Source organism: Calliopsis andreniformis, chromosome 9 (genome assembly GCF_051401765.1).
Source record: "Calliopsis andreniformis isolate RMS-2024a chromosome 9, iyCalAndr_principal, whole genome shotgun sequence".
NCBI lineage: Eukaryota > Metazoa > Arthropoda > Insecta > Hymenoptera > Andrenidae > Calliopsis > Calliopsis andreniformis.
Genome location: NC_135070.1, coordinates 15,523,767 through 15,667,945, shown reverse-complemented (window position 1 = coordinate 15,667,945; position 144,179 = coordinate 15,523,767). Strand labels below are relative to the sequence as shown.

Sequence of the window (144,179 nt, the reverse complement as noted above, 5' to 3'; positions counted from 1 at the left end):
GCCAGCGATTACTTGGCCGCTTGAAATGTCGGGCACGTAGCCCGAGCACTCGTGTCGCGGCAGGATCGAAGGTGCTATTATCAGCTGGCAGCACGTGCCAGGGCCACGTGCGGGAGCAGATGGTACGGCCCTGCTACACCTTGCGGAGCCCTACACAACGCTGCCATCGCTTCGCGGCTAATAGCGGGCAACGAACGCCGTCGGGCCTCTTGCTCGAAACGCAACGCAGCTGTCGTTACGCGCCGATTGAGCGTAACGCGGCTGTCGACCATCCGAATAAAGTTGTCCGTCCTATTGACCTCTGTCTATCCAAGTGGAATCAAGGACTGTCGAGACGCAACACCGATTTCCTATCTCCGAGTGTTTCCGAATGGACGAATATCGTTCGGCAGATGTCGGTGACGAGCCTGGAAGAGTAACTCCTGTTGCAGAAGTTTACCAAATATTTTCTTCAGCTTTTCTTCGTTTATATTTCATTGGTAATTTGTGGAAGGTAGGGAGACGCAGAGATGTGATTTATAGCTCGCGGTGCTAGTTTATTTAATATGGGCGATTTGCAATGATGGTGGCTTCTGAGCTCTTCTTTTGGAATTATGGTCTATGGGAAGTGAATTCCCTGGAGAATGGGAGATTCCGCGTAGAATTGTGAGAAAGTTTTGGAACGCTCCGTGGTTGGGTTAGTTGGCTTAATTTTGAGAGAGGAAGAAACGTTAAAGTGGATACCTTACAGTAATATTTTAGGGAAAATGTCTTCATCTTGGAATTAAAGTTTTAATTTTCTATTAACTGTTTTTAATATTATATTCTTTGCCGTACTGTAAAACGTTTTTTCTCAGAATAAAAGTAAAAACCGTAATAATCGGTCACATAAATCTTCTCCGCTAAGAATGCTTTGAATTTTATCGTCAATCTCCCAGAATTCAACTTTTAAGCGCTGCCAATTAAACAGCCATTAATATACAAGAATATTCTGAATAATTATTACTTACTGCATCCAAGTCCTCTCGTTAGATGAATCGCTTTTAGATTACCGCACATGAAACTGTGACATAAAATAAAATGACCCATTAAATTCAACGCTCAATTATTTAATAACGATGTTACATGTATCATGTATTATTCAACAATTAATTAGTACACACGATCATTAATAATTCATCGTATTCGAAGCTTAATTATTATTAATAATCCATTATCTTCACAAAGGCACTCCAGCCACTCAATTATGGCACCACCTACACTAGGGGATCTGCCTCTACAAACCAGCTGGAAATGCTGAAACCTCTCATCGCTTTAAAAACCAGTCACAAAAATATAATTTTCAAAGTTCTCTTCATTCACCATTGTAACTAGCCCCTAGTTAAGCCCAAAAATCTAATTAACGACTCCACGAAAAATAAAATCCCCCAAGAAGCAAAGCAGTCGCGTTTCGCGAAAAGAAGCAGAAATTGAGCGTAAATAACCTCCAGAGGGGGAAGAAATTTGTCTATTCGTAGGTTTAGCCTGGCCATCAATCCGAGGGTGGAATTTGACGTGCCGTGAGAACGGCCTCGGGAAACGAGCAAATGGAAAAGAGAGTGCGCCATAGGCGCAGCGTGAGCGCCAAAAAACTGGGACTCGTCGCTCTCGTCGTGTTGCCGAAAGTCAATTTTCATTAGGACGAAATTGGGCTCGACTCGATAGCCGAAACGAGTCGAAGCAGACAAACGACGAGGAGGAGAAGAGGGACGAAGGGAAAGGGGGGCTGGTAGGGGGACGAAGCATGCCAAGTTGCGTGAACCCGAATCATAAGTTTCAACGGTGCGCCAGTGTACGTCGGCGAACGGAGTTAATTAAATTCACTCGATTAATTAGGCTATTTGTCAGCCTCGCCGTCGATTTCGGCCTCGTCCGTACGAGCAGGGAAACTAATGATAGTCTGCTCGATTGTCGGAACGAACGACTATCTGGTACTGTGAAAATTACTGAACCCTGTTCGCTCGAGATCGTCTGAGCTTTTTTATCAGGGAGGAGGCGATAGTGGATAAAACGGTGTGGAAAAATAATGCCGAGTATAATGTCTATGATAGGGTATATGTGCGTAACTTTTTTAATTAGGGAGAGAACTTAATATTTGGCAGCAAGGTTATTTATATTCGATAACCCTAGATGAATCATCGATACTTGGAATGAATATTAATCCAATTACTGCTTTAATTTTAATTGGCTCGATTCAATCAGTCTGGAACTAGGAAAAATTCAAGGTGGAAGAGTTTAGTCAAATAGATCGTCACGAGGAAATATTTACTGAAATATTCATACTATCGTCTAGAATAAAAATGAATGATATTCTATCTAAATTTAAAAAAATAGAGTTACGTATTAAATTAAGTTAATTAATATCTACTTGAAATAAATAAAATCCGTCTACTTCACTTACACACCGCTTCACAATGCTTTCATAATACATTAAAAATGGATATTAAAAAAAGAGTGAAAAGAAAACGTGCACTGGAAGTCGCAGTTCCGTGGTTTCGCGTTTCTCTCAGAACTGTTACTACAGCCTGAAATATCGCGACAATACGTTGACGAAGCAAAATATACCGCGGTGAATTTTTTCGTTGTGACAGATTACGGTCGCGCAGAACTGAAAGAAGAATCTGACATAAATCTTAATTCTTGCGCAATGCGGAGCTCACCGTGGCACGTAGAAAATTTCCTGTTACCGGAAAAAAGGTGAAATTGAAAAAGTCGTTCCCGCGAATGCTCGTCGCAGAGTTTCCTGGAAAAATGTCGTTTTTGCAAAATTCAAGAAAGATGTATATGTACATACAACAGAACCTGTAAATGTACAGTATCTACTAGAACAATTTTTACGAAAGAAGATGATTCGACTGAAGAACTTAGTCGTAGAGGGAGCTTTACGAAAAGAAATAATAAAGAAGACACATAAATAATACTTTCATTTACTGATAATATTTTGGTAATTTCTTAAGCCTTTGAATTCCAAGAGTGCCGCTCGTAAGGGAACCGACGAACTTAATGAAGTCACTAAACTTTCTTTCAAGAATTCCCTCCCCTCTAATTTCGGATTGTTAGACCGTTGCTCGGTCTGGGTAACTTCTCGTTTTAATTTCATAAGAAAGTGTCCGCGGAACGAACGTAGCGAGGATATTAATTAAATTCTAAAATAAATTCAATTAATTTATTCTTACATTCGAGACACGGAGCTCGTCCAGAGTGCGCGAGTAAAAGGACATCCCGAGAGCGAAATTTCTTTTTTACTGGTGAATTAAGAGTGGACGAAATAAAGGGCGAGGAATTTTTTCGAAAATTAAATATAGAAAATACTTCAAAAATTATTCTAGCAGTGAAAGATGAAATATTCTTAATGGATAGTAGGTCCATTTATCGTACTATACATTTCCTGTACCGCTGATTAAGTCATTCCCGAGGATCATCAACAGACAGCTCGTCAATCGTTTTGAATAGACTGCATAGGAATCTGAACTGCGTAACAGTTCTATTCATTTCCGAAGCTAACGACAGAAGGTCCAAACACACTGAACCTTTAGCCATTCTCGCGATGGGAGTTAGTTACATTAGAAGGAATGATTACGAGTCTCGTGTAGGTGTATGTGCATGTTTGCATTCGCGGTAAATTGCCTAGGCAAGCTCCTAACTATGGTCGTTAAAGTCATGGAAACTCCGATGGCTACCGCGCCCTTTAACTTGACTGCTAAATATAGAATTGTCATTTGTAATCGATATGATGTTGCTTGGTGTGTTCGACCAACGCCCACAACTGAATGAGTATTCATTAATTATTAGCTGTTAAGTCAGAATAAATTTCAGAGATGGATGTAAAGTAATAAACAGAAAATATTTTTATTTCTATGTAGTAGAGTTAAGATAAACACATCCTTTTTAAAGAAAAATTTAATACAATGTGTTGAGTACTATATTATACTCTTAAATAATCAGTCGAATATGTTTTTAATATTTGGATATTTATAAAGTAGAATGAGCTACTGGTTGGTCTGGCCAGTCGTTGACCTATACTACTAGCAAGTCTGCACACATTCGCGAATAGTTTTTTACATTTTCCACGTTCACAATTTCTACATTCTAAGGCACTGACAAATTGAATATTTCTTTCCCTTTACCGAAAGATACTTTTCCAATGATCGAACGGTGAACATTCATTTCAACCCCAACATTTTCCGTACATTTCACTTCCCAGAAAAATTACTCTCGTAATCGACTGAACGCGTCCACAGAAACAAATTCCTCGAAGTGTTTATCCACTAGCAAGCAACGCAGGAGAATTAATCATCGATTCAGAAATAAATTGGACGGCGTCGATCCACCTCTAAAAACCAATCGAAACTCCATTCTACGAGCGAAACTTTGTTTCTGAGTCCCATCGACGAGTCGGACTCGAACTTGATTATGACGTAACTCCTAATATCCGGTAATCACTGGGTTCGACATGACCCGAAAAGGCTGGGAAACGGTCCTAAGATCGATAAAACGTGGCCGCCGTCTCTGGCTCGCTTTTGTCGCGCAGAACTTTCGGCCTTTGTGTCGGTGCGCTCGCAGGAATTACTTTTACGCGCGTCCTCCGAGGGCGTCAGCAGGACTCACCCGCTCGAGTTTTCGTTCCGAGTGCTCCTGTCTCGAAAGTATGATTGATCGTTCCCCGTGTGTTCGACTGCAGTCGCGTGAATGTTGCCTCGTTTCATTTCTTCCCGATGCTTCCTCCATGCTCGAATTATTTAAACGCTGCTCGAGTTTACGAGATCGTTTCGACGAAACGACGACGCTTTCGACTGGGAAATTTATAACGAAACTTTGTCGAATAAGGGACACATTCTAGGTACAATGTTTTAATTACTTTTAATGTGGATGGTGTGATGAGGGCTTCGTTTTGAGAATTTCTTGATGAGCTGTGAAGGTGGTGCATCGGTGCATTTGATAAGAGTTGGAAGTAGGGAGTTCTTAACTTAATACTGTTATTATGAAATTTTAGTGATAGTGTGGGACAAGATTGTATCAAAAGGTCTTTCAGTGTTCAATTACCAAACTCTCCCTTTATCAATGTTACGATGCTTTTATTCGTCCATTGCACCCTTATCAGTTTCCTGCCTTCGGCTCTTTATTGGACGTGTGTTTACTGGAAGATATACTTATCAAGACCTTTTAGCTCCTTTCTGTGTGCCTTATCAGTTCGTAGAACTTTTATTTGTAGTTGTTCATTGCCATATGTGACGCTATTAAAGCTTCTTCAAATGAGAGTGATATACTTGGGTAGCTGTGAAATTATATTATTTTTTCTATTCACTATTTTTTTCGAAAAATATCGTCTCTGAAAATGGCTACCAAAATCTCATTCTTCATTAACCAACCTTAACTATCACAACTGTCAATTTGCAATACCTTCCCGTATCAAATTTCCCACTCCTCAAGCGAAATTACCAGTCCCTAGTCAGCGTCAGATAACCACCCTCTTAAATGCAGAGTGGTTAGGGTTATCCTTGAGTCATTAACTGAGCACTTCAACCTACATACACTCATGAAAACCGCAAGTTAGAAAGCTTAGACCGTGTCAGAAATTTGTCAAGTCGGTTTAATCCTGAAACCCCTATCATGACCTACGCTATCACAAGGAATTGTCACGAAAGTGTATAATTGCTTTCCGAATCATTCAATCCAAAGTACATACTTATTTAGTCTTACTATATGGAGAAACTACTTCAGAACAAACTTCCTATAGATATTATAATCCGCCTACACGTTCCTTATCCGATTGTCTGTAGAACTTTCAGCCAATATGTTCTGCAGAACTCCTGAAGTTCATAAATTTCAGATTTCAATTCGCTTAAAGAAGACTCCACCAGTGAAGAACTAACATTTCTTTAAATTCAGTTCACCATATGGGCCACTACCAAGAGAACCAGAAGTTAGAATCCAGAAGCAGGAATAAACAAATAAAAAGACTTCAAAGATCGAAAGACTTAAGTATTCCAAAATTTCCTCTTGATGGAAGAATACTGGAGTCTCCATATAACCCTACCTTGCGAAGGGTTAAACCACAGTTACCCCCTACCCCTAAAACCCGCGAAGACCTAAAACAGTACATTCAACTTAAAAACCCTGCACATCACTATTCCCCTTCCTGCAAAATATCATCGAGCTGACGCGAGTTTTATCGAAAAGCATCGATGGCCGCGCTCAGTGAAGCGAGAGCCCGTCCAAAAGGCACGGCAGGACGAGTTCAGCCATGTCTAATATCCGTGCTATCGCGGCGGAACAGTTCCAGGTGGTCGGCACGCATATCCCGACGGATGAACGGGAAGCGCACGATATAAACGCGGAACGGTTTCGTGGATAACCGAGACGACGCGATAAAGCCAGCTGGGAGGGTCCTGCCGGTTCGAGGAAACGAAGCCAGAGGGATCGAAGAGAGGCCGACACGGCAATAAACAATTACTTAAGGCACTGTTACGCGCGGCACACCCACGCATTAGTCGAAGTAGAATGCCGCGCCCATCCGTGATCGTGGCCCGCTCGTGGGCTTGGTTCTCCATTAGTATACACACGCGTTCCCCACCTCGAGCCGACAATCTCCTTCCCGTCCCCCCGTCGCGTTGGACGCGATCGAATCGAATCGGACGATGACGTACCGAGTCATGTTTCAGCCGACCCGGCCAATGATCTTTCGTCGGTTTTTAAAGGTAATTGAATGGTGCCGCGATGTCGGGAGCGGTGTTTTATGGTCATCATTGTTTAGACATCGACGGTGTTCCCCTCTGTTCTTGATATGGCTCTAGTGGTTGCGTCCTCGGGTCGCTTCCTTTTTCTGGGAGAGTGATTGGTTGCGCTGTTTTTTGGGGGATTGAGTTGTTGGATAGTTTCAGAGAGTCTGACGCGTAGACGAGGTGCTCTTCGGGGGTGAATTTATGTGTATAGAGAATTTTCGTAAGAAGAATTGGAGTGTGTAGAATCTTTTTATTTTTTATGGAAATATTTTGAAGAATGTTCTGTCTGGATAAATATGTGTACAGAATTTAGAAATCTAATATTTCTAAGTAGTTAAGGAACGAATTCAGTTGATAAGTAAAGCTTCAAATTTTGTCCATATTTTTATTAGGGTAAAATTAATGTGAATTTATGCTTGAAAAATCCCAGATATCTCTAGAGTTATCCAATTCCCAAGGCGGCTAAAACTCTCGAAATCTAATTAAGCCTCTTTAATTTCCCCAAACGCGGAAGAAATAATCCCGTGGAAAGCGTGAAAAGATGCTCGAGGGTACTGAAAAGCCAGCAGCTCCTACGAACAGGAGCGATTCAATATTCAAAAGTAGCTCCACTCCGTTTGCGCAGCTCGTTATCAGCCGCTTACACGTTCATTTACCACTGTCAACATACACGTTGCATGTGCATCCTTTATTCCCTGTCTGCAGCCAGACCGAGTCACGTGGGTCACGTGTTTACAGTGCGCACACCAATCAAGGTAATTAGCCGATACACTGTCTAATTGTTTTGCCTGGCAATGGGTCCGAATACCCTTAAAGCTCCATGACGATAATGCTAATCGAGGCAACAAACGTGCCAAGAAGCGGTCCCCTGTTTAACTGGAAAAATGAATAATCGATGGGCGGGCACGTGAAGGGAGCGCTTGGTCGAACGTAAGCCCGAACGACGTCTGACGTTGCGCAATCTAATACCACTATGGTACACGCGATCGATTATTACGTAAACTCTAATATTCACTCTCGCGTTGGATTAGAGCTATCGAGCGACAGGTTGGCTTCGTCCTTTGTGTCCTATTGTCGGGTCTGAACGAAACTTCACTGAATATCTATTCTTTACAGTTAGATAAGTTGAAGATTTCTATGAATAGTATGCGATATCATAGTATCCTTATTATATTTACAGAGTGCACATAAATTAAAAAAATGTGTGGTAATTTCAAATGTGGATTTTGTAACTAGTCTGACTGGTAGTCTCTATCTACTTGAAATTATCTTTATTTGTTAGCTTCATTCCAACGATTATTTATTCATTTTATTAACACTACTTTTGTTTTAGATAAATGTTGTCTAATTCCATAATTTCATTTATTGCAAATATGCATAGATACATCATTTTTTTTTAGCAGACTGGTCTGAGTAATTATTAAGAACAGCCACTCTCTACTTGCACGCGTCAATCAGTAGCACAAGTCAATGCTAAATACCCCAGACAGAGTTCGTCCACTGGGAGCGATATCATAAATTCTATACTATGTAGTTTATTCAGGATTCAGTGTATTTTCATTATTTTTCTCTTGCTTAAAATTCTGAGAGCAAGTCCTCTACGATCATGTTTATATGTTAAACCTCTCTTCCTCTGGAGAATGTCAAGGGTCGTAAATCATGCGTAGAAAGTAGCCAGAACATACAACTGCGAACGTTGAACGCAGTTCTGCCCCAGTTTCACGAACTTTGGTCATTCGGGGGAAATTTAAAATAGTATCCGTTCGTAGCTTCACTTTTTTCCTTTCCTCGACTTGCAGCTCGAACATCGTTTAATTGCAAATTTGTTGCGGATTAGTTTCTCAAGTTTGTTCGTAGCATATTTTGTCAAGATTACGTGAAGCCATGTAGTTTTTATACTGCCTCTGAGAGTATCTAATTTTCTAAGTAATTATTTGGGTTTTTTAGTTTCCTTAAAAGTTGTGTATTCACTTTTACACTCATTACTTGAAAGGGATATCGAGTAGTCGTTATACAGCGTAATTAATGAGTGATGATCGATTCACGTGTAATCTAAGTCATGTTCGACTCAACAGTCTGATCTAGGTTCGGACCATCATTGTTATTCAGGATGTGTAAATTTGTTAGCGTTGCGAACAATAGCGAGCTAACAGGCTCCAAAATCATTGGAATACGACGGGAAATCGTCGCTTATATTGCATCGGAATTAGAGCAATTGAGCATTGTTATAACCGTGCACATAACGTGTAATATTGTCTTTCAGTGTACATGTACACTATACCTGCTTTATGAATAATCTTGTTACACTTACTGAAATTCCTAATAATCTCTGATTAATTTCAAATTCGTTCATTCAAAATTAAGTAGTAAATATTTCAAAACAATTTATCAACAATTTACTCAGCAGGTGTGAGAATCATTACGAAAGCATTCGAACTAGTTCTTCTCCACCTTGGATCGTTTTTGCTCTAACAAAAGTGATTTTAACTATTATTGGCTGCTACTCCCGCACGCGATTCGATACAAAAACATTCACAAACGTGAACACCGCGATACGATGGATTCAACGCGATGGCGTGCGTCATTCCGCGTATATTACACTTCGTCAACCTCTAATAAGCTCGTTAGAACGATAAACGGTGCGTACCTTGCGACACGTGACGAGAAATGGGACTGGCGGCTGTCCTCTGCACGAAGTTAATTACAAAGGCCTTGTATTCGCAAGGTCGGTAGTCCTTTATTTGCCAATCTGTCTCACGTATTAATTACTTTCTTACACGTCTATGAAACTGGAGCTTTTACCATGCTGGTTGACTTCATTAAACCCTTCGCCGTTTCTTTGTACTCCCATCGCGTATAATAACCGAGATTTTCTGTTCTCTTGGCTAGTCCTTTTTCGCATAAATTAACTGGCCTTTGATACAAGGAACAAATTCCCTTCCATTTCGCTGACTCTGTGCTTTATGATCGCTTATTGGTAAATAGTCAAAAGGATCGATGATATTACGAGTTATTAGTGGTTTCCTGTACAGCACCAGCTATGTAGACTGACGTTACTTGAGTAAAATTCAGTTTGCTATGAACAAAATTTAAAGAGAATACTAGTGAGTTCATAGCGTGGTACCTCTGTAAAATCCTGTTCCTCTAAGGAATGTGTAGTCGTGACTAATACCAAGAGGGTACTTTAGATAAGTTTCTCTCATTGTAATTTTCAGCTTTTGTTCTGAAAATTAAAGGCAGAAGACTCTTGTGACTTAGGTCACAGGTAAGTGGTCCAGTTTGGAAATTTCTAATTCTAACCATTCGTCCTTTCTCCCTCATTCTTAATTAAGTCAAGCAAATAGCTAAATCCTCTTCTTCAAAACCATCGAAAACAGCACTAAAAATATTACCCTTAGCCCCCTTTAATCCTTTCCCATTCTTCACTCGATCAACCATCCCACCCCAACTTTGCATCCTTTCCACACTCACGTCACCGCCCCCTCTCACAACGATCAACCTCGTCGTTGTCAGTACTGCGCAGCGGCTCTAAAATAAACCAGTGCCTCCCACCATCGAAATTACGGTCTCCATTCCTCTAGGAGGGGGATCAGACCGACAAACAGGCAGAAGTTTGCCGAGGCAGCCTTGACAGGTTACGGTGGCCAGGTGGAAGGAAGGAAGAGCGGAAGGAATGCGCGACGAGTCGTGACCGCCGGAAGGCGTCCAGTCGACGGTACATTTCCGCTGTCCAATGCCGAGGGAGCCACTTGGAGGCAAGTTTGCCCCTTGGTCGTGGACAATGCTGTGGGCGAGGGCCGCTCGTTACACGGTACATGCCCACGAAGGATATGGACGCGGCCTCGCGTTACGCTCCTGTCGCGGTTGGCATTCGTGACACGCACCATCGATGACATGAGCCACGATGGGATCCGTCGTCGTCGGGGACGAATTACGATTCTCCATGGGCGCGTATATGCGCCGGAATCGATGACGAACCCCGGTCCTTCGGTGTACGTGTCGAAATGCTTTACGTGCGTGGGTGGTTCTTATGATAACTGGCCCGCGGTGGTCAACCGGTGAGACATGGATAGGGGTCATTGCAGCGGGGAGATTTCAAACTGGAGTTCACTGAGGGAGAACACCTTTTGGGATTTCTATTGCTATTTAGAGACAATTTTAGCTCGTTCTCTCAGAATTTATTTTGTGATATGGATTAGATCACTGAGTCGCTTTTTTGAGATCTTGAGACACTGAGAAATGAGGTCAATTTGAAACTGAATTTACTAGTTAGAAGTAGGTAGAGCAATATCCTTGAGGTTTAAGTTTCTTATTAGGGTTATATTTATTAATTACATGTACGAAGTGTGAGTTTCTTTTTGAAATAGTTTTCAGTGGTTTTCCAGACTTCTCAAATGAGCTCTATTTAGTCAGATATCGAGTAGCGAAAGTCTTCCTCTTAAAAGTTCATTGACTGTTAAATTTCCTGGCGTGAGATGGATCACCGTTTAACCAGGGTTCGGAAGAAACATCGAGCCGTTTCGTTTAAAAGCCCTTTTGTTTAAATACGATTTGAAATTCACGATTCTTTCTAGAGGGTATCAGTATCGATAATAGTGGACGTCGTCGTTTGTCTTTTCCCTATCCGTCGTGCCCGATCACGTTTCTTTCTTTTTCCCTGTACGTTACCTTCCTTTAAATCTTCCACCTTTCTATCTCTGTCTTTCGGTTTCACTCCTATCCCTCTGTCACATAAAGATTCACCCTTTCTTCTGTCTCGTTTCTTCTCGTTCCTCGCCGTCTCTATCGCGCCATTTTCTTCCTCCACATTTTCCTCTGGTTTGTTTGTCTGTCGTGATAAATCTCCCTTCATTACTGCGTTTCTTCGTCCCCCGCACTCACTGCTTTTCATTTCGACTTTCCTGGAACGTCTAGAGTTTTCTTTCCCTCCGCTGTCTGTCCTTTTTTCACGGTTGATTCTCGGATCTTATTGGAAAGTTGATCTTCCTTGCTTTTCTTAATTTACTTCTTTCGTGCGACCTTTTGTCCTCTGTCCTTATTTCTTTTTTACCTTCCCAGTCACTTCGCTGGCAGTTCTTGTCTGGTTTCGCGGACTTCTTAAGTGCTTCTTTCTCTCTTTTCCTTGTTACACTCTTTCGCTGCTGTTCCTTTCCTTCTATACTTATTTCCTTCAGGTTAGAAGTTCCTTTGTCTTGCGGAACTTTCATCCTTTGATTTCTTTTTCATTTTTTCTTCCGATTCAATCTTATTTCTTCCCTTCACTTTCTTGTTATTCTTCTCTATTTTCTACAGACTATTTCTTGTTCTTACTTTTCTATATTCCGTAACTTTTCGTACTTCCCCTTATTAAGAACTCTTCTTTCTTTTTACCTTCTTGTATTCTTCATTTCTTCCCATTTTCTCTTTCCACTGGATATATCTCCTGTCTCACCATTGCCCATTTTTCCTTCTCACTTTCCTTCTTTATAAAACTTTTCGATCTTCAGTCACCTGTATCCCCCTTTCCTAATCCCCCAAATCGCCCCTCTCTCTCGTCCTCCCAGTCATTCTTCTTCGTCTCTTCCTTCTCAGATCCCCCCTCATTCTATCCTTCTGTCACGTCGAGGTCCTCTTTTCCTCGTCACCGTGCCCCTTCTCGTCAGTATTCCCCCGTCTTCTTCTTCTTCTTCTTCGCCCATCAACTGCCCCCTCCTCTCCGTCTCCCCCCTTTTTCCTTCCTTCTGTCCCCCGAGGGAGCGCCAGGAAGCGGTGCTATTAGCCAGCGTAACTCTAGCCTCGTCCGTTCGAGGATAATTGCGCGAGCTAATGGTTCCTTTTTTCCTGCACGCCTGGTCTCTTCAACTAGGTAAAAAGACGTCTTCCGACCTAGGAATTTAAACGCGCGCCCCGCCACGGTATCCTTTCGTTAGAAGCCTTCCGGGGCCTCCCTTTGCGTACGATTTCGGAATTCGAAAACAGCCGCTGCCGCAGCTCCGCCGTGCCGCGGTTCGTTTCCTTTTAATTGCCCGCTGGCTCCGTCGTTCTCGTGCTACATTTCCCACTGGTGATCCACAGCATCGTTGCTGGAACGATCCTCGACGCACGAGGCCATGTTTTCGCCATTCCTGAGACTGCACTTATCAACAGATACCCTGAGAGATATACCGCTGTTTTTATCCCCTATGCGCTAGGGATTTTAAGTTTTCAAATATTTAAATAGATATACAAATTTTTAAATGGATTTTATGTATTTTGTTTCGTATTAATATCATCAGTATTAAAATCTAGTTTTATATCCTGGGGTATACTATGGTAGATGCAATTCTTGTTACAAAAGGGTACGTCGAATTGCAAGCGCATTATTGCATGTACCCATAAAACTGTGCCACAGAGAAATCCTCTTTAAACAGTTCTATTATGTACTCCATATTCCTTTTCGCCTGTAACCACACGAGAGACACCCTGTCCCACTTGTGCCACTCAATGTTCGTGTCGCACACTCTCTGTATTTATAAAACGGCGATCAACGAGAGTCTAGGGAACGCAAATAACGTTAGCACGTGCACTGGACGAGGACCAGCACACGCTTCACGGCGAAGAGTTTCGAGGCGAAATTCACCGGTGACCGAACGAAGCGGCAAAATCGTGTAATTACAAAATATCTTGTTTGGCGCGTAGCTTTGAATGCCGATGGCCGTGGACTTTTACATATAATAATGCAACGAGAGTACGCCAGCCGCGGTTATTATTCCCGCGATAAATAATTACCCCAACCGTCGGACGCGTGCAAATAATTAATTCGCTCGCGTTCGTGAATGAACTTTCATTAAAGCGGAAGCGGGGCTCGCGTGAAATTTCACCAGCGTTATGGCAAGTCGGCCGATCGTTCCACTGAAAATACTTGCCGAATAATTATCCACTTTTTAAGCTCCGCGTAAAACGCGATTACAGACGCGTGATAAAATTTAAATGAAATACTGGCGCCTTGCGTGCGCATATCTGCCGATTCCGATTATTCGACCGACCCCTAGAGTTTATCCGCGTGAGGTAGAAGGGGCTCGTTTTACAGCTTCTTGCCAATGACGAGCGTATTACCGTGGAAATTGCCTCTAAATTTTGATTACGTCGAATACGGTTGCTTTGGAACGGAACGAATACGCTTGGAACATTGTTCTGCAGTAATATAGGTAAATGCATTGTCTGACAGTTCGGGGAATATTGTAAAATACGCGTGGGAAGCAGCTCGCCAATGTATGGGGTAAATTGTGTTAGATATCACTATATTTTCCTGGTACTGATGATGCAATTTAGGGCTGCCTACAGATTTATGCTGGAATATTTACCTGTTCCAGGTCCCGTCCTTTCCAAACTTTTAATACTACTTTTATTTAGTAATTCAATTAAAAGACAATATCTACACTATTATAATGAAACCCATTTATCTATTTGTATGCTGGATATGAGTTTCTATGGCTATTTTACATAGTAAATATTTGTTCTTATTCAATTAACAAAAATTGAGTTCCAATTTCTCAAGTAAAAGTTCTTAAAAATAAGCATATCGAAAATCTGCAATCCCAAGAAATATTACACATTTCGTTAGAATAAAAATTGTAAAATCGATGTTATAACATTTTATCACCAACGAAGCAGTAGTATTCAGAAGCAGAATATTAGAGTACGTGAGCCTTCATCCCCCGCTTCAATGAGGACATTGCGGCACGGGACATTAAAGGAGGCACTTTCGCCGACAAACAAATAAGAAATATCACCGTGGACCGAGCGACCCCAGGATTACCATTCCCACTGCTTCCGTTGCCGAAGATCCCTGGATTATGGGAAGGCTCTGATTGGAGTTCCACAGGTACATGGACGGTGTCGCGGAGCCCGCCCAAAACCGGTAGCCGTATTACCATACAGATTGCCGTCGACTGTTATATCCACGGCACTGCGAATCTATGAATCCGACTAATCATAATTGTACAACTAACCGCGGATAATCTAGCCCGCGCGGCAATTTGGAATTTTACTGTCGGAGTCCAACTACGGCTGGCATCTACCAGCCAGAAATCCTTCTCAAAGTATCCTTGGAATATTGTAGCGAAGATCGTTGGCACTATTCTGGGAGCGGAAATGGTAAGCACACAAAGTGTTACCGATACTGGTTGCACAGCTGCCAATGCATGGCGGAGAAGTTGACTGTAGTTAGACGCCTATTCAGATCCCATTGTTAATGCGCTTAGTTATTGTTGTACCACCGGATAATGCTATTCGCGCGACCGTTTGTTTGTTATCCACCAGTGTTTATAATTAGCATAATAGTTGGTTTAGTTTGGAGTGGATCTGTTACTTGGGATTTCTGTTATCCAGTTGATCCAGTTTTCGTACGTTTTTTTGTGTCCATCTATTTAACTATTATGTGATCTCATTTTATAGAAATTAGTTGTTATGAGGAAACTTAGGTACTATAAGATCTAGATTTTAAATAAGTGATCAAAATTTGTTAAACTTAGTTTAGTGATTTATCGTGGAACTGAACTGGATGGACCGAGTGTGTCTGATTAAACTTTTAAAATAGAAAATGGAACTGTGTTTCCCTACTAGTTTGAATACAGAAGTTTCTGCTGTACTGCTGCGTTTGCTAGATACAGTGCCAGAGATGTCCCTATAAATGTTATTACATAAATCAATACGAGACAGGGACAAATCCAAAACAACAGCAGTTACAGTAAACGCCACCCTATTACGATTTCACGACGTTTCTCTGGCAAGGACGGCTGCGAAGTGACATTACGAGTTACAAGGCGTCCACGGTGAATCCGCAGGAGTGGAGCGTGACATTAAAAGGACGACGAAAACAGAAAGAAACGGCAATCAAATATTAAATTGGCAATGTCTGCTTGGCTCTCCCTTTGCGACGACACGGTTGCTTGCTGAGGGTCGGCCATAACCCTCGGACATAACCGAGGAAATCACTTGGAAAATCCTCGATGAATTCGCAATGAACTCGTGGTTGGTACAACACGTTCATCCGTCACGACGCCCCCGAGAATTTCTCTTTTCCTATGCTCCTTCCTGTCCCTTGCCGCACCTCTACTCGTTAACCTATTCTTTTCATTTTCCCCCTTACCCTCTAATATTTCTAACGACATCTCTTTCGTGGAGATATCTCTAATGCAAGGCCTCGAATTTCGAAGGTTGATACTGTGGATTAGGATGTTTTTTTAATTGGAATATAGAGGCCATTCATTTGAGTTGAATTCACTTGAAGCTTTAATCGAAATTAAATTGAATCGTTCAAGCAAACTATCTCATAATCCAAAGATGAAGAACTGGATAAGATTTTAATATAAGTAAATGGTGATTAAGAAGTTAAGTAGTATAAGTAAGATAAGTAGTATAACCAGGAACTTTAATTCAGCATTGCAAATGGATTCACTGTCTAATTTCTGCACTTCCACGCTTTTGGGATTGCCTCCCCAAAAAGGTGAACAGTAAACAGATTTCGAAGACACAGGTACATTTCCCGATGAGATTTTTTATTCAGCTTCTCTTGGTGCTAGCCGCGCCAAAAAATCAAATAGTAGAAAAACTTTTTCATATGCATCGTTTTCCAATAGCTCTGAAAGCTTGGGAAACGTTGGCATCGCAATATTGAAATTGCGGCTACTTTTGAACATTCGTTCCCCTTTCACTGCATGGCGATACGCAGAACTTCACACTTCGGCGATTATTTATTTCGTACGAGCATTTCCAACGAAAATTACGCATGTTTCATCTTTCACGAGCATGAAGAGGACAGCACCTTCGACAGAGTCAATTCTAGCTTTTATTCTAGAAATGCCTCTATTCCCTTTTACCATTTTATCTACAGATGAAATATTTTTTGAATATCTGTAATGGAAAATCTTATTGTCCTTTTTTTCAACAATATTGGTTGATTGAAAAATATTTCAGCATTTGGAGTAAAGATTCGCGATAAGAATTTTCCATATATTCAACTGCACTTTTCTTTTTTCCTTTTAAGGATTCTCATTTCGAAGACGTGATCTATTCTACATTTTATCTCCCCCATGTACCTTCGTCATCGACCCCCCAATGTTCTCCATTGACTTTTTTCCCGTTCCTTACTCCAGCGATGTCGTTAATCACTGGCTATATTAGTACAATTTCCTTCGGTCTCGGCTGCGATCGAACGCATTATTTTTAGTGGACGATCACGTGCAACGATATCAGTGCAACTTTCAAATGCATGACGTCGAGGCAGTAATAAGAAAATCCACTTTGAGGGCCGTCTCGTGCGTGACGATGCAGGAAATCGAACGAAATTCTTCATTAAGTCCTTTTCCCGCCATCGACAGCCTACTGTTGACGGCCTTATTACCCCCAATGAAGTTATATTTCACTCCCCTCCTAAATAATCAATAAATTGGCTACTAGGCAATGAATGGCCACACTAAAAGCTCAATTTTTATATTTTCGAATAAATGATGCTCTCGAATATTTCTGCTACGCGAAATATGGCTTCATCATGATAAAATTCGGCCACCACTGTTACACATAAAAGATCTCTGTACAAGTCTTATCTTTTGCAGGAATATTTCCAGCAAAAGTGACCTACTTTTAATCCAGATTAAATCAAACAAGAATAAAATCAGCAGAATTAAAATAAACTGATTGTGAACTCTTTTCAGAGTGCCTTATTTTCCCATTTTTTTCACGACATCCAGTTGTAATTGTTACCATTGATAGCGTCGTGATCCTTTACTATACTCCAAATAGCTAACAAGACGATGCCCAAGAGTCCCAGAATCGTCTAACAAAATGTTACTTTATATGACAGGCCTGTCTCGTACCTTGACTGTTACAACGCAACAGCTTCCATTGGCGTGCCCATTCGCTCGACGATTCAGAGAGGGAGATCTCGTGAAACGTTCGAGGAACGTCGTGGGAACTTATATAACCTTCTTCGATGGCCCCCTTAAAGAGTACTCCATCGAAGCATAACGCGATGTACGAGGCGATGGGGCGGTTAGGAGATGTTTTACGGCGCAGATTTATGCCGATGCCTTGAGACGAAGGGCGACGCGCAAATTGAACGGGCGTTTAGCGACGCTCTGCCGAGCGTGGCCAGCTCCGCAGGGTCATGTCAATATTTAAATTAATCCTCGGTCAGTCTGCACCGTTCTCAGCTCCCACCGCATTGAATTATATTCTGCCCCACGAGCCTCACGTTTTGTCCCTTCCCTGCTCCTTTGTTCGTCTTTTCTTGGATTAATTCTGGGCTTCTTGAAGCGGTGGTTAAACTTTTGCTGAAATTCTGCTACACTTCTATATTCCTTCTGACAATTCCTATTTTTCAATTGAAGAAATTTTTCCTTTGAATTGAAATTCAAAATTTCGAGCCTCAATTTCTCAAAAGTAAAAATATCTGACTTATCCTGTTTCAATTTATAACTGCAGATGTATGTATGTATTCTAATTTCGTATTTTTCAGTCTTTTTTATTTAAATTTCTTTAATTGTATCTCCACCCTCCTTTCTTCCAACTTTACTCCCACATCTTTCCAAACTCTCAGCATTCCCTTCTTTTATCTATCCGTCATAACAGTCGGATCCCTGTCAAGGCTCTCCTCATTCCATTTTGCCCCTTTAGTCCCTACACTACGTGCCACTCACCCCTAATCCTCCCTCGTTCCGCTCGTTGCAAACTTCCCCAAAACTTGGCTAACAGTTCGCCTAATTAAAACAAGGCTAAAGATCAGCTCCCCGATCCTCAACCTCCCATCGTCAGTTCTCAGCTGGCCCAATGGTCGAAGCCAAAAAATAGAACGACCATCCCCTTTGCGATCCCACAGCACAGCGGTGGACAATTTTCGGGGGTGTCGCCACTGCGTGCAACTCGTACAGACTATTTTAGTCAGCTGCGTTCGGTTCAATGTTGTACCGCGTCTATTGATCGAAGCTCAGGGAAGCATAGAGTTACAGGCCACTGGCGTCGGCTCTCCTACCCCCTCCCCCCCCTGTCATTCCATCATTCTCCCTCTAGCCCCGTTCCCCTGTTTCCCTCTTCTTCTTCTCAGCCTACTTCGCTCTATCTCCTCTATTCGTTTCTCTGTTCCCTAGTACCTCGTCGGATCGTCCTTTTCTCGCCCCCCTGCGCAAGGGTGGGAGGGTGCAGGGCTGCACTATCCGAATTCCATTTCCGTCCAATTACAATTCATCCCCGTTTCAAAGCAGCAGTCACGCTGGCCCGCGCGCACGCGGCCCGCCAAAAGCAATAATTTCTTTTCTTCGACGTCCACCCACCCTCCCCCGTCCAACCCCTTGCTCATCATCGAGTTGAACCATTTTTCGCTGGGTCTACGGTCCTTTCGATGACGAATCGTCCGCCTATCCCTTGCCTCCACGATGAAACGTTTATCACCAGCCGCTAATGGGAACGTATCGATTCGAGGAAGCTCGGCTAATCGAGGGAAGCTCCTCGAACGCTCCTTCGCGATTATTGTTGGCTCCTTTCTGAAAGCGACGAGACGTTAATGTCTTCTTTGAAACGGGAAATCCGAGGGTCGAGGGATTCGGTGAATATTTTAGATCGCATCGACGGCGAGGTTTCTTTCTTTGGGAATTTCGGGGGTGGCCTTTGAGGATGCCTTGTGCGTTCAACGAAATGGTACTTTCAATATTCTATTGATTGTGATAAATTAACCTTTTGGTATCTCAATTATTTTTACTGAATTACCTCCTTTACATAGAAAAGTTTTGAAAATTTGAAAATTTGAAAATTTGAAAATTCAAAGATTTGAAAATTCAAAAATTCAAAAATTTGAAAATTCAAAATTTCAAAAATTCGAAAATTCAAAAATTAGTACCTTTCTTCAGACAATACTCAATTACATTTCTGTAATATCTAATTTCACAAAACTTTAACCTGTAACGTGACAAGAATCGAAGAGTACCATTTTCCTTGATTAACGTTCCCATTCAAAATCACATTTTCCTCCACTTTCCTGTTCACGACCAGACTTCGTCTGGTGAGCGGTTTTCCCAGTAAATAAATGCACGAAATGGGAAAACTACGGTCGCAATGGGACGTAACTCGATTGGAGCAAAGTCGCGCGTGACCATATGGAATTACTGCAGGGATGACGGGTGCGAAATGTCTGATCGTATTTTGTCCAGAAAAGAAGACAAGCTGGGGATCTCAGAATGTCTATCCTTGGTCAGTGGTCAGTGGAGTGATTGCGAAAAGAAGTGTAACTGATGGCTTAAATCTGTAGCAGTTGAAACACTAGTTTCGGATAGCGTTAGATATGTATTTTATAAATTGAAAATAAATATTTTATTAATTGGCGTTATCCTTACTTTTCAAGGAGAATAGCAGAGCAACATTTTTAAATGAGATTACATATTTGTTTTTCTAATTTTATTCAATAGGTCATTTTGTCGTGGATAAAATAGCATAAAACGTGTAGTATAGAGCTGAAATACATACTTTGCCATGCATTCTCTCGTAAAATGAGGATCGACTATTCGATACAGTGAAATTTCAAGAACGTTGCATGGCAGAAAATACATGTGGACTGGTCCATGAAACAAGGGTTGATGAGTCGATGAAATTTCGATCGTGTTTTAATCGTTTCAGTACAGCACAAGGAATTCGGACCGAGCTGTATACTGGACACAGATTTTAATCTTTTATGACCACAATTAATTCTTTAAAACATTCTGGAGCCAGATTTATTTTAAAAAATCAAATTTGAGAGATGGTATATTCTCCTCAATTGTTCCCTAAAGATATTCGCAGCGAAATGACGCGCAATAGGCGCCCCTTTTTCGAATAGAACTGCTTCGTCACAAATAGCCTAGGGCTGACAAGAATCGATCGGAAAGCAGTTTTAGTAAGTTATCTTCTAATTTCCTGTCCCCACTTATCAAGTTCTTAACTTATCGTATAATCGAAGTTGTTACATTGATCGCGCCAATAACCTCGCAGCATGAAGTTGATATAATTATTTTAATGAGAAAGTAAACGTATACTCTCTGTACGAATTGATATCTCAAAAATTTCCTTCAACCCTCTATAGTACTCCCAAGTGGCAAGACTTGAAACTTAGGGACGCATTAACTATTGTCTTTGCCTACCGTACACCACCCTGAGCACTTCGAAGTGAATAGAAGCTTTGAATTGGCAGGACCCTTTACTGAGTAGCAAAAACACGTCTGACGACTGGTACCCTCAAAGGAACCCTTCATATGTATGTATACCACTCAAAAGTGCTCCTAGCTTATGGAACAGATACAGAAACTATGAGCAAGAAGTTTGTGAATAAATTTATGCCCTCCTCTACCGAGGACTATATCTGAAAAGAGAAAACAGTCCTCTATAAGTACAAGTCCAATGAAAACTGAGGCTCAATAAACCTAATAAATCGTTGTCAAAAAAGCAGCAATTAATCTTCAGAATTCACAATTAAAAGACACTGATCAAGCCACCTTCGAACAAACTTTCAAACTGGGATTACGTCAGAGTCTCAGACTCCAAGATCAGACCGTAACAATGAACTTTACACGGAACCGTAGTCGAGAAGCCTCGAACGATCCCCCTTCCTTTTTTCTCTTCCGATCGCTCGTCCCGTTTGCGCCAATTTATCGCCGATGTATCGTCGAGTCCAATCATCCAATTAAGTGCCCACGCTTCTACTCGCGTCTTTGCCGGGAAAAAGTAAGTCGCTGATTGGCCACCTACGCGTGCCGAGTGTACTCGGATACGTTGTCGGATAATACACGGGCGTATTATCGGCGATGAGGCATCGAGAGGCATCGTCGACTTCCATTCGTGAATTATTGCCACCCGCGGTGGTCGATTCCATCCCGCGCAAAAACAGATTGTAATTGCGTTCTAATGCTTTCCCGAGGAGGATCGTGAAATTGCTCGAAAATTGATCACTCATTAAACCGGTACGAAACGTTCGAGCATACACGTGATTCAATCTTTCTGTGCTGTTGTCATTGGTCTGCCTTCTGTCTTTCAGTTATTGCTCAATGAATTGGCTTTGCGCTTGTGGAAAACAAATACACGGGGAGTGAGAAAATATTGGGTACAACAGGTCAACAAGTTACGTGATTGGCGATATTTAATGGCAGGGAGATTGGCTGAGGTGGGATATCATTACAATTGTCTATTTGTGAGGTTTGTTATATAATGTAATGGCTGAAAAGTAAGAATAATAATTTTAGAGAATTTTTTATTTTACATTGGGGTTAATGATATGTGAAGAAATATTAGGATTGGTAGTGAGTTAAAAGTGATACTATGTTAAAAGATTGAAAGGTTTGCATACATATATTCATTTGGATGCAAATATCAACAACATTTATGGACCATCATGCAAAGGTATTAATATGTAAATGTTTGTTAATACGAGGATGAAAGTGTTTACTGTAGGAAAAATATGAACCAGCAAAATAAGGGAAAATAATTCTATTGATCAACGATTAACAGGAGCGAAAGAAGTACATACTTAAAAGTATGATAAAATATAGCTATTGAAAATACGTCCACATCCTTGTTTTTCTTCATAAACCGAAGCTCAAGTTAAAATATTTATTAAATCCCTCTGTAAATATGTAATTTTACATTTCGTGTTTCAATTTTATAGATGGATCTTTATCTCTTTCAGTTTCAAGTTCCCTTTGAAATCTCTAAGTAGGTAATTAAAGTTTAAGAGTTCCACTTCCTACATGCGCAATTTAAATATCACTGACACACGTTCTTCTTGAACTTTAATTGCTTACTTCCTCAAAGTAAGATTCTAAATACTATGAATTTCTTGAAATAAAAAACCACGCATTTTTATTTGCCTTAATCCAAGACCCGCAATATTCATCAGGAGCAGACCCTCGCCAAACGACAAGTAGTTCAAACACTGAAAAGTTCAGCACAGTCGTCCCTTTCCTATAATCGACCACTACATTCCAATTTCTCGCTCAGCTTTTTGGATTCTATCAAATACCTAAAATTCCAGCGCGGTACAAATGATGTTAACCGAGTAATGCTCTCAATGGAGCTTCCATGGCCCCAGCATTAGCGAACCAGCTCGGGACCCCGGGATCGCCAGTTCCCGTATTGGGGAACGTGCCCCAGAGGAAAATCACCAGTGGAGGCACGCCCCAACCCCTGGGGGGTGAACGACCAAATAACAATCATGAAATTAACCAGAATATACGTTCCAGGATTAACCAAATTCCCCTGACCCACGGCAGGAACAAAGAATTCATCGTAACGAGTTCCCACTGACAAGAAATCAGTCAACGCCGATCGATAATAACATCGATGCCACCTTGTTACTAATAATCGTTGCTGCATAGATGACCGACCAGCGGCAGCTTTGCGACGATTCCCACCTGATGCCGATACATATCCGTTTTTAGTTGGATTATGCTGACCGCATTACGGCCGTTTGCTCCGCTAATCCAGTACGCCCTTTGCCGACGCTGATTGGGAATTTGCGAACGGCCGAATCGATAATAATTGATTCGAGATTACCAAACCGGTCGCGTTACGGTCGCCATGTTCGTGATTGGGGAACAGATGCGCGCCATGCCCCGGCGAGCACCGGCTGGAATGATGGCAGTGATTTTTTTTCACTTCGGTATGGCTATGTGCAGCTAGCGTATAGTTACGCGAGTCGAGACACTTTAATTGGAAAAGTTGCTTTAATTGTTTCGAGGAACTTCGGACTTTACTGTCTACGACTGCTGGACATCGTTTGGTACGCGGATGTTGGGATTATTTATATGGGGGATGTGTAAAGGGTCTTCTTGGGCGGGGGATGTTTCACCCACTTAAAGGAGACTTTAGTTTCTGAGGTTCGAAGGTACAGTTTTCTCTCTGATGAAGATTAACGACACCAAAAGTGTAAGAATTCACCTCTACATTTAAGAAAGCTATACAAGTACCAGAAAAGTATGGAAAATGTGAACAGAGAGAAATTAGGACATTTAATGAAAGATCTTTTCTCGTATCATGGGTTAGTAGCGATTCACCCATGAAGGCTAATTTCGCCCATCCTCGGCAATCACTTAGCCCACCTCCGACAAAAGAAGATCCAACAGCTCCTTTCTGCAGATCATCGCGAGAGGCGAACTTAAATCTCTCTCTCTCTTCGCCTCGTAAACTTTGCAAATTCTTCCCCTGAATCTTTCAATCGCTCCGCCTCGCTGAAGGACATCGTAAAAGGGAAAATCCGCTCCCAGGGAGAATATCCTTTCGTTCGTCGATTTCCCTCGGCTGTTCTCGTCGTTAAGCAACGGTGTCGCGGGTTCACGCGAACCTCGTTACGGATTTCGAATAGCATTCCGGTCGTTTTCGTTGTTCCGAGGCCTGTTATGCGTTCGAATCGCTCTGGAGACGCAGTCATTAAATTGGAACGCGCCGACATAATACAGCAGCAATTTAGTTTCCCTGGGAAAGTTTATTGCACATCTTGCGCGTTGCGAGGCGAAACCGAGCGAGGGTAACAGATGGATATTGCGGATACAGCGTGTTACCATAAATCATATTCGCCAGACTCTGCGTGCGATAGGTAAATTTTCTGAACGTCCATCGGCTCTATTATTGCTAAAGCTACGTAAGACTCGACGGGATTTCGCGAATCGGGAATCCGTCTCTGAATTAATAACCGTCGCCTCGCAGAATTTGCGTTCGACGATCGCATCGGGCAGCCGTAATAGGAAATCAATACTACGAGATGAACAAACTTACTCTGGTTACGCGACGCGATATTTGACTTTGATCGCTTCGATTAATCTGTATGTTCGAATTGAAGCGTGACGGGAAATAATAATAACGTGATCTTGTTGCGTCGTTCCATGGGGAATCTCTGTTTCTGCCTGTCAATTATGTATTTTGTTTGATGATCGATCTTTGGATGGACACGTATGTATTTGGAATTTTTAAGGTTTTTACACAAATGTGTCTGTGTTATAATCATCAGTTATAAGAAAAGTTCTGATTATAAATAATTAGATAAAAAAATAATATTCGAGTTACTGAAGTTTTCTTGTTAAAAATATTGTATTCTACGCAGTGATTTGAGTTTTAAATAAAATTCTATCGAAAGCCCGAAATTATTACTCAAATGAATTAGAAATTAAAATTATTGAATAATCCCGAAAGCTGTAATTGCCCCTAGCACTTGAGATTAACCTCGATATTAATTTTAATCAAACCCGAAGAAATCCCTTCACACTCTAAGTGTAATTAAACTCACCTGTCCTCACTTTCCCATTATCCCAAAAACTCGCATAATCCCCAAAATGAAGTATAATCCGCCTAATTATTCATAACCCCGAAAACTTCCCAAAAACGAGTTGGAAAGCCATCCACGGGCATCCATTATCCCGAAAACTTCCTCTCACTGCCATTGATCAGATTTTCACAACATCCCCCTACTACATCATCCCCAAACAAACGCGCGCCCCATCGAAGCGAACGATGAAAACAGAATGGAGTCGAGTGGCTCAATTCATGCTCGTTTATTCCATTTCATTAACGTTCGATCGGCGACGCTCCGACTCGATCTGTTATCAATGCCTCCTCGGTGACTCGCGGGGTCCCGTTCAGAGCAATTACCGTCTCGATAATCAGTGCAAATCGATGCGCCGCGTCGCTTTGTCGCGAGCACCGCGAACATCTCGCGGAAGACGAGGGCGTTCTTGATTTCAATTCAAATTAAGCATCTGAACGCGAGCCCCCCCCGCCCTCTGCCCGTCTCCCTTCGATCACTGTTTACGCCGTGTACACGACTGTTCGCGTCTCTGTTTACCAGCCAGGCACCGTTGTCGCCGAGAGAGTTCGATAAAGCCGCGTTAATTGAACCTTTCGGCTGGCATTGTTGGCCGAGCGTCTTGAATGAAATGCAAGCGCTGCCGCGCGGCTGAAGACGCTTATTCCGGCAGCCCGTCACTCGAAAATTTGTTTAAATTCGGCAATCTCCGGCGCTGCTCAGCCACGGGGACTCAATGAATGCTGAGTTCTCAGTTGAGCGTGCTGTCCTGATTAGTTTGCGAAAGGAGAGGAGGATCCACGGTGGAAATTGGAGATGCGTTCGGTGTCTCGTGGTGTTGGCGTAAAACTTCGAGTCACGGTGACATAGTTTCGTGTAGTTAACAGTCTGAGATGGGTATCTCGTAGGTTTGCTTGTGACAAGTGATAATTGGTGATCGATGTATCAAATGGCTGGTGATGGAAGTGATGTAAGGATTGTCTGACCATGTACGGACTGTTTCTCCTAATTATCTTGGGTTTCTAACTACGTATCTCCTAAGTATCTTCAATTTTCAAACGTTCTGATTCTTGAACTTCACAAATTGTTAACCATTTAAATTCTTTGATTTTCAAAAGTATAACCTGGCCTAATTTTTAATTACAAATTTTAAGTATTTAATATATTTCATATTAAAATGTGAATTTTTGTACCTACTATCATGGTATGATGAGCACAATTTATTGCCACTCAATTTAATGTGTATTTTAATAAGATAGGGTTCGCTGAAAAAATTGTAAGGGAGGTAGGCGGTAAGTAATGCATCATCACTGAGTTAACGATGCATGCAGAAATTGATTTAAACTTTCTTCATGTGCATATTTCATGATAGATGTTAAATGATCTGTTACAGGTCCTACAGGAAACACTAAAAATACTTAACCAAAAAGTTAGCGTTTCCTACTTTTACAGTAGTAAAAATCTATTTCCTATCCACTTCATACCCACGCACGAATAACATTATCAGCATTATCAGGCAGAATATTTATTACACATTACTAATAAATACGAGCATCTTCAACTAAAGATCAAAAATTGAAAATAACCAAATACAGAATTTAAATTAAATTTCTATCAAGCATAGCATGACTCAGTCGCTAACTAATGATCACTACAATTTCATAGAACCACGTACCATCTTTCCACTAACTTCGCCCAATTACCCATAAGTGCCTCTTTCAGTGCGATCACGATTGATGCACCAAAGACGACATTGGTCAACAGTGTTTTTTGTAAGCAACCATGACCCAAGATCGTAGAACGAGTTAGGTCGTGGGCAGAGTCCTCACCAAAGCTTCTGACAGATATAAAAGGGGCGTATCGGTGCGTAACTGTCCAGCAGTGTGTCAAGAACGTGTGTGTTCGGTCGCGGCGATCTCGTCGAGGACTCGATCTCGCGTAACGAGTTACGTTTCGATCGTCAGAGTGCCGATCCCACTTCAACAGCCTATAAAAGATGTCTCAGAAGAGTCAAGACGGCAGTGCCACGTGCGAGAACGCAATGTCTACGTCGAAAAGTAGCTCGTTGCTGCAACTGGCCCAGGAGGGCCGACGCGTGTCTGCCGATTGGCAGGATCAGGACACCGACTCTGAGATCAGTGAGACCGATTTCATAACGAAAGGCGCCTTTCTGCTGACACCTAGTCACGAGCTTAGCATCGAGAAGGCGGCTACTATCTGTGAGAAGATGAACTTCCGGTAAGAAGGCGCGTTTAAGTTTAAGAGAATTTTGTGAGTTTCAGTTTTTTAGTAGATATCCTTGAGTTCGAGATTTCTTGATTGTGGCACTCTGGACATTTTTTAATTTTAGTTTTAGAGGTTTGGTTGCTTACGGAGAGAGTATTTTAGAGGGTCTTAGATTTTTTTGAATTCGAGTTTGAAGTTTGGAGATTCTGTACTTCAAGATTTGTGGTAGGACTTGAATTTCGAGGGTTCCCTTTTATTAGATTTAAGTTTCTAGAACTGTAGTATCTTGAACTCGAATTTCTTAGACTGGTTTCTTGGGCAAACTTCTCTATGTCTGACTACAAGTGTCTGAAACTACTGTGTTTTAAATTCTAAGGTAGTGGATCACTGTTTCTTGGGTTTAAGTTACTCCACCTCGAATTTCTTGGTTTCGAATTACCCAGTCTCGAATTTCCAGGGTTCGAACTTCTCGGGTTCTCGGAATTGAGTCTCTTGGGTTTCGTTTTTCAAGACATCCATAAATATGACAAATTTTATTTTTTAGAATTCTATACTCCTCGGTATGTCGCAGGCTCTCCAAGTAGCTCGAGTTCCGTTAATCTCAATAAAACAGGACGTATTAATTATGGAGTAACTTGGTGGCTAAACGCCGACTACTAAACAAGTAAACGCGTGAAATGGAAATACAGAAACTCCAATATTGGACCGGTGCATCTAGTTCAAAACTCGCCAACTATTTCGACGTAACATCCTACACAGTGCTAACGATAATTGAAACAAATTGGTCACCACGCGAAGGACAACATTGAAACAAATGTTTGATCAGTACTGTTAGTAGTCGCACTTTAGACCTTCTCCCGGAAGTATTGTTCCAAACTATTATATTGCCCGATATCACAATTGCGTTATTTTTTTCACGAAACTAACATTTTGAATCAACTTTTAATCAAACCACACTAAAACGATAAACTCACAATTCTTCTCGCTGCAGTGTAAACAGAAAACTATCAATCACCAACACTTCTAGTATCATAAGCAATATTCAAACTACATTTCACAGTCATAAGAATGAAATAAAATTTCTTCTCTTCCACTAACTAAAACGTGTCAAACAAAAAAGACTTTCGGTTTTGTTACAAGAATCGATAAAAACCAGCAAATCCTTTGCAAACACGGAATCCTCTCATGATAACGCGATACAGGAAGCAAAACAGCAGAGCAGAGGCACACGGGGTGTAGATAAAACATCGTTTTCGCTTTGCATTACAGCGGCGCGTTCTCCCTGACGAAAACGGCCACCGGTATACTCTTCAAGTTCAGCAACATCGACGATTTTCAGGCGGTCTACAAAAAGGGCTTCCACAAAGTCACCGGGGCACGCTTCTACAAGAAGGTACTTATCTCTCGGTACACAAAGGACCCTCCCTCTCTTCAAACGGCCCTAAATACGACGTTTGGTATTCATGAACGTAGGTCGCCATACCCTGCAGACCCGCAAAGACATTCACGGTCTACGTTTTGGACGTACCTGAAGAATTACCCGAAGAGGATATTAGGCACGCTCTCTACAAGTACCGGTCCATAGTCGAGGTTACACGGCTGCCTCTCCACACAGGCACTGTTCGTAAGTATTCCGCGCGGAATCACGATAGACCTCGTGATAAGAGAACGTCGCGTTTGCGAATTTTTTGGGAACCCCGGGAGCTCTCACACGACCTTCAAAGGTGTAGTTGGTAGGTGTTAGTTAGCTGCACAGGGTGCTCCAAAAAATATTAACGCTTAGAGTTGGATTATACTTAATAAAAATATGGGATCACGGTCTAGTAAAAGTGTTAACATTATTGGCTAGATAATCCAATAATTAATTTAGAAAAAGACTAGAATTGTTATTTTCTGTTAGACTTCTTTTTAAATCTGCTCAGATTGAAAAAGTATCTGCATTAAAATAAAAAGTATTTCACCAATCCCTGTAAATTTCTTTCCAATTCGAATCGGGTCATAACAATTGGCAGCGTTCGATAAACGTTAGTGGAAATGTTTCTAAAAGCGAATTTCTCGCGGTGCAACGAAATGGTGCGTTATGTCGCGACTAATTCCGCAAATTCCAGCAGTCGGTAACTCAATTGGCCGCCGATCGAATTAATTTCCCCTCTTTTCTCCCTCGTTTCCCGGTAATTGCGCCCGGTGACCCGGTGTCTGCTTTGTGAACTAGTGAAAGCGATCAACGACAAGCTGAAAAGCGACGCTCACAACCAGAACGAGCCCGCGACGATTTACACGGGGCCCCCTGTTATAAGGGTCACCCTGGCCAGCGTGGAGGAGACCTCGATGCTGCTCAGCCGTGGTCTGGATTTTTATGGGGCCACATATTTCCCCACCGAAACGCCCCACACGGCCGCTCAACCCCTCGGCAAATACAAAAACAACAGGTGGGAAATGAACATCCTCGCATATGCTTGGGAAACCCTCACCGCGAGACCCATCGACCGCCCATCAAAATCAATTTCAATTTATCAGGGGCGACCATTCCTCCCTTCTCTCTCGCTGCCTGCCTCGCTTTCTTCTGCATTTGTGTTTCTTACTAATGGCTCAAATTTGCAGAATTTCGTCATTTCATTCATGTATTTCATGCACCTCATTTTCATGCATGCATTAAGTGCGTGATAATAAAATGAAATAGTAGAATATATTGTATTATTAATTCTTACCTTCTGGCACTGTCTCTGCATACATTTTTCACTCTGTTCAGTAGAGCTATCCACCTGCTTCCATCTGAAAAATATAAAATACAGAGAATTAGTTTAGAAAGAAAATATCAGATATGAACAAAATAATATATTTATATTACCCACTAGAAAAACAGTATTCTACAATATTCATTTTATTTTTCATACTAATCTTCAGTCTTTAATAACCAGGCTATTTTATGTCTAAATCATCTCTAACAAACTCCAATTCCTCGACAACGAAATATGCACCAATGGTCCATCAACTTTTCGTTCGATCAAAGATCGAACCCCGTAATGTGAATCCAATACAAATCGGTCGTTATTTTCACCGGTTTATAAATATTGTCTGTTTATCTAGCAGACGGAGGACCATTAGCTCGCTGGAAAATCGGTAGACGTATCGTCTAGCAAAACTGTTTGGCATTTATGAATCATAAAGGCGCGCTTTGGTCGTTCGATTGTGAGGCGCAAATTGGAAACGCCGGAAATGCCGACCGATCGAATTTGCGGTCGTTCTGTGAAAAGCAACGAAATACTGCCATGTATATCGTTGATGAAAGCGGACACAACCGTCCGAATGATCCTCGCAGAAATTCGGCTTTCACGATCGGACGACTGGTTTACGTCGGAATTATGCGAACGATATTCCACAGGGACGAGATTTTCAGTAGATACGCGTGATTACATATTATCGCGGAATAATTTTCATGACGTGCTGCGCACCGTAAATTAATGAAACGGGTTTGCAACGCTTCTGAACGGAGCTTGAGCCAAGTCTGCAGTCTCGTTTCTGCATAGATTATATTTAGAAGAATGTTGCAGGAATTTGAATTATTATTTCTATGATCGAATAACTGGATGGTACGTAGGTAAATCTTTAGCAGAGTTAGGAGAGTTGGTAAAGTTAGCAGAGTTAGTAGAGTTCGAATCATACATAGTTGTGTCTTGAAATTAGTTTACAAGTTGGGACTCTGGATGCACGAATTTAAAGCTAATGGAACATATAGTATTATACGTAATATAATAAAGAGTATTAACTCTAAATAATACCATTAAAATGTACTTTGATTTTGCAACAATGAACTCTGTTCTAAAGCAAATCAAACCGACTTGCAAGAAGAGCTCTCCGTGGTAGCTAACAAAAATGGCGATGCAAAAAGTCAATTTTTCAACGCTGACCATCGTTCCAGGTGGCTCGAGCTCGCGGCCATAGGTGCTGGACAAAGAGTACGAGATCTACTTCCGGTGTTCGACAACGCGGGTTTCAGCAAATTGTCACCTCCGGCCAGTCGGCTGATAAAGCCGCAGAAAAACTGACACGATCCTCAATTTCTTTCACTCGCGAGATTCCATGGGTTCCCGACGTCTGACGACGATAGTTCGAACTCCATCGAACTCCGTCGCGGAGGTATCAAGGGGCGATTCAGGAGGATCAGAGATAAGTTCGAGACGAGCAGGAAATCCTGCCCCCGTAGTAACAAAACCATTTAGGGGTAACGCTGCGTTAATTCGACGACCGTATACGGTTGTTAAACTAAGTTGGTAACACGCCAGGTAGAACGATCTCGTCTAGAAACTTTTTAATAAAAAAGAACGACGATTCTACTCGCCGTTTTCGCAAAGGGAAATTTGATTTCCGTTTGGGGGACATGCTGCGCGTTAATTTCGTAGAACTAACAGTAAGGTCTTTAATGAATTTTAGACATGCAAGCTTGAGACCTTTTTGTTTTATTGTGGAATTTTGTGTGTTTTTTTGGGAGAGGTTTCAGGAGGATATTATGTACTAAATAATGTAGTTAATGCTTAGTTTGAGATTTGTACCACGTTCTTTTTATATGTATAATGCATATAAGTATTGAGTAATAAATCAGAGAAAATAATTTATTGAGATAGTTCTATCTGGCTTTTTATTTCGTTCTCAAGAAAATGTTCCTATTTTCTTCCCTAGCTGCAATGATAAGTCGCCGTTCCTATTCAAGCTTTGCGTCATAAATTATTCTTTAATAAATATAAATCGTTCTATTGTAGAATTTTCATTAAGTATGTATTACAAAGGTAAGTAAAAAAAAATGTTTACAAGGTGGGATGCTAGTTTTTTTCATTGGCATGAATTTTTTAATATTAAAAATGCTTCTATTTATATTTACGCGAATCTCTATTTAAGGTTATATTAATATTTAATACTTTAATAACAAAAATATACGTCGTACTTTTTTAACGCTGTATTCGCAAGAAAAATGAATAAATATTAAAATTTGAAAGGCAAAGAAGAACTTGTGAAGTAATTAAACCTTATCCCTTCTCTCCTCATCTAGCAGCTGCAAATTTATATAGGATGAAGTACATAATCTCACAGTAAAAATTCGACCTTAGCAAATTCAAATTTTTTAAACCATTTAACCCTTCTACTAAATAACGCCCACATATGAAGAAAAGTTATTCGAAATGATTCTAAAAAAAATAATAACTCAAGCGATTGAACATTTATTGCTGCTAATGGTCATTCAAAAAGAGAAAATGAAGAACAGAGAAGGTAAAGTAACAGAAGAGACAGAGAAGAGAAAAGAATCGGACGGAGGAGCGAAAACGTGAAGAAAATAACGATCCACGGAAACGAAGAACGGGCAGCAAAGCAACTTGACGGGTCGCAATAACGATAAATGTAAAGTTTGCGTACGCATCGTTAGTACCATTGCCAGGCCCGCAATAATCGTTGCTGCCAGGCTACGACGTCGCCCGGGGCTTACTAACTACTAATTGTTACCAACTTAGCGAAACGAAGAATCCTCGGGGCGCACAGGTTTCCCTGTTTTCCTGCCCCTTGGCGGGTTACTTTTCCAGATTAAAGAAATTTTGTGTTTAACACTCTGCTCTCGAGACGAAGCGCCTCGCGTTCACTATTCCGCTGAGCCGACGTGTTGCAGAAAAACGCCGAGGACGATAATTACCAGCGCAGGTTCTGTGTTGGATCGAGGCTTCTGATTATATTCTAGTCCTCGACTTTTTTTATCTGTGACTTGAGAGGCTCGAAACAGGAACGACCCTTATCGATATTTATCTTCTTTCAAGAGAGGAGAAAATACTTCATCATTTTTACTTTTTATTGAAGTACATCAGAAATTTTTCATTACACTGTAAACCTAATTACTGAATAGTAGAGTGTGTTCTTACAAGAAGATTTGTAAATTTGATAAGGGTTGTTCTTGTACGAGTTTCTCAATTGGATCCTCTAACTGAGTTGGTAGGTATTATTCGTCGAATTTAGTGCCCTTGAATATTCGTACACTTAATCAATTATTCATGGTACATCGTATGGAATATTGAGACATCATGTGGAGAGCGGGGCGTGTTGAAAGTTAAATTTAGGGCACTTGACTTAATATCTTGACCAACGTAGAAATTCGAATTATTTCCCGTAATATATCCAGCATATAATATACCCACCTTGCTTCAGCAATTACATAGTGATGCTAAATTTCGAATTTAATCAGGCTGCGTTTAACTAGATTACAATCGTGTAATCTATATATTAGCCTATGGCAAATAAATGCTTCGATTTCACTCACTTTGAAGTCCGTGTTTCGTTACCGTGAAATTAATTACAATAAATTTGTGCTGGAAGAGTACTTCTACAATTGCATCGCTTCCCCCGAAAACAGGCGGTGGAATTGCGAAAACAGAGGGAAAGCCCCTAAGGGAGAATCAGTTTTAATACTTTGAAGTGTTCAGCATAATGCCGCAAACGCGAGACTAACGTAAAATTATGTAACGCACAGAATCGCGTAGAATTCCCGTTTGAACTTCTCTCTTCTGAGTTCATTACTTAAACCAGCAGTTAAGTAATTATTATTACATCGTCTGCACGTGGCTCTATTAAAAGTTATCAGTCTGACAGGCTTTGCAAAGGAACCTACACTTTCTGGTAAATTCAATCTACTTCTTGTTCAACTTCGAAATAAGTAGTGTAACACAATGCTCTCGAAGATTTTACATTTACGTGACGTTTCAAGTGGCACCTTAAATGGTCCTATTGAGTTTAAGTAATTCACTCCAAGTGAAATACTTTCTTGGTGTATACAGTCTAATTTTGAGTCCATAGATTGAATTCAGAAATTTAACGAGAGATTGAGGTATCTGAAAATGAAAAATTTTAAATAATTTAAAAATTTAAAAATTTAAAAATTTGAATATTTGAATATTTGAAAATTTTTAAATTTGTAGTGGTAAGATGAGAAAAAATCAATTCAGAATGTATATTTGAGTTTCGAGATTCTCCTTCTTCTACAAGCCACGTTGAAATCGGAATGAGTTAAGCTTTAATCACTTGTCGCGTAATAACTTTGTCGGAACGAAGGCACAATTACGGTGTCCAGTGGATAGGGCGCGTGAGAGCCGTGGAAACTCGAGGAAAATGCTTGAGTGACAAAACTCAAGTTCGTTCACTGCTGTAGAATTATAAGATACACTCGCCATTATCGTTTACCTCCCACTTTTGCGCGTTTTTGCGACCTCCGGTCTTTATCGCTGAGCTTAGAGGGCGGAAATTAAACGTGTACGATGTCTAGAGATAGAGAAGAGCTGAGAAAGAACATCTAAAGTAGAAAAGAAAATACGAAACAGCACTTCTTGACGGAAAGAAGAAAATCAAAACCAAGAAGAACAAAAAGCAGAAGCCAAGAAGAAAAAGAAACCAAAAGCACGACAATACATAAAATCAAACACGTAAACCCTACTTTTCAAATATTTTCACATATTATATTACACTCTAGAGCACCTAAACATTTTTCAAAAATTATAGAACTCAGAGGACTACACATAAACTTCACACCCCTTCACGATTTCACCAGCCTCTTTTCTCACCACCTTTATATCCACCTCACATTCCCTCATCTAGCACAAATAAAAACCTCAAAGTCTCTCGCAAATGGTACGAAGAACAAGACGACCGCAGAGAACGCTACAAAGGTTCGCGAGTCTAAGCTCCAACCGTAGAAGATGGGCGACAGACGTAGAGCAGCAGGAAGAATGACGAAAGAGGGAATCTTATTCGAGCGATGGTCGCAAGGGGTATAAGTAATAGTCGTGGAACGCTATTACGTCCTGCTGCCAGCGGGGACTATATTACAGCGTAATACCAGAAAGGCTGGTCGCTATGGGGTGGTGAATGTCAGCCGTACAAGAGGATGAGGGAGTCGGTGTAGGACGTTTTCAGATTGTTCGACTTGCCAAACGCTTTTAACCCCGTCGTTCCTTGGCCTCGTCTCGTCACGGTGTATTTAAAGGGGAAACGCGGCGTACACCCCTTTTCATCTTCCGGTTGTCGAGTGGAAAGCGTTCAGACGGGAAGCAGACGCGAGAAGGCGGCCGCCTGGGGGATCTTTTTTCGCGGTTTAGCCACGTTTAGCATTTGATTAGCATATCAGCGGCGATGAATGCCGCGAAAATTTGTATCCTTCTTCGGGGCTGCGTGGCGTTTAGCCTCCGCAACGGTGGTTAATATGGAAATAAGGCTCCTGAAATTTCCCTGGAATTTTGATGGTAACGAGAGTTGATCTCAGCTTGCTTTGGGATTTAAAGAAGAACTATACAAGTGCCTCATTATAGTTACTATTTTTATTACGAGTATTAGATTACTAATTTTCAAATTTTCAAATTTTCGAGTTTTCAAATTTTCAAATTTTCAAATTCAAAAATTTTCAAATTTTGAATTTTCAAACTTTCAAATTTTCAAATTCCTTTAACTTTTAAAAATGTTCACGTTCCATTTTACTTTTTAACTCTAGTCGAGCACTTCTGTATTAAGTTTTTCGTGGCTCTCAAGAAGAATTTATTTCTGTTAGTGGATGTTTTCAGACAAATTGAATCAGACGAAAATTCCGATTCCCCTGAAAGTCGACGAGGTCGAATCAAGCAACTTTTATTTTCGGCTCGTTGTCTGCACTTAGTTCATTGGCAGCGTTTAACGAGCCGTGCTCTCGCACCGGTTTCAGGTCAAGAAGCCATATTTGTTAAGGTTCTCGACGTGGGCCAGGTTTATGGTACGAACGTGACTTTTTCGCTGCTTCTGGGATTAAGAATTTATATGTTTCTCGCCTTGTAAGTTTGCAATTCAGTTATTTATGAGCGGAAAACACTCTACACTTTAAGTAGAACTTGGCTCAGAAGTTCCCTTGCTTCTCAACAGCCCCTCACAATCGCGGGGGAAAGAAATCAACTATACAAATTTACTGCGCGAGCAGGAAAACTTTCGAAAGGTTCAAGAGAAGTTCTCTCGTTAGTGTGCCATAAGTGATGTGTGTCTATGTATCCAAGCCACACTTCTGCGGACACAGAATGCCCTCGAAGACCATTGACTGCCAAGAAATCCCAACTCCGCGACCAAATACCGTAGAACTGCGCTATAACTGCATTGTAACTGCACTGTAACTGCACTGTAACTGCACTGGAACCGAATCTCCATAGCGGATCGATCCGCGGAAAGATCGTCAGGCACGTTGAACCGATTAAAAATGTATGCACGGTTGCCCGTGTTAAAAGTAGCAGATACTCACTTGGAGTTCTTTAGGGCGTCGAACGAGGCGAGAGAGGCTGCCCTGTATCGGGGCAAAGGCGGAGGGCTGAAAGGACGCTTACGACAGCCTAGGTCTCGAATATTGCCAGCAAGCCCCGAAGAGCGTAACAGAGACAGAGAACGCCTGGTAAGCACCTCTGAAGGGCCATCCTCTCTGAGCTTGCGTTCCTAATCGCATCGGAGTCATCTATATTATGACGGAGACGTGCATGTAACCAGATTCATGCCACGAAAAGAATTTTCTGTCGAATCAAGGTGTCGAGAAACGGCGCGCAAAGGTATGAACCAGTTTTTTCTATTTTTTTTTCGGTGCAGATGCACTCAGGCTCTGGCGTATTTAAGTACATGTGTACTTGGGTTAGGTCTGGATATTTAATATTTTGGAATTTTTAAATATTCATCATATTACATATTTGCTAGGTAAATTCTTCTGTGGCTGACTTATGAACACTGAAACTACTTTTTCTTATCAGCTCCTTAATTTTCATTTACTTTATTCCACGATGAAGCTATTTCGTGAACTTTCAGCTCTTCACGTCTGCACACAGAAAGCTAAAGAATTGTTATGCGCGATTTAACGTGTAATAAATACGAGGGAGAAAGTTTAAAGTATTTCAATGGGGTGCGTTTTTGTTTTCGAGTTCACAGAATACTCACGTATTTCAAGCCCGCAAAGTAGAATAGCTCCTTAACCTCTTTTCTTTCTCTTTCCTCTTTTTTTCTACTACTCTCAAGAAGTGCTTTTAAAGACACGGGACGAAGAAATTCTTGGTGCGGCGGAAAATAGAATTACCGTGGGAGCGAAGTTCGAGCGGGGAAAAAATTGGAAAAGCACTAGGTAAAGCGGTTGTTCCCTTTGCTGCGTGCCTTTCTCTTTGATCATTTTTGGCTTCAACTGCTCTTCAATACTGCCACTTCAGGTGAAATCTGTTGGAATTGTTTCCCATTAACACTTCGAAACCTACTTGAAGCAATTTTATCCTCGATAATTTAATTTCCTGAAGTAGTAACTACCACACTGCAATTAATGTCTCACGTTTCAGAACAATTAAAAAGAAATTGGCATGTTTTCTCATCATTAAAAGATCATGTATCCCATCAATCCTCTAATTCCACCGCAGTTAAATTCCTCTGTGATATAAATTAATGAACATCGCCAATATCAAAATTGATCATAACGTGGGAATCTGCAAAAATTCCCAAACTTCCCAGTTATGCCAAACTGCGTTATCGCTGCAACATTGAATGCCTCCGGTCTAGGGGCAAACTTCCAAAATGCCAAAAATTTGAAACTATTTCCAGACCGAAAATATTCCTATAGTATCCACGTAGACGCGGAAACGTTCGTAGCTTTCTATTCTTCCAGTTCGCGTGTACGATACCCCACGGAACCCTTTTCCACTCTTATTGCCCTCGGCCGGCCCCATTTCCACTATCCTCTAACTTAATCCTATGCTCTTCCTGCCCATGCACACATTACTCTGCTCTTCGGAAATTACAAGCCCGAATTTCCATGGTATCGCTGATTCCCGATCTTTGAGAACGACGCAGACAATGATAACTGTTTGCCTGATAGAGGAATGATACCGTAAAAGGGTATTCCTGGAAAGGATGTCTCAACGAAGGCTATTCTGACTGATATTCAGGGAGGATTCGTGAAAATTTTGAGCCAGAAAACTATTTTGACTTAATCTAGAAATTAAGAGGAACTTTGTATAGTATTTTATTCGTAATTATAAATTTTGTTATATGTTGCACAGTGCGAAATAAATAAGGAATCCTGACAACTCAAGTGGTCCAAGTAATTACAAAGATCCAGAAGCTAAAGGTAGAAGGGGCAGAGAATAGCAAATAGATTCTCCAAGGAAATTTCTAGGAAGCAAAGGTTGTCACCAATAAACCAACATTCACGACGAAGTCGAAGTTCAAGAGCTTAGTTCGTACAGAGTTTAATTAGCAGCTTCAAAGGAGTTCTGCCGAGCAATCTATCTGCAATGTCCAATTCTGTGTTCCCTAACCACCCTTACTAAATTAATTAAATAAATGTGGGCCACCAAGGAGGCAGGTGCTCTTGACAAAGCTAAAGAGGTACACTTATAACATTCTTATACCACATTGACCTAGAAATGTACGCCAAAATATTTCTTCGAGTAATAAAAAATAATTCAGAATTAAAAGGGTTGACAACTTCCATTCTCCAAAAAGCAACAAAAAATTGCCCTCAAGAAGCACTAAAACAGTCATCATGCAAAATTCCAGCTTACCTTCGCTCAAAAACAAACCCTGGTTTCATGAATGAGTACGTCAGTCTAATTTCAGTAAGTACCTCAAGGATCCTCGCGAAGGTAGCTTCACATTCGAAGACGTAATCAGTGTCTTCACCCCGAGACTCACGTCTTCGCAACAACGCAGTCTCGCGAGGCTAAGACTCCCAGGGTAGGCCAAGAGGGTAAGAAAGAAGGCGACCAAGCCGCAGAGGAAGCGACAAAAGCGACTTAAAGAGGCCAGAGAATGAAAGAAAGCTAGCAAAAGAGGATGAATAAAAAAGGGGCGACGGTGGTACGTCAAGGGATGAATATTAAAATGTAAAGTTCCAGGGTAAATTAATTGCGTTAACGTCAGGATATTTTCGCCGCGGCTCTCAGGACACGCATCCTTCCCGTTACGATTTCCTTCCCTGTTCTCTCTGGTCCCTTTCCCTCTGGTCCACAGACGTTCTATTTTTTCCGTCGAACTAGCCTGCAGCCTGACTTCTCTCCGCCGCTCCTGAATATTCATTAATCTTGCTTTCCTCTCTCCGCTCGGATATGCACGTCTCAAGGAAAAAATAAAGAAGAAAATAAATTTTGTGGCTCCTTGCCGCCCCTCTGCGTCTAACCTGACTCCCTTTCCCTTGCACCCTCCCTGCCCCGAAGGAGAGATATCTTATGCTCCATGATTCTATCTCTGCTTAGCTCGTCGTAACGAAATTCCTGACGCGCTGATATTGCGAGGATGAAAAGTATCGGATTTGTACCTATTAGATACGTGTTCCCTTCCTTTTCGCTTTATGAGTTTATAATCATTTTTGAGCTTCATTTGCACACTTAACATGGCCTGGTTACTGTTTCTGTAACAGAGCCAGTCAAGCAAGATATCTCCATATAAGGAGATCTATCTATCTAGTTTCCAATACTAGTACAAGTGATGTGTCAATGTAACCAGTCTAACCCAGAGATCGTGACACGCATAGAAGTACCTAGAAGACAACCTTCAAGCTAGCAACTTCAAAATCGAGTGGCTCTTCAAATCCAACGATGAAGTATCCTCAACTTCAGCAACAGTACTCACAATAAACCATGTACGTTCAGAGATCAGGTTAGAAAGGGACAATTTAAAACAGCCTGAGCTTCAGACAGCGGCCAAACCAATTCGAAACCCATATTCTCATTGAACCCACGCAAACCCTTCTCTGACCTCACACGTCTACATGACTAAACTTTAAGCCACTGAACTTTCAGCGAACCTGAAAAGTGGGTCAACCATCATTAAGACGGTCAACGGAAGAGTCCAGCAAAGAGCGTCACCTTTGAACTTCCCCACCCCAGAAAGCGTCTTCTTTATCACCGAACGGAAGGGGTCGACTACGAAACAGAGGGAAGTTCGGTTGCTGCAACAGGCGGAATTAAAGGGGTGGTCTGCGCGACCGTGAGAGGGTGGCTGGCGACAGGGGTGGCCAGCAAAGGGAGGACAGAGGGAAAAGAGAGCAAGCAAGGTGGCAGGGGTCGGTACTCCAGCGGAAAAGTTTACTGAAAAATGCGAGAGATTGTTCTGGCGGCCGAGCCGCAAACATTCCGCTTCCTCCGCCCACCCTTTACCCCTTCCGCCTCGCCCCTCCTCGCCACTCCTCGCGTCCTCGCCCCGTAAAGTGCATCGACGTCTCGCGACGACGTCCGGCGTCGATGTATCGTGAAAAATTCCGATTCCTTCGGAAATAGTCCCCGCTCGGGGCGAATTCCCCCGCCATTATGGCGAGTCTCTCTCGCGTCACAATCGCGCATTGGCGAAAATTTTCTTGGTCGAAGTTATCTCGTCGGGAAAGTGGATGATGCGACGCGCGAACAGAGGGGGCGTTCAGCTGACGCGCTCAACGATTTTCCGCTGAAACCGTGGCTCCCAGCCTGCTGAGCGATGTAGTTTCGCTTGCGATTTACTTTACCGCTGTTGCCCCGCTGAGTTGTTCCTTCAGGTAAGCTAATCCTATTTTTTTTTTCGGTGACTTATCGAACTTTTAATGAAAAATGACACTCTGACATCAGGATTACGCAATGATCCAGAGATCGAAAAAGTTTTAGATGTTGAGCTGCTGTAATTTTGTGAAGAGAAATCGTATAGCAGTGAGACTGGGCTCATTTTAAAGAGCAAAGGCTTTTTTTCACTCCTGCATTGAATATTCTTGACTTTCTACCCCTAAATAAAAGCCTACATTTGATTCACAATATATTCACAATTCATACATTTTCTAAGTATTCGACACTGAGATGTCGAGTCTGAAGAAAAGGGTTAAAAGACGAGATCAGTGCGTGCTAGTTATTACATCCACACAATAGATCATGTTAATTGCCTGGTAAAGCAAGGCACGTTCCTCGTAAGTTATACTACCTGGGAGTTTGCACTGGATACGTCGCACTAATCCGCGGAAATTACGTGGAATTTATATTTCCGCGCGAGGAGAAAAAGAAAGCGAACACGCGATTCCACGTTCGTGCTTTATGAAAACATCGTCTCCCGTTTTCGCAGGAATTATGACGGGAATTTTATTCGAAGATCTTCGTGCGAGAGGGTTGGGGAACGGTGGGGGTGTGGCTTACCTGAGCCTGACATCATGGAAATTTATGTAACAATAAGCCATTTCGGCGTAATTTTATACGGAAGCGTAATTTCGGCGTGACATGGAGGAATGGTGGCTTGATTAAAAGTGTTTCAATTTAGCGTCCACGATGGATTCGTGTGAGGGGTACGTATGGGGCTAGGTTGTGCCTGCGCCCTGATGTCAAGATAGCACGATAGTCGACTAATTATTTTGGCGCGTTTCTTCTTGGTGTGTGGGTGCTGTGGCGATCGAAATATTATTTGGCAATAATATTGTATGTAAAGTATCTCAGAGGTAGTATTTCTCTGAGAAATAGTTTTTAAGCAAATATTTTGTACGAATTCTATAGCTAAAAAAGGAAGAGGTGAAACAACCCCCAAAACTGAAAATGGAAAACATATTTAACCTAGTGTTTTGATGATTTCCGGTGTTTAGTCAACATCATAGATAAATTTGTTTCCAAAACTATCTATAAAATGATTGAAAAAGGTTTATGAAGAAACTTGCGAGATTTTTAATCAAGTCGATACGACAATTCTGTTTTAATTCTTAAATTTAATTCTGAAAATATTGAAGACTTTACCCTCATAAATTTCGTCACAGGAGATTCCCGTTTCACGAATCGACGCGCGACGTCAGGTTTTTTAACGAGAAAAACCAATATGTGCCGCGACTTTTCGATGGATTAATAAAAATTTTATAAATGCGCCATCGTAATCCGCAAAAATTCCGCGAAATTTATTCGCCTTCGGTGAAACGCACACGACCTGGCCCGTGGCGAATATATTTTGTTTTTTCTCGAAATTACGAGGCAGACTTTATACCAGGACACCGCGAAGGATTTCATTACATTACGCGAATAAAAGCGCGCGCTGCGCCTCTCCTCATTTAAACAATTTACTTTAATTTTGGGGAAATTACGACAGTGGAAACTGGCCGGACCGCGACCGCCATTATAATTGCTTCGCGGCTCTACTAATGTCTAATTATTGTGGTGCCATTATTATCAATGTATGTAATTATCGCTGTAAGCGAATCGTTCTGCGCACACGTGGTGGAAAAATTATTTCTCGCCCTCTGAGGCTAAGATACAGTCACAGAGACACTGTTCTCTAAAAGAGCGTAGCTTTCAGCAAAATTTTGTTCCTGTTTTAACTCATATCGAAACGAAGAGGCACCCATAATCTTCATTTTACTATCCCTTTTGTTTTAAATGAATTGAAAAAGCTTTTAGGTCCTAGTGTTTTCCATATTTTTATCCATGTTAATAAAAAGCGTCGGAGGACCTTTTATGCTATTAAATGTATCTATTAAAAACAATATGTTTAACATTGTTTTCGAAGCGTCACGAGCACACGTTTCGTGTTAAACCAGTACTGCGAACAGGGTGTAGAAGTCAGCCTCGGAATTATTATCGAACCGACGCAAATCCATTGTTAATTATGAACGAGACCAGAGGAAAATAACCTGTCACGCGACCGACGAGTATGACAACTATTCTACGTCCTACCGTCACGTGTTACACGCACGTGCGTGTTGAACGTCGACGGACACAGCCGATTAATAACCACACGACTGCCTTACCACTGCCCATGCTTATATACAAGGTCTACAGAAAACAATGGCCCGAGCAACTAAATTTTTCTCATTCAGAATTTAATAGAAAATGTTCGATGAAATTTTGATGAGTGAGACTTCGTTTTACAGAAAAGTAAATGTCATTATTTTAGTACTTTGCAAATGTAATTATTTTAAAACAATTTGGATTAGAATACTAAGCAATATAGAATTATAAAAGAGACAAAAAGGTTAGCTAGAAAAATTTGTAGAACATTTTGATAAAAAATTAATTCCTACGAATTTTAGTAATCAAACAGCTCACTTGTTTCTATTTCAGTATCTAATATAAGATAATTGCCATTTTTTGATCATAGAATTTGCTTGAACCCATTGAATTATAGATTCTAAAATATGAGGACACGTGGTTATTTAGGTAATGAGAAAGATTCTGAAAGATGATCGCACTTTTCATGCCGTAAAATCACGCGCGATTCCGCGTGCTCATTAAATATAGATTGTCGATGAGCGGGCGGGTGTTTGCAGGGATCAGAGTGGAATAATGCATGTAGGTGCAACGGCAGGCTAAGGACGAGCTGTGTGGGTACAGGTGCGTGAGAGTGTAATTCGACGAGGTATAATTAATCGTTCGTGCAAACCTGAGCGTGTATGCACGCAGTAGGCGACGATGTCATTGAAATTTTCGTAATAATTAATTACAGAATGTGCGTACGAGCTACTTGTTCCCTCGTATTCTTTTGCAGTGCAAAGAGGAAGCACCTGAAAACATTGGAATATTCATGCGTAAAATATGAACTGGAAATCAGAAATTATACCGAATGAAACTTTGCTTATATTTCGGAAACAAGAATTTACTTTTGTATATAACATTGATTACATATTCACTAGGAAATTCCATACGTTTGCTTTTATGCAACTGCAGTGAATATAGCACGAAACAGAAACGCTAACACTGTGAAATTATTTATTTCACTGAACTCGAATTTTTAGTACGTCGTTGTTGAAAAGCTCTCCTTAATTTATGCATAATTCAGGTTTTAATATTCATGAAAATCTCCTCGCGGAGAAGAAATTTGAAAATAGTAAAGTAGACCAGAGATTATAGTATTAAATTTGGATAAATTGAAGCCACGGGCAAGGCTATAGTTTTACGATGGGAACTTTCACTCTTGGGCTAACTTATTACCCCGTTGTAACTTTGTGTAACCTATTAAGGGACTTGCTGAGCAAGAAAAAGGATTCTCTTTTTCCTTCTTGGGTAACAAAGTTGCGGAGAGTTATGAACACAAAAGGGGTACTAATGACGCAGTTACTGATAGAGACGAAGTAAACACGATATTCTTCCATAATTAATTATTGTCATGATTCTTAGGACCCCAAAGTGAACGAAACTCTTAATCCCATAGCACGTGCACCTGTTACGTGACGCACGTGCAAAACCCATACATGAGCAGTTAATTATCTCCTGGACGTTGCGCAGTTGTATGCACCTGTATGCACACCATTCAACCCTTAACTCATAGTCTATCAATATCCGTCAGATTAATGCCACACGGGTGAATGTGTACGTGTACCCGTTATTAAAGGAGTTTGACAAGCTTTTTAAGTTATTTTTAGTCTCAGCTTGCTCAGATCCTTTAATTCCTAATTCCTTACTGTCGCCTATAATTAATTTATAATTACTATATTTCTAACATGCACTACAGTCAACTTTAAAAAAGGTAAAAATAAAATAGCTAGCCTCTGAATAAAAAACATTTTCAAAATTAAATTAAGTAATAAATTACAACAATTACTGTGGAGTCTAATATTTAAGTGAAGTTTAATTATTTCATTATTTGATCTAGGTACAATCTTTATCATGGATGTTATTTAGTATTATCAATTTTTAATTAAATTCACAGAAAATACTAAATACAGAATGGACTTCTATATTGTTCAATTTCAAAAGTGTCCATTCGCGGTAAATTGTACGTATCGATTGGCACATGCATATCTCGAAAACAATTCCCGTTCGCAATTATCCTGAATGTACCTGACCCCTGCTTCCAGTTACGTGCTGCAACCACAGGTCACGCGTATGCACATTCGGACAATTAATTGTCACATGATCGTCTTAGGATCCTCTGCGTTCGTACGCAAACCGATCAAGGATCCGTCTCCTCGACAAAGCTAAATTACTACTGCAGAATACTGTACTGTGCAAGTGAAAAATAACGTAGATATTATGAGAAATTCTAGCAGTAATAATTGAAGCTTTTGCAGCGAATAATTTTACATTTCAGCGAAAATTTCGTAGTCACTTGCACTTAAATATTCGAACTCGTATTTCGAATTCACCTGTTCAATTGTTAAATTTTCGAAATTCCTTGAATTGAAATAATTATCATTTCCTCTAATTATTCGATATTACTGAGAAGAATGATTTCTAAATTTGCTCAGGATATTTACAGCAGAAATCCAATGCTCGAAAAGTCGCAAATTGGAACTGTATTGGTAAAAATTTAAACATTTTCCAATTTTTCATTTTCAGCGGGTAGCCAATTAACAGGATGAAGGATATGAAATATCAAATTGTGTTTTAGTGAGCAACACCCAAAACATTTTGAGTGCTTCGTAGTGGTAAATGTACGAGTTTAATAATCACGTGAATGGGTACCGCATATTATGAAAAATCGATTATCTCGCAAACGGTGGCACGAAAGAAAAATTGCATTCGGTATTTTGTGTTTATTTCGTTAATGGACGTAATTGGATATCATAGAGTGATTTATATTTTTTGAACAAGTAAATAAATTTTTCACTAATTTAAAACACTTAATCTATGATTTTCGAATATTGGAGATTGATTAATTAAATATCTACATAGCTTGAAACCTTCCACGACTAGTTACAAAATGTTGAAATCTTTTTCTCGCTAATTCACACTTTTCAAAATGCATATTCAGTCTACGATGGCATCGTTCAAACTTACCGATGAAGAAATAATCCTTTACGTCCTATCTCCCCAATGGTTGAGGCACTGTTGCCAACAGGTTCTGAAAGGGTTATACAGAGGTTTACACATCCGTGGTATGACTGTCGTAAAGTCTATATGCGCACCGACTATAATGCGTATATTAGGCACGATGACTGAACATTACACGCATTTCAGCGCTCCATATTCATGCATTTATGTATACGTGCTCCCACTATATACTATTGTCTACATACATACACTGCTCAATAGATTTTGGTTGCACACATGCAAATACATCACCAATCTGACCAATCGCGTGCAGGCGGAAGTGCATAGAACCAATCCTAAACGCTTTCGACCGCATGTGATTGGTTAGATTTCTAATATATTTGTGGTTGTACGATCTAAATCAAATGTTACGTGTGTACGTATGCATATTAAATAGAATGATACAATGCATTACAATATAGTAATAAATAGTTCTACATTGGCTCTGCTCTGGAATATTCGGAAACAGACAATAATTAATTCTATTCAATTAAAGAATTATTTTAAAGAATAAATTCGTCTACTGGATATACCTCTGACTTAAAATACACTTATCAAAATGATCGCAGACAAGGACAATTGGTATTTAGATAAATTTCTGACAGTTAACCGAGGTGAAGTCAAAGTGCCCCTGGCAATGAAACGCGAGCGGAGGCGAAGGGTCGCGAGGACACACATTACAGTGGTTAAAGACGATTTTCTGGCGTGGTCGTTCGGGACAGGGCAGTCCACGGTGGTCAGAGGATCGTAAAAGCAGCGAAACAAAGCAGGAGGGGGCTTGATCTACGTATGGAGCTTGAGCTTTACGACTTTACCCACTTTACATTAAAAGCACTCCCGTGGTTAATGGACGACTTCTCGTAAACGAACTCCGCTTGTGAATTATCGACGCTCGAATTTCTCGGCAAGCACGCTCCCTTTCCGATCTTCTTTCGACCAGCCGCCTTGGCGAACCCATAAATTATCATCGTCGATTAAAACTTTATTGCGGGCATAGTAAACGTCGCACCCAGTTTCGATAGGGAATTTTCCCACCACCGATCCAACAAATTTCAGTTCTGGGGAACCGTCGATTCTAGTCAATAGTATGGGGAAGAATGCTGTTAATCATCATTAACAAAGATGTCTGGCAGGAACAAGATAAATGCCAGCAATGTGCGAAATATTTGAAAAGGGATGTTCCCTTGGAAAATTGATGAAAAATGAAGAATTTTGGTGTAGGAAGCTTCGTTTCTGTGAAGACTGCTAGGATTCTGGTAAGCCTAGTTCTGCAAATATCACTGCTGAACTGAGGTCTACAGGCCATGGATTTTGTTCCAGCAAGCTGGTCTACATGCAAGGATTCCACTTCATCAAGCTGGGTCTACACGCACGGATTCCATTGCATAAGCCGTAGTCTACAGCCATGGATTTCGCTGCATCAAGCCTAATCCAAACACGGTGATCACAAAAGATACATTTTCATTTATTGGTACGGTATGATCTACAGGATTCTATCATTTCTTCGCTCAGAAAATCAATAACTTATGGCTGAATATTTTATAGCTTTCAAAAAGATTTGCAACTAATAGTTCCAAAGATATTTTATATTTTAGTGTGACTGAACTGTTATCGAAAAATGTTTCAACAGTGAAAGTCTGCGTGTTCTGATAATATCCATCGTTCGGTAACTCGAATGGAATATGCAATTACCATTATCCAAACAGACATTGATTCCTTCAACTTCATCGCTTGCCCCAATAGCTTTCGCTCCACTAGCTACGGGCTATACAACAGCCCCGATATAAAAGACCGCCGTCGAAGTTATTGGAAGGATGAACACGAAATCGTGACTAGTGTTTGTACGAAAAATATAAACGGGCACAGGATCGTGAGTACAATCAAACGGAACGTAGTGCACGTGCGAGCAATACTTTAAAACTGATATTGGAGCAAATATTATTTTCTTGCCTCTGTAAATACAATACATATCGAGAATCTATTACTTCCTACTGACAATTGATTTATCCATCGATACGTGTCTTCAAAAATTCTAGCGTTAAAATTATTACTCTTCAAGAATATATTTTACTAAAATGTCCACGTGTTTTTCAGATACCTTCTACTCATCAATCGAGTTCAATTATAATTCCAAATTCCTCGCATCTATCTTCTAAAAATAAATACCACCGAAACCCTCGTCCTATTTCTCGAATTCAATACCCCACTGCTCAAGCGTCTAATTTATAACCTCCCTCGAAGACACAAAAAAATTCTAAAGAATACCAACGACCGTCGTGACACCATTCTAGAACCACCCTGTACATCGAGCCAGTGTCTGCTCACTTTTGTTCCCCGACTGCATAAGCGCATCGACGCCTGGCTGCAACGCATTCCGACGCAGACGCACGCAGGAATGGAAGCGGCGGAGGAGAAGGAAAATAAAGGGGTTCGAAGAAGGACACTGGAGGGAGAAACGAGGGGAGAAAGAGGGAGACGTAACGGAAGAGGAGGAGTCGAGTCTTCGACGGTGCACGCCGTAATTTGAATTCCGAGTGAATTGAGTTCGAGCCTTTCTCGGGGATGCTCCGTCGAATAACGCCCAGGCTCCTAGGCCTGTCTGGTTTAATGGAACATTTCCACCCTGTGCCTCTATCTCTCTCTCTTCCCTCTCTCCTCTCTCCTCGATCCCCTGCATCGACCGTATAAATAAATAATTAAGACAACTCTTCGTGAATGACATTTTTTCAGGCTCATTTGCAATTCATTCGCTGCAGGCTCCTCCGACGAACTTAGGACCCCGTGCTTCGAAAGTTTCCGCGATGAATTAAACCCTTCGCGGCGCCATTTTGCGCCAACTACCGTGGACTATTTTCGAATTACAGACGCAAGGGGTCTGAATCGAAATACCGGGCGACGCTCTAGGCTGGATTGGAGCTCGAATACCCCCGCTTTAATCGAAATCGCGGCGTAATTTATTACGGTGTAATGAGTTTAGTTTCGAGAGCCTGCGAGGGAGTAATTAGAAAAATTGAAATCGACGGGATGGTTGCTCTTCAGCGGAAGTCGAAAATGTGAGAAATTGTAGCGACGATGTCTAGCTTTTCTTGCGATTCTATAGTGTCTGGGTAACTGTGCTTGTGACCCACTTTTGGAAGAAAGAATTGATTTTACGTATGGTGTCCCAGAAATCGGGGGAAAAATTGAGGAAACTTAGTCACTTTGAGAATGACAGAAGATGTTACTGGGCTATTTGCTGGATTTAAATATTCTTCTCCTTGGATTGAGTTTTCGAAGCTTGATCAGAGATTTTTGGGACACCCAGTATACCATATGTTGCATAAAAGACTTTACATTAAGTGTTAAAACAGTTGATACGTTTGTAATAGAGTTTGAAGCACAGTATAAGTAGATAGGTCATGTCTGACCATATACTGGGCTATTCTACTTCCCCGTTATATTCACTTAAAGCAACTAAACACAAATAACTACAACTATTTTTACTCAAGGTTTCACTTTAAAGTAATGCAATAACTTTCACTGAGTGCTAAAATAACTTAAAAATATCCTACCTTTAATCTGCATACCACCGCCAAGAAAAAAAAAAAAAAAAAAAACAAAAAGGGGGAAATGAATACAATCCTACACGAACCAGCCTCAAAAGCCCCGAAAATCCATGCCACCAAATTTCAAAGGGTCTCCTCATCAACACTCTTAATTTCACACCCAGTACATTCAATTAAAGTTGCAAAACCGTGCGCGAAGCTCCGAATCGACCCAATTTCTCCAGCGTCCTCTATTCAACGCGAACCCCCGGGGTAAAAAGCGGGCAGCAATTAGCTTCGAAAACTTCGCCGCCGGCTGAAACGAAGGAATTCCACGACGACGCGCGTCCGCGGGCCTCGAAACGGTGCGGCGCGGCGGGGAGGTACGCGAGTGGAAGAGGTCAGAGTTCTATCAGACAAGTGGTCGCCATCGGCGCAGAGCCGAGGCCCTCTCCTGGAGCTCGGACCGCGCTGGTATAGACACGAGACACGCTCGAGTGGGTACGTAGAGCGCGACACGATGTTTCAAATTAAAGTGGAACACCGCTCGACAACCCCTTCGTTCCCCTTTCTTTCGTCAGCGCGGCGGTCCCCTGCAGACGATTCACCGCGTCTGTGACGCGGATGCTAAAGGTCAGAGCTGCCCCGAGAGACTGGCCGTGATTCAGGGGAGATCGATGAACACGGAGACTTCGAGGAAGCCAACTTCAGCGAGCGCCGCTGGAAAACACTTGGGGGACGCGGCAGCAGGAGAGGGTGGCAACGAACGATTGCTGGCTTTGTTTTTTCTCGCGCGTCATACCGCCTTGGGGTGTGCTCCCCTCTGTTGACGATGGCCGGGGGACGGGTCGTTCGAAAGCGTGTCGAAGTTTGGGATTGAAGAGCGTGTTACTTGTTTGCCTGGAATTTCCGCTGTACTGGGATCTAGCGGGCTTCCTTGTTGATACGATTCGGGGACTCAGCATTTAGACTTAGGTGGTATGGTAAGGTCAGGGAGTTTATAGTAATTTGAGATCTGTATGGGTGGTAAGGAGATTATAGTTGGATAATATAGAAAGTAGTAAATGAGAGTACTGTAGAGTGTGTATAATAAAATTATTCTGTATAATACTATCAAAATACTAATTGAGGGTTACATGATGAAGGAGTGATATATTTCTTGAGGCTAATCACTTAGCCTCAATCAATTCTCTCTCCCAGTTTCATCTCCGTAATCCCTATCTAGACTCTGACAACTTTTTCTATGAAAAACTTCAATTCTTTTAAATTAATTAAAAAAATGATAGATAATCTCAAGTACCAACTAAAATAACTATTTCTAAATTTCTCAGAATCTTTCCACTCGACCTTTTCCACTCGCTTCCACCGAGGAACAACTTCACTTCCTCCACTCAAGAGCTATCCTTCCTCCTTCTACTTCACACACCACAGACCAGTCTTTTATTGCCAGCCATCCACAGTAGCTTAACGAGAATCCCCATCAGAAGTAAAAAAAGTCAGTCACAAATGCACCCCAATTCCCATCGATCAAAGGACACCCTCACCCACACCCCCGAAGAGGGTCCAAAACACGTAGCCTGGCACTATCGAGGTCCAAGGATCAGGGAGGTCGGCAAGCGAGCTGGGCGTTCACGTCAGAATCGGAGCCAATAATTCGGCCCAGCGTTCGCAGCATCGAAACCATTAATATCGTCCGGTAGAAAAACGGGGTGTCCCAGTCTGGTCAGGGCTCACTGGACCCGATTTAATCTCGTTACAGTGGAAAATCCCAAGACGGAAGAACCGTGGGGCATTAACACCGCCAGCTGCGACCGTTCGTTCGAGTCTCCTGTCTGCCTCTGTCCGCCTCTGTCCGCCACATTCTCCCTCCGCTGGCCAGCTTTTTCCACCTCACGGCAGAAAAGTTTCCTGGGGAGCAAGGGTTCGAGGAGCAAAACAGAATCGTACACGAGTATCGGGGAGACGGGGGTGGTTCGGCTGATTACTTGCGCCAGCTAGTAGACGAGGCTACTTCAAAGACGAGTGGAGGCTGCGTCCCGAATTAAAGAGGAACGACCGCGGCCACGAGGACACCGCAAGCCAGCCGTTCCCGGGGCCTCGTTCAACCTCCTGTCCTGCCTTCAAATCCGAGTTGCAGACTTCGTCGGGCGTAAGTTTTAAGCGACGTGCACACGCCTTTGAACCGTCGGCCACCAGCTACAAAGAGTATTAGAACGGACGGCGGAGAATGACGGCGGTCGAAACCGCGCGGTGAAGCTCTTTCCTGGACCTTGGTCTCTCCGAGATACTCGCGGCGTTGCAGCTGGAACCGTCGCAACTGCGGTGGAACGGATTTTCTACGCAAGGAGACTCTTAACTACCGAGCAGACTGCGGATGTTTACACGAGCTTACTTTTTTGGGGACGTGTCTGGGTGGTCAGGGTTCCTGCGGCGAAATTAGGAGGGAATAGTTTATGAGGAGTGAGGGAAATGTTATACAGAGTAGGCGAAAATTTATGGCGAACATTGTAGGGATACTTTTTTTGGATTAGTTGTTCGTTTCGGGGAAAAATGACTTTGGAATTTTAGTGAGTATGCGGGCAATTCGGTTGGCTCCACTTGTCTAACTGTAGATTGGTATGTTTCTAGTTGTGATATGTGGAGACTCGTTTCATTCTGGCTCTACTTGGTACGTGTCAATTTTACAGTGGTATGTCGAATCTGCCAACTCTATAAAGTAAAATCAATGATAAATATTTAAAAGTAATATCAAGGATTAAGAAGCTGAAATAAAGAGGAGAAGTTGATAATATGAGAATTTGAAAATTTCAAAGCACAAATTTTGGTACTCCAACTTGTAATTACAAATTTCCATGTATTCCACATGTTTTGATATACTCGAATCTGTAGACCTCAGTAAAATTTGCAATTTATGTATCTTGACGACGACGTAGATACATGACCGAATGTTTAACATGGGACTGAACTAGTGGCTCGATTAGAGTCGAAACATCCGTAATATCAACAGTCCTGGAGCGTCTTTGATGCTTGTATTCATGTAAACGGCTATACTGCAACGTTTACACAAACCGTGGCTCACGTAATCAGAAATGTACGAGTTGAGAGTGGTCCTGAAATGCTGTGATTTTGTGCTTGGGTAATTTTACGTTGGAACTTTCTTTCCAGACTTGGAACTAGACCACCAAGATATTCTATATCTTAAGTTAACAACCAATATAAATATTAAAGAACTAAAAGCTTATGTAATTTATGAAACTGTTTCATTAATATCTTAAATACTGTTTATATCTCTAGTATTGTATTTTCTCCCCGTGTATAACATTTCTGGAAGGCTATCCAGACCTATTAGGAAGTAGCCTTGGACAGACAATTGATTTTATGCCAACTATAGCGTGTAAAGAAGAAATAAAGTACAAGAGACAAAGGGGAAGCGGATCGTTCGTAGCCAGACCTACTTCGCAGCCAATATAACATGTAACTTTTCTACGCGAGTTCCCTCAAAAAATTATTCATATCCAAGCTGTCCTAACTCGTAAAACTTTTCTCTTTACAAGCACACATGCCCCGAAGTCGCGATTTAGATCAAGAAAAGATGTACCAATCTCAACCGTCTCACGATCTTAAACAGAAAAAGCATTAGAATCATCAATAAAATTTCAAGTAAAATACACGAAATAAAGTCTGTCTCTAAATTACAAGGAGCATCTATATCACTCCGAATATCGTCGAAGGATTTTCTCTTGACGCGCGAAAGTTTCATCGCAGAGGCCACGATTTATTTTCATCCCGATGCGCAAGCTACAATCAACTATCGTTCGAATCCACGGTCCATCAGTTCTTGCCGGTGCAGCTTGAGCCCCGAATAAAAAATGTGCTATCTGTCTGCATGACCCTCCCGTGTGTTTTTCCCTGGAGCTTCTGCCCAGATACTGAAATGCCCTGGTAATACCGCCACGCTTTACAGCGCCGCCCCCTATATCTCCACCAAACTTATATCTCGCTTCCAACTTTTTTCTTATCTGCTGTATCCGTTGCCAGCTATCTGCGAGCCAGCCGCGTCGTCTTTCTATTCGTTTCATTTACCAGTCACACTTCATGACCCGATAAACTTTCCTCGTCCTGGGGATACGCGCCCCGCGATCGTGCCCACTCGTCCTCCAGAACTTCGAGTCCTCCATTGAGTCAGGAAACGGCCTCGACAACCCACCAAGGGGAGACAGAGAGCGTATTTAACGTATTCGCGCGCTACGGAAATGACCGCGATTTATAAAACAGAGGAGTGAGCAAGATATTGATTTCGAGTGCTAAAACGTTTGTTATAGAGATCCTTGGACTAAATGCAAGTTTTGGAAATGTAATATTGCTTAGTGATATTTGCATTTTTTATAGGTACATATTAAGTACATTAAAATGTAGAAGGTAATTACGTGAATATCTCGGTAATTTTATAAATTGCTTACAAAATTATTTTACAGTTACATATAAATACTTTATAGGTACCTAATTTTGGTCTTCATAAGGTTGTATTTATAAAAATATTTTTTAAGCCAGAAAATATAGACACCTCCTATATTTTAATAATCAAAAATGTTTCAAACACGTTCGATTGTTAGTATTTTTTAAATATCTTTCATCTGTATAGTAATTTCGCGCGTATCTGCTTTTAATATCGACCACCATGAAATACTCGGGGTACTGCACGCGAGGATTCCAAGGAGGAATAAAAATCAATCAGCAAACAGCTCTAAATCATAACCGAACCTGAATATTTGAAGCTTGTAGTATTCCATCCGACATTCATCGGTATTTTCCGATCCCCTCTCGGCGTTCCCGACTTGCAAAGCGGCGACGCCGAAAGATCGATCGGTCCCCTCTGTCTGATAGTCAGACAGTCGATCACTCTGCTTTTCGATCTGGCGATTCTTGACTTTAACAAATGTTGGCGAGCCTTTGAGATAGCCACCGTCCTAAACACAACCTAATAGAATCTAATTTTATTAAATTGTTTTCTATCACTATCAAGTCTTAGGTAAATGGTTCTAATTGAAGATAATTACTAGATTTTTATCTGTAATATACTAATTTTAGGAACAGAATAAAAAAAGAGGTACTTGTTTTTTAGTAATAAAAAAAAATCTACTAAAAATATTCTACATAACCGATTTTGCCAATTTTGTCAGGTACTCGTGTAGATTCAGCACACTCAACCAGAATTTTGATTTCACGTTATCCAATACACAGCGTGTTGGCAGAAATATAAAATATCCTTTTTGCACGGTTACTACACGTCAAAGTGATAAAAATAAATCGTGTAGAACTTTCCAATCAAGCATTCAAGAGAGCAACCGTTCTACAGTATTCATGTTAGTCAGCCTAATAAACTCGTTCAAAAATAATATTAATATTAATAATATTATTTAAAAACAGATATTTATTATAACAGATAATTAAAAAAGAAAGATTAATCAACTATACGCCTAGGTATACGAATAAAACCCTAAAAATTTCACCCCAGAAAAATATACCTACTCTACTTCCCTTAACATACCCTATAAAGCAACTACTTCACTATTTTGGCAATATCAGTAATTAAGAAAATATCCTACAATGACTGTTCCAAATCCTTCGAACAATCGAAAGCGACTGGGTACTCGATGATCGCCGATTCCTCCTGTTAGCGATTGACGCCAGCTCTGACAGCTGGGTCAACGATGGAGGCAGGGGATTTTCGAAAAGCAAAAGTGAATCGCGGTCGACCGAGCCCGCACAATTCTAATCGGCGTGTAGCATCGATAAATTCGTCCGCGTCACTGACGTTTTCGTGGACCAGCGACGATAAACCCTGGACCCAGTAAAACGTTCCGCGCATCGCGGCGGCATTATTATCGGACGCGCGGTGCCTGCACACGTTCACCGACGATTTTCATTTCCTCCTTTTTATTAGCCCGTTAAAAGTTACGTTTGCGCCCACCATTTATGCCTGATTAAGGTTTAACTCAATTCCGCGCCCCTCCTATCGCGCCTCGAGCAACCCCTATTCCTGTGACACTTGGCCTTTCATCCCCCGTCACGCGCGACTTCAAACACAATCCGATGGATGTCATTTGGCCACTTTATGTGCCAGATGTTTTTACTAGGAGGAAGAGGCGATACAGTCGTCTCACACTGTTTTTCAACTGTTTCATGCATTTATTTTTATTCAGGGAGAAGTGGGGAGAGATATACTGGTGAACTACAATTTTTGCTGTTGATGCATTTAACAGTTAGGAGGATTTGAATATTTGAATGTTGGAATAGTTCAGAATTTTCAAGTCTTATGTAGATGTCGTTAAGGGATGAACGTTTCCTTTAAGAATCTACTGTTAACAATTACGCGATGCTGCAAATTAAAACATCACAGTCTACTTGAAAACTAGTCCACAACTATCTCCAAACTTCTTTGAAAATTCCTGGAAGTTATTCGATCGAGGCAAAGGAGGCAAACACCGTACAAAACATTTGCAATTAACTTCTCAGGTTCGATTTTCAACTGAGGCGGTTAAATTTCGGAATTTCAACGCCACATTCCGCCGCGAGCGTTTATTCTAATCAGAATCCCTGTTTTCACGTGAAACTACTTTTAAAGGAGGCGACCAGGCGGAAACGTGACGGAGGAACGGAGGAGGAGCAGCGAAGGAAGTGGCCTAGGGAAAAAAAGCAGCCATCGAGCCGTTAAACGTATTTTCCTTCACTTTGGCGTCGAATTCGCGTAACGCGATACAGTGACGTCGATTGGGGGAGATCCACCAACGAAACCGCGTTTCCTGTGGCAGAGATCCTCGGTCGAACACCGATAACCTTTTAATACGACAATCGTATATCTCCTTCCATGGTAACCACGATCCATCGTGACGGCGAAATCCCACCGCAGATCGGATTTCGCCTCGGATATCGTAATAACCACAGCCATAATTAGAGAACGTCTTTTTCCCGAGACACTCTTGAACGGCCATAGAAAACTGATTTACGTAATTAGCCGAAGGATTATTCAAAACACGTACACAATAGATAATAGAAGTTTATATCTAAAAATACAATTTTTCTCGCATAAGTATTTAGATACTTCTACAATACTGCAAAGCGTAAAATACGACAAGTAAAATTCTGCGATATAGAAACACTGATGAGAATAATATTCGATAACAGTTAGTATAAATAGAAAAGTGTAGGTGTTTCATGAGCTGTCAATAATGTGGAAGTGTCTGGATACTTCTGCACAGTAGTGGGTGTGTCTGTTATATAAAGTCAAAGAAAATGAGAGTAAATTTGTCAAATTGATAAGGATCACCATTTCACTTTTCCTGTCAGTTACATCTGTAAAGACAAATTTTAACGGAACCTCAATAAGGAAAGCACGGAAGAACTCGCGTTATTTTTGCACCAGTTTTTATTTTCACTATTCATCCCCATTTGTCACCAGAACAAGTAGATTCTCCAGCACAGAGAGACAGAAAATATTCCTATGCAAGTTCTACCACTTTTGTCACGGGAGAAGGAGCAATCCGTCACGCGACCTGAATACTCAACGATTTAGTAAAACGTTAAACATCGAGGAGGGTAAACAGTGAAATATAACGTCAGATAAGCGCGCGAAATAATGTCACGCTGATGCGACATCGTGCTGGCGGAGGGTGGGTTGAACGTAAGAGGGGAAAAAGTTTCTCGTGGCTGGTGCGCCGGTGATACCTGCCAACGGATATGCGGGCGGGTTTGGAAAAAAAGAAAGAGCAGAAGGGAAAAACAAAAACAAAATACGACGATAATAGCAGTGGTAGGACATAAAAGGCACAATAGGCGGTAAAAACTTTCCTCGGCGATAGGAAAGGCGACGAGAGCAGTAGATACAGGCAGAAAACCCGAGAATTTAGGTCAATGAAAAGCGACGCGTAAGGAGAACTAGGACGTTTTTGCTACTCTTTGTAGTTTCCACGACGAGCTTTCTAATCCCTCCTTTCTTCGCATTTCCCTCGATACGACTCATTTCTGCTACGGTTTCAAAGTGCTGCGCTTTTCGCTTTTATCGCCACGTGTTGAGCAAATCGCTCGTAATTTAACCACCCTGCTGTTCTTAACTTCCAGCTTCCTTATCTTCCCATTTCATAAAAGACAGAGTTTGATTGGAGTACTAAATCTGCAAAATCACATTACACGTGATCCTTCGTACGAACACGACACCAGACTCAACACTGCATCGGCACCAAGCACAGTGTCAAAACGTCAACTTCGAAAACTGTCGGAAAATAAATGTGAAAATAAACAATTGGTGCGTGAAGATAAAAATGTTGTATTATACGAAAACATCGGACCGTAAAAAACTGCTAAAGACGATATGATAGAAAACAGCGATACGTCGATATTCGCGCGCATTAATGCATCGCCGGTCATCGAAATAACATTATCGACGGTTCCACCGTTGCAATTATCATAATTGGTCCTCGCAATAATGATTTATCGGGCGACATCCGTTACGCTCGATATAATCTATGGCAACGTATCATCTCTACAGCTATTTCCGAGTATGCACGCGAGCCTGCACGAGCAACGTATAAATAAATCCCGCGGCGTATTCCCTCGCGAAAAAGCGCAGCGAACCGAGGGAGAGGTTCGATGCGTTTCTGTTCGCTCCCCCCTCCGATTGATCAGTTTCGCGTGGTTCCGCGAAATATGGCTAATTCTAACCAGGAGAATGGAAATTGACGTTCGAGTAGCTTCGTCTATTATCGAAATCAATATTATCGGGGATCACAAATCAACTATTGCTACTATCATTCCCCTGGTCGTTCACGTTCGTTGGTTTACGGTAATTAATTATGCAACGGACCGCTGAATCGCGTTTCTTTTCTTCCCAATTATATTAATTAATTGAAACCGTACTGCTGCGGTAGGGGCTATCTCGTGGAAGTCCAATTGGCTTCGAGTAGTATCTGTGGGGTAAAAGGAAATACAAATTTCAAACATGGTGTGGATTACTGTTGATCAATTAACAAGGAGAGCTTTCAATTAACCGGAGAACTGGTATAGTTAGAATAAATTAAGCAGATTAAACAATGACTGTCAACGGGACTTTTGCAAGCTTAAATAGCAGTAACTAAACTATAACATTTATTTATCTAGGAAAATTTGTATCAAAATTAATCAACACCAGAATAAAAGGTACATAAAATATTTTTATTTCGTAATGACTATTCTATGTCTTTGCACTTCTACCAGTACTCAAATATTTCAGTCGCACAATGCATCGCAAATACAATAAAATAAAATTTTCGCGACAAAATTGAAGGTGAAAAATGATTTTTATTCGCACATATTCACTGCTCGCAGGTGTTCAATTCCTGGTTCAGGGAATGAAGTGGAATGGAGGTGAGTTTTCTTCAACCACTCACACAGGAAAGACGAAACACACGGTAAAGGCAGAGGCACTTGCACCCCGTCACGAACCACTCTTAGAGCCTCAATTTTTCCTACGTTCCGTGAAAAGTCTAATCTAACGGGATTCACAATCGAATTGCCCGTTTCCCTTCCAAGCTCAATGTTTAACGTCCACGAATAATGTATCACACACCACCGATACGAGCGTTTAAAATATTTAAAACAAATGGAAAACGTGGCTCGATTCTTACATTATGAATTACTGCTCGGAAAACGAATTCCTGGGAGTGATTTATCACTGATTATAATTTATAGAAGCGATGGAGCTTGTATAGAAAATTTATATTCCGTGGATGATGCATTTCTGTCGTATGAAATTTTTCAATCAGATTTTAAGCAACGCTGCTCTCTCAAGTTTTATAATTTTACTTTTACAGATACAGAGCTCTTGTTTTTAATTAAAGAGAATATCGTATACAGTTTTGCCGTTTTTTTGCATAAAATTGAGCTCTAACGAAAATCGGGATATTTGACGGATTAATGTTTAATAAAACTCTTTATGATACTCAGAGATGATGAAAATATTCAACAAAATTTCTAATTAAGAAATGTCACCTGCATACGTTCACGAATAAATAAATAAATCAGTGAGAAAAAACACCTTGATATATTCACTGTCACTATATTTAACCATTACACTAATCACAATTAACGATCAAAATTTATAAATTGATTATATCACTGTATTATTTTTGATAAATGATATAACAAAAATGCGATGTAAATTAATTGTTAATAACACTCAGCAAACACAGAGGGTACACTGATAAGACAAAGTCACGTTGTTTTCGCTTTCCACCGAGGCAACCAGATAGCTGGTCACAAGAACACTGAGGTAAATCGCGCCTGATTTGTTTTCACAGGAGACCCTTTGGCCTTGTGGGTAGGTATGTATATCGTGTCCTAGGGGAAGGACATCGACAAACAATGTCATACCTCGATAATGCTTGCCAAATGTTTTCCAAGAACTCTCAGGTCCAGACGCGACGAAATAACAACCATAACCCACGGCGCCTACCTCGTTTCGTGCCATGGTAAATATCTGAGATGACTTCGCGGAAAATTTGCTCGGGGCTGTTTAAATTTTTCGTTCTATTGATCCTAGAGTGCCGACATCACAACGAGACATCAAATCATTTTTCTGGGATGTACAGAAAATATACAAAATATTTAAAAATTTGGAAAAGAACTGAAGTCATATTTAGAACTTGAATATTTATGTTAATAACTAATGAGTTCCAAACAGTTATTACAGTAGCAATTTCTACGAAACTTTTTTGCTCAGTATCCCTGGATAAGGTTCAGCAGAGTTTTTTGAACGGAAATTCTCTGTGTACAGAAACTTCCATTTAAATACCCCGCTCTACACAGTCGTCCTCTCGATTCCCCATCCCTGTTCACCATCATGACGAAGAGGGTAAAGCAACGTGGCCCAATAAATTAGTCCGATGCGGTTTAGTCGCGTGCACATCGGTGCATTTCGTGCGGTTTTGTTGCGTCGGGTATTGGTTTCTTGCATACGATTGAAAATGCGTGTCAATTTTTTTTTTAATAAAAGTTATTATGTAGTCCGCTGACGTCTGCAAGAATTTATTGCCGCAATTTTATTGGAGCTCGAAATTCATGTATTCCACTTCCATCCCCATACTTCTCTGTTCTCTTCACTGGAAAATAGCTCGTATACCATTTTAAGGAATTCTAGGTACTATGGAATTGTAATTACTATCTTGTACTATATGTAGAGCTAAACTAGGTTTCTTGTACTTCAAATATGTCGTATCTAATACATATGTACACCTAAAATTATACCTTCATATTTTAAACCCCCTCTATATTGACCTCCCATTCCTCACTCTCAAATAAATAATAATTAGAAAAGCCAGCGATCACTGAAATTTCACCCATTTATCAATGCAGAAGACCTGTTACAAAAGAGCCAACGAATTATCTGCTCGACAATTGATGCATTTCACGCGACACGTCAGGGTGTATCGCTAATTCCGCGAACAAACGGCTGGGAAGTGTAGGGGTCGGAGTAGCTTCGAGGCTCATCGCTGCGGGGATTATTCTCGCGACGAAATATCTCGCGCACGCCCGCATCCGTGTGGTCGATGTAATCGGACCGATTGGTCGACTGGAATGGAGCAGAACAGCGGTGTAGCGATCGAAAGAAAAGAAATCGCATAGCTGGCGGAATTAACCCCGCCGCCATTGTTGCTAGACCAACTGTGTTTCGCGCGCCCCTGCGTGCCCTTATTATCCAGCGACATCCCCCAACCCCTAATGGCCCGTATTCCGTTACGTCCCCGCCCTCCTCGACCGCTTGATTTTCGATTTCCACGGATTTTAATTAAAAGTTTCCAATTAAACGCAACATATAATTAGGAACGATCGCTTAAATTCGAGCTCTGGATGGCCTGTAGCCCCCAGGGGTGGTCGGTTTCAATGGGCCGCGGATTTATGCGCTCGTTTCAGAGCGGATCATTTGCCACTGAACTCGCAATGATTGTTCAACGTTTATGTTGGCCGTTAGATGATCGTGACTGTCGTCTGGCATGGGGTTTAATGGGAAAGTTACGTGGCGCGATTTTCTGAAGGCTCGTGACCTTCTGCTGCGACCGTGCACCCTGGGGATCTTCTTGGTTTAACCCCGTGATAAATGAAGCTCCGCGATTAGGGTGGATTTATTTTTGCTTTACGTTTGGTGGTATCCGATCGCGAGGAACTGGGGTTTTAGAGTTCTTCCAATCCTGGAGCTTTTCCCCCCTGCATTTTACATGCTTTGAAAAATGAAGTCTGGGATTGCAGGGAATTTAACCTGTTGACTAGGTCGTTGCTCTACTGGGTCAACGGGGATAGTCTTCCAAGGGAATTAAACAAGATTAGAGAATTAATTTGTCTTCAGAATTTGGGAACAAATTTAGATAAAAATTTAGAACCTCCTTTAGAAATAAATTGGAAGTCAAAATCTAACAAAAAGGCTAATTCTTTTTTCTAACGAGGAAATTGTCACAAGTCGAAAACACAAATTTTTTGATACGAGCCAGATTTGACTCATCACGAGCTACAAACAAGCAGAGAAAATAAAACGCGCAATGAACTCCTCGTCTCCCTTCAAATAATCCCCCACTGCGGTTTCTATCATCATTACTCCCGAGTAAAGCAACAATTTTGGCGATGGTAACGCGTTGAGCGACGGCGTCGAGGCGTCCAATCCGACTTTTACGACGGCAAGACGAGCCATAGTCGATTAACTTAATTAGACAATCGCCTAATGAATTCCATGATGGCTCTACCATTAAACGACCGAGCGACGACCGACTAACGCGCATCTTTAATCGTCCCCTCGTATACGATCTCTCAAAATGGTCCAGGAGTGCCACGGTCCCAAGTTTATCGCTCTTCGTTTACCTCCCCCAGCCACGAAGAATCCGTCTTTGGATAAATCGAAGTTCCAACGAAGTTAACTGGGTTAGGTATGGGTTAAATCGATAGGCGACGCGCTATCGGATCGTCCTATGAGTTACGTTGCTCTTACAGGTGAAATTTTCAATTAAACCCCTCTTCTGAATCGAGGTAAATCCTGCTTCTAAGCTGATTCCAGAAGTGGTTTAACTTCAGCAAATACGAAACCGAGGAAATTGCTATTTTCTTTTCGATTGCTTGAAACAGATATTTTTACTGCTCCTGTTGGTTCAGAATTATAGGTTAATTGAAAGTGGTTTTCATTTTGGCGATACCTCTACCAGCAATAATTATAAATTTCTATTATTTAGCATTAGAATATTCCCAAAGAATTCAACAAAGTTTTTTGTCCAACTTTTTCATACCCTTCTACCATCATGATTAACCCACTTCGAACGTGAAACGCAGTCGATTCCTTAATCCCAAGGATCGAAGTCAAGGATCGTAAGAAGATCAGCCAAAAGCAAGTAACGCAAGGGAAAACGACACGGATCGATACCGACACGGATGCCTCTGGGAAGGCTTTTCTTCCCGAAACTTTATTCTCCTGGTTGCCGAGGTCGATGGAAAAATTGCTCGTTAAATTAAATTCCTGCGGCGGCTTCGCTTGCACTGCCTACCGACCTGGCCCCGGATAAAATCGAGCCGTCTTCAAATTGGTTCAAAGCCTCTTTTGACGGGGTCGATGCAACTTTGTTCTTTCCTCACCGTGAAAAAAGAAAACTGAGCACAATCGTTTTCTCGAGGCGTCTGACAGAAGCGTCGAGAGGAGTCGTTTCTACAAGTCTTGTATTTGCCAATTTATCAGGGAATATAAAATAGGAATATTATCGAGAATAATCTACAAAACTTTGATCTATAAAGCTTCCCAGGAAAATTTAATTTTGAATACAAATAAAACTGGAGGAGTTATAGAGCACATAGACCATAGATAGAGGTGATAGATTTAACTACTGTGAAAGGTATCGAAATAAAATATCTGAGAGCCAGGATTACAGAAGAAGAATATTTTGACTCACCACAGCTGCCACGAAAATCTCTTGCTCTTCTTTTCCTGAAAACTGTAGATACATTTTTGAAATCCTCTGGAGGTATTGGTCGATCACAGGTCCAAGTTCAGCAACAACGAAAATACTTTGTATCGCTCCAAGACCTGAAAAAGAATAATTTAGTTAATTCAATGTAGCACCTTTTTATTTCGGGTTTCACACCATATAATTTTAAATAAAATCCCCAAAAATGCCAAGATTCACATTCCTAAAAATTCCCAAGCCGTCAATACATTCACATTCCCTACTTCATTCGCGTGGAACCCTCTCTCTCCCATTACTCAGCATGCTCAGCACAGTAATATCACACATTCCCTCCACACACGTTCGAAAAGCAACGCTCCACGAAGTAAAACCACTGAAAGTACAGCAGGGCTCTATGACACATAGTCCTCGAGATGCACAGTGGTAGCGAACGCGTGAAAACTTCATCTCGGAAAGTGAGTGCGTCGTCCTTTAAGGTGGCTCGAGGGCTCGAGTCAAAGAATAAGGCCCTCCTGAAAGACATTCCTGAAGACGTTCTTCGCACGTCTGCCGTGAAATTCCGCTGGTGTGTCGCAGGGACCCTCGGCTGAATTTTTCATTAAATTAACGGCGCAACAGGTCGTGTATGGCGAGCGTCGAAGAGAATTGTTTAAATGTTGCACGAAAGAAGCGGCCTCGATCTCTCTCCCCCCCGTCACCCTGTCCATCTCTCCCTCTCTCTCTCGCCTCTTTCCCTGCCGTCGAATTAACGCGCAACAGGTGAGACCCTCTGCTCTCCGCACATAACTCAGAGAGACGGATATTTCGAATTTTTTCACCATCATTCTGTCGCGGCCTCCTTTCACCAAATAAATGAGTAAGCCCTTCTCCCTCGTCTGACACAGGAAACGCGGATAAACCGCGCCCCAGCGGAAATGCACCTGAGAACCGAGCCACGGAATCCCCACCGATCTGCTTCGCCTCTCTCGATTAAACCTGGAGGGAAAGAAGAAAAAGGAAACCACCTCGCCACTGCTTGCCACGCAAAGACGATGATCGATGCGCGCGATATTTTGTTCTGTGATTGAGAAGCCTGGTCGCCAAGTGTGCGGAATGTACTTTCTGAGAAATGGAGATTAGGTGTCATGGGACAGGTGTAGTAGAACTTGTTATGGTTTGTAGAGTGTTTTAGGTAGGTTATTAAATATTAATGACACACTTGAAAAGTGCATGAACTGCGTCTGACTTGTCTTGCTCTGCTGGTGTGTTCTACTGCGCCTGGCCTACTTGCACGCTGGCAGTAGAGTGAGTCTTCGGTCAGACACATTTCAATAAGTAATCATTCTTAAACGAAGCCTCAAACGCAATTTCGTCACTCTTATTTTTTGTCTTATTTTTGCTGGTGGAATCATCCCTTAAAATTTTTGAATCACATAACTTAGGTAAATTGTGATTTTTATCGAAAGTAATGTTTCAATGCTGAGATGTAAGCTATCTTTCGAGTTCCTTTTTAAAAAACATGAAATACATGCCGAAGACTCTTAACTAAAGAGTTTTAAATAGCAATTAGTTTAAGTTACTGTAAAAGTCTTTGAAACCATGATATACATTTTTATGTCCCCTTTAATCTATTCCTTCCGCAGAATCCGAATGCCTTGAGTGATTAAGTCGCATTCGATAATCGGAAGCACAGACTCCTCTTTGGAAGGACCGTCAGGAGAATCGATAAATTGAGAATTCTCGAGAATTATGAAGAACAAGACGAAAACGAATACCATCGATAAAGAACACAAGCTTCGCAGAAGAAACAATCTCGAAGAGATTGGAACGATACCCGAGTTAATCTTTATATCGATATCAAAGGAATATCGATGAACTGCAGCCGCAAGGTAAGACGTCTCGGAGGTTGTAATTAAAAAGCAATTAAAACGAACGTAGAAAAGTGTATGAGATTGGACTGAGTAAGAAATTGAACTCGTCGAGAGGAATCGATGAGAAAAATACAATACTACTTTATTAAATCTTTATACATAGTGATAATAGTATTAACACAGAAACCCATAATATGAATACACTATTGCTATAATTATTGTAATCTGACAAATTTAAAAATTATATATTGTCAAATATATTCTTTTTTAATCAAAGAATATTATACAAGTCCTATTTACAATTTAAACGAATTGAGTTTTCCTTGCATGTCTAAAAAATTCTTATGTGAAGATGAGGTACATACCTGATCAAGATGCAACACCGGAAGTCAAGGATTCGAGGGATCTCTGTGTGACCAGCAACAAGTAGCGAAGCCAACAGTGTACCGATACGTTTCTTCCTACGCGTAGACGCGTAAAATTTTTCATTCGCCAAGTGCTGCCGCTTTCTACTTCGCCATCTCTCCTTTTCTCTCTATCCATCCCCTCTCTCTGACCCTCTCTTTCCCTCATGCGATTCCCCAAAAACGATCGAGACCGCTTCGTCTCGGGTGGTAGTGTAGTGCAACAGGTAGACACTTAGTATCCTTCTACGAAGCAGAATTAATTTCCTCGACACGTTGCGCGTTTATCAGGGCGAAACGAGTGAAACAAAGTGCCGTGAACAGGCCCTTTCCCTCCTACGACCATGGTGACTCAGAGGCGAAATCTAGGGAAAAACGTTGGCGTAGCCTTTTCGAGATCTCTTATGAGAAATCTTTGGGAGCACGCTCAAGATTCTTTGAAATTGTAATGAGTATCTTGGATAAAAATATCTTCCCTGAACTACAGCTCATCATTGATTTTCATTTGATATTTCTCTAATACAGTTTCTCTCTAAAGTTCCAAAACACCTTCCAACACTAAACATTTAAATGCCTTAAAATTATGAGTAGACTCAAAGCGAAATTATATCCCCACTATCTACTACATGTATAGAAATTTAAGATTCCGTCTAGTCATAATTTATTTCGAAATAAACTTTTAATGTCCTCAATCTTCGAACACTGTTTTTAGAATTCTAGGGGAAGAAGAGTGATCATGCTAACAAAGTACGACACGTAGATCAATGCCTGACAAAGATGCTGAAAGAGTAAAAGGACTGACATCCCTATCGTGCACATGAAGGTAGCGATGACGATGGAAAAGGTGGTAAAAAGGGCCGATAAATGTGGTAATCCACGGCGACGCGATTCTGAACGGGCTAACCGCCTATAGACAGAAATGACAATGTTCAATATGTCGGTAAGGTAATTTCCTATGAAGGCACTGTGCAACAGGTAGAGAACGTCGTAAAACTCGAACTGTGTCAGTCTAGAGTGAACGAGATTTTGAACTTAGATTGAGATTTTTGATCGTACGATATCTACTTGGAAAAAATGACTGATTTTGATCCATCATGTACTCTTCAGTGTAGAGCTTAACGTATCATTCACTTTTAGTGTGTCACTTGTTCAACAGTGAAAGAGTTAACTCAATTATTTGAGAGATTCTGCCAAAAGAGTTGGAAGTATAATTTAAGCACACTAACAATTTCAACAGAGACTGATAGTAAATGGAAAAGTCAATATTAGTAAAGAGAGACGATGATAAAGTTATTATTACGTGAGTGTAATAAAATTGCAAAGAAGTAGAATTTTTCTTGTATAAGAGTGGACTGAAACTTTTCACTTATACTATGTTTAAAACGATAAAAGAGTGCTGCTGATATTTTTAGTAAATTTAGGGAAAATGTTTAAACACGAAATCTGTCGAATTCCACTTCATAGCACAAAGCTGCATTTAAGAAGAATTAGCGATCGTGTCGCAGTGTGAACCACTAATAAATGAAGCTTGCTGGTGTTACAAATGAACCGAGTCAAGCATTGGTCAGACCGAGAATCGCAGTACGCTATATATTGATTTTTCGCGAAGTGGATGACCTCATTTCTCGTTCACGCTTTTAACGAATGAACAACCACCGAGAGAAATTTTGTATAATTATTAACGCAAACTTTGCCACGCGAAACATACCATGCAATTTATTCAGAGTAGTTATTAACTATACTCAGACACTAATTAATTGCTCGAAAGGATGCGCAAAAATTAAACAGAAGATAGAGCTTCATAATGTAAAGTTGTTTTAATGGTAGTAATTTTTTAAATCTATATAATAATAATCTGCAAATATATGAAAATTAACTGGAAGATAAAGTTACAAGATACACCATGTAGCACACTATTTTTTGGATGAGAAACTCCTCTAAAAACATTAAGAAAAGCTTCAGAAAACTGAATAAACTTTCTATACCTTTCTAAAATTACCACTCCAGGTTGCAACGATCCTTACATTTCAAATAGTGGCTCAAACAAGATTACAGGGCTTAAACGAAGATAAGAATTGTAAAACAGCCAATAGACCTTAATTAAGGAACTCCTCCAAACTTAAAAATGAGAGGAAAACTTGAAAAAACCCTTCCAAACTTCTAACTACAGTAGGACTCATTAAACCAGGCTGCAAGAATCCTCAGATGCCAAATAATTACTCAAACTAAATCCCAGCATAGCTTAAAAAGAAATTGAAGCTACAGGAGGAACAATATAATTGAGATTAAATAGTACAAGAGAACCTTAAAAAGTACCAAACTTCTACCTGCAATATTATCATTACATTAACTTACAAAACCCTCAGTTGCTAAACAATCACTCAAACCAAACATCAAAAGCAAACCATTAAAAAAATTACGAACCCAACACTATACTTCAACGAAAAAAAAAAATTAGTCAAATGAATAAACAACTCTACTAAGCTTCCATCGCTAACAAGAAGCGCTACACAAAGTTACAAGAGTTCTCAAAGGCCACATGACTGCTCAAATGGGATTACAGTCGAGGTTAAATAGAAGACAACATTGTGGTTGCTCAGAAAGCTCTATCGGAAGCAGGAGCACGCGATTCTGAAACTTTCAGACAAAGGCAGCCTCTTCCGTCTCCATCCGCGCGGATTCCAACGCGCGACCCCCTCAGCGGCGCCAGGCGAGGACTTCTAATTAAGCAATACCTATAGCGAGCCTACTTGATCAAAGACACGAGGAGAGGGCAGAAGAGGCAGAAAGAAGGAAATAGAAAGTAACTGAGAGAGAGAGAGAAAGAAAGGCACTCGGCGATTTAAAAAGTTTCAGAAGACATTACATGCCGGTTTTCTTGGTCCCTGTGCAGAGATGCCGAAGCGCAACTCGCGATGCGTTTCACACCGACTGGCGACCGGCGCGGTGAACTGTTCGCGTAGCCGCATACTTAATTAGAGAAGGGTGTAAAAAACAGGAGAAAAGTTGCGAAATGGTGGAACGAGAGAGAGAGAAAAAAGTAGAGCAAAAGAGATTTGAGAAAAAGAAAAAAACGCGCAGCGATCGCAGAGGTGTCAAAGGACGTTCTATGCCTGTCTCTATCTCCGTAGGTACTGAAGCGCAGCTCGATACCAAGAACGGTTATATTCGTGCCCCTACCCCGCTGGAACCGTACGCATCGCAAGATGGCTGGCCATGTTTGCAAAATGGCGCTTGCGCGTGCAATTTCGCCGTCACCCTCTCCCCCCTCCTCGTGCCAACTCGTTCACATTTCCCTTCTTTCCTCCTTACCCCCCTTGCGAATAGTGATGGGCCCGATCCGGGTTCTTGGTCGCGATTCCTCATCGATCTGGCCTCCGGCAGGTCGAGGAATTTTTTGCGAGTTTCGAGGTGGTGGGGGACACTTGCGAATGATTCTTTAATTGGTGGCTGATGTAATGGGGATCCACGTTTGCCGGGAGTACTGATGACTCTGGTTGAGAATATGGAAATACAGTCAGTGATGAGAAGCTTGTGATATCGAAGTGACCATTTTCTTAAAAAATTTTGAAACATAGGTGAAGGTCTCTGTATTTGAAAATGTAGAAGTCATGTGATTCTGTAATTTTATGAGACAAGAGCATTGATGTGAATAGCATTTTTTAATGTGTCTGTTTTAACAGAGAACACGCAATTTTTGAACTGAACAAAATTTGGAAAATTATATGTTTTAATAACATGTAAGTCATTCTGGATTTGAGTTACGGAAACGAACAAAAATTCTGACTCGGAAACAAAATTAATTAAAACTTGGAAGTACTGCAGATATTCATTATAAACCTGGAATATTTTATCAAAGAAATATAAAATATACTATGATATAATTTTTTAAACATTACTGTTCATTTGTTAAGCAGTAATGTAATAGATATACATATGTCTGTGTACCTCCGCAATAAAAAGATAAAAGAGCCACAACCCGAGATAAGCACGTAGGAAACACGAATTTCATAAGAACTCTAAAACTCTTATCACACTATCGATTCAGGACAAATCCATCGATACCATTTGAATCACGTTTGATCCCATCACTTACAGAAACATCCCTCGGCTTCGACCACCCGTTCCCGCGACCATCTTCATCCCTCTCCTCCTTCATTCGATCATCCCGATCCCCTGTCTCCTCCATAGACCATTCTCGCCTCTTCTTCCAATTCTTCGAACGGCCGATCTTCAGCAACCCCCTTGCCAATACCTTCTGAAGCACTTCGTCTATGATTATTTCGTACTGTTATGGGGTGTCCTCGTTCGACCGACCACTGAATGCCATCCAAATATTCCTTTCACACCTTCTTGGATTTTAAGCGATGTTTCATCGAGCGTGATACACAATTTGATGAATAATCAGTGAAAGAAGAACGATAGTCACTACATGGGGTTGCTGAGGAAATGACGAGACTACCTAAATCAGGTGAATTATGGTATATATAAATATGTCTAATGTACATATCGAGCTCTATAATAAATTCAATAGGACCTTCGAAGTTCTACAGAACTGTGTAGACGTAGACTCGGAAGACGAAATGATTTCAATAAAGATTCATACTACACGAACGAATCAATATTTGCTGGGAAGCATGGCGATGATGAAACAACTTCGACATATCTATGCTGACGCAATCAAGCTGCAATATCACTTTTCAGAACGTCTGATAACATTTCACATTTCTTCGATTTCCTATGCTTACCAGGCATACGTAAATCACGGTAAAAGTTTTTAAATGAGTAGCTTCGACTCGGAGGGTCGAATGTCATTTATCAAAATCAGAAAGGACTCTCTCGAGGACCTAATGCTTCAACCCCTGGTGGATCAAACAGACGCTCTGCAAGCAAAATCGAATTATTTGACCAGACTCGCGTTTCACTTGCTAAGCACTCGAACTGACATCGAAACTTGCTTGTTAATGCATGTGAATTTAAAGGGGACACGAGACCGATTCTTGGAACAGCCCCTATGAATATTTGTCACTATTATGGGACATCTTGACTCGATCAATAAACGCTATGCCAGGCAAATCCTTGCCCGTGCGCAATAATTTTTATCGGGTACTTATTACGCGAAACTAGCACGAACCCAACCATTCGCAACTGTAATTGAACATATTCCAACAACGTCGTGGACCCTCGAATCGCGATTGGATCGTAACCCGAGCTATCAGTTTCACTTCCGAATGGGAGTTGAATTGAACTGTAATAAAGAGGGATGATTTTTCGTAATAACTTGCATAAACTTCTTACACTTTCTCATCGATGTCGCGTTGCATCTTATAATATCGTTAACAACACATATTTTGTTCTGTCTATTCTATGAATTTCTAAACCCTGCAGCTTAAGTTCTCAATATCATAGACTTTGACTACTTCCACCGAGTGTTCAAAAGTCTTCCTAAAAAATGGATACTGTCTGCTTCAAATGTTTCATATTTTTCCTGATTATAGCTTCCCTCAGAAAAGGACTTCTCTCATTTCATTTTGCAGATCTATCAGGGGGGTAACGCTTCACAACATGTTCATTACGCAAGCATATCACGTTACTGAGTCGTACGATCGCAACAACAATGCAGCTCTCTGAATGTTCGCTGCATACACATTGTTACTAAGCGTTTATTTTATTCTGCCATGAAATGAACAAAAGCCAGCTTGCTCGTACAATGAATTACGGGGACTAAAACAAATGAATACCTCCTGTGATATTATCATATTAATTAATATTCTTAAAAAATCGATTATATTCACTAAAACTGATCTACAAAAAATCCTACTATATAATCAATAGAAAGATATAATACTATACTTAACAATAATTTCACTACTAACTTCTGCCTTTAAATTCCAGAAAATCAACAAGTCCTGTATGCAGGACAAAATGCATTAGACATAAACCCTTTGCTGCTCGCAATTCGCCCCAAGTCTTTACAGACATTAAACAATTTTCCAGCGGCGGATCGTGAAAATATTCCGTCTAATAGAGGCTTCGCGATATCATAAAGTGTCCCGAATGCAGGGACGAGCAGATGCCAGCGGCAGCCGCGTCTCTTTCCGCGTGTACGTGCGCGGTCGCGTTATGTTTTGCGCGCATTTCGTCCGGACACATCGAGCACAAGGGGATTCATTAAGCGCGCGTGGACGCGCGTGTACGTGCTTTGTCAGTCTGTCGGGATGGATGCTTGTGACGTTATGATTAACACGGTTGAATTTTGCGCATGGAGAAGCCACGATTCCGCGCTGAATCGATTAAGCTGAATCGCGCCCGCGATCCCTGGCCCGATCAACCGACCTGATCGACGACATTCATCCTGTACGAGTTATGCACTGCCCCGACACCTTTTTCTTTTGGCCAGAGAGGGGCTGAACAATTTTTATCGCCTGACAAACTGTCGACACAAGGGTGACTATTTGATATGGAAACCAGAGCAGGAAAACATTGGCACGGGATAAACGATTGAAAAATATGCCCTGCTGTTCTGAGGAGATTATGATTTCAGTGAACTAGTCAAACTCGTTTCAGTCACCTAGTCAAAGTTATAATTGTGGTATCCTACAAATTTAAGGAATAGTTTACTCGAGTATTTGTTTAATGACGCGAGTGTTACTTTGATTACTTAATAACTTGCTTGTACACTTGACAACTTTACTACTCGTGTGACTAATACTTGGCAACTAGTTGTCTACTCGTCTACTTGTTTGAATATTCGCTTCACCACTGAACTATGTCCACACAAGACTTCAATCAGGAGTGAAAATCATGGCTACTATTAGTTCCACTTATTTTCGTCCACCATATTCTCTCTTCCTAATCCCAATAAAGAGATCCCAACAAACAACAGAAACTAAATAATATCAAAAGCAACCCTACTAGTTTCCCCAAACACATTTTCCCAAATCTCTACCTTCACCAAGATAACTCTACTCCTTCTCCACATATTGTCACGTTTCTGTCCCCGCGCCAGAAGCCCCCATAAGCTGTAATACCCACTACCATCACCATTGAGCCACTCGAACTCAACACAAAAGAATATCCCGTGATCCCTAGATAACGCGTTAATCTCTCATTTAACTCTCCGCCTGTAAACACATTACCAGAAGCAGTCGGTGTTATTCGCGGGAGCTTATCACGATTCCAAGAACGTGCCGCGTCCTGGAAGCCCGTACATGGCCAGCGTGCAGAGGATATCGACTTCCTCCCCCACCCTTCCGCGCCTTCTACCCTCCTTTTTCTCCTGTTCCTCCTTGCGGGTCATTACACCGGACCGGATATCTAGTCCGAGAGAATCTCGGCGGCTCTCTTTCCGGAACACAATTAAAGGCCGGAAGCGTGAGACCCATCCCGTGGAGCGGTGCACGCCGTTCGAAAGGAGGGTGGGCCAGGGTTGCGCGCGACGGGGTTAGTAATGGTGGAACACGCCAGCGGTGGGTGAACCGAGTTTTCTCGACCCCTTAAATTTCGGCTTATACCACTTGTTGGCGGTGCATACGAGCAACAGATGACACTGCGCTCGCCCCCTCAGCTCCTTTTGCTCGCCACGGATTGACGATCTGATTTTTCCTCGAATGGAGATCATGTTTGTCTGAACGATCTGGGACTCCGCCTGTACGTGACTGCGAAAGGAGGTCAACTGGGACAGCGTCGATTTCTTTGTCATTGGCTGCTGCTTGATTGGGTCGCTCGCGTGATGTTGTGGGGAGCTGGGCTTGCGATGTTGTACTTGATGGGATGTGCTTTTGGAGAAGGTGAGTGAAGTCGTAATCAGTTTTTTGGATGGTACTGAGTCCAAGGTACACTGCTAAAGAAATAGTATTTTTTAGTAGTAGGATAATTCGTGTCTAGTATAGTAAGAGTTTATAGCAAGTCGAAGTGAATGTTACATCTACTCTACGATGGATTATCAGAGTGTTCACCACCTAAGGGTTAGCAAAGCAATTAGTCTTCACTAGACGCCGATTACAAGGATCATATAATTGATCAATGTTAAGCCCGAAATCAGGATCAATGTTCGAAGTTCCTGTTCACGTCTATTGAATGAACCCAATAGGAGCCAAACTAACAATCTTAAACTAATCCTTGCGTAACCCTTAGAATATATTAAATAACTGCTTATGCATAATACTTCAATACTCATTTATACATATAGTATCAATCCATCAAAGACTAAACGCAAAAAATATTCCATCTCAGTTCGACAATTAGTAATCTCGAGCACATAAGTCTCTAAGGGATCATCGAAGGGCTTAAACTCCTATCCGTGGACTCACTGGCTAGTCTAATATTTTCAGAGTTATTAGCGGAACCCTGTACAGCGCTAATTCGCCGATATCAACTGCGTTCCGCGTCGCAGTCAAGGGACAAGTAACGGTAATGTCGTTATAATTACCCGCAGCCAGGAACTTCGGCTTTGAATATTCAGTAGTCGAGCTTGAGGCTGCTGGGAGTGGTTCGAGTCAGCGTACGAACCGACCGACGGTCCTGTTAATTGATTCGATGGAATAAACCACGAAGAAAAAGCACGAGCGTTGATAAGATGCTTCGCGGAAGATTGTCGCGAGCGACGACGCTGTCTAAAGATAGGTAAAAGAGAGAAGGGGTTGGGGGTTGGAGGGGGTGAGTTTGGGATCAACACAAAAGGAGTTCCATCTTCGATCTTCGGCTCGAACGAGCGAACGGTCAGCCTGTGTGCACGCGACGACGTAAGAAAATCGGATCGACTGGGTCCGAGGGAAAATTTCGATGGAGGAAAATTGCGGTGGAGAAATCGCGATCGCTCGGGATGCGCAGACTACGTTTCCATTCAAAGGCGAGATGGGAGCTTCTCGTAGATGGTGGAATATCAAGAGAGCGTGGATTTAGAGATAGAACGTCTTTCCTTTTAGCTGGGAACGCGTGAGAATGTTTATGAAATTTTGGGGTTACTTGTGGCGAAACGGAACGTAATACATTCTGGAAGAATACTAGACAGATGGTTCATGAAGAATTTATGAAAATAATTATTACTAAAAAGAAGTATGGAAAAGCTTAAAATAATAGATAGAAAAGAGATTAATATTATTTTCTTAAGTAAAGGTACATTCCTAAATACATTCTTAAATTATTTACTGCGACTACTATAAATACATCGTAGGTCTTGTTTTAGGTTTTGATTTCAAACGCTTAATAGAGTCGATAATAATTACAGGCAAAGTAATGTGACTATATCATACTCGACGATCATTTGCATGCCTCGGTTTCAACCGAATTAATAATTAAGTTAAAACGCGGCCGCCTCGAATTTCCGTGCATTATCACTCGAGGAAGCGAATAGCGAACTCGCCCGAAGTTACACTCAGCACGTTCAATAATTAGCCGCAGCTAAGCTAATTATTTCGATCATTATTATTACATTAAAATAATTCAACGACGCACGCTCGTTAAAGCCGAATTATCTGCCTCGTTAAAGCCGAATTGATAACGCTGTCTGTGGCTTGCGTTATGATACCTTGATTTATGTAAATTATTACTTACATTCACAAGCGAGGAGTAACATGTATCCACTTATCAATGCGTGCCACTCAATTTTAATCAAGTAAAGTAAATCTGAAATGTGTACTGTAAATAACAGATTAAATTAATATTTTCAATAAATTCTTATTTTTATAGCAAGTCACAGAAAATTTTCTACAACAAAAAAAATAACAGAAAATCCTTCATTAAAATAATATATCTTTCACTCTTCTCTACCATTTCCTACTCAGTTGACCTATAATCCTGAATCACCCTATATCAAAACTACAATGGAGGACGAGATACTTCCCGAATCAAAGGGCGCCATTATTCACCTCTAAGGAGCCAGATTAGTAATTAAACCGAGTGGATAATCGGCTTGGTTTCCGATACGCGGTCCTTTCAGCAACTAACTGGACCACAGAATCCGATTATGATCCGCGCGATAGCGCGAAGAATCGATGAAATCAACGGGAACAGGGACGGAAAGGGCCGAGAGGACGCGACAAGGGGATGGAAAGTTCGTAGTCGAAGTGGGTCAGTAACGTTTGATTCGAACGACTCGTCCTTTCTCCCTATCTTGCAGGTACTTCGCGCAAATGTGCTCGTCCTTGATCTCGCCCCTTTGTGCAGCTACCTACAGAGGCACGATGTGACCAAGTGTGCGCAAGTGGTACTAGTACATCGTTGATCAGACCTCTACACATTACGCTTCGCTCTCTGAAGCGTTATAACTTCCTATTTCAGGACAGCATCGTCAAAAATTCTTGCTTGAAAATTTCGAGGAGCTTTAAGATACAATAAAATTTTAATAATTACGATAGAATTAAAAGCTAAATGAGAATGAATACTACTTCTTCTCAGATATACAGTTTAATCTATTTTGCTTTTAACTTTTTCCCTAAACTTTCACCAATTTATATACAATTTCGTTCACAAATTACTGTGAATAACCCTTTAATTTTGCATGCCCATTAAGCGACCCGCAGAACGAGAAATACATGCAAATGTTTTCCTAGAGTGGCGCGGAACTCATGATACAATCAGAAGCGGCGCTGTCCAATAGGAAAAGTAAAATCGAACTTCCCGTGCAAATTGTTTTCGCGCGACTCCCTTCATTTTTTGCTGAGAATTGACTCTGTAAAATCTGTCGACCGCGAGCGGAACGTGTCGATGTTTCGGCCGAGCAATCGATTGCAATCATCCCGCGCGCTCTCTTCACCGATATTTCGACACGCTCTAATTAAACTCGGAGAAGGAGATTTTAATTTCGCGGCTTCGACTGATGTTTCTGCGCCACCGTCGCATCTGTGATGGTCTTTTCCAACAAACCGACCGCAGGGGATGAGAATTTGCTGAGAGCAGAAACAGACAGAGCATTATCGTGCCTTCTCGTTTGCGTGGACAATTATTTTAATATTTTAAATCAGAGACATGATCTCTAGGCGGTACATTAATTAATTTTGCATTGGATTTTAGAAAGTGAAATTTTAAAAGTGGTCCTTTTGAAATAACTGACTGATGTCTAACGCAACTATTGCAATATCGAGAAAAAATATCTGAACGAGAGATGCTACACAGTGCTATAAATAAAAGAGCTATAAAAAGACAATTTTCAATAATGAAAAAAGTGTACAGGGTACAATAAATCTTCTCCGACTTTACCAGCCATGCGACCAGTCTCATGGCTACACTTCGCCCCGGTCATAAAAGAAGAAAATTGAACAATATCGAGGCAAGTGATTTGTGCTAGCTCAGCGAAAGGGTTGGACATTGGCGCGGTATCATCGAAGTAACTTAATTTTTCGATTACTCCAGCCGCTATCCTTGCCGAGGCCACTTCAAAGACGCTCGACCGCCTCGGCGCTTTCTTCTCGTTAATAAAAAATCGATTGCCGCTTTCACCTTATTCCCTCGCGTCATTCCTTCGCACGGAGGAGATCACGAGTAAGGGAAAAGCCTGTAATGTCACTATGTACCCCGCGGCTTTTCGTCTGTTTCGAAATGGCCTCTCGCTGAGAGCTGAGTGCCTCTAAATGCGATCTATTTACGCGGCGATACCTAAGGAATATATCCCCGAGACGAAATTACTCGAGTCCTGCTGTGACCTAATGCACTCTTCAATTTTTACCTCACGATCCTTCCTGCCCGTCGCTGGGCAACTTCACGATTCTATGCTGCAACGAGGGTGAAAAACTATCTAATACAGAACAGTGAAATTTTAGCTCGAAGAGGGTCGAATGTGTCGAAGTCAATTACCAAAGGACTGCCATGGAGCTGCTCTTTGGAAGATCTTAATCCATTTTATATGATTCGTGAAAATATTCAAGGAACAAAATATTCCCAAATAACTCAGTAAAAAATGCAAGCATTAGAAGAAGAAACATTTCAGCAAGAGGTACTATCTCCTAGATAACCACTGTATAAGACACAGCCAAGGCAGAAAAAAAGAACGAATAATCAAGCTACTGTATTTCCCTCTACAGCCCCCGATGCCTCGAACGTTTACGGGCGACAATGGAAGTCACAGAGAATTCATATTCATCGAGTCCCATCGTCGCAGGATCACTGTTTAATAGGGGGTCGGTTGAACGAGCCAGAAAAGTCGAGCATATTTCCACGGTCGAATCCGTGCTCGAGCGTGCGAGGAGAGAGCTTACGTGAGCGCTGCGAACTCAAGGAATAAATTTCCCGGGCAAACCTCTGACGGCTGTTAGCTCTCCGAACTAACCCAGAGTAATTCAGCCTTTAAGTCAATTAACTTCTTCGTTCCCGACCGCGCGACGGATGATTAAGGCACCGTGTTACTCGCCACGATAAATTTCTGCGGTGTATTCGCGGCTTGTCTCCCGTTCATACGCGCTTATCGCGGCTCCCCGAATGCCCGATAAAGGCGCCTCTCCATGGACAGAGGAAAGCAATGCTGGTGCCTTTGCATACAAATTTTTATTGGAAAAACACTGAACGTATCTCCCTTCTTCTATTTTCTTAACGGAAGAATGTATATTGAGTATTTATTTAGATGTGCGTTTAGCTTTATCTGGAAACTGTGCCTCGAAACTTTTTAGTGTGTTGTGATGACAGCGATGGAGAATGAATTTTTTAGATATTTTTCATATTTGAAGGATTTTTTTGTCGTCAAAACTCAGGTCTATTTTTGAAATTCTTTTCAAGTATGAAAGATATTTAAATAGTTCATTCTATAACGCTTTTAGAGAACATGTAACTTGCATGGCGCGCTATGGAGTTTGTCTGAGGTTCTCTCTTTCATTTTTGATTTGAAACGTTTCTTAGAATCCAGAGAAATAGGAAAATTGTAAAGAAAAGTTCGCTAGGTTTCTTAGAGACAAGTAAGAGTTTAATTTGTACTTCGTAAAGCAAGACCTAAGGTCCAAACTTCTAAATAAAAGGGTAGAGTCACCCTTTCGTGTATGGTCTCTAATGATTTAAGAATAGACTCGAAACAAAATCGCTGATTGCGCCCAGCAATAATGAGAGTTCGGTGTAATTCGCTATCAAAGCGAGCACACTCTTCCCGGTCGGTTAAATGACAGATTTCCAGAGCTGTCGAAATGAAAAAGTTCACTGCGAAAAGTTTCCGCAGCGAAGCGTCGTCCGGACGATGAACCAAACTACGACGGGGGTCTGAGTAAGGGTGGTGACGGGGCGCGAGGCAAGGAGAAGGATAGAGGAAAAAAAAGAAAGACAGAAAATTACAGATGAGAGCGTGTACCATCACTCGAGAAGGCTCTTCGTTTGTGTCATCTTCTTTCCGTTCTCCTTCGCTGTTTCTCGCGTGGGAATACCGCGTAACCTCTCCCTTTGCCCGCCACCTTTCCTTACGATCGCTTGGAACCGAGGCAAAACTTTGTTCGTTCTAGCGATAAAACATCCCGCGAATGTTAAAAATCGTCGGGTCGACGATTGCGTGTCTTACGAATAGGAAAATATGGCCGCGAGAGATTTGATTCCTTTTTTAAGTAAACAAGTGCATGAATCACGTCTGTGTAAAATTATTTCATCAATTTTTGTCGGCTTTTTTTGGTACCGAGCTTGGTCGAGCTCTGAATTCGGTATGTGGAGCGATAAAAAATTTTAGACACTCTTTGTATAGTAACAACCATTTCAATCCCCGAACTGCACAGTGATCAAATAATTCCACTGCTCTAATTCCCTCCCAAAAAACAATTTCTTATAAATTACAGAATATTTTTTTATCAATCGGACATATTTCTTTTCTCCCCCAATTTAAAAACGTAAAGTACCACAGTAAGAATTATTTAAACACAATATACGCGAGCGCAAATTTAGCTCAGAACCGTGGATTTTTCTCAGTTTCCCTTCTCGGGTTTCCTCTCTGTTCAGCATTCAGAGGCGAGCTCTATTGCTCCCTCGAATTCTCTGCTCTACCCCCCTGACCCCTTCCTCGCGGAGACGGTACCCTCCTCTTGGCCGTATAATCCGCAAATTACTAACCTAACCCCCGCGAGCGTCTTAAAGACCAACCCTTGTTCGTGGTAGATTCAAAGGAGGTAATACCAGGACCAGACTTGGCAAGGATCCGGCGGGGAAAGCCCTGAAAGAAGGATGAAATACTTTTCTCCTCGCTAGCCGTTTCCTTCTTCGTCTACTGGCATCCACGGACGCTCCTCTCGTCGCGAGTCAGGGTCATCCGAGATGCCACGACTACCCTTTTCACCGCTACTTCAGCAAACATTTATTAGACCGAAAATACGGAATTTTGTTTCAGCTCGACTCTGGACTCTGGACCGAAACTTTATTCGCGACGCCCCGTGGTGCAATACCTCCCGTGAAGTTGGTAGAAATTCTTTGATTTGAGGAAGGATTAACCGAGGAAAAAGGTATGTCTGAGGGATTGTTTGAAGAAAAGGCACGACTTTGATCCTGACTAGTTAGGAATCGGAAATTAAGGGTAGATATGTACTTTAATCTTCTTTGGGATTGAGCTGAAGCAGTGTCGACTGACGAAACTGTAGAATTATTAAATGAATGGGAAATTTAGTGAAAATAGCTTTCTTGAAAACTACATTTTCTGGTATCCTAGTTTCTAATAATTCTGAATTCTAAAATAAACTTTGTTCCTGCTGATAATATTGCCAAGTTCATTAATAAAACAAGCTCTAACTGAAATTACGAAAAATTGTACAGAACCAGTCATTTCGAAAACTAACAAGGACCTATTATCATCGGTGCAGGTAATCCCATCCATCATTTCCGCCGAACAATTCAAAAACCCTCGAACATCGCACTATGCAACATCCCTCCCACCATTGAAATAATTCTATTTTAACACATCCCAATAAATCCATCCGTATCTACATACCATTCGAAATAAAAGTATCGATCTAAAAGAACTTCGATAACGAACTTATAAATTGTCGCAATCTCATTTTTTCCAGCTTCCGATAGGAGATTCTGCGCCAGCGCTGTTTTATGAAACCAATTCCGAGGGAATGAAAAAAAATACATACACACACACATACATTCACGTACACACGAGTACGAGTGAACAAAAAGCGGCATTCAGTGCTTTCGTACGGAAAAATGCTTAAACTCGGTATTCCATAAACCGACAGAATGGCGTACTATTCCGTTGGAAATGGATGGCATCGGTCGTCTCAAAACACCTCGACCATATGGCGTCAGAAACAACACGCCGAACCTCGGGAAGCCTTGCACTCTCTCTCTCGGTCTCCCCCCTTCGCCCTTCCTTTCCTCTCTTTACTCATTTTCCCTCCTTCTTTCTTTGCTTTTCCCGTCTATGAAGCCCGTCGAACGCATCCAATAAAGGCAAGGTTAACGATGGATCGTTAACTTAATGAACGATGGGAACACACCGTTAAACGCCCTCCCACACGCGTCAGGGTTAAAAATGCCTGCGATGAAAAAAAACAGTTAACAAACATTGTCGTCTTCGCCCTCGATAATGGTCGATCGAAAACACATCGATATCGATCGTTCGACATTCGCGCAAGTCAAATGTGCAGGGTGCTCGACAACAGGTGGGAGAGAATTTGAGGGATGATTATTTTTCTAATAAAAGGGGATGAAAATCATGAAGATGGTTCATGCCTTCAGTTACTCACCCTAGAGATACTAAACAGAAGAAGGGGTTCTCTAAATCGATAACTTCTTTATGTAAAAGTTTCATAAAAAAAATGATCTTACTTCCCCCAGCATTCAACTGTCATCAAGTATTTTATTCGACTAAAAACTTCCACTCGAAAGCTGACCACAAGATCTCGAAGAAAGGCGATCGAGAAACCGTTCCTACGATACCGCGATAAATTATCGTCCGCTCCATGGAGCTTTCTCTCCCCGATATAACCGATTTTACTGCCAGCCAGAGTCGAGATCCTTTTCATTAGAGCTTTTACTGCCCGCTAAATACGCTGAAACGCGGCGAGTTGGCCCAGAGAATCGACTCGAGAGACAGAGAAAGAGACAACGAGAAAGGGGATGCGCTGAGCGATACTGGGGCGAAGAGCGAGGACAAGCGAGGCGCGTGGAAAGGAGAGAAATTGAAAAACAGACGGGGGAAAGAAGCGTACGAAGTGGGAGGGGGGTAGGTGAGGGAGAAGACGGAAGAAAGGGATCTCCTTGTTCATCGAATGTTAACCTGAATCACTGTGCAACACCCTCGTCTCTCTCGCTCGGCCTTGTTACAGGCGACTAATAAAGTCCCAACGAGTGCGTGCAGCACTCTATTCCGTAAGACTGCACCAAGGTTTCCATGAAATCGCTTCTCACTGACTCCTTTCAAAGCAATCGAGGCTATTCGCAAAATATAAAAGTCACCTCTGGCTGGCGGGATGACGCGAGTGAGCGCACGCGCGCGCAATTAGCGAGTGAATGACTTTCGGCCCGACTTGAAATTGTTCTGCCGGAAAGTCACGCAGCTCGATTTTCCCTTCCCTTTCTCGCTCGTTTCCCCCCTCCCTCTCTTTCTTTTTTCCACTCCTTTTTTTAACGCTTCGAAATCGCCGGACCGTGAACAATTTTTCTGAAACAACGCATCAAACGTCGCTGTCCTCCGCGCTCTTTCACTCTGCCCTCGCGACGACGCGATAGGGAGAACAATTCCCCGCTTCTGGGGCGTGTAATTTGGAACTTTATTGGTCCGCGGCGGACTTGCCACTGACCTGTTTCACTTGCCCGCTAACTGCACGCGAAATTATGCGAACCTTTCGCGGAGATGCTTATGATGAAGAGCTTCTGCTTTGTATTATCGAATTAACCGTTTGTTACTAGTGCTATGATACCCTTTGGGTGAGTGTGAATCAAAAACACTTGACAAAAACTATTATGCGTAAAAAACAGTGTAACAGAAGCCAATAAATTTCGACGCTGAGTTCGTTAACATAGTTAGTGTTTAAGTCAGCAAACAACAGATCCACAGAATTTCACGGCAGGAAAGTTCAACATCTCGATGCCTGCACACGGGAGAGAATTTTAATTTTCAAAGGCTAATACATTTTCAGCTAATAATAATGACAAAGCCGTAGCTCTCGAAGCGACGCGCTTTAATCAACGCGACAAGCATTTATCTAAATGAGATGCAACGTGCCGTGAGCTCCGCGCAATTTGCACGTTTCACCGCGACGCACACGCCGATGCATTCGAGTCAAAATTTTCTATTTCGACGCAACGCCACGCGAAATTGTATGAAAAACATATTCGACGCACCGTGCCCCAAGCTATTACATATCGAATTGTAAAATTTCCACGGTCGAGTGAAACAAAATTCTGCTCTACTCTATAACGTACAATCATGCAAAGAAAATAAAAAAAAAATCTAAATTTAAATTCGGGAAAACTAATGCATCGAATTTTCAATATTTGTAACATTTTCTGTGTATATACTGTTACATTACAACTCAATTTAATATTAAAAAATAGAATACCTCGTTGAAAAAAATGTTTGAATGGGAACGAATTGAATTAAATGAGCGAAAAAATTCTTTTTAAAGGAATACACGACAACAGTCACTTATAATGAAATAATTAATCATTGTTATAAATAACGATAAGTATTTCTCTATATAAAAGTAAAGAACAGCGTCGCTAAGCGCCTCTGGTGATATTATTTCAAATCACCGGGACGTTCTTTGGATTTTTAAAAGAACGACCACTTTGTGTCAGAACGTGCCTCAAGAGAGTGAGACGAGGTCGTCGTCGTCGTCGCCGTCGTCGTCGGTGTAGGACGTCGAGAGGAGGCCATAGGCGTCCAGACGGCGACATCGTCGCCGGCGCCTAGCGCCGTGCTAACTAGCACCCCTAGCGCACACACCCACGCCTTTATTAAACGTCGCCCGTCGGCCCGCAGTATACGTTTCCCCTCATAAAATTGAACATGGCGTACATACCTATACGCGTGGAAGAGCTCGAAAGAGAAGCCAAAGGATGGAGGGAGAGAAACACGAGGAGAACGATTTGAGGAAGGGACACGAAGGGAGAAACACGCTCAGATGTGCTGGCGAAGAATTGAAGACAAGGCGAGAAAAGAGTAGACAAAATGGGGGAAAGAAAAGACCTCTGCACATTGTGAGCTATTTTATAATTGGTGTGAAGTTTGCTTGAGGTTGTTATTTGTTTTGTGAGAAACTCGGAAAGGACACAATAGAAACAGAAAATATATAAGATGAAAGGGTAGAATAATTTTGAAAGAGTATTCAGTAAAGAAAAGAAACACTCGAAAGGTGTGAAATACTAAATAAATGGAAACGAAATACAGTTTTGCTTTTATTATTGAGTTATTCTCCTTGTTTCCCTCGCTCCTCGAGAATTTTATATTACCAGTAATCTCACGTATCGCTTCTTTTAATTCAGAAAGCAATAACAAAATTAAAGCTTCCGACAACAGTCTTCCAATTACCGAGTCCCAATAAAATCTATCTTTTTGTAAATACTACTTCTATTATCTTCATTATCAGCCACCGCCCTCTAAACCGCCACTAGAACAGATACCGCTAACTATCTCAAAAAAGCCCCACCCAAACGTAAAAAGCATTATCACACAGTTTCCGATTCCCCATAACTTCGGAAAAGACCACAACCCCTCGCGATTCGAGCACCTTTTTACAGGTCCACAAACAATAGGGACACGTAGGCGCTCCCGTTAAACGCTCCACCCAGCGCATTACGTATCCCTCTGCGCGATTGTTTCCACCGTCGAGGGTGAGTTACGAGCGGCAACGCAAACATTCGCTTTTACGAGTCTCAATTGGAAGAAAGAAGGAAATATTACTTACAACGCGAGGCGATATAATTAGAGAACCGCGAGGGATAAAAATAGTAGGGAACAAGGGGAGGCAAAGGTCTCGGCGTTGGGGAAGGGAGAAAGGGTGGGGGGAGGCAGGTGTGAAAGAAACGAGAATGAGGGTGACGATGGAAGAGACGCGGAAGGAAGGGGATTAAAGCGATCCGGCGAGGGAATCAGGGCGGAAAGACAACGTGAGTTACAAGATTTATTAAATCCCGGATCCGAAGTCTTTTAATTACGACAGGGTGACGCGCGGCGAAAAGCAAAATTATTTCCACGGAGATGACTGGATGCGGGAAATAACGTTAACCGTTAACGAGTAGTTTCGATATCGAGCGTTCCGCCACGGTAATGGGGTATTCGCGACGCAAGCATGGTAAAGTGGGTATTAAACGTAGATAGAATAGCCGGGACGAAGATAAGGGATAAGGATCCATGGCGGAACGAATGGAATCGATTTTTTAACGACCTACTATTTACCCCTTACTATTTTCGATACATCTTGGAAGGGTCGCGCCGAGGTTCAGGGCTTCAAGGGAGGATTATGGGGTCACATTTGTGACGCTGGTATCATTTGTGAACAGAAAGTGATTGAAAGCTTTAGCAACTGAATGATCGCTTCAGAACACGACTTTTTCTTGGAAAAATATAGGTATTGTGTGAGAGAGGCTTTGTATATAAAGGTGTGTTAAATTAGGGGATGTCGCAGAAGAGACACGCATTGAACGAATTTAGAAATATTCCAATACACATAAAAAACACTATATATAATAATAATTTGTCGATTGTTCGCTTATTTAATATAGAATATGAATAAAAATAATTTGACTCTAATCTGAAAGCAGAAGCGACGAGCCACAGGAGATAGTTTCCCAAATTGTTGTTATCACTTTCACGGTCGAAATAACACTGACTGCTCGAAGCTGAGTTCGACCTTAAATGAAGGTTGTCGTCATCTACAATAAATAGAACAGAGAGGATAAACAGGTATGCAGGGTGGGATAAGTGTAATATTTTGATTACTTTTATATGACAGGTAGACGATCCTGCAACCCAACAAATAGCCTCTTTCCCACAATTTTTGTCTCTCTTTAAACGCATAACAACGATAAATCTATCATCTTTTTAAACCTCTTAAGCCCAGTACACAAAATACCAAAAGTCGATCGCCACTAATCATTCTATAATCATCCACCCCGTCTGACAAGTTCCTCTCGAGGGTCGATGGTCTAGTAAATCCTGAAATTTCGTCCCACAAATCATGGGAACACCTTCTGGGCAAGAAGCTCGCCTTCAAACGCACCCTTTTTCCCGTGCTCGAAGGGCCACCACGCGGTTTCCACGAGAGCAAGAATATATACATCTTAATGGGAGCGGCGAGTAGAGAGGGTGAGCTCTCGTGCAAAATTTATTAAAACCCTCCTCTCTCTGTCCGGTTAACCGTCCAGAAAGCGGTGAGCGTGCGCGAATTAAAGGCAATGACATGCTGAACATGTCCTATACCCGACGTGTCAAAGGAACCACCCAGCGTACAGTTAACAGGGTTAGATACCGGTACCCGTGAAGTCGCTCGAGGGTAATTAAAAAGAATGGCCACGAACAGCCCGACTAAATTTAGAATTCGGTGGCGAAAGTCCCTCTTGTCGAGCCACACGGACGCTGATCGATCGTTTGTTCTGCAGGACGATCATTCTTTCACGTTCGACATTGATTTTTGAGCCACTGCAAAATGGACAATCCATTTTGGGGTCATTTATATTGGATTAGATTAATAGGAACACTAATTACGTTTTATCCATTTCGCTCGAACATACATTGCATTGGATTAGCTTAGAACAGTAGAGACACATTAATATAATTTTTATTATTTGGGAGACAGCCTGATGCATTACATTTTTGGAGCACAGAGATGGACAAAGGTTAATTCCATCAGCCTTTGTGCACGCTGGAAGAGATTACTCTGTAACTCATGTTGCCTTTCATAATCATATCTTTTGTTTTATGTGTTGACAAATTACTGAAATTTTATTCGTATTTAACCCAAAATGTTCCGGGTCATGTTTCAGAACAAAGCGTATAAATAAAGAGAGTATTGATCTAACTAACATTAATTCTGAAATAAAAAATTCACATACCAAACGTAAAATATTTATTGCTTTTTTACATCGTGGACAGCTACAAAAATAATTTTTAACTCAAAAATTGTACGAAAGAGTAAAATTTATCCAAATGAACACACGAACACAGATGTTATAATAAAATTCGATTACGAGTGCCAACTCCCGTTCGGTCATTTTCAGTTTCACAACCAGCAATCGAGTTACCATTCCCGACTGGGAGTTACGTTGGAAAAAAATTTCCGCGCTAGATAGAACCAAAATACCTAGAAACGAATTTTTCATCGGGCGATTCCTCGGCACGCTTCGTGGAGCGGTTCATTGTTTTAAATCAAACTTCAAATGCAAAACACAGCGCGCTCTTCCGCCGTGAAATATTGCAACATCCGCAAAATAGGACGAATTATTCATACGCATATATTTTTCAACGCGTGTATAGGTATATTAGCAATATATCTCGGCTGGTTTCCTGAAAATTTTTCTGCAGACCATTTTATTTCCTCGCTGTTATATGCGCCCCAAATGTAACCACAGAACGAAAAAAACGCGTATCCTCATAGCGTTCAATCTGTTGCAGTGTATTTGATGTTAAATAAATCAATAGATTTTTGCAAATTAGTTTTCAAGTAAAAGTATTACTTCTACAAGACATTCCCTCCTTGAAGGAATTCATGTTTAAAATATTTTGCAGATAGTGCCTTCGATATTTTTTATATGCAATATAATTAATTTTAATTGTAGCCAAATCTACCCCTTAGTACAAGTACATAGCTCTAGTTACAAGTCAAGCAATACTTATTCCAATGGCAGAAGTCATAATGGAAGAAAAAATTCCAAGTACAATTGAATTCCGAATGAAATAAGTGTCAATAGTAAAGTTATTAGTACTATTACTCCATGTAATTTTATAAGTGTAAATCTAGACAGAATTTCACTTCATAAATTTAAAAAGCCCCGCCAATTATATAGAACTAGTTTTTTCATAGGGAATTTTCATACTACTCAAGCTTTCATCTCTATGGTTTACATAATATCATTGGTCGAATGAGATGGATATCACTAGAATTTCAGTGCTAGTTATTTTTCTCTGTATTAATAATAACTGGAAATAATACCAAAGCTATATTCCTAATGTCCCTGATCTCTGGTGTGCCTTTTGAAGTGTGAAGTAACCTATTGTGATAACCTTAGTTTTTACAATGAAGTTCCGGATAAATATGTTAATTTATAATAATTATAAAAATATTTTGTTTCAAGAAACTAGAAGATATGCGGGTCATAGCAAGTGGCAAAATATCAAACATACTAAAGAGACACAAGATGCAGCAAGAGCAGCCTTATTTCGTAGTTTGACTAATAAGATGAAAATTGCGATAACAGGTATGTCTTTTTAAACATAAATGAAAATAAACTGATAAATTAAAATTAATGCATTAAATTTGAGCAATGAACATTTGGAAACCATGTCCAATTTAAATTATCATTGCTAAAGTTGTACAAAATACATATATTTAAAAAACATATTTGGTAATGAAAACTAAAATATAATTTTTATTTTAAAGAGACTGGAATTATAGATCCAGATAAAAATCTAAGATTAGCACAGCTTATTGAACAAGCTAAAAAAGCCAGTATGCCAGTAACCACTATAAAAACATTTCTAGAAAAGATGAAAAATAAAACAGAGAAATCACAGATAGAAATATTACCAATTCGTGGTCCTGGAGGATGCACATTGATTCTGTATATTGCAAGCAGCAATATTACTTACACAAAACTTGGCATTAGTGCTATCGTAAAAAAGGTTAGGTAAGTATTAATGCACTTTTAATTATATTATTTAATATTTTCAGTTTATATTAATTTGGATTACAGTGCTCAAGTTGCTGACCCTTCCACACTGCAGATGTTTGATTGTGCATGCTATGTTGTAGCATCAAAAGAATGTAACTTAGATCAAGCAATGGAAGATGCAATAAATATCAATGCACAAGATGTACAAGAAATAAAAGACAATGATGAAACATGTTTTGAGGTATGAGAAGTTAATTCCTTGAGTTCATCTAGCTTTAAATAACATCTTCTCCATTTGTTGCAGTTCAAATGTGAATTTCTATCTAGCAGTAAAAGTATCAGCCAGTTAAGAACTTTAGGATACTCTATACTGTCAACAGAAGATATCTGTATACCTCAATATTTAACTGAATTAAATGAAGAAGACTTAAAACTTGTAAAGAAACTGAAAGACAAACTAATGAACACTGGAGACATTGAAAAGATAGAAGATAACATAGCAGAATATGATAAAACATCTGAATGACTTGAGACACAATGAATGGAATGTAGTTTCTCAAATTTTCTTTATAAATACATCCTACAAAATAATTATAATAAGAACACAATGTATATATGGTCTTTTATTATTAATGCTGGTAAAACAAACGCTTTACCAAAGAAAAAATAAATAAAGTTAAATAATTCTATACAATTACAAAATTCATTCTATTATCATCTAATGAAAGGTACCATCATTACAGATTATTGTACATAGCTGAAAATATATACAATACTGCAAATATGTATGAATTTGTTTCTTACAATTCTATACAGGTCTTCATTATCTCTGAACACCATATCCTTTAATTTCATGTATATTAGAACCTGGAAAATTTTCAACAGCATGTCTATGAAACAAAGATTTCAATAGTCTTTTTGACATTTTAGCTTTATCACTCCATGGGCTAGACACAAAATTAACTGGTCGACCAATTGCACTTCTGGAAGGTGTCCCTAAAGATGTTGCATTTGTTGTTTGTTGGGTGGATTCTGTAATAGATTCTTCATTATGTGTAGAGTTCTTATCACCTATGGACTCATCCACTGATTCTTTCTGCTTCTTTTTCTTTGGTTTTTTTGACTTCTGTGTACTTTCACAGATACCATCTGTATTTTCTTTATCTGAAATCTCTATCACATTTTCCGCCTCTGCCACTTCGACTATAGAATCAATTATATCCTCTTTTTTCTTCTTTTCTTTCGATTTCTTTAAAACTGTTTCAGTTTCTTCCGATTTTTCTGCTTTTCTTTTCTTGTCATCATCAGTAATTTCTGGCGTATTTTCAGAAATATCTTCAGAATTTACGTCATTTAGCTCAGTTTTCTTTTTCTTTTTCTTCTTCTTTTCCTTGGATAAATTCTTCTCATCTTCTTTCTCAGATTTTACTTCAGACTTTGCATCTAATTCTTCACCATCATTTGTATCACTTTCAGTGATAGTAATTACTTCTATTGCCTTTTCTTTCTCTTTCTTCTTCTTTTTCTTCTTTGCCTTCTTACTCACATCGTCTTTTGATATAGAATTATTGGGCACATTGTCTTCTGTTTTAACTTTCTTATTTTTTATCTCATCTTCACCGACTTCTTTATCTTCTTCTGGTGTTTCTACTATCGTTTCTAAGTTAGATCGGCGACTACCTTTCCTCTTTTTCGACTTTCGACTCTTACGTTCATTAATTTCATTGTCATTCACTTCCTCAGATACTTCCTCAATATCTAATGCTTCATTGACAAACCCAGATGATACAGAATTATTAACATTATCTTCTGGTTTCTTTTTCCTTTTGCTCTTTTTATTTTCAACCTCAAATTTGTCCAACTTGGTTTTCCCTTTTTTCTTTTTTACACAGTCAGTACTATATTCTACATGATCATTAAATGTAACTCTTTTCTTATCCTCTATTTCATCACTTAAATCTAGAGCAGAATTTGCTACACCAAATTCTACTCTGGATACTTCAAATTCTTTCCCATTACAAAATTCATTAGCTTGACATTCCAAGTTTAAAGCATCATTTACAAAACCATTTTGACTCTCATTGTTATGTACAATATCCTTTTTAAATTTTTTAGAATCACTGTCTACCCCTGATTCATTATTATCACACACTTTTCTCTTTTTAGATGATTTAAATCCATTGCTAGGATTTGAAATATTTTCAGGGCTATTTAATTTTAAACAAGGATTCTCAAAAGCATAATTGCAAGAATTTTCTTTTTCTTTATTTTCACTTTTACTCTGTGACCCCTTTTTATGGTTTTCTGAAGTGAAGCCAAATCCAGCATATTCAGGTTCACTTTCAGAATTACTTTCTCGTTGGCTTTTGTTTCTAGCCGTGAAAGGAAAATCCTGCCCTTTTCTCATAAAATAATCAGCTATGTTACCACCGTTTATAGTAATAACACCACCTGTATTATCTTGAGCACCAATTGGGTCAGGACTTTCCTGATCATTACTTTCATTATCTTTAATATTTTTTTCTATGTTTAAATCTTTTTGCCCAAATATATTTGCTATATCTTTTGAGGTATATTTATTTACATCTTTCCCCCTTGTGAATTTGTGATAGCTAGTGCAACAAGAATTCAAGAATGAAATCACATATGATTACGTAAAACTAAATTATAGTATTTCATACACTGTACTTACTGAACACGTGCCCGACTCTGCTTCGACTTTAACTCCAATGATTTTCCACTCAATTCGCTTTTAACATCCTCTGTTTGTGGTACACTACCAGACTGACTCTTTTGGAGTTCTTGTAAGAAATCATTAAAGCTGTCTTGATGTTCCGTCCAAGCTTTATCCATGTTCTCCTTTTTGAATCCGATACCTGTTGCATCATTGTCTTATATGTATATTCGAAACTCTTTATACGCAATAGGAAGCAGTCAAGTACCAATTCATACAGAATGCTAACAGAATGAAGCTTACCTGCAGTGTCGTCTTTATAAGACACACGAACATGTTCTGTCATGCCTTGTTCATTCGCTCCAAGTCCTTTGCCACTTGTCCAACCCATTTTCTCCAACATCTTCTGCCCGAATTTGTTCGAATCTGTACACACAAGAAAATATTAGTTATATCATTTTTAGACATAACAGTTCATAATATCGTTATAAAAAATTTAAATAATCGCACACCTTCGCTCCACTGTTTTCCTCGTGGATTTAATGTCCATTTTTGTTTTCGGCGCGGCTCTGCGAGCATCGACATTTTACCTTGATCCTCGAATTAACAATTAACTACAGTTATTTACTGAATCTTTAGTATTCAGATACGGGTAATTGAAGCAGCGACTTTGTTTATGATTAAATTCTTGTGAAATCAACAAAATTGCGAAAAAAATGAACGCACGACGCAGAACACGTTTGCGAAGCCATGTGGACCGTTGTCGCGAGTGTACTGCGCATCCTACTACGCATCGTATGCGCGCGCTTTCACTCTGCGATTCAAATTTGAATTTTTGGAATCTCGTTCGCGCCAAGTGTTACTCTAGTTTAAACAAGATGTTAATCTATGAATAACTAATTCTACTATAAAAATGTTATCATGATAGTAAAAATTAATATTATTAAGATTATTTCAACGTTATCTTAACTGTAAATATAGCGTCAAGATAAAATATTTTTATCTCAGAACACGTGTTCTCAACTAGATCTCTTCAAACTTGGAATACGAAAAAATTATAGTGATGTCTTGCTGATGTCTGATAAAAGTTAGAACAATTCAACGTGCAAGTCCAAAGTTAGTGAGTCAGCTTTGCTTTTCCTTGAGCATTCTAAACAGCTCATGTTAAGGTCAAAGGTCTGAAACTCGGTACATGTTTGTCTTATCGCCGCTGCAGATGAGCTGCATCGCCCTTATTATTTGAAACGAGATAACAATGAGATTATCGGGCAGCTTATTCTCTTTTCGTTCAAAAACATATTAAATTAAATATTAAATTTCCCTTACTATCTTTCAATAATAGCATACCCATTTTTTATTGTTATTTAATATACTTTTGCAATGGACTTAAGTTTGGTAAGAATCTTATATATACACTTTACCCTTTAAACATGTATATTCCTTATTAATGTGTATACCTTTCTACATACAAAATTTGGTTCAAAAAGACTCGAGGAGCCAAAGAAATAAGCCTAAAACATTCTACTTATCTTAATACCTTTGAGACAGAAACTCCTAAGTAAATTTTAAACCTATCAATCGGACTAATACGGCTCCAAAACCAAACTGATTCCCTGCTTCCGTTCAGTGCTCTGTCTCTTTTTGGAACTTCTTTCCTTTTAACACAACTGAAGCCCGATTTGGGGTTTCGTAGAACACTTGGCTCGCGCCTTATCTTACCGATAGTTCAACCATCATTATCGGAGAGCACACGAATGGGGGCGATAAGTACTACCATCCGCTTGGCGAATAAACTTTCATTCGTCAGTCTTGCTCGTGCTTCTGTTTGGAAGGTCTCTCCTGGCTGGTTGCCCCATTCACGGTACGCACTTTCTTTCTGACTTTTCACTGTAACTTTTGGGAAAGAAAACGAGCGACTGGACACCTTGGTGGTCTCTCGTCTACTTGAATCCCCTCAGCGGAGCAATGCACTTTGCCTGCTGGGGATGCCACAGATACACGACTTGAAATGGTCGAACTCCTGAGAACGTGGAAAACAGTTTATCACTCGAATTCGTAGCAGTAAATTTCCTGTCAAACTCTTACGCATTCGTCTCACAAATCGTATAAAAAATTCTCTACTAGCGAGTTAATAGGTGTTTGTGTGCCTTTGACACGTGACAGAATCTACTCTCATTAATATTCTAATTAATACTTGAAGGACGTCACTATATGTAAATATAGGCCCGATATCACGTGGAGTTCGAAGGTATGCGCCTAAATCTGCTACCGATACTCTCCATTGACTTTCATTGACTTCGTTTAAGAAGACAGTATCACATTACGCACAGATATGCTTACAGACATAAACATACTCAATTTCCACATTTTAAACACGATTAGCTACTCAAACACACTCTTAATTATTTCGACAATTCAACATAAAATGGTATCGAAATCGAACGTCAAAGGAGCATCCTTTCTGAATTCTTTTTTTCTTGAAGTAAATTCCTCGAGTAGAACAGCGTGTACACCGCAAATACCACGAGCACGAATACAAGCAGGTGACAAACGAGTTTTTCGCTGTTCTGTCGCGGAAGGCGAAGGACGCGCGTCGTAGGGAAACATGTTTGGCCGGCGTAACAAGGCCTTTGGTTTTGTTTTCCTCTCCTCAGCGATTAACCCGACCGACACAGTCTCTGCTTTACAGTCGAATATCGAAGGAGAGGCTGGCCGCCGCAGGACGACATGGACGCGATGAAATCAGGTTGGTTCAGCGAAATCGATGACCTGTGGCCAGGATTTGCGTTGTCCCTCCAAGTAGTTAAGGTGCTCCATAGGGAACGATCGCAGTATCAAGACGTGATGGTGCTTGAAACGTAAATATCGACTGCACGTATTTCGTCCTAATGATTGAATAAGTTTCACTGTTGAACGATGTCGGAGAGAATAACAAGTTATCAATGGGAGTTCAGGATGCAATGTGAGGGACCTGTTGAAGTTCAATAAACATAAGATTTGATGGGAGGGATCGATGATGTACTGATGAACAGGCTCGTCTTCTCTGACTATTGTCAGTGATCGCTATAGATTACTACACACTATACATATACTGCCATGTGATTGCATCCCAGCGTTTAATCTTCTTCTTACTAAATAAACACTATTATAATTTCTATTTTTAGCGACATCACTGATACAAGTGTTGCATAATTTGACTTTAGAATTTTATCACGTTACTCTGTCTGAATCATTTAATTCTGTACTTACATGTAGTTCTTCTTTTCTGTTGTAAACTACTTTTGATTATAAAAAATTCTACTATACTATTTTTTTCTTACATATTTTTTTTTCTTAATTTGTAGAGGATTACTTTAATCACATATTTACAGGAGATCACATGGAAGGGCGCTGATTTTAGACGGTATCATACAGTGCACAGAGAGAGACGAATTTGCCTACCAAGAAGGGATAGCTTTTCTACCACTATGCAGTCACCCAAATCCAAAAACTGTAAGGTTTTGCATTCTTCGTTATTTTTATAATATTTCTCGATCTTTAAAGTTTATTATAACACTCAATAGGTTTTAATAGTCGGAGGTGGAGATGGGGGTGTAGCTCGCGAGGTCGCCAAACACCCCCAAGTAGAAAGGATTGTGCAAGTTGAAATCGACCCTAAAGTACTGGAAGTGTCCAGGAAGTACTTGCCCCTAATGAGTGCGGGACTTGACCACCCCAAAGTCACCCTTAACGTGGGTGATGGCTTTGAATTTCTGAAGCAGCACACAGGTGAATTCGACGTTATTATCACAGACAGTAGTGACCCTATTGGTGAGTATTTTTTTTTTACTTAAAAATATTCGAACCTGCAGTTTGTTTATTATATTTTTTACTGATAAAGTGAATTAAAGAATATTCTACTTTAATATAGGCCCAGCACTGTCTCTCTACCAAGAATCATACTTCAGTTTAATGAAGGCTGCACTGAAACCTGGCGGAATCGTTTGCAGCCAAGCAGGAACTGCATGGGCGAATCTCGATCATGTAACTCAAACTCTGCAACATGTTAGATCCGTGTTTCCGGTTGCAGCTTATGGGACCGTTGCTGTGCCAACATACCCTACAGGACAAATTGGTTTCGTTCTTGGTAGTCTAAATATTGTGAGTATACATTATTCACTTAGTTCATTTCAGCATTTCTAAATAGATTTTTAATCATGTTAAATGCATTCTTACAATTCCAATGTCGTTTTAGGAGACGGACTTCAAAGAACCAAAAAAAGTGTTCAGCGATAATGAACTTGAGCAAATGAAGATGAAATATTACGATGAAAAAGTTCATCGTGCCGCATTTGCTTTGCCCAGGTTTATTGCAAAAGCATTGACTGAGAAGCACAATAAATATTAAATGCTCAATTATTGCAAGTTAAGAATTTTTCTATGGATATAGGATAAGTAAAAAATGTCAAAGATTGAGCTTTTAGATGAATTCAAAATCGACTTAAAAATGGTACAAGTAACTTAAATTATAGGATAAATATATAAGATAGGATCTGATTATTTTGACTCATGAGACATGAACCTGACCTAGATATTGTGAAAGTGTGAACGATAAGAGTATATGTTCATCGTGTTTAATATAATACAGACTAAATCAAATATCTCGACTCGTAATTAATAAACTTACGAGATTAATTGCCTGGTCTACAGAGACGGTAAAAGGAAAGGAATTATTAAGATATTTATAAATCTTTATAAAAATATCAATTTGAAATATTGTTTTGAGTACTTAGATGCTGGCAAAACAATCCCTCAATTTAGAGATATCAAATCTCGATATTTTAAGCCTTTCCTTGAACCCTCTGTAGAGGCTATCGCTTAATGATAGATCTCAGTCTTCTCAAAACGCACCTTGTCAATAACACGACAACAAAGTGTTAGAAATTCTTTATTACCTGAAAGTAATAGGGCTAATAATGTATATTTGCGAGCTTTCGCTGTAATATAATGATAAAATAACATTCGTTATAACGACCATCATAATGTACGTAATAATAATAATAATAATAATAATAATAAAGCAATAATAATATATTATAATATTACAACTTGTAACATTCCACGGTAATAGACGTTTTAAGACTTAATTGATTGTACTAAGAATAACGATTAAAAATATTCTATGTATAAATTTTTGTATATGATCGAAACAATGTTGCAATATTGAAACTGTAAAAACCATCTCGTTGCTTCTTTCCCAATACATTAACGACACAATCGCCTTGTATAATTCGTTATTTCTGTTACTTGTATATATATTTCTTTTATATATCATGGCACGCAATTATATAGTATATATACGTATATAAAATAAAAATACGATTGGCGATCGTTCTCAAAAAAAGAGAATATATATATATATTATTATACTAAATGCAATAATGTATACATATATATATACGAATCCCTTTGGAAGAATTTTGACGATCAAAATTCTGCGCTTTCGTACTTCTGTATAAAAGGAGATTCTTATTTTTTTTACTTTTTTCTCTTTTTCTTGCTTCCATTCTTGTACTACCGAACATTAGTAAAGCATGTGATTTTTGGTAATATTCAAAAACTCCTACGTTCGCTAAGAGCACGTAAAAAAGCGGCAGCTCATTACACATTTAGGCACTTTTCGTTTTTCCCATTCTTTTTTTGTTCAAAATCTTCGTGCTTTCACGAAGACGTCTTAAATAGGAATAATCTACTAGTCTATTTACAATTCCTCATCTACCTTCGAAAGACTAACGATAATTGCACTAATTGATCACTTGGAACAGGTCTGTCCAACCACTGGCCTACAAAGTCTTTCCATTCTATGTTATCCCAATGCACATTATTGTAGATTAATTTTAGTCAAATAATGTATACCCATATTTACAAATGAGACTGTACTTATCTCAACAAAACTAAACTCGATTTTTATTCTACACTATAAGCTCGTTTCTATTAGCACTTTCTGAAAAACGAAATTAACTTTTTGTAAATAATTGTCATAAATTACGACCTTATCCTAAACCTAAAATCCAAAAGCTGAAATTCTCTCTCAAAAAGCTTCCTTCTTAATTATTTCAATTCCTTTAAAACGTTTGGTAAAATTACTATAAAACTTGTCCCTGTTTTGAATGCCTTCTAATAAACCGATTCTCCAGGAAATTTACGAAAAAGCTCATACGTCATGAAGTAGCAAAAATAAATTCTCCAACATTCTTATAACACCATATTTATACAAGAACCTCATTATTCTTTTTTCTGTATTTCCATCAATCTCAACTTCTCACTCACTACATTATTTCTTCCATCGAGTTCCCTCACTTCCGTCAGTTGGACAGCTCTGACTCAAAACAGTTGACGACTACTTCGTTGATGAAACTGTCGCTATGTACAGTGCTATGAGAGACAGCAACAAGCTGTTGACTCAGGCAACAAATCTTTCTCTATATCCTCAACTTTTATCACATCTTCCACTTTCCCAAACTGTTTCTTTTCTTGCCCTATCCGAAAGAAAGTTCTCATAGCAGTGTGCATAGTAACAGAAACATGATCGCAAACGAGCCACCGCTATGAAATGGGTAAATAAAAAGTCATGCGATAGCAATAAAACAATATACAGGAAAATTGAAGGAAGAGAATCAGGTTCAAGCAAGCGAACAGCATTCAGAACGAACAAAGACGCGCTTAAACATTAATGTTAATCCCAGGGAGAAACAGAAATGTTACAAAGAGGGGAAGGGAAGTGAAGACACCGAGGGCCAACGCCGCACGGTCTCGGAAAGTTAATAAAATTAAATGATATGTTGCTTCTCTTGTTAATCCGTGGCCTTAAACTTAAAATTAAGATAAATCAGAGCTAAATTAAACATCAGACGTAGCTTTCCTGCGGTGTTCGACGGTTCATCGATCGCGTTTATAATAAAGACTTCAGAGATCCTTACTTGTGGATCTTCATAGGATATCTCAAAACAGTATCATCTAAAAGTCGACGATCCACTCATTGTGCTATTTCAAGTTGTATATATATATATTCTGGAATACCCTATACAAATCGGGAATTCATTGACAAAATTGTAAAATTTCGAGATTGCAGTAGAAATTACAGCAATTCTTCATCTAACTTATCGAAGAAATTGTTAATAAAACCCTCTTAAATATATTGTAAAAAGTCTCTCAAAAGAGAAAAATGGAATAGCAAACGATATTAAAATGTCCAGAATAATAGACACATGTTCATTCATATTTTCATTTAAGAAATCAGCTTACTAAAAGGATCAATTTCATTTATATTAAATAAACATTAGTGCATAGCTTTTGAATTCCTGGTCAAAAGGGGACGATTACTGCCCACCAGTATTCTTAAAAAGGCTAACTTCGAAAGCACGTATTATTTCTATCTAAGGACACTTCTTCATTTCATCGTGAAGACTATCATATGAAGGCGCCAAAATTGCATTCAAGGATGCTAGGGACGAATCTCGATTTACTTTCGAGGAGTATTGTTTTATAATTAACCTAATTCAGTATCGTACTGATTGACTTGACTCTTTGTGCTTGCATGACCAAGATATCACATTTTTCCTGAATGTTTGTATAAGTTCCGAGTTTCAGAAATCACCAACATAGCTTCAATCAATAGATTTCTGTGTCACATGAAGGCCAGATTTATGAATATGCCAGGAGAATTGTAGTTTCACTAGCTCCCCTTTTCTTAATTTCTAATATAGATTGTCTGACAGAAAATGTTGTGAGTTTTGTTGAGATTCTTGAAACTTCTATAAGATTAACACTCCCCAAAATACAGATTGTTCGTCTTATCATTAATATAAAGGCCATATTTGCGCGAACAGTCTGAATTTTGAAATTATCTTCTCTCATGAACAAGTCTAAATTTCGACAAAAAAAATATTCAGAAATCTGATTTATCCTATATCAGTAGAATAGAAAAAGCTACGATTTGGCTGTCAATTCTTACTAAAAAATACGTAGAGATTCTTAGACTGCATTACTTGGATGGATTGGTGTAATGGTGATACTGATTGTCAAATGTAAGTTCCTCTTAAACTATTGTACTTCACGATCATCGCTACATGTGTATATTCCCAGTCAAAATTGATAGCCAAAGTTGAAATTATTTAGAATATTGAACTCTACCTACTCTACCAACACGTAAGTCCTGCGAAATTTCATTCTTCACGTTTCAAATGTTTCCTTGTCCAATATAAATGAATTATTCGTTCGTCAATCGATATCGCCGGGCTACCGCAGCTCGTCACATCAAGATACACACAACTTATTTCCATCAGGGAAGCTTCCCCTTGCACACAATATTACAGGGAAACCCACGAGCAACGCCATCGGCTCGTCGGCATACCGAAAAGCAATTTCAATGCTAGCAGTCTCTAAGTAGTTCCATCCTAAGGAACACTTGCTGTTTCAGAGCATCTTCAAGATACTTCGATTCTTTCCTTCCACCCAGTTACTTATCCTCAAATCGGAAGGTCTTCGTGTTCGATTCCTGTCGGCTCGACATTGTCATAGTGACAGTCTTCTTCTCAGTAACCTTGTGCATCGTCGACTGTTTCGTTGTACGTTCCTCGTGGGTGTCATTGTCAACAGCCTTGAACGTGGACAGCTCGTTGCCAGAGGTCGCGTACTCTTTGGTCTCCTCTGTGGACTCAAAGTTGGAGCTGCTGGTTGTCTTGCCAGGAGTAGAGGTGTACACCTTTGTCGTGATCGTTTCCACTCTGCCACCAGGTATAACCTTCGTCTCAACATTTCTGAAGGTCTGATTCTGCGGAATGCTTCCATAACGCTGCGTCTCCGAGTGCTTGTCCGATCGGAAGGTGCTCATAGGACTGTGGCCTGAGAATCTGTCTATAGAATCACTGTAATATTTGTGGTCCTGACTGGGAGAGTAAGACTTCTGCTCGTAAGATCGATCGTCACTGCCGTACTGATCTTGAGAATATTTTTCGTAAGAGTGCTGCTGCTGTTCCTGGAAGACTTTGCGCGTGGGGGACACTGGAGAATAATTCATCGTGTGGACAGGTGGATATGGTCCATTCATATGCTTCTTTTCCATAGTACCGTAACTTTCCTGGTTGATCTTCCTTTCAATCGAACTGAACTGCCCAGGCGAACTGTCGATCTTTCTTTCCATGCCAACAGAGTACGGACTTTCACAGGTGTACCTTCTATCATGTTGAGTATCACTGTACTTCTTCTCCACCGATCCATACTGACTTTCCATAGCAGATCGATATTGACTGTCCTTCATCTTCCTCTCTAAAGTACTCTGGGTAGAGTGGACTTTCTCTGGGCTGACTAAGTTCTGTCTATCAGCAGCAAGCTGATTCATACTGTACACAGTAGAGTGCAACTGATCGGCACTGTGATTCAAATGGGACTGGGAATCATAAGCTTTGGTTTCGTATTTTGTAGTGTAGCTTTCGTAACCACTCTGTTCACCTTCGTTGTCGGTGTCAGTAAGGTCTGGGCGGTTCTTGTACTTTGCCTGTCGAATGGCAGTGAGTCTACCCCTGGCTTCCTCCAATTCTCGCTCGATGCGCAATACCTCTGATCTCGCGTTTATCTCCTGAGCTATTCCACCGACCATTCTACGGTTCAAGATCAGAGACCGATCTTCTTCTTGCTGGATAGCCTGTTGTGCAGCTCTCACCAAGTTATCAGTAGCACGTTTCACTGCGTTTCCAGCTGCTTGCAAGCGTTTTGTACTGTCGCTGTCTGGGTCAGCTTTCACTTTGCAAGCTACCAGCAACTGCGCTGTACTGCTGGCGACCTGTTTCGCGCTGGAGATTAGTTTTTCCTCGGAGCTGACACCCTGGACTAAAGCATTCGCCGATTCTACGAGACTATGCGTTGCGGCTGCGACCATTCTTGCAGCAGAAATTAATCCCTCGGACCACTGGCCATCGTCAGAGCTGCTTATAGGTGTTCGAGAAACTTTTCCTGTGGCTATCAGCTCCCTTTGAGCAGCGCTCGCTGCTTTTATAAGGGCTGATGTGGCGGCTGCGATGGATTTGGCTGCCTCTAGGATCATTTCGTCGAAGTTCATATCTTCGTTAGCCTCCTATAACAGGAAAAATTAAAAATTAAAGGAGACATAGAATGTTAGTATAAATTAAATTTATACTAATTTTTTTACAAGTCTTACCATCGATGAACCTCCGTCGATTTTCCTGACCGCCATAATAATATGTTTGATTCCTGGTCGATTATTAAACAAACAACCAAGAATATCAAACATATCTTACAGAAGCCAGATTAAGTTCTCCAATTCCTCCTTTAAAAGTCACTTAACCCATGCATACAAAATACTAAAAAAGATCACATTAAAAAATATTCACCTGTATGCTTCTTCTTGGCCTCAAACTTGCAAGCTTCTTAGCAGCGGCGTCAATACTGGCAGCAGCTCCCAGCAATTCATTCTCAGCAATAACTGTTGGATCATCAGGGTCTACCCAGTCATTACCCTTCAGCAATTCAGCCACAGCTACCAATTCCGTCACACTCTGAGCAATTTTTCGAGAAATCTGTGGCAGAGTGTGCTTTGCATCTCCAGACCTAGAGGCTATCTGAAGAATCGATTGCAGCAGTTCTCTATAGTTAATTGCCACATCATGACCAGCCTGAAGAGTCCTGTCTCTAAGCTCTGCTGTCTCCGCGCAGTTGTAGGCAGCTCCTTTACATATAGTCAGCATGTCGCTAATAGCTTTTCGTCCCATATTTGCGGCTGCAATTATATCGTCTTGTTTGCAACTGTTTCCTGCTGCCACTGCCTTCGCAGTCGACATGGTGATACTCTTCGTGCAACGAACAAGGTCTTCTGGAGTCACGTTGCTTTTCTGGGTCTCTGGGGTGTTCAGAGCACGGATTTCTTGTGCTATGGCTTCGATGGTTGACTCCAGTGCCCTGGTACCACGCGTGTGCTCATCTTCCACAGCTTTCACAGTCTTCAGCAAGGACGTCACATTGGTCACCATCACCTGAAGACGAAGAAACGAAGAATTGTTAGGATTAACGTTCTCCTGGGATTACTTAGTATTACTACGTTAATCTACCGATAATCTGGGTACTGTTCTCCGTGTACTCATCGAGGGCAGACTGGCAAACTAAAAATCACGTAACTGAGACTGCATTTGCTTGAACATTATGCATGTCGAGTTGCAGCACGGTGGATTACGTGACTCTTAGAATAATGCCGCTTAAACGAGATGTAACGTTTGTTACGGGGTTAGTGTTCTTGTTACGTATCACGTACAATCATGTCTGATGTATTTTTTGTGATAACTTTTAGTGACAAGATTCTGTAGCAGAAGAGTGTCGATTCTGAAGAGTTATTATTATTATCATAATTTTAGAATTATAGCGTTTATTAGGATCCAGAGCAAACACCAAACAGTTAAATTATGTATCATTATATAAAATTCATAGAAGTGTTCTTTCCCAAAGTAAAAAATAGATCATATGAAGAATTATGAGACTGAACCCACTCAGGTACTTTGAATTTAGACTTTGTGCGTTCTACTACAGTAAAGTGTGTACAATTAATTTAAACCGTAATTAGTTGAAGCATTAAGCACATTGCTATTAATGGTTAATGCACACTCGCTTGCAATTGGAATGTACGTACCTAAAGTCGTTCTTTTTTTATTCTAAATTCCTGCCACGGCTGATTAATGAGTTGGTTCGAAAAGTACAGTGTAAAAATTCGATGATTTATTTCGTCATTACAAAAAGAAAAATAAAAGGAAAGATGAGGTATAGTACAAAGTAAAGTACAGGCAGAGTTGATATTACTAGAGTGACACCGAGATACAATTGTTTCTGTGCATTGTAAAAAATAGTCTAATGATGTAGCAGAAGCATATTGCATTAATCCCTTTAAATGCATTCTAACATTTAAGTACAAAGAACAGTCTCGAATATAAATGCATCGACGGTAGTTAACTGGGTACTTGAAACTGGACTCAAGGGGACTGTAAAATGCAAATTTGCACACAAATTCGTCACCAAGTCCTCCCGAATTACACTAAATCAATGCTCCAGTGTCTAATCATTTCGTTCGATCGGAATTCAGCGGGAAGCATCGGCAGCGACAACAAAGAACGCGACTGAACAAAAAATCGGGGCTTCGGCTACATGAGCAACAGCAAATCGGAAGTTCGCTGAGACGGTTGTTCGCTCTCGGAGGCTGAGAGCAGACGTATCAGCTCCTCCTCTTGATCGGACACGAACCATTCGGACTCCGAGCCGCCGACGTCACTTAGAGGCATCAGCTGCTGGTGTAGCTGCTGTTCTAACACCTATCCGAATCGCCCAGACCAAAATCGTCAATGAGACTCACATTAAAGTCCACCGTTCGTGACAAATGTTTTTTTTTCACTACGTAATCGCGTAAATCTCATCATCACCATCATATCATCATCAACAAGCAAAACAAAGCCGAGTGAGATTCTCTTTACCGGGTGAAGCAAACATCGGTTCTGCCTCGCACAGCCTCTACATACTTTCCATCAACAGGTAACACAGACCGAGTATGTCACACACACGAAAGAAAAGATGGAGAAAACCGAACGTAGGAGAGTGCAAAAGGTGGACTTTAATTGCGTGAACACGTGCTTCCATTTGGTCGTGGCGAATTACGATGCGTATATGGTGATAATAATTGTATGTGTATGAACGACACTTTTCTGTACATTCTCTCTTTCTGTTCTTTTTTTTCTTCGGTATTTTTTTAGTGGAATATCAACGAAATCTGTTAGAAGCGAAGTAAAAATCTAATCGATTAAAGTCCACCCAAAAAGTAACTGGGAATTGGTTCGTAGTTAAGTGAAGGTCGGATTTAATGAGATCAGAGTGAGAGTTAGATTCACAACGCTGGGGATCCTACGCTTCTTGCGTTGTTTGTCCCTTTTTTGCGAGTTAATGTCATTTCTTCTGCGGTTAATAGTATTTAGTGAAGCACTTCCCAACCTATGCTTTACTTCTAGTTTCTTCTATCGAAACTTCAATTGTGAAACCTTGGTTGAAACTTCAAAAGAAGGGTCAACAAAGACTAGACACAGACCCCTTCTTAATTAGATTGGGAAATCAAAACCATAAGTTACGTTTAGTCACACATGTGTATCCTTAAGAAAGCTCTACTTCCTGATATCTCGACGTTGCCATTCCGTTAAAGGCCTCTTCCACTCAAGCGTCTCAGTGTCAGTAAATACTAAGCCAACGGGAGACTCCTCGCCCATCCGCAACATCGACGTGAACACGAATAAAGCGACCAGAAAAAAATATTAAAGAAGTCAATTACCTTGGCAGAGTCCTTCAAGTGTGCCATGCTAGGGTCGTTAATGGGCTTCCCACTGGCTGCTTTGGTGGCGTGAATGAGATCGCCGAGGGCAGAGGCAACATCCTTCACTGCATTGATTAACATCACCTGCGCCTCAGGGTTCTGGCTTCCCAAACTGGCTGCTCCATATTTAACAACCTCAGCTAGCTGAACGATCGTCGATACAGCGTTCTGTGCAGCAACAGCCAACTGCTCTTGTGAAGAGGCAGCTCCTGCTACCAATGTTTTAGTGTCCTCCACAAGAGCCTTAGCTGTTTTCAAGATATTCTCCCTGTGATCTGCAAAAGTGTCGCCCTCGTTCTCTGCATGCAATGTTCCAGCCGTGGCGAACATTATGGTAGTGTCCAGGTCACCAATGATGCCTGACACAGTGCTGGCTGCGTTGATACAAGCTTGGGTACCTCTAGAACCAGCTTGGAGAGCAGCTAGTACCTGAGACACTTTCTCTGTGACGGTTTTGCTATGCTCTGCAACTTCTCTCTGCGCGTAAGCATCGCCTGGAGACATCTGGCATATTCCTGCAGCACGAACGATATCTACGCAGGCTCTGCCAAGCTCCTGGACACCTGTGCGAAGTCTGGAAGACACGTCTGCGTTGGATGCTGCTGCAGAGGCGCCAGAAGTGTCACGAGCTAACTGTGTGTACTTGTGGGAAATGTCTACTGCGAGGGGGCCTAATCTGCCAACGTCGGTACTGGACTTGGTTGACTGGAATTAGAAAAAAATAGAGATTACTTAAATGATATCGTAAAAATTCATTTAAGAAGAGTATTTCTTGATCTCTTACCATTTCTTGCGCCAGTCGTGCTATCTCCTTGGCAGCTTCCACCATTCTCGTTTGGTAGTCGACATAAGAGTCAACTGTATCGATCGTGGACATCCTGTGGTCTTCCAATCTCACCATCGCCCGAGAAATAGTATCAATCAATCCAGTAACAATACCATTAGAAGTTGAAATGGTCTCCAGTGTATTTTGTAATTCTTGCAGAGCATCCTTCATAGATTCTACAGTCTCATCTACTTCTGTGTGCAAGTTGATAGCCTTTGGATTACCACCTGATTCCTTCGTTACACAGACGAGTTGCAAAGCAGATTCTGCGACAGTCTTCGTCTGGTCCAGTAGCATCATCTGTTGTTTTGAATGCACCATATTCGAAGCAGCACCAATACCCCCGGAAACAAGGGGTTCGCAGTAGAGAGCTACCTGATTGACAGCGTGACCAATATTCTCAGCTTCGTACTTAGCAGCTATTCGGACAGGTTCTAGTTTCTCCCGCAGCTCGCTAGCGCTGCTTTCCATCTGATCAGTGAATCCTTGCATCGTGTTCTCTCGTCGCGGAACCAGAGCCTGTGAAACAGCACTGAGAGAAGCAGCATCCAGTTCTCGAATCCTAGCGGACAGTTTCTCAATAGCAGCGTCGCATTCCTTCTGCCCAGGCGCCTTGTCGCGAATAGAAGCGACCAAAGATTTGATCGAATCACTGACGCTCTTACTGTGATTAGCCAGCAGCTGCCAAGTCGGAGGATCTTTTGGACTGACAGCTAGACTCTTAGCGGCTCGCACCATGGCACAAGAGCCGTCGATGATGGCTTTCCCAGCACTAGTGATTGGTTCCTGAGCAGCTCTAGCGGCAACAGATATTTTTGCTGGCTGGCTAGCGAATTCTGGAGACCCAGCAAATGTACAGAGATTATCGACAGCTTCAAGAAGTGGCTTCGTGGCCTCTGCACACTTGTCTCTGTTCGCCTCTGAATAATTCGAATCGAGGGCCTTGATTTCCTTCACCAAGGCGGATGTAGAATTAGCAACATCCTTGGCTGAGTGCACGAAGTGTCGTTTAGCAACTGGGTTACTGGTCTTATTCGAAGCTTCACGACAAGCATTGCAGAGAGCACTTGTGTACTTCGCGATCATAGTGGTCGCTGAGAGAACTTGTTGTTCACTGCTCGTGGGATTTCCTAGAGTCTGGCAACCGGTGTGAATGGCTTGTGCAGCTCTTAAGAATTGGGCCTGATCTACTAGGCCTGGCTTTCCAGCAACAGAGGTCGGATCGCTCACTCCTGCCAAGTACGCAGCTTGAGCAGCTGCTTCGATCAAACCACAGATCGAAGAAGAGACTCCCCGAACTGCGACTGAGAATTGTTCATGCTCGGACTTCTTTGCATGATTCGCTATGCCTGTCATTCCATCGCCCAGACTCTTACTCTTTTCCATCACAGTTTCTAGACATTCGTAGTACGAAGCGTCTGAAATCGGCTCGCTGGGATTGTCGAGAAGCGAACGCATTGATTGGATGTTTCTGATGGCGTTGTCGCATTCGTTTTGGCCAGGTGCAGCGGAAGTGCAGACGTCAACGAGGTAATTGATAGAATCGGTCACGGCTCGTGCAGCAGCTGACAATTGATTCTTCGCGTTTGGCGCGCTTGGGTCGGCTGCCACCGATTTAGCTGTTACTAGAAGCTTACTAGATGTCATGCTGACGTTCTTTAGGGAGACGACCATTTGGCTTCGAGTTTCCACTGTTGTTTGACCAGCCATTTCCATTCCGACTCCTAACAAGTCTCCGAAAGCGTTTGTGAATTGTTTTGAAGAGCTTGCTAGTTGCACGGGAGAACGTATTGATGAAACAACGTTCGATGAAGCATCATTCAAGTTTGCGGCTGCGTTGTTAAGATCGCTTTGTAATTGCCTGCAAAAAAGAAATTAAAAATTCTAATATGTGATTATATCGATTGTATAATCTCGGAATTAAAATTAAATTTTTTATAGTGAAGTGAATATCAACGAAACAAGGTAACCTTAGATGCCTAGAATTATCAAGATTAACTCTTCAGGTTTACTTTTAACTATTCAAATGTATGTCAATGACTGATAACTATGTGAAACACAAGAACCAAAATAGTAACAAGTTATCGGTGTACTACTTGATAAAACCACTTATCGAAGGTATAAAAGGATGTACTTACCCATAACTCTTATTCGTTTGCGGGAACTCGTTCATACTCAAAACCTGAGTCATGTCTTCGATATTCTTGATTGCTTCGTCGACATCTCGTTGACCAGGTAAACAAGACACACACTTATTCAGGGAATTCGATACGTCTTTAGCAACTGCAGCCAAATTGACTTCGTTGTCTGGATTATCTGGATTCTTCAAAGCGCGCCTGGCCTCCTTAACAAGACGCAAAGACTTCAAGATCACATCATCCGCAGTCATCAGCACCTTCTTCTGCGTCTCGGGTTGATTGGACGTAGCAGCCACTCCGCGAACAGCGTAAGTTAGATCTTTGAGCGCAGTCGCCGTTTCTCTTGCCGCGCTTCCAGTGTAATTCTCATTTCCTTGTTTCGCAGCAGACAAAAGCTGAGCCATCGCGAATCCAACATTCTTTGAAGTAGCACCCAGTCGAAGAGCAGTGGACTCAGTCGTCTCATCGGGCAAGGGTCTTAAAGAAGCTGCCTCCACCGCTCTATAGAATTCACCTAATTCATCCTTCAGGCTGTTAATCAATTCCTCAGCAGCGTCTAATTCTAAACCACCACAAGCTTCTCTAGCACGCGTTACTGCTGACCTTAAGTCGCTCAGAGAAGAACCCAATTGTTGAGCAGTATTGTTTAACTGCAAAGCGGAAGCCTGGTCAGTGACTGTCGGTAGAACTGCTCTGGCAGCTTTCACGACAGATGTGCCAGGCTGTAAGAACTGCTCGGACGCGTTGATCAGGTTTAATTGTGCTGTAGGATTATCAGGTTGCGCTTGTGTTCCCTTGACTCCAGCCACGAGACTTGGTATCTGCTGTGACATTGTGTGACACTCCGCGGATAATTCCTCTTGACTAGAAGGATTTGTGTTGTGGTGCGCTGCCCCTGATGCGGCAGCTATGCACTGCGTGGCTGTGGAGGCGGCCTGCTTCGCGCAAGCTTCCAATCTGCTGATTAATTTTCTTCGCAAAGCAGGAGTAGCAGCCGCAGTGGTTGCTGCTCTTAGCTCTTCGGCAGCTTGACGCAACTGATCTTGCATCTTTGCGTCATGAGGACTGCTGGCGCATTGTCTCGCAGCTTCTACCATTTTGGCCGTAGCGTCAGCCAGCATCTTCGCCGCAGCTAATAAGCGCTGCTGCTGCTCGGAATCTGTTTGTCTTTCTGCCTCACCCTTTATGCTCTGAATTAACTGCGCTGTTGCTTGACCAACTACTCTTGCTTGACGCACCATCTCGCCAGCGTCGCCTGTACTAGCGAATAATTTATCAGTGGCCACCAGTATCGTCTCCACTGCTCCTTCCTGAATCGATTCTTTGGCTCTTTCTCCTCTCGTAGCTGTTCTGATGTGATTCAACAGATCGTTCAGTGTTCTGCTAACTTCAGCCGCAGCTGCGCTCAGTTCTTTCAGAAGATTTCCATCGCTGCAGGTTTCGTTGCATACCTCTACCAAGCCTTCCACTGCCCTCGTCACTTCGCGAACTGCGTTCATCAGCTGGGTCTGACAAGCTGGAGAATGTAAGGTTGGTGCTACTACCTTTGCACAGGCGACTAATTGTGATGTTGCGAGGGCACATTGTGTGGCAGCTGATATGACGCGGTTCTGAGTGGCAGAGTCTTCACAAACAGCTGCGATGTTCTTTGCCTTCAACACCAAAGCGGCGGTGGAGTTGGCGACAGCTTTTGCCAGGGCGAGCAACATGTCTTGGAGCTCTCGGTTCGAGTCATTCTCTTCTCCAATCGTTGTCAGGACTTGGTGTGAGGCCTCACCCACGCGGGATGCTGCATTTAGGAGATTCTGTCTCGGCTGGAAAGTTTAAAAAAGAGAAATGAGTTATGGTATAATAGATCCATGGGTAAGAAAATTATTTAACAAAACTGAAATAAAAAGAATTCTATCTAACATCAAATAGTAGTATAGTACAAAACTTCAGAAAATGTTGACAATGAGCTTCAACAGTGTCAAAGAGAAAAAATCTCGTAAATTATATTTTAACATATTAACAGAAAGTGTTCTCTCAATGTAACAAGGTTTCCTCTTCTAAAAAGGAAAAAGAAGCTACACTATTGCAATTCAAAGAACTGAATCACAGAACAGGAAAGTATCTTTAAGAAGCCACCAGTTGACTATACGCACATCACTTATAACAAAACTCTAACAAAAGTACTATAACAATAGCAAATGTCTGAAAACTATGAAGCCTTTTGATATTGTGCTTACGTATTTTTCGTAGGTAGGAGGCGCTACGTAGAAAGGCTGTACAAAAAGATATCACTTTCACTATCGTTCCTAATACAATTACAGAGAATGTTGAGAATGTCATCGTAAATTTGTCTTCTCCAGGTAAATTACAAATGGTAAGAAATGTCCAAGTAGTCTGATAATAACTTAAGAACCTCACCTCTTTGGTCTCAGGCTCCGTAGCCTTCAGAAGGTCGGAGAAGGCCGAACATAGCTTCCTCGCGGCGTCCAGGAGTCTGTCACCCGAAGAATCGTCATCCATCAGGGCAGCTATCATCCTGACACCCTTCGTCATCTCTGGTAGATTGGTAGCGATCGTGGTGATCGCTGCTCCCACCGCTGTGTGATCCACATCGTCGGCTGGGCCAGAGGTCAGAGTGACGACCTGCGCCGTGGCAGCGTTCATCGCTGCGATTTGCGAGCCCACGTTTTGCTTGTGCGTGTCTATGGTTTGCTCGATCCATTTCAACGATGCTGGGTCTGTTCCCAGTTCAGGAAGCTGAGCTTTGTAGGAGAGCTCAGTCTCCGCGATGTGGATCACCTCGTGACCAGCAGTGATAGTTGACAGTAAGGCACGTTGTGGTTCGGACAGGACGGATGTTACCTTGGTTTGTTGCACCTGGTTTCAACGAGGGTTAATTGTTGATACTCTAGCTACTTTGCACAATTTCTTGGTGTAGACGTACAGTAGCCACCGCATCCTTTTTCCTTTACATTTTAAGTTTTTAGAACTTTTCAATTTTAGGTGAAAAGCAATTTGATATTTTATGGTCAGAGTGTTAAACAGTTTTCTGATAAAAAAATCGGAATTTGCAAGTTGGAGCTCACAAGATATTTATGCAGATTCACGATTGCCACTGTACCATATGGTGAGTCACACAATTTACTTATACAAGACTTTTTGTTATTTCTTCAATAACCAGCGTGTCAAAATAATTAAAAGTGCATATTGAAACAAGACTACACAAACAAATATTGATAATACAGACTTCACTGACTTACTTAGAAATTTCTATAATAAACTGCAAACTTACATTTTTATTAAACACTAATGCAAAGAATACAGTACATAAAAGTTCAGTGATTTCTGCATTTTATTCAGAAGAACAGAATCAAATCGAACTGAAAATCGAAATAACGTAATCTGAAGCTCTTTTTAACAACCAATTATATGTAACTGAAAGTTTTATCGTCGTGTACCTACTCTGTGTCCGCAATAGAAGGCGCCTAGCATGAAAATAAATTTAAACCGTCTATTAGTCGTCTGCGAGATCGTTTCAACGTATAACGAAATCTTTACATTATTAATTTCCAAAACTTAAAAATATCGTCGGTATTCGCTGCGATCTGTTATTAATGCTAAATCTAAGCTACTGGCAAACGGAGCGACTGAACAGCTCTTGCTAACGCGAATGATGAGTGTCTTTTCATATGCAATTAATTTAAATTCGAGAGAGAGAGACACGTGGCAAAACACTGAGATTCAACGTGAGCAAGAGCCCTCAGTGTTTCTTATTGACCTTACCATCGGTGGAGCATGAGCGATGTTCACCTGGCCGCTGACAGTCGTGTACTGAGCACTGGCCATGTGCCCGGTCCCATATGGTCGAGCCCCTACAAACCGTATCATGCAACTATCCGAGTGGTATTTACAAAGATCGATCGTTCATCGATCGATTGCACGACACCGAGTTCGCTCAACAAGAAGCTTAGATACTCATTGATCGCGACACTGAAGCTAGATACCCACGCTCCGCGATGCGAAGCGAAACATTTAGAAGAAAAGCTCTCGAGGCTAGAAACGACATTTACATGTACAAAAAAAAATGAAAGAAAAAGAAAAATCGAACATGTCGTATGTACAAACGGAATAAAATGAAGGACGACGCTCGAAAATACAGCCGTGCAAGGATCTCTTTGGCTTCTTTAGCTTCTTTCGCTTCTGAGACTCTGTGACGATGCCAAAATACAGTGTCTTATTTTCTGTTCAAGTTTGCTACAGTATGTTACTTTAGATTAGAGGATAATTTGTCTGACTATTTTTTCAAAGGTTGTGAAAAGAGAACTGAGAGAGTAATCTAAGAAACAAGACACTGATTTTGAGACACACGAGAATATTAAAGTATTCAGAATTACTTACCATCTCCTCCAACTCTCATGACTGCTGGTATGGCTACCGACACGGCTTCCACGTTTCCCTTGCCTACGTTACTCGTTTCGTGTTGCATGATAGTTGCTCTATGGAAGAAATAGAACATATAAAAGATTAAGTATTGAGAAAATGATAGAGAGTATAAATTTTCGGAAAATCTCGATTTATAGGCTATTCTACATATTTCACATCATTGCAAAAAAGTCATTCATTAACTTCGAGGACCCATGTCTCTCTTTAGCCCTCATGTAACTCCTCTGCCTTTGCTTTAAGAACTCCTCCATGTCCCAATTATTTCCAACAAGAGAAAAACAATAGCCCCACAATGGAACAACGCAGTCCCCTTAATAAACAATACGAGACTGACAAGTTCAAGCCCGACCTCCCAGCATTGATAATTGCCCTACTGTACTCGTCGTCACCGCTCCAATTAACAAATTAACACGTCAAGCGAACACTATACTTACTTTAAAGGCGATACACTGTCTTCGACCATGGTCGAGCCCTCGTCTCCTTCGATGCCAAAGTGATCCTTAGCCTTTTGTTTCTTCAGAATGATGTCGATGTAACCAGAGATTAGCTGGAGGATCTGCTCGGCTTCTGTGGTCTGCACGCTATAGTACTGATCGGAGTAATCACCGAAGTCGAGTGTGAATGTGTTTGGAGAGGCTCCCCAACGTCGGACGGTAGTCAATGGCCAGGTCTTTAAAATTTCTTTCGTTTTTTCATCGAGCCGCAAGACTGAATCTTTCGTGACGCCTAATAAACGAGGCACTAGCTTGTTCTTGCCTTTCATTTTCTCTTTTACTAAAAAGAACGTAACACCGTATGTGCTCAAGGATCTCGCTGTTTTCGTGTACAGGACTTTAGCGTCGAGTTCATTGAGACCAACGTGCTTTTTGTGCTCGGCGAAAATCTTCTTCTCGATGCCTTTTACTTTTAGATAGGACTGTGGCAGAAATTCCTTCAGACTGTACAAAAAATTAGGAAATATTTTAAGGTGGATTACGTTAAAAAATATGCCAGTTGTTGATCAAAAGAGAACATTCAGTTTCATTTCCTGAGGTGAATAAAGGATTGATTTAATGATTTTAAAAAGTAAATGGAGGATCCCTACAATTATCTAGGGATTCAGAGATAATAATCTAGAGGATTGCGAAAACTAAGTCTTTTTTCCTTGGTATGGGAGATTTGAGAAAAATAGAGTAGATATTACACTCGACACAGGTCGGTACTCCTTATCAGAGGACTTACTCGAGAAAGCCTGGTTTGTGCTTGTCTTCCTTGTGGTCGCCGAATTGGATCTGACATTGTATTCCAGCGAAAATGCAAGCTTTCTCCTGTGTAACTGGATGCGTGCCGTCCAGAATGGCGTCTCTTGCTTGAACGTATAAAAGAGATAATTGCACCGGGTCTCGGCTGTCAATATTTTGATCCGAGAAGAAAAACTTTCTCCGTAATAGGACTGTCTCTGACTCGTCTATTCCTTGCTCTCGTAACGTCTTACTGGGATCAATCCAATTCACTGAAACAAGAAAATAACGTATTTTCGCTTTCCAGTGAATTAGATACTAAGAAATGAAACAGTAGAAGAGAATTAAATAAACCCATTACAATCCAAGACTCCTGAAAAGTTACTTTCAAATCAAAAGTTACTTTATCGACGATAAAAATATTAACTACATTTAATTGCAGACTACTTTTAACAAACACCTTATAAATCATCCCCTTGATAAATAATCTCAAAGAGTATTTCTGAACTGTGATGCCAGAATATCTTAGCAGGGAAAACCAGGAAGCTCAAATTTTGGCATATCTCAAGATAATATCCTGCACGTTTTCTAAAGAGCAAAATCTTTACCTTCATCATCGGTTTTCAGCTTTTTCCTCAACTGATCCATCTTCGCGTCCCGCTCACCCTTCTCCTCTTTCCTCCTCTTCAACGTCAAAGTGCCAAAATTGCCGGGCTTTTGGTTCTCGGTCTCCTCGTCGGCCAGTTCGCGCACCAACGAGTACTCATCATGATTCGTGATGCCTATCTTCGTACAAATCACCACCATGAGATTGGCGACGGGCTGACTATCATCCACTAGTAACGTCTTCAACGTCCCATCCAACATGCGCACTCTGAGGGTCCGCAGCTTACGCCGGTACTCGAGCAGATCGCCGTTTCTCAGAATGTAATAATCGAGATTCCGTCCTGGCTCCAGCCAGACCCCCTTCTTGACGTCCTCGTCGGCAAGGAATAGTCCATAGTCCTTGGCTACATATGCAAAACAGAATTCAATTATGGCTGTGGTTGAGTCCTATGCAATAAACGAGGTTTTCACGTATGCAGGATTAACACAAGTACCTAAATAATGGAGATCTAACAAGAGTTTCGTTGCAAAATAGATCAGTCATTAAACTTCCTTTAATTCAGTCTGACTTATTAATGTTCTGAAATCAGTAGAAGTTACCTGTTGGTGTGAAAATACACTATATTTCTAAATTGATTTTTGTTAAAAAATTTTGAAAGATATTAGAGACAGGTGTTTTACAAAAATATAAGGAGCTATAGTTCTGACTAAAAATTGAATTTTAGTAGAAAAACGGGGACCAGAATCACGAATCGCGATACATACAGGAAGGAGCTCTAACTTTCAAGTTCGTCACAGAAGATACCGCGGCAGTAATTTAACCGTTCATTTATATTCAACGTTTAATATCAATTTCAATATAACGTGCCTCGGACGAGAAAAGATAAACGTGTGCACACGTACAGGTTCGTTAGTGTAGGTCGCTGAATATATTTTCGGTAAAAGCTGGAACTTACGTTGGCCCATGTTACTCGCTTCGGCGAGCTTCTCTCTGATAATACGGCAGGCGTCGTAAACGGATGTGCTCGGGTCGAATTGCATCATCTTCGTGGCGTTTTTCTCCGGGATGGAGATACGCAGGGATAGGTGGGCCATGGTGACTGCCTGGGATGATCTCCTGCGTGCACGAAAACCACCGGAATCACTCGACTGGAAAAGCAAAAACACCGCTTGTCAGCCCCTTCAATTTTCGCGTTATCGTTTCGCGCGTTAGCCACTGCTCCAAGCAGATTCGAGGGGAACCAAAATTGGGGCGATTCGATGGCTACTCCACTTTCTTAAGGTCTTCAATAGTCGATTTTTGGAGACTTTAACACTTCAGGTGTGGGTCAATATTTTTGTGTATTTTAGGAATTAAAATTTTTTTATAATATCAGCGCTCGAAAAAGTTCAAAGCAAAAAGGTGAAAGAAGCAAACTTCGATAGATTTAATAGAAATTGTTTTTTGCTACTTATTTTTTGTATCATTATTGAAATTAATGATGACAGATCCTTTGATTATGAGTTTACTTCAGAATTACAGACAGATTTATGATATTTATGAAGAACATAAAGGACTTTATGCACACAATTTCCAGTTTACCACTGAATCAAGTGCAACAAGTTGCAAGGGGTCCAGTATTGTGTTTGTTCAGGGGTCACCGTTCATTCTATCTGACCGCGTAATTGTATATTATCGTAAAACAACAGCCCCTTCTTGTTGGTGCCGTAAATTCGCCCGATATCAACTGTGGGTAACTTTGTTAACTACTGTTTGCTCTCTACGATAATTTCTCTATAACGAGCTCCGTCAGACGCATCGCCTCTAATACACATCACAGAACTTAATCTAAGTCGAATAATTAAATACCAAATGCATAATTTCCAAATATATTTAAATGAGATTTTCAAAATTTTTTCACTAAATCAGTAGAAAAAAATTGTTTACTCCATTTTCCTCACAAACAATCTCTCAAAAAATTACCCTTGTGAACATTTTTTCTTAGCCCATAGAATCAATAAATTTTCCCAAGGTGTGTGTAATCAGAAAACATTGAATTCTCCCCCAACAAACGTCGAAGAAAAAATATCCTCGCGTCTTATTTTATTTTCCACAAATATTAAGAATAAAGGAAAAGAAATTTTCTGAGGTAGTGTTTCATCAATTGACGTCGGTTTTTTAAGAAACTCGGCTGAGCAACGGATTAAAAATGCCCATGTATTGAATGAAAGGGAGAGGAAGCCACCGTGGGACTTCTGTCTATATATCGATCTCCCTTGGTATGATACATTTACCATAGAATTTGTCACGGGGGTGCAGTGTGGGATCCGAGTGCAGGGGCGTAGAGATCCGACCTACCGCCCCCGTGTTCGGCTAATAAAAATAAATTGTGACCTGAAGCTAATTAAATCGATTCAGTGAAACGAGTTCCCTCATTTGTGCGCTACGGGGGTGAAACATCGTCAACGACGCTTTATTTGCATCAACAAATTACGAAATAATCCTTTCGAACGTTGGACGACTTAATTAGTGTAATAGAGAGCCCCTGTAATTCACTGTCGCTACAAAAGTCAATTGTAAATTACCATACACACAGTGAGGCTTGCCTTGAGGCATGTCTTGCGATTAGTGATGGGGCCAAGACTACTTTGAACTGTGTTGAATTTTATTCGCTCATCAGTATTATACAAACAATGAAACCTGTCGCATTCGAAGTACTTTTGGTTCCATCAGTAATTGCAAGATATGTCTCGAGACAAGTCTCACCATGTGTGGTGTACTTCAAGAAGAATTAATCTATGAAAGAAAAATTGCAGTGTTTATAAATTGTTATGAAACGAGAGATCATTGAATGGATCGAGTAAAAGCTTCATTGTTCGAATTCACCTCATTAACAGAAGTTATCTCGTATTTCACAGAATGAAGAGTCTCAGAATGTAACGTTAATAGAATAAAAATTATGTCAGTTTTTATATTATTGAAAGATGAAGCTTAAACTGTCTTTTAACTTCTGGCCCTTCGTATTTGACAAAAGAAATAAATTCCACGCAAGAATGGGAGGACTGTCTCGGTCACGTTAATTGGAAAGTTGATTAATTATAAAGTTACGTCCTTGATGAAATAGTTCGCCAAGAGAGAAACACATTTCTCGTGCTTGCTGTGAAGCGCGGCTCCGTGAAGAAACAGAGGCCTGAGAAGACATTAAGGAATGTAATGTTAACGAAACGGGTTTGCATAAAGTCCAGCGCAATTTGATGAGAAATCTACTTCCCCAGAAGAAAAGGTAAGCAAACTCAAACTGTAATTGCAACGATTCCCCTGTAACCTTCCAACTATGGATTAGCATCCTGCACAAAAATACTTCAACATTATTTGAACAATATTTATCAAGTTTAAGAATTACGAGCACTGAAACTAACACGAAGGAAAATTATAAATACAGCACTTTTTAATTCCTTTAAGAAAAGACCTCAGTAAAATATGAAACAAAAAAATACAATTCTAAAAATCTCTGAAAGACATTAAAAATTAGTTAACATTCGATTATTTGAAGATAAAAGTCACTTAGATCCTTGATTACTAATTTACTTAAAATGGGATCTAATTTAACTGAACTTTAATTAGTTACACTGAACATGATCGCAAACAGTGTTCCAAGTACGAAAAACTAATCCTTAAAAAGAAACGCTCAACTAGACTTGAAAGGGTTAACGTAAAACGAGAAGGAAACAAAAAGTTCGCAAAAAGTTAGAGAAGGAAACAATTTTCTCAGAATAAATTGACTGGAGAAACAATTTATCTTGATCCCGAGCTCCTACCCCTAACCAAGTTTCCATGGCGGAAACGTCCGTTCGATTTCTAAAATATATCCGAACATCCGCGGGGATGATAAGCGATATATCACGACACGGTCCTCGAGCACGAAGAGGCCGCCAATTATAGACTGTTCCGTTCGTTTACTCGGTTTTTCTACGCGTCCCGATAGAAGACCAGGCTGCGAGGGTGGTCCATGCGCATAAATTCGTTGCAAGTACACCCTACGCCAATGTCGACTGCCACCCTTAGAGGTTGCCAGGCAACGCCGGTCTCTGACTGTGTCAAACTCAAGCACAACCACGCCAGACCATCCTCTTCTTACAAACCCAGCCTTTCTCTGTCTCTTTTCATTTTCCACCCACCCACACTTTTCTTTCCTCCTTACTCTTTACTTCCTTCCACGTCTCCGCCACTGTATTTTCACCCCCATCTCCGTTTTCTTCAAATTTGGTAGTCGTTTTTGGTTCACTTCCCACTGCCATCCTGTTTACCCTTTTTAACCCATCTACTGCAGTTGCGATTTGCTTTACGCGGTTATTTTTTACACTCTCTCTGTTTTGGCTTATGGTTCTTCATTTGTATGCTTTTCTTTTGGATTCTGTTTACGGTTTACACGTTCCTTGTGTGCTTTCTTGGTTTGCTTGTTCAGTGAAGTATATTTTGAGATACTATTTTTTAGGTTTAAGCTGTGTTCTATGGTGTAAATTGAAAGTTCAATTTGTTAGAAGTCGAGAAATCGTATCCTGAGATTAGAGAAGAGACAAGATTCGAAACGCTCTTTTTCTCTCTTCTTTCTGAGTTCATGAACAAAATCGCCAACTTACAAACGCACGAATCTGCTTTGATAATCGTGGAAGTTTGCAGGAAACTTTTGCTCCGAGTTCATCTCGAATCTCCTACCCTCGTCTAATGTATGCAATGATACTGTAGAGCTCCTTGACTAATAATTTCATTTAACTTTATCTCCAAGCGGATTAAGTCAACCCAGCATTCATGATAGTTGTAAACGAGGATAATCTGCAGATAAATGTTTTTTCCCTGCGAGAAACTCACCAGCTATAAATCCTATAACGTTTATTATTATCACTTAAAAAACTTACGTATAAAATTGACAAAAAGTTATTCACCAAAAAATCACTGAACATGTATTTGCTTTATCTTAAAAATTTCCTTGCAATTTTTAATAATTACTTCTTCGACACTGGAGACTTCCAGAACTTAATAAGAAGCTTCACAATGAAACTGAGATTGCTTAGAAAATGACAATAAAGGCAGAAAGATTTCCGCTTCTCCTGGACAGAGAAATTTGTAGCAAATATGCGTTTGAAGTGAATGAAAATCTAGAGGCAACCCTCAGGAATCTCGAATAAGATTCAATGGTGGCATTCAAGCGCGGAATTGATTCAACGTTCAACAAAGTTGCTCCATTCGACCGCAGTACGTCACTTTCCAATTTCCACGGTATGGTATTTAGAGGAATGACCTCATTAGCTGCAATTGGGTCAGCTCCAACATTGCGACTATGCGGAGCTGCCGATGCTCTTCGACGCCATTCGAATCATTATTCAAGGGTTTGTACGAGGTGTAATCTAACGCCGGAAATTCACTACTTTAGAACTGACATTAACTCTTTCATAATTCAGTTTTTTATACATGCAATCACGTACCCCTTTTTAGAATAGTTCAGAATTAGAAATGATTAAATCGCTAAAAATCCATCTAACTTTTGTAACACTAGTGACACCATAAAGTTAGAGCTTTCCGCGTATATCGTTACAATTTTAGCCCCCACCCACGTGGACCCCGGAAATTCTGCCAAGTGAGCTTCGAGACTTTCAAGTAGACCGTGTGAAATGGCCACGGCTCGCGCCCAAACGACCTTACGAATGAATATTTTAGGGACGGCGTGCAAAAAATTTCACGCTGGATGAAATGTGCCGTTTCGTCGCCTGAAGAGTAGGTCAGCGATATTTTTATCCGTAAGAGAATAAAAAGGCTGATGATCTACACCCGACTGAAAATTATTTAGGAAACAATGGTGAAAAACGAGACGATACTAGACACCAATTAAATAAAATATGTCTACGAAGTTGCTGTAATTTACATTACTCGTAAGCTTATCTACTCAGTTGATAATAAATTTTTGAACCTGTTTTTGAAGGTAGAATATGTGAAAATAGTCAGAAGTGGGCATAAATTTGCTATCGCTAATAAAATCATCGATTCAAGAACCTCTACAAAAACCTAGAAGACTCCTCTTCAATTTTATAATCCAGAACAGTCATACACATGAGGTAAAGGACTACTTCCTTCGAATTCAATGTAAATTCGAGTCTTGTTCAGCAGAAATCTCATCGTCAGTCTCAAGCCAGTTCGCTTCCACTTCATAACTAGTTCAGCACCGAGTCAGCCCAAATCCAACACCATCTTCAATTCTTACCACTCTCTATTCCAATTCAGACTCAACATTGTACTATTTTCGCGAGTCCTTAACAGACACTGTTCTATTCTGCTCCAGGAAGCCATAGCAACTTTGTTCCTCTAATTCAATCACTGTTTTCTTAAACCAACTCATCTGTGGCTTATTGCAGCAACTTAGTCTGCTCCAGATTCAACAGACAACCGCTCAGTCTAAATCGACGAACACACTTCGGGGACTTCCTATTTCCAGAGACTGCGTTCATATTGCCTGCCAGTCGGAAAATTAATCGCGATCGCTCGAATATGCCAGGCCCTTTCAGGGACATACATATAAGCGCCGCGTGGGAGACAATGACGACATGGTGACGTTGGAGCAAGAGGTATGATAAAAAGTAAATTAGAGAACGACAGGTTCCGAGCGTTAACCAAAAGTGGATCGATTCCAGTGTCTAAATCCAGACGTCAATCTCTTTCCGTGGTGATGACGCCTGACAGGAACTAATTGAGGGTTCGTCGATCGGTATGAGCTAACGAAGACACGATTATGCACGCTCTACAAGATTCGGTAATCAGGGGTTCAGTTCTCTTAATGGATCCTGGCGTGTGTGCCAATCACGCGGACCACCCGTCGTTGATACACTAAGCATGAAAAATAACGTTTCTCCCTCGTTTAACACGTCGTTTAAACCTGATCGAAACAGACACACTATGCTGATGACTGTGATACGGTGACTCGTAAACTTCGTCGAACGGTCAATTATTCTGTGATCCGATTAGCTACTGCGAATTTGAATGATGAAAGTTGATACTGTGCACTGGGTGGTCTGTAATAGACTGCAGGAAAAAATTTGAATTAAGGAAAATGTACAGTATTTTAAAAGCAGCGTCGAAAATCTGACAAGTTAAGTTTAAAACTTTCAATTTGAAAATTTGAATTTTTTATCAATTTTTAAAAATTTGAATTTGAATTTTTTATCAATTTTTAAAAATTTAAATTTGAATATTTTAACGGAAATATTCAATTTTTTGACGAGACTAATGCTGCAGAAATGATGCCAGAACAAGTGTATCCAAGACAGTTAATAGATTTATGATGAATCCTGCCTTTTAATTAAACTAAAAATCTGCACAATTCTGCAATTTAAATACGCAAGAGCCATGCAGAATACGAAAAAGAAGGATCGACTTTTTAGACCGCACGAGCTAGACTAATCCTCCGTTTACGAGCCGCCGCGTACGACCTCATGACCCCATTCCACCCCGAGTTCACACCCTGTCAACACGCGAGACAAACGCTAATAGAATTTAAAACAATTCTCTAGAAAATAAGGAAGAAACAAAATTTACGACGTGAGTAGTGGAGGTGAGCGATGGAGAATCCATTTCTTCTAGCGAAACTTCACGGAAGAAACACGGAAGATTGTTTCACCCCCTGCCCTGGATCAAAAGACCATCGAGATTGCGGAACCACTTACAGCCATTTACTTTGGACCGCCGCAGTACTTGCTGCTCTCCATTCTCAGCGATCTTAAGACGTCGAAAGCAACCCCGTCAGCTTTTTTAACTCCATCGTCACCTTATGAGCTTCATCTTTTTCCAAACCCACCCCCTCCGCGCTGTCGGGGTTCGCCCACCCTCTTTGTCCTGTCCTCGGCACCCTTCGTCACGAACCAGCTCGACGTGTCGCGGCTGACGACACACTGGCACAAAATGAATTTATAGGCTGCCGCGGGAATCGATTCGCAAATTGTTTTAGAAACTTCTGGAAAATTCTGAAGTAACACGATAAAAGTTGCAAGTGGTTTGGAACTTCAAGTGATTTGATGTCTGGGAGACACGTGAAGAAGCTAGGCTTTTCAAGTATAGAGAAATAATTTTAATAAAAATTTTGATCGTGGTGTCTGCGCTGTTACGAGTTGTGCAACTCACTCATTAACTCACACCCCTCTGCTCGGGAAAACTAATACCTCACTGTTTTTCACGGAAACTTCGAGATATCTCTCAAACGCCGAGGGAACTTCTTTTAACTCTTTTACTGGGACGTGAGGGGAAACTTGCAGCAACTTTTAATTTTTTTTTTCTCTTACAAATAAACTTTAAAAAACGCAATAATGTTATCAACTGATTCATAATTCTATTCAATTATAAGACTAGTTGTAAGAATTCTAAAGTAATGAAATCTAACTGAAACTACAAATGTTCTTTTTTGCAATATCTATTACACGTTTGCAACTGTATAGCAGGTAAGATATCTACTGTGGACATAGAGAATTTTTATAATATCCAGAATCATGGGATGTCAGCTGACGTATATAATGTTCTCCTTTGTTTTCAACCTAGACTCTTCACGTGTAAGTAACTAACTACTCCCACGAACCTGGACCACGGATTCAAATCCATTCTTCTCTTTTGGTTACGAAGCTCTACCTGAAATTTTATTGCTGCTGATAACCGACATATCCACTGGAATCTGTTAACGTTCAATTCGACCCACGTTTCGCTGACGTACGTATATTAAATGCGGACTGTCATCAAACCAATACTATATCCCGAAATAGGATGATTTTACGTGAAAAAAATAAGTGAAAAATAGGAAATGATATTTAGCAATTTTTCAACTAAATAAATTTAGAGTACCATTTACACGTGTACAATTATACGCAAATATTGGTAAAATGGCAAACAATAAATTGTAGATGAAATGAGCCACATGTGCAAAAATAAATTAAAACTGTATATTAACTGCTTTAAATGAAGTTTCACCTCTGAGAAAATTGATCTAAAAATATGTAGCCGTTAGTAATAATATTTAATACCACTCACTGTCATTCTTTTTTAAAAATAACGTCGAAAATAAAAAACCACTTTGTATCAAACCTGTCCATTAGTGAGATTCCTGGCGTTATTAAAAACAAATGAATGTGCCAATGTTTCTCTAACTCTGACACATGATTGGAATCGGGGTGGAGGAAGCTTTTGAACACATGTGCTCATGGACAGGCCTGTCATATATTATCAACTTATCTTTTTATGTAAAACCATCCCCTCGCCGTAGCACCAGCTCGCGAACGCCTTGCATAATCATCGTCCGATTCATAAATGTCACTCGCATATTTATCGTTGTCACGGTTTAATGAAGTTCCAGATTGGCGATCCACTTAAATAACTTAAATAACTGTGAACGAGAGAACGCTCTACAAGGTAGAAGATAGGGGTGAATGGGAAGATTGTTACGTGTTCCTGATCTGTTTCCGAATTTATTTAAATTTCGCTATAAGTAAATATCATTGTGTATAATGAACCGAGATAGAATACGTTATTCCTGATACGTCTACAATTATATATCAATTTATTAAATCAACTCAAAATAGTATAATCAATTTGCAGAAAATATCGTCTATTTCAGCCATTCCGTGAGGAATAGTAAAATTAGTGAAGAGAGATATTAGGAGACAAAGTTCACAAAAGAACTTGTTTCCAAATTTGGATCAATTTTGCCAATTTACGTCAAAGCTTTTTCAGAAATTTGTATCATATGAATGAAATTCAATATGATCTTCTGAGGATGTCAATGGAGAAAGTTAATTATATTCATGATTTTATGTGCATGAATAATAATATTAAGTTACTTATTGATGTTACGTATTGATCAACTAAAATTTGAATAACCCATTATGGGTACTGTTATCGTCGTGTAATTGTTCACCATTAAAATTCCAGAAATAAGTATTCACTGTTTTAAATTCCATAGAAGCGCGACGCAGAACGTCATTATCTCTTCATGAATAGAAATTGTAAATGCTACACTGAGGCTACCTTATAAAGCGTTCGCTTATACTCAAGATGCACATTTAACCCCTTAATGCCTGAATCCGTTTACCTTAATCACCGGTTATTTAATGCGGATGATAATAGAGAGCTTAATGTCCACTTGAAAGTATAATGCATTTCTACGAATAAACTATACACGACTCTAATTGAATGTATCTTCTATAGATAAACAGACAATACTAAAGCAAATTCAATTGGAAAAAAGTAATACAATTTACACTTCATTCTAACACAGTTAAGCATTTGAAAAAAAAGAAGAACAGAGTTTATTAAAGCTACTGTTCAAACGAGAACCCCAATAAAACTGCGCAAAACTATACGAGCAATATTCAAACGCGTCCTTTTCAAGCCAAATTTCACTGCGACACCAGAATACAAAAATCGTGAAAAAAAATTCATCGACTAAAAAAGAAATTTATTAAATTCTCAACGAAGTATTTAGATATCCCACCGCAAGTCTAAACAACCCCTCATTACCGCAACCAAATTCAACCCCACCTCCCATTAAAAAAAAGCAAACCATCAACCCGTTCCAACCTATCAAAACGTCTCCATAAATCAAACATAGAACACCATATTTTATCACCTGATATTATCACTAGGAAGGACCCGTCGAGCAACTGGAGATCAAGCTCGTCCACGAAGTTCGCTGGGCTCCAGGCACGATTCACCGCAAACCCTGGGATCGTTCGATTGTTGTACGAGGCACACATGTCGATTCAGTGGACGAGTGGCGAGGGCCATGCACCAGGTCCAGACCAACGCGAGGAATTATTCGATGGAATAACTAGCAGAGGACACGACGCGCCGTTTCACTGCCGATCAGAAACTGAATGCGTCGCGGTCCGAGTTAAGACTTGAATGTAACCCAGAGGACTGTTGGGGAACCACCCCTCGTGCCATGGGGGATGGTAGGGCAAGAGAGACCGACAGAGGCAACGGGGTAGGGAAGGGGGAGAGGAAGGGGGCGCGAGAGCGAGACGACTGGAGAGGAGGGTTCTGGTAAATTCACATCGGGGATGTTCGGAGCTTCTGCGCACTACTGCCCCAGTAACACACCCCCACGTAAACCGGCTGTGGAAAATTCGAACGACGTACGAGCTCGAACAAACTGACGCTCTTGCTTGGGAACTGATACGAGGTTCGCAGCCCTCGTAGCTGAACGCTCGTTGGAGACTGAGGGATGATTTGTGGAATTTTAGGAAAGCTTTTTGGTTCTCGGATGGGGGGGGATTTGGATTCGACTGTCGTGGGGGACTTTGTTCGGTTCGACACGATGATTAACTATGAGAGAAAATAACAGTGAATTTTTATAAAGAATTTGGAATTCCACTGTGAAAAATATGAATCGAATTTTTATTTGAGATCTAAAGAAATTTTTAATTCTTCTAGAGAATTAGATTTTTTTCTTTTCAGTGCGCAATTAATGTAGAATAGAATGAATTTCCCCAAATAGTTTCGTCTGGAAACGAATTCTTACAGGGTACAACGTTCGCCCTTTCCAACAGTCCCTTATAATTATATTCTCTAAAGTCCTTAATTTATTGGTACAGACGGTAATCACGAGCCCCCAAGGAGAAAATTATTTCATCAGATCCTATGCTGCATTTCCATAATAACTGTTCATCGAGAAAATTTCGAGTAATTGTCGCATCGATGCATCATGATGAAAGGTAACACCGTCGTGAACCCTAAATTCCAGCGAACTACACTTTCGACCCACCCTTATCCAGGTGACACACAATACGCGTAATTACGATTCGCAAAGCCGCTAATTGGACGCAGAACCACGGGGTTCGGTTTACTGAGCGACCATAGAGTACTATACGCGGTTTGGTCAGACGAACGATTAAATCGTGGTTAAAGAAAGATACACAGGAAATCCCTCAGCGATGATCGCTTACCCTCCCCTTCGACTAGCTATGATGCTGTAGGGAGGGAAGGCACAGGGAAGTTGACCCTCGAGTTATGCTATCTGATTTCGAGATCCTGGCGATCTGCTGTCACGATTCACCCTTGATAATTGAGTTCCTTATCGCGATTGTTTCACGGCAATCAATTCCACGCTCGAGAAAGAATCTCGTTCCTTTGATAAATTTATTCGTACTGTCTGGGTATGATTGAAATTCGATGAGTTCGGTCTGCTTTTGCGATATTGCGAGTAGTAATGACTCTGGATTTTATTTTTAATTTAATACTTTGACTGTTATATTCCGATTCTATCGTCATGATGAAAGCATTATTCTCTTTTTATTCCAATTATAAGTGACTTTACTGTTTTACCTTATTTCTACACTTCAGGATTTTAGATTATCTTATTTTTGGACAAATCTAATAGAAATTCATACTTTTTAAATTTCTTTCTCCAAATTTAATTTGATTATATTTTTTTACCTGTTAACCAGATCGCCCTCTAACAAAAACTAAAATTATACTTCAAAATAATTCAATGCATGTTATAAATTAACTTTTTTACCCGATGAAGAGATAAGAAATTAATTTATTGTTCCTGGTTACCACTTCCACAAAAATATCAAATTACTCCAAACATTATTTAATTGAAATACGCAGCTCTGGTAACAAAACATTAATAATCCTCCTCGTTCGCACTAAACATTTGATTCCACTTGTCGTAAATAAAGAAATTTACAGTTAACAAACAAATGAAAATTTAAATTCAAATAAAAACCCTCCCAACCGAGAATTGCTATACAATAACAACAACATTTGTACAAATGAACCTTTATCAAATTAAATTTTTATTTAGCGAAGCAATTTTCATTTAAAACCAATTTGCCTGATAAACATTTCGATCACAACTATTTTCCACATTACCAAAAATCCCATCTAGAGAACCCAAAAAGAAATGAAACTTCTCGACAAGTAAATAGAAAATTTCGCGTCAAGGCTCGCGCCACGTGTCAGCAATCTTACTCACCGAGTCGAACACATGCTGCACCCGTTCTTCAGCTTCGTCCTCCTCAGCTCTCCGAGATTTTCGGAACGAAAGGACGGCACAGAGCGGCTCGAAACTCCTCAAATACTCTGGATTCTTTTCTCCTTCTTCGGGACGATTATCGGAGCGCGTTTAGACACTCGTTTCAGTTTCGAAGCAAGGGTAGAAGTTTTCGCGAGGGTTTGGAAGGCACAGGGAGGGACGGACGAGGTTTTCGTCGAATTTCGTTAAGGATCAGAGAAAGGCTGGGCCGAGTTTTCGACGACCCCTTAAACTCGAATTAAGGCAAACGGCTCGTGGCGGGCACGAAGCCAGTTCTCCGAAGTAAGCTCGACAACTGAAGGGGGATTTCTAGACTGAATTGTTTTTCCGTTCAAAGATCGCTCGAGATCCCCGAGTTCAGAAAAGATCACAGATCGGTTAAGGCTCCGACCGACTGTCTGCGAGGCTCGCAGAGAGTCGTGGGATGTGTGAAAGCGTTCGCTTATTGTCACGAGTTCGATGATGGACGGCAATCTAAGGCACGGGAGAGGTTGTCCAGGTGCGACAGCCCTGCAGCGCACCAATTACGAACAGAAAGTGACAGTGAACTCAAAATACAATTCAAATCAAGGGGGATAAATCGACACCTCGATATTGTAAAAGAAACAAATATATTTACAAGGCACTTTGAAACACGAACTCTACGAAGCAACAATTTCTAAGGAACTCGGAACAAAGGCTGACTCAGAAGAACCAAAGACTACAAATTTTCCAACTGAGAAAATCAACTACTGTAGGGTCCAGGAGAAACAAAGCAGGAAATAGAAACTATTACCTCGAACAGAGAAAGAACCAAAACTGAAGATTCCAGGGATCGAGGTGTCCGTGAAGAAGCAGGAAAGCTTGGAAGTGACAGATGAACAGCAGATGCAAAGCCGAGGATTCACTCGCGTAGCGAAGGAACCCCGTCAGCGTTCGCCGAGAAGAAAACAAGCCAACTGACGCGTGAACTTGCCAGTTTAGTCAGGGTCAACGTGAGCTCCCACCAAAGGTGGAGTACACGAGGAAGAGAGAGAAAAAAAAAAGGAGCAAGGGAAGAGGCGAGTTGAAAATAGGAGAAGGTTGAGAATGGACTTGGTGCTGTGGTGATACGGTGTGCCGAGGGGATGATGCAAGGACGAGGACTAGGACGAGAACAAGGATGTTACCCCGACGGCTGTCGCCAAAGAAGTGATAGGTCTGCGGCCTTGCGCGCGGTACCCAAACCAAAGACACCACCGGAGGGTGCACATGCGCTGATACACCACCGTCGACCAGCCACGGGGATTGGTCGACGCTGATGGTGGTAGTTTTCTTTCTACCCCCACCGAGCAGACGGCATCCTGCAGCCTCCCCCCCCCCGAGTATCATGGCACACACAGACAACGATGGGAACGGGTCTGTTGAAATTCTGGTTAATAATAGTTGTCTTTCTGCTACTAACTTTTTGTTTTTCTGTCATTAAAAATTAAAACGGGAGTTTGGCGCTGAGCAGGGGTAAAGGATTGAGAAGAGGAAGAGGAAGTGGTGGACTTTGATTAAGTGAAGAACGTGTTGAGGAAGGTAAAAGATAATAGACACAGTAATACAGAGAGGAAGTTGAAAGATAATACAGACAGTGTAGGTCAATACTATTGTCGTAGAAATATTGTTTATAATAGCGTGAGTGGGATTCTGAGAACACTGTGAAACTAACAAATACAACCACGCTTTATGTGCCTTTGCCAAAAAATTTCGAAATATAAACAGGTGCATGTACTGCAATTTAATTCACCTAAGAAAGTACCTATACCTGAAGAAGATCCGGAAATGATTGATTCCAGGCGACCATCCATCTAATTAATCTCCCGTCAAAGGGGAAGGAGGTGCGAGCGGGGCTCGACAGGAAATTTTCATAACAATTTCCGTAATTTTCTTGGGGTCGCATTTAAACAAGCACGCGCACAAAAGGTTCGACGAAAATCGAGCCCTATCAGATGAGGGGTGGGATGACCGCGCAAAGGGATGGTAATGCGAGTCCGCAGGAGGGAGGTCACCTACCGAGGGTGGGAGTGTGTCACTCAGGAGCACGACGTGTAAGAGAATGGTCACCATCCCGGGGGGTGAATTGAGATGTACAGGCAATTTATGCAGCGGCACTTTCGTTCGGAAGTCAGGGAGCTGACCATGGATGCTTACAAAACACCACGGGGATCAGAGTTTTTCTTGCTTCTAGAATCTTGTATCGAAAGACTACTCCTTCAATTTTTCCTTCATTTTCTGGCTTCAATTCGCGGTTTGTGTAGGCTAGTTAATTTCCTGAGAAATGCTTCTAAAATAGTATGGGGAGGATAACACCTTGCTCTGTTTAAATAGGATTTGAATCGACCTCTACGATTTTCCTTCAATTTTCTATTTTCTTTATCTCCAATCAGCTTACAGAATTCAGAATGATGTTTATTGGAGGTATGGAAAATTGAACTGATTTTGGAAAGAAGAGACTTTATCTTCTTTTATTTCAGATGTTATTCACCTTCGATATTATTAGAATCTAACATTAGGAACCTTAATAATCAACTGAAACTGACAGATAAGTAACTCAATTAGATATTATTTGCTCATTCTTAATCCTCTTTTCGTACCAACTGCATTAATCGGAGTGAAATCCCATAATTCACTTACTATAATTACTTAATAAAGACACTCGAAATTATAATCTCTTAATCCTGACATACATAAGACTAAAATCACAGCTCCATAAAATCTCTACTGAAGTTACTCCAAAAAACGAAAACTCGGTAGTAGGCAGCTAACGAAAGAGTTTTGAAGGTACCACAAGGTGGTCCAAAACAATTGCAAAACACGACAAGGGTGAATACGGTTTATTCTATTACGCGAGGTAGCCAGGGGATAAAAAGAACCCAGGGAAAGAAAAAGCAGCACGGGGGGTGGTTTCCTTCAGGGACAAGGCTGAGGAACCCCGCAGCGAGTATCCCTTTTCCTCGGTTTTTGTTCACTCCTTCCGTCTCTCTTATTTTCTGGATTGGACTGTCCCTCGCGGAGCCATCAAGCCTTATCGTGGTAGCGTCAATCACTCTCTCCGTACACAGTCGAACTTATCGTTCGATTAATCGCACTGACAACGCGCCTGTCGATCCGAACTTACCACCCAGAATCCATATGGCCTGCCTTCTAATGCAAAATTTTCTTTCCCAAAGTGTCTCTTTCCATATAAACACATGGCAGGCAGGGTCGAGTAAAAAATGATTCAAAGCATAAAACAAATCCAAAGGGTCAAATTAAAGTGTCCTCCATGGAGCCTCATTTTCTTAGAAAACTGAAGTTGAGGATTCGATAAATTTCTAGTGTCTTCTATGGTAATCCAATTTCAGAATTAATTACCTATACCGATACGTCACATTAAAAGACCCCATTCCCATGCTTCAGTGATGCATTTATCTCCCAACGTGGAAGGTGTCACAATTACTTAAAAGGGAAGATCAAGAAAGGTCATCTGATTTCTTCATGATCCTCTGCAGAATCTCAAATCCCGAAAAAAGGGGCCAGTGAGAGTTTAACGATCGCGAAAGGGCAAAAAAGAAGTAGGGGACAAGGCAAGGTCTCTGGATTGCGTAAACTCGCCATCCCAGCTTCCGCCTAGTTGTCATCGAGGCCGGAAGCAGTGTATAGATCAGACATAGCGCGATACTTGTTTGCTGGTAGACGACTTTGTATAACGGCCCCTATCTATCGGCGCCAAAATGTCTGGGCCATCGCTATTGGCTGCTCGTTTAGCCCCACCGAGACTCGCGAATTCTGGGTGGTGTCCTGGTTCACCATAAATCAGCGTGTCGTGTTGCGTTTGTGTTAAGATCACCAAGTTGGGAAACGTGGTGCAACTGCTATTTTTCGGGCATTTGTGTTTTGACCATTTCACAAATGTCACTGAGCAGAGTGGAGGAGACAAAAAAATAGGATAGCGTGAGATACTGAATTAAATAAGGTTATTCTATGGCGAATTACTCTAAAAACTAGAAAACTCTTTTAGTTTCATTTGTTTCTATTTGAAAAAATTAATTCTATTTTGTAGAATTTCAATAGGTCATAATTTTAGCTTTTTGAAAATGTGACGCACTGTTTTGCTGCATAGTAGATAAAGCAGAATCGTGACTAAGTACTGTGTCTGTTCAGCGCAACGCACGATCGAAATCAATGCAACTGCACCGAGGCTGCAGCTCGGCAGATGCGTGGACTGCGCCGTCCGCAAACAAGAGAATAAAGATAATTCAACGAGATACGGACGAATCAGTCAATGGAGATCCTCGACTTTTGTCACCGTTCAGAATGGGTCGTTGGAGAGAGATAAGATCAGCTTGATTTATGGAAAGTACCATAAGAAAAGTTCGAACCTATTAATATAATTGGAGCTCTAAACGAGGCGCACGTGTAAGTCAACTTCTCCACAAACATTAAACCGAATGCAAGCCTTCCCCTGTATTCTAAAAAAAGATATATCCCGAGTTTCTAGTCGAATGAACGATTTTCTGATCACTCAAAACAGTATGCAAATTTTCTTGAATGCCTTTGCACCTATTGCAACTTAAAATTACAGGAATTAGACCCCAAGCTATAGATAAAATTAAACATAGAAAGATCTTCAAGCACTCGGAAACCCGAATGAATTAATACATCCTACCACTTTCAAATATTTCAACCACCGAACCACCATCACAGGCTCACCCTCTAAAATCGAGCATTAAGCAAGGGTGTGCACGAAGGTGCATCCGGCCCCAGCGTCCCTTGGTCATCACGGCATGCCTATTCAAATTTTACGGGCCATATTTGTCGCAATTAAGTATCGCGTTTTCGGGCTTATGGGCCAGAAGTATTCCATATTGAGTTAGGGAAGAAGCTTTTCGGCCGGGTGTCTCGCGGAATAGAGATAAACTCGTGGACGAACACAGGGGTGGGTTTATGACAACGCGGGGGTAGCAGACACTTTCACGATTCGTCTGACTCATACCGAGCAAGAGAGGCGAAAAGGGCAGAGGGGGGAGGCGCGAAACGGGTGCAGTTTTACGAGAATCCCGACGTAAGGCTGAGGCCTGGGCGCGATTTGCAAATCGGAAGCAACCACTCGAATGACTCTGGGTACTTACAGCTTCCTCGTTTCTTTCTCACGTCGCGGTCCCTCGTTCCTCGTGTGTGCGTGCTCGGGTGTGGTCGCTGTGTGTTGAAAACTGCGGCTTGTTCGTCGTCAGCTCGTTCCTCAGGCCCTTCTGCAAACTGACAAAGATAATCGAATTATGCATCAAACACGCTGTTCAGAAAGTGGGGACCTGTTTGGTAAGAGATGGAAAATAATGACAGGGTTGTTAAACACTTAGGTGAAATCTTTTCTAAAAACTAATCTATGTGATCCAATTGAAGCTCTGAAAACACATTTCAACTTGTCCTACATTTAATTTTAGAAAATGAGTAGTAACAGCACAAGGTCGATCCAAGTGACTAATTGGTCTATGGAGGGGTAGATTTGCTGAAAATTTCATTAGTAAAAGTTCACTGATTGCAAAGACTTCAGTATTTATCCCCCATTTGAGTAATCAATGGTAAGCATCTTATGCATCACTGACGATTTTTCTACTAAACTAGTTTTACCAGATAGAATTATTTACATACGAGGAGTGCACTACATTGAAATAATTTATCCCCCGAACGTTGCGCAACCCGACGTCCTGGCACGTGACGTAGAGAAGACTGGAAGGAACGAAAAGAAAAAGAATCGTCAAACTAGAGAGTTTGCGGATCGGCTAAAACCGTCAGAGGGCCAGAGCACTCCATTTTCGCGAAAGGGTGGACAACAGGCGAGACGGCGCCACCGAGATTTTCGGAAATGTTAGAATGCTGCAGTAGATCCTGGCGAAAACAAGGAAAGAAGAATTAAGGGAGAGGAATTCGAGAGGAATAAACTAAACCCTGCACACTCCTGATTAAATTCTCAATTAAATAACCTTCACGAATGTTGATCAACTATCTCCCAAACCCCTAGATTCCTGATACCTTGCACAAGGACCCAAAGAAGATGTACGACAGAAAACACAAAACACCCACGCGAGATAAAAAAAAAGAAAAAACACCAATGGGTAAAACCAAGCGAGTAACATCGCGCAAAAAGGAGATAAAGTATGAAAGTCAACGAGGAAGGGGGTGTGAGTAAATTAAACAAAAAAATTGAACAAAAATACAAGAGAAGAATGGTGAAAGGAGGCCATAGGGGGAAAGAATAAATAAAAAAAAAAAACAGGATGTAGTAGAGGGTGGGGGTGGGTAGGATAGAATTCAAGAAAGAAGGAGGATAGCAAAGGGAACAAAGAAAGATAGGGGACACAGAGGGTGGAGGAGGTAGGGAAGAGTCGGTGAAAGTCGGGGGAGGAGGGTGCTGGCGGCGTTATGACGGGCGCCGGGGGTGGCGCCGCGACGCTTTGGCGCCTCCAACGCCGAGACGCTCCGGTGATGTTGGCTCCATATACCTACACATCTCGGTCCCCCGTCGCCCTCCCACCTCCACGATATTCACGTACATGTAACTACGTGTCGCAATGAGAGTTCGAGATTCTATTTCTCACATGTACACACACGTACTCTCTCCTTCCTCCACGACCCAACCCCTTTACCTCTTTCTCTCTGTTCACACACGCAGGCTACTTCCAGGATTAAGAGAACATTGAAAACGAAACTTGTGGCGTTTCCTTGATTTTGAGATGGAAAGGCTAGGTCGTTTTGGAGACACTTCTGAGCTTTGAGGGTGGAAAGTATTTATTTCTTTTTATAGGTTTTACAGTATTTGTAGGGTGGCCTCTTGAGAATACCCCTTTGGCTTTAGAAGCGAGAAACTGAAATAATTTTCGTTTTCAATGATTTCATTTTTGTATTTAGACTCTCAACAAGTTCTAGTACTGAACTTGAGCGTTTTGAGTCTGATATGGGTATTGATAATTTGATAATGGTACTGATTGGATGAATTGAACTAGTGCTACTGGTAGTGAATGCAATCATGGCATTCAGGCACAGAAGCTATACTAGACATCGAATCTTGTCTATGTAGGTACTGTAAATTGACTATTCACGAAGAGATTATATCTATTCTGAGGATGTTTTTATCGCAAATAAATATTGCAACATGTGTTCGTTTATTGAAGACTGTACCATCGTTTCCGCGTGTTAGAATAGATAGAAGTACTTGATATTGGTGCCTCCTGCAGATTGAGCGCAAAATCGACGAGGTTTTACACCAAAATGATGCTCTAATAGTCAGGCAAGTATTAGCATTAATGTCTGCGTGTCTGGAGATTCAACAGTTTTGTTTCGGACTATTAACTTATTAAAAGTGGAAAACTTGCAGATAGCGATGAAATGTGTTCGAATTAAATCATAAGTAATATATGTTGTAACAGAGTAGTCACTATACTTCATTCTAAGAAAGATAACAGTATTTTATATTTAGCTGAAAAAGTGCAAACAGAGATATCTGTGAAGATATCTTCCAACTCAAAACACTGGAATAAAATTTTTCGTTCAAAACATTCGAAGATGAATAAATCTGAACCAATACCACTGAAGTCATTGAACTGATTCTAGTTATGTAATACACTTTGTCTATTACCAATGGCGCAAAGGAATTCAGAAACCTTTATACTTCCTAAGCGTTGAATATCTTTAGCGACAAATTGTGTTACTAAATTAGAATCGATTTCATCAGGGTTGAATTTAACCCCTCAGCCATGATACAAATATGACTAACATGACACCCACTCGGACAGAATCTTTCCAAAGACTCGAATCTTTCAAAAACGTGTCCACTTCAATTGCATATGACAAATTTTATGAGCACAGGAATACAACATTAAAAACACATGGCCTGTAGCACGTGCGGGCATCAGCCAACAGCCGAGACACAGGTCCATGTCCCATACAGACTTTAAACTTAAAAAGTTAGGACACTTTGAAAACTATTGTCGACAGTCTACAATTTCGAGAGGTTGCAACTACGAAAGGCTGGAGTGCCGCTCTAGCGATATACAGTCGACAAAACGACCGCCTGAACAATATGCAATAAAGGGCCTATTGAGCCGAGGAAGGTGGCGAGAGACAACTAATAAAAGTCTAACCGAAAAGACCAGCCGCGCTCATATAACGCGTAATCTTATAATGGGCTTGTTGCACACGTAGCGACGTTATGAGAGAATCATAAACGGCTGTAAACCCGATCAATCGACATGTCCTGTTTCATCGACCCTCAGCGTCACCCTATCCACCCCTAGGAAATGTCTTGCGCGTTTCCACAGAATTTTGCGATTAATGGTTCATTCTGGCCTATGTATAGACACTCTGACGGGATTGATGTTTCATTGCTGAATATAATCTTGGTTATTAATCGGTATGAATCTATTTAGAATGAGTGTATACTCAATTCTGGGCAACCTTAAACCTTCTAGATTTTCACCTGAACATCCTTTGCAATTAAAAATAGAGTACTCTTTAACAAAGAATAATATTATAAAAAAGCTATTTCGTTTCGACCAGTGAAAAAATAATATAACTAACATTTATCACCCTCGAATATTCAATAAAGTTTATCCAAACAGAAATAATGAGAATTTGCTTTCGAGACAATTTTCTCCCAGAATCAATAGCTTCTACTGGCCTAAACGAGAAGAATACCGTCAAACAAGGAATTTCGGGGACACTTTAGTGGCAAGGGCTACGCGAGATGTGATCCTGTTAAAAGGTGAAGGGATTACTTTTGTGTAGGACCGAAACATAAGCCGATACGTTCCACCCCGATTCTCGACGCGGTAAAATCTTCTAATAAGTTGTGTAAACATAGAATCATAGTTATTTTTATGCGCAGAACGCGGACGTCCATTGAATCGATGACACGGGATGGAAGTGCCTTGACTGAATGTGCGGATAGTCCATTAGACGCGTTGTAACTTAGAACTGCGCAAACAAGGGTGATCTTGGATTAAATGTGACGGACGGATCGACCCTGGGGATGGGACTATCTGCGAAGAAAATTGAGACAAGACATATGACGAAACAGGTGAGCCATAACGGAAACCCATACGCGATGGAACAATGATGGAACAATGGGAGTCTTATGGAACCATTACTTCTTTTCCCTTTATTCACTTATTAAGGATAAATCAAATATTTAGTTGTTCAATATTTCACAGTCCTACTCCATTCTGATTCCAGCCAAATTCAATTTAATTCCAAGCTTTTGGTCTATAGCGTGTGCGAATTTTCACCAGATTTGCATTCGTTAACTGTGAATTTATTTAAAGTATAAGAAAAAAAGTTGTTTCGTTTTTTCTTTGATTTTAATGTATGAGTAGTGAGGAGGGTTAAAACTTCAATTAGAAATAAATTGAAAACAAAAATTGGAAGTTCTCAACAAACGATAATGGAATACAGTTTTGCCTTGCATAGCCCTGGTAAAGTCGTATGAAAATGAATGGAAATGAATCACGAGTTCCCCCTTGTCGATTCGCCTTCGTTTTATTTCTACTTCATTAACCCGTTGTTGTTCAGGTAAAGTCACATCTGCTTTCGATTTTTCGCATTTCTTATTCCTGTCGTTACCTAAATGACGCTGGTCCTTTCGTAGCGAAGCTGAGTTCGCTTTTACATGACAAACCCAGCGAACGAAAATTATGTACGCTGTGCAATTTAAGTACACGTATACACAGTAACTTCTAATGAGGAACTGCAGGTTTGGGTCAACGATTTGGCTCAAATTTCGCGTGTTGCTAAGTATACATCATACGTAATAACGTACTGAACATATATTCTTCTATATTAAAAAATTCTTTTAAAAAAGATTCATCATTTCACAAAAAAAATAACCAGGATATCTGTATTCACTGTTACCAATATTCACACTATTAAAATTCAAGAAAGAAACTAGTTACCAAAGGAATTAAATTTGGAACGTAAGAGATTGAATGACTTTCCCTAAGCTCCAAAATTCGAATAGCTATCTTTCAATCACTCCAATACATTGAATTTTTATCTTTGCAAGTATTATAAGTTTCGAGTATTTTAATGTCACTCAATACTCGACATTATATCTGTTAATTAAAATTAAATGTAATAAGGCGTATAACAGGCAGCAAGTGTTCATGCTGTCTCGATGTCGTTCAATCATCGTAGCGATCCAGTAACGAAGTCGTTTGTTTCCTTCGATAGAAACGAAGCCATCGAAAAGGAGGCAAATCTGACGGGGTAAAGATAGGAGCAAACGACCGTGAAATTGCATGATTACTCGAGATTGCTGCGAACCTTCGAATAGAAAATACGGAAATATTTGGCGGCATGTGTAGGTGCGTTCTTAGAATACATCTCCACGTGTGCATAGACATCGAATATGATTAAAGGGGATGTTTTTCAAATGCACTGTGGAAAAAAGTAGAGACGTATTGCTAATACAGAAGAGCAGTCTCCTAGGTAAATATCAGAACTTTCATGGTGAAGCGTGTTCTTCATAACTAGTACGACAAACTTGGAAAAAGTGTCAAGGATTAATTGCTCATTGCATTAACATCTCCAACTTTGGTCTAGTTTAATTTAAAGTAAAAAACATCTCGCTAAGATGTACTGTATATCAAAAGAAACACTACCGAAGATGTGTAACTCCAATTTTCAAAGTAATTTTTCAAAGTTAATTAGAAATCATTAACCACAGGAAATCGATAACTTAATAATTTGACTTCCACTATTCCCTCCATTCCCCTACTCCCTAAATCCACAACTCTACACGAAACGAAATCACTGTACAAGTCCCTTAATCAGTCTGGTTGCCTGTGAATAAATCAAAGCTTACACCGCGATATCCTACACAAGCTCACGGTCAACGTGATTAATCATTCGCAGGCGACCAAAGATTGTTTCTTCGAAAGCTTATGAAGCATTTCATCTCGCAACGCCGATGACGAAATCGAATCTCGCGCTGGTGGTGCATCGTTGCTGGCAGCAGGCCTGCAACGTGCTCTATTATGATTTTCGTGGAATCACGTGCGCATACGGAGCTCGTCTCGTTAACCCATGCACATGCCTGCGCGTACAGAATTCATACACGAAGGACGTGGCGCTTCTATTTTCAAGCATCCAGCGTTACACACGCACTGGTCATACGCACGCTTCTATTTATACAGCTCGAACCGGAACTGTACTTTCCAGACGCGCGCACTTTCGGTGAGTCAGGATGCAATGACAACGGGAATCGAACGCTCTCTAATTCGGGTGCTGGGGGTTGCAAATCATCGTGGGACTGAAAGACGATTCAACCCTAGCTTTTCGCTCTTTTGGTACTTGTTTAGGGGTATACAGAGATGGTTTGGAAATATGTTGACTAATAACTTAATACCTAATACGTCAGTTGAGTTTTAAGACTAATCTACATACGAAATTCAAGAGAAATTCAATTTAATCCATGATTTATGGGATATTTAAAAATGGCGCCAATTAAGAAAAAATCTAGAAACGAATCTTTCTACTAAACAGAAAGAGAAAGTGATTTTTAAGAGGTACAAGCAATTTAATCGATTCAGGATATCTAAACCAAGATCTGCCTTCGAAGAGGAACGAAAAGCCATGGATGGATAAATATCCACCGTCATTTTACATGCCCCGAACAGGAAAATAAAGATCGTCATTTCGGATAAATTCAATGAAGCCTTAAAGCCAGCTTTTCAACAGACTTCAAGTGGATCGTGGTAATTAAATTGCGAGTCTGGCTCAATTCCACGGAAATAAATCTGCGGAGGAGCGTCGGTCACGCACCGCGCGAATTAAGAACTCTAAATCCGCGAGTGCTTCACCGCAAACACGGAGAATCTGTTCCCCTTCGATGGAACTCGAATCGACTTTTATTTTCGCGATGCATAGAACATGTTTGATTCTGTGATTCTCTCTTCCTATTATTGCCAAGGGAATAAAAGGTTTCCGAAATTTTGGTGAAACCGAAAAATCCTTTTTCCAGTATTACTATTTTTAAATTTTTTCGGCTGAACCTAACAGCGTTTTTTATTGAACTCCAATTCTGTAAAAAAAATCGCGCGTTGAAAATAAAAAGACAAAAATATAGGTAGTCGAGTGATCTGGAGTAAAATTTAATCGAATATCGCGGCCCAGTGAATCTTTTGCTTGGTGTCAAAAATCCCTATGAAGTGGTCCGTCAAAAGACCGCAAAAGAACCAAATCAACTTTACTTAGGCAGTTTTCAAAGAACGGAAATCTAACACTATTCGATGAGTTACAGTTTTATTAGAAGCTCTAGAAAATATGAAACAATTCCTTCAAGAGATTCTTAAAGTAAAAAAACAGCATTAATCCAAGGTCAATAATACTGGTAAACCTAACAGTGATCGATGAAAAAGAGATTATGACATACTGAAAATATAAAAATCTTACTGGAAAAAAAAACACACAAGGAACTAATTACAAGTGGTAGTGCATGTAGTACTTCAATAAACAGAGGTACAGAGTCATAAAACAAGGATCGAATTCTTTAGAATGTACCGTTATCTCAAACCCCAAAAATAACAGAGCTAATTAGCAATAAAGCCTAGCAGGTCACTGAACGTTTAATCAACGCCCAGAAGATTAAAAAAAAGTCCACTATAAATCACCGTGAAAGAGGTTAGAGTGCAACACGAGGGGACAAAAATTCCCCATAATCTCCCTCACACCTCCAAGATAAAAATAAACAACTAAACTGATTAACGTCTAAGCGCGTCGAATTGAAAGTTATCACGTTCAATCGTCAACACACCAGAGAACCAGAATAAATTGTCTAGACTCAGACCACAAGAAGGACAGAGTGAGAGAAAGCCGCTGATCGAAAGAAACAAGGCATACAAATAAAAGCAGGAACAAAAATTTCACCAAACGCAGAAACTTAATAAACTCTCATACACGAGAGTAGCAGATGGGTTTCCCTATTTAACCTCTTACAGGCTGCCTATTGATTTTCTCGGGTCCTATTGTTTTAGCACGTCGCGCATTTAACGAAACGTGAAGGGAAACGCGAGAGACAGAAGAGGAGGCGCGCACACGGCTACGTCGAGGCGGCCAGCGCGAAAATTCTCGCGAAATCGACGAGAAACATGAAACAGGAGCATTAACGCTCGAGAGATGCAGGGAACGCGAGCGACGAAACATGAGAGCTGTCAATCGTTGCTACGATGTTGTGAATCCTCGCTACTTCGGGGGACACCCGTTGGGTGGTCCTCACCCTCGATTTTGAGGTTAACTCGTAATACGCACCGAGCTCGCTGACCGACGCGATCGTGCAGAATGCGTACAGGCGGGTCGAGGCGATCGGTTGACGAACGTGAACGAGCCGCACGAGTTTTGTCAGCCAGAAAGCGTGGAGGAACGATCGGAAAACTCTAAACGAGGGCAGCACGCCCATCTGTCGGATATCAAGGAAAAATCAATAGAACCGGCGGCATCGTCGCCAACCGGCAGTCCAGCGATTTCATCGGGCGATCGTGGAATTCTACTCACCGTGAAAAATATCCACACATAGAGAAAGGCCCAGTCTTTCGTTGCACAAAATCAATTTGTCACTTCTCGGGCACAACCACACGTCCGACAACACTCTTGCGACTCCGCCGTTTCAGTTTCGAGCGTTCCTCTCGTTCAAGGTCAGTGACGGCGCGCGACGCGAAAAAATTAAGGCGCCTTGGGGACCCTACCAAATCACTGAAAATTCTTTTCTCGTTTTTATGATGATTCTGTTGACTACTAGGCTTCAGTATTAGCTTATTGCTGAATTATTTCATTATTTGTATGATGATGTGCGAATATTACATTGATTACGAATATTTAGGATTTTGGTGTTTGGGGAATTGAATTTAGAAAATTGAATTCCTAGTTACCTTTCAGTTACATCGATATGAGTATACGAATTATGAATTCTAAAATACTATAACTTATTTTAGAACAATTAAATTATTCTTTGAATTATTCTGTATTTATTTGGAGCATCTGTAAAGCTTACAAGATTTGTACTACTAAATACCATATTTATGATATTTTATAAAAAATTTCATTAATAACTTTTGGAAATGGAGTAATATATAGATGTAAAGTAACTTCCACTATTCCTCTAGATAGAAAAATATAAACCTAAATGACCAAAATAAAATGAAAAATACATTTGAGAGATACCAGAGCTATTAAACCCTGGATTACGCGCCATCGCGGCCCAATCGTGTTCCCCAATTTCAAAAACCGTTTCGATAGCCTGATAATCGATAACAATATAACGGTGGCGCTGCGGGCGCTACGTACTTCCCTGCCGCCATGCAAATAACTAATCCAAATAAACAGACTTTCCTCTAAAAATAAGAAGAGTGAAACCCACGCGCGATGAAAAAATATATTACACGAAAAGGAGAGCCCTTACGTGTCTCGTTTCTCAAGAACCTCTGGCATTTAAAGATCGTATGAAAATAATGAATGAAAAGAGAATTGGGTATCGTTTGAAATCGACTTGTAGAAAATCGCGAAATGGACATAAATCTTGACCAAAGGTTGTGTCAGAATCGTCAGATTAGCTGTTCTTCGAAAAACATCGAAATACATGGCGCGTCGTGGACGGAATTGAGACCGCACCAAATTTGGTCATGCCAGTCTCCATTCAGAACCCGTGTGCCTCGTCGTACGTAATGATGTAATACGCTTTACGCTACGATACGCTCACGGTGTATCGTATTCCGTGAAAAGTTTGTCATACACCATATAAACAGAAGCAAAATGCTATTTCCCCCATATTGTTTATACGAGGAGGCTTACCGAGTAGTTGAGGTCATCTACTCGGTCTTTGGAGTCGGGTCTCCAGATTTGGTTGGGTTGGGACAGCTTCTAGGTCATTTCTGCTTGGATAGCTTGGAAATAATTTAGGAAGTTTTTTTTATTATATTGTAAATTATTTTGGACGATATCTTACGATTGATATTGATGCTTTTTTTGGAATCTTGTTTTTATTTTTTTTATGTGATTAGGGGTGCTTGTTATTCCATACTGATGTACTTTTAAAAATGTGAAATTTGTACAATTTGATCACCAATTTACAAATATTTTACATAAAATTTAGATAGATTTAAGCAACTTTTCGCGCTCATAGTCAGTGTACCATATTATCAGTGTTATAACTTCCGGTTTCATTTAGTAACATTCGCAAAATAGAGGAATATTCCTAGGAAGTATATGAGCACATCGATGACATCACTTTTTTTGTTATCGCATTACTCAGACATCTGCATCAGTTTACAAGGCGTTCGTTTTTGTACGCTGAGTTTTGTAATATCTTTAGACGACACGTACTGAATGCTGAACGTGTGATATTGAATGAAAAATATTACCAGGCTCCTTTAAACAATTTTTTAAATAACTGTGACATAATATTTAACATGTTTCTTATTTCTTAAGTTATTCAAGCAATTTCTAGTAAAATAGCTACTTTTACTCTGGCATATTAATACTAAATCATTAATCTGTAGATTCTAAAGATATAAAGAGTTACTCTTCTTCTGTTTTTATGAAAATCCATTCAACTACTTCGCGAAGTTTCTCATTAAAATTAAATCTTCTCTTTAACTGCCTCAGACCAGAACAACTAAAAACGAGTAATCAAAGAACACTTCCACAGAGTGGAAATACAAAATTTTAAACGGAGTTCCATTTTAACAAAAAATCCACGTACCTTCTAAACCCAGCAATCCTCTCAACTAATTTCCGTCCATCCACGAATTTCACTCACTCGAAGACAATCCAAATCTCGTAAAGTCATCATTCACAAAAAACCACTCCACAAGACAAACATTTACCCACTACGTAAAATCCACCCAGCAGCTTTCAAAATCACCGGTCGACACTAAAGACTTCACCAAACTGAACCGTTCCTGTACCCGCTCATAACAAATGTCCCTAAACGATGACATTCAAAAGCCACACTTTCACCGTCGATCTCGGATACGACTGCCGCGATGACATTATTATATAATCGTGAGAATCCAATTAGAACGAGTGTTACGCAGAAAAGTGACACACGAGGCCCATCCGGCGTTTATCTGGACCCGAAGGAAGTGGTTGCCGATTTCCTCGCAGCGACGCGACTGGCGGTCGCCGATTGATGCATCGAGAATCGACTCAGATCCGTAAATAGTAAACCAAGGGGAACGATGATTAGAACGGCGAGTTGTCGTTTCTTTAATGGTAAACCACCCACGAGGCGCGTAAGTTCGCGCATTCCTCGCGTTCCACGCGCGTCGGAGGCAAAGAAAGAAGGCGTCGTACCTTCCATCAGACGTGGGTGCTTTTTCCACGCTGACGCCGAAGAGAATGCACCTGTGCATAAACCGCGAAACGTGGGCGATGCTCGATATACGAACGGGCACGATACGTGGGCACGACCTGCATTTTAACGCGTCGAGGACAACTCGTGCGTTTACTTGGGACCTTTTCGAACAGCTTTTCGCATTTCCTTTCGCGTTCTGTGGGTTTGATTTTTCTCTCTGCTCTGGGATAGGTGTTCTTGCACCCTTAGAGGAAAGCGTGAAGTATGGTTTAGAGATGTAAACAAAGTTTTCAATACATGGAAGTATCCAGATTATTGAAATGAAATTTGTAGAAGCGAATATTTGAGAATTTGAAAATTCAAAATCAGCAAATAGTACGCACAGAAAAGAAAGAATAGTCGCTGAATAGGGTCAGCTTAGAAGGAAAGACAACAAAGAAGCGAAATCACGGTAATCCAGCTAATGATATGCGCGAAGTGAACGAGAACGAGGCCAACATCACGTTGCCAAAATTTTAATAACTGCTTTTCCTCTGTCAGCATCGTACTGTTACAATTTTAACGAGCTTCTTACATTCTGTGGCATCACGATAAATCCTAAACTCTGACCATCCACCTTAAAACATATTAAGTACCTATTAGTTACATAGATCTTAACTATGTACCTACTATTACTAAATTGTGTAAGAAGGAAGCAATGAATCACTAAACAGTGTTCCACGAACAGTGTTTTGATATAAAACGATCTTAAAATGCTTTCAGCGTCTTGGGAAACCGGGACAGACTAACATCGACTAGGCAGAAGACAACGTGAGATAAGTTCCACGCTTCCGGCGTTAAAGAGGAGTTCCGACTGGACTGTTGCCAGACCCGCGGTCGTAATCCAATTTTCATTCGTTTCGACTTTTTTACCGTTGGAGGAAAAAGCTTTTCCTCCTGCGGGAAACGTCAGCCTCGACCTGCCTTATCATCCGTTTCCGGAGGGAACTCCAAGATGGAGCAAGCACCGCGCGTTGCAGTGATAACAGGGTGTTTTCATGTTCAATAAACATTGAAGACCTTTCCATAAGTTAA

General features: G+C 40.7%; 6 protein-coding genes across 10 annotated transcripts; 4 read left to right on the top strand and 2 right to left on the bottom strand.

Moving 5' to 3' along the window:
- Window positions 1-10,337: 10,337 nt before the first annotated feature.
- On the top strand, window positions 10,338-10,774 carry LOC143183441 (uncharacterized; the record flags this gene model as incomplete). Its single annotated transcript, XM_076384966.1, is given in 4 exon segments — window positions 10,338-10,475; window positions 10,478-10,582; window positions 10,584-10,664; window positions 10,667-10,774. Coding segments are annotated over 4 exon segments (432 nt in total), but the record flags the coding sequence as incomplete, so codon positions are not given.
- Window positions 10,775-27,004: 16,230 nt separating this feature from the next.
- Window positions 27,005-31,280, top strand: LOC143184110 (uncharacterized). Its single transcript, XM_076386107.1, has 5 exons — window positions 27,005-27,246; window positions 28,504-28,627; window positions 28,708-28,858; window positions 29,447-29,663; window positions 31,154-31,280. Exons 1-5 carry the CDS (start codon window positions 27,005-27,007, stop codon window positions 31,278-31,280), a joined length of 861 nt encoding a protein of 286 aa, XP_076242222.1.
- Window positions 31,281-87,818: 56,538 nt separating this feature from the next.
- On the top strand, window positions 87,819-88,994 carry LOC143183583 (translational activator of cytochrome c oxidase 1). The gene is made up of 4 exons (XM_076385190.1): window positions 87,819-88,030; window positions 88,213-88,459; window positions 88,526-88,685; window positions 88,749-88,994. The coding sequence occupies exons 1-4, from the start codon at window positions 87,850-87,852 to the stop codon at window positions 88,968-88,970; spliced, it is 810 nt and encodes a 269-aa protein (XP_076241305.1). The 5' UTR covers window positions 87,819-87,849; the 3' UTR covers window positions 88,971-88,994.
- Window positions 88,995-89,080: 86 nt separating this feature from the next.
- Window positions 89,081-92,935, bottom strand: LOC143183582 (uncharacterized). The gene is made up of 5 exons (XM_076385188.1): window positions 92,838-92,935; window positions 91,631-91,715; window positions 91,422-91,544; window positions 91,137-91,320; window positions 89,081-91,056 (listed from the first exon to the last, which is right to left on the bottom strand). The coding sequence occupies exons 1-5, from the start codon at window positions 92,853-92,855 to the stop codon at window positions 89,268-89,270; spliced, it is 2,199 nt and encodes a 732-aa protein (XP_076241303.1). The 5' UTR covers window positions 92,856-92,935; the 3' UTR covers window positions 89,081-89,267.
- Window positions 92,936-93,832: 897 nt separating this feature from the next.
- On the top strand, window positions 93,833-96,090 carry Spds (Spermidine Synthase). Its single transcript, XM_076386272.1, has 5 exons — window positions 93,833-93,976; window positions 94,490-94,610; window positions 94,682-94,928; window positions 95,029-95,258; window positions 95,353-96,090. Exons 1-5 carry the CDS (start codon window positions 93,846-93,848, stop codon window positions 95,503-95,505), a joined length of 882 nt encoding a protein of 293 aa, XP_076242387.1. The 5' UTR covers window positions 93,833-93,845; the 3' UTR covers window positions 95,506-96,090.
- Window positions 96,091-97,382: 1,292 nt separating this feature from the next.
- Rhea (Talin_middle and talin-RS domain-containing protein rhea) lies at window positions 97,383-140,421 on the bottom strand. Of its 5 annotated transcripts, XM_076386267.1 has the most exons (15): window positions 140,309-140,421; window positions 131,896-132,022; window positions 114,689-114,881; window positions 113,735-114,136; window positions 113,128-113,398; window positions 112,341-112,844; window positions 111,862-111,959; window positions 111,247-111,335; window positions 109,882-110,340; window positions 109,701-109,736; window positions 107,473-109,286; window positions 105,293-107,195; window positions 104,467-105,213; window positions 101,507-102,145; window positions 97,383-101,229 (listed from the first exon to the last, which is right to left on the bottom strand). In XM_076386267.1, exons 3-15 carry the CDS (start codon window positions 114,825-114,827, stop codon window positions 99,616-99,618), a joined length of 8,715 nt encoding a protein of 2,904 aa, XP_076242382.1. In that variant the 5' UTR covers window positions 114,828-114,881; window positions 131,896-132,022; window positions 140,309-140,421; the 3' UTR covers window positions 97,383-99,615. The 5 variants fall into 5 exon arrangements, with proteins under 5 accessions (XP_076242382.1, XP_076242383.1, XP_076242384.1 ...); XM_076386268.1 differs by lacking the exon at window positions 109,701-109,736; XM_076386269.1 differs by lacking the exons at window positions 131,896-132,022; window positions 140,309-140,421 and adding an exon at window positions 126,719-126,820.
- Window positions 140,422-144,179: the final 3,758 nt, after the last annotated feature.

Excerpts from the sequence above, each read along its gene's own strand:
- Spds (XM_076386272.1), top strand. The coding sequence starts at position 93,846 with ATGGACGCGATGAAATCAGGTTGGTTCAGCGAAATCGATGACCTGTGG. Across the intron at positions 93,977-94,489 it reads GACGTGATGGTGCTTGAAAC|GAGATCACATGGAAGGGCGC; the intron begins GTAAATATCGAC and ends ACATATTTACAG. Across the intron at positions 94,611-94,681 it reads GTCACCCAAATCCAAAAACT|GTTTTAATAGTCGGAGGTGG; the intron begins GTAAGGTTTTGC and ends AACACTCAATAG.
- LOC143183583 (XM_076385190.1), top strand. The coding sequence starts at position 87,850 with ATGAAGTTCCGGATAAATATGTTAATTTATAATAATTATAAAAATATT. Across the intron at positions 88,031-88,212 it reads GATGAAAATTGCGATAACAG|AGACTGGAATTATAGATCCA; the intron begins GTATGTCTTTTT and ends TTTATTTTAAAG. Across the intron at positions 88,460-88,525 it reads GCTATCGTAAAAAAGGTTAG|TGCTCAAGTTGCTGACCCTT; the intron begins GTAAGTATTAAT and ends TTTGGATTACAG.
- LOC143184110 (XM_076386107.1), top strand. The coding sequence starts at position 27,005 with ATGTCTCAGAAGAGTCAAGACGGCAGTGCCACGTGCGAGAACGCAATG. Across the intron at positions 28,628-28,707 it reads GGGCACGCTTCTACAAGAAG|GTCGCCATACCCTGCAGACC; the intron begins GTACTTATCTCT and ends TCATGAACGTAG. Across the intron at positions 29,664-31,153 it reads GGCAAATACAAAAACAACAG|GTGGCTCGAGCTCGCGGCCA; the intron begins GTGGGAAATGAA and ends CCATCGTTCCAG.
- Rhea (XM_076386267.1), bottom strand. The coding sequence starts at position 114,827 with ATGGCCCACCTATCCCTGCGTATCTCCATCCCGGAGAAAAACGCCACG. Across the intron at positions 114,137-114,688 it reads AGCGAGTAACATGGGCCAAC|CCAAGGACTATGGACTATTC; the intron begins GTAAGTTCCAGC and ends TTGCATATGTAG. Across the intron at positions 107,196-107,472 it reads CAAACGAATAAGAGTTATGG|GCAATTACAAAGCGATCTTA; the intron begins GTAAGTACATCC and ends TCTTTTTTGCAG.
- LOC143183582 (XM_076385188.1), bottom strand. Across the intron at positions 91,321-91,421 it reads TTATAAAGACGACACTGCAG|GTATCGGATTCAAAAAGGAG; the intron begins GTAAGCTTCATT and ends ATGATGCAACAG. Across the intron at positions 91,057-91,136 it reads CAGAGTCGGGCACGTGTTCA|CTATCACAAATTCACAAGGG; the intron begins GTAAGTACAGTG and ends TTGTTGCACTAG.